Here is a 121,896-nt window from a genome sequence, read left to right on the forward strand (position 1 = left end):
AATGAATTACCACTTGGCTTTGATTGAAGTCAAATATTAAATAAGAAATCCTTTGCTCACCATGGTAAATGAGCGGAAAGCCTTAACGAAGTGAATGGGGATGTTACTTTTTAGGCTGCCTTGCAAACTTTTTAAAAAAACTGAACACTGGTATAAGCCTACCATATAATAAGAAACATGCTATCACACACTGCATAAGTCAGTTTAAGATATCAGATCTGCCACCATGTCTCATAAACACCAGAACTACATGGAAGGGAAAGGGTAATCATCATAGACTAGTGGCCAATATTGTGAAAACATTTTGGAAAGTATGTCTGTATCTCAGGCTCATAACATCAGTACTTTTTATATTAATACCATAAATATATATATCATTAGAATGATAATCTAATGCAGAATATAATGCAACAAACAGTGTTGAATTATCCTTATTCTATCAAAGGTTATAGCCCTGCACTCACTTGCTGGTTCATCACCTTGTCATTGTGAGTGGGCTTGCATGTTCCTATGACCCTTTTGAGCAAAGCCATCGGGAGTCTTGTAATCCCTGCAGGTTCACCCAAGGCAGTAAGGTCCAAGGAAAGGAGCTAGACAAAGAACGCTCCAAGAAGTTCTCAATGGCAGGACAGACAGAAAATAACAAGTGGCATGTTACAACGGCTGTGAAGGCGGATGGAGGCTGCAGCAGATAATGAAATTTATGCCATCGGAACAAAGCCTTACTGCAAAAAACTGTGCCTTGGTCTACACACATAAAACAAATTATGTTCCTGGGTGATTCTAATGCAAGAGTTGGGAGAGATTTCAATCTGTGGCCTGGGACTATTGGGAAAGAAGGAATTGGCAACAGCAACCAGAACGGAATCTTAATTTTGATGATATGTGCAGTGCTATATTGTGCTATATTCCTTGGTTGCTTCTGACTAAAAATTTTCTTTAATCAGCTCCACAGATTTTCTGTTGGATTCAGGTCAGGACTATTCAACACAGTTTGTGGCATTAGATTAACTTTCTAATGATCTACTTTTGAACTTCATTCTAATGGTATACTGTTCTTATAAGCCGTCAAACCTTAGAAATACGTTTTTTCCTTAAGTTTACCACAATTTTGACCACTAGTGTAATGAGCATCACCTTCATCATATGTCAAATGCAGAAATATATTCATTACAGGTATACAATACGGTTTTAAAGCAGACACACACACACACACACACACACACACACACACACACTTCCTTACAGAATGTCATCGAAGAGTTCAGGTGTAGGAGGTTCATCGAAGGCTATGGTTGAAGTTATATAGATTTGAGACATAATACCAGCAATAACAACATCTCCAGACTGGAAATATTTGTGAAGAATAGGAAGAGGGTCACGGATGGAACAGGGAGCAACAGCAGCCTTGCACTCATCTGGAGGAAGCAGCACTGACGCCAACATCATGGAAAGTACCGTCCTGCACAGAGCATGGTAGGAGCAAGAGGAAACTTGCACACAGTCTGAGGCAGCAGCACAAATACCAAGATTGCAAATATTACCATGTTGCAGAGAATTTTTTAGGCGACAATTCATCTCTTTGCACATTGTCATCTGAGTGATTCTGAGCAGCAAAGTCTCACCGGGATGGTTACGAAAGCCAGATTTTTGCAGGGAGAAGAATGAGTGATCAGTCTGACAGAGCCCTTGGTGTAAGCCCAAGCTCTGAACATCACAGGAGATATTAATAGTATCTGCAAGTCTTGATTCATAGTTTTCATGCAGCTACTGGAACTCCCCAGAGAGTCAAAGAAATGATCGTGATTACTTTGATAATTACAGGAGACTTAATCAGCCTCCCAGTTATTTGGGGGTGGGAAGCATGTTTATCACATCACAGCCAAAGTCTCATCTGGTCTTCCTTAGTGGGGAGAGCAATAAGGGTTTATGGAGACTCAGGAAAAAAGAGAAAAAAAGTTACCCAGAAAACTACTTAAGATGAAAATATATAATAAAAAAAAATGCTTTACAGCCGATTTTTCAAAGAGGTAACAAAAAAAGCCTTTGCATAACCTTTAGATCAAATACGTTACCCATTTTATCAACAAAAAATTGCATTACATTAATGAACACCATATGGACAGACCATAATTTTCAGTTGAGAGCCAGTGAGATGTAGTGGTTAGAGTGTTGGACTAGAACATAGGAGACCCAATTTTATTACAGTGGTACCTTGGGGTTACAAACACTTCGGGTTACAGATTCCGTTAACCTGGAACTAGTACCTCGGGTTAAGAACTTTGCCCCAGGATGAGAACAGAAATCGTGCGGTGGCAGCGTGGTGGTAGTGGGAAGCCCTATTAGCTAAAGTGGTACCTCAGATTAAGAAGAGTTTCAGGTTAAGAACGGACTTCCGGAATGAATTAAGTTCATAACCAGAGGTACCACTGTACATCCAATACAGCTACTAATTCCCCATTTGTATCTGTCCTACATGGAGAAGATAAATTCAGAGAATCTGGGACTCATTTGCAGGGAAATGAGTACTAGCAGGTAAGAAACGTCATTCAAATGTTTTGAAGCCCCACTTGGAAATGTGGCAACTTCACATTGTGAAGCCAGGTGGACGTGTACATACATGTGTATCCACAGGTGGAGGATGACGGAAAGGATTAAAAATGCAACCTCTTAATTGTCCTTAATGTTCTCCCATGTTATACAGGCTTTTGCAGCTACATTCTGAGATAAGCAGCTTTTCTTGATTACATATAAATAAATACAATACAGCTTTTACCTAAATATATAAAGAATAGCCTTTGGCAGAATTTACGTGTTTCACACTGATGATGTCTCCCCATGAAGGGATATACCTTTAGCACCCGACAAATGGAAGATCAGTGTATTGATAGGATAACAAATTGACAGAACAACTTTATGGGGTTAAAAATTGGTCTCAGCTTTATTGATCACAGATGTAGGTTGGAGGCTTTTTCTGGGAATGAAAAAGATGAAAAGGATGAGTGTTGAGAAATCCAAGGAATTACTTTTTCTGCTTTTCATTCAATAAATGCCAGCAAACAATGCAAAAATTAAAAGCATCAACACAAGGTGATTCCTATTTGCTCCTCAGAATTAAGTGGTCTTTGCTGTTCAAGTCGGGCCTCAGAAGAATTATGTACAATTTGGGGAAAAAGATACAACCCAGCAAACCTGCGCTGGAGGCCAAGATGCAAAAGACCTCCACAGCCACCATCTGCTTTCCTTTGGTGCTCAGATAAGAGGGAACAAAGGACAGCCAAACGCTGCAGAACACCAACATGCTGAAGGTGATGAACTTGGCTTCGTTGAAACTGTCCGGCAGCCTCTTGGCCAGGAAAGCCATAGTGAAGCTGACCATGGCCAGGAATCCCAGATAACCCAGGACAGAATAAAACATCGCAACAGAACCTTTGTTGCATTCCACAATGATTTCCTCCACCAGAGTGTTCATGTCCACATCTGGGAATGGAGGAGCCGTACAGAGCCAAGCAGCACAAATGCTGGTTTGAACGGAGCAGCCACCAAGAAGCACAGAGTTTGTGAGAGATTTCCCCACCCATTTCCTCATCCTGGATCCTGGTTTGGTGGCCATGAAAGCCAGAACCACCGTGATGGTTTTGGCCAAGACACAAGACACAGCAATGGAGAAGATGATGCCAAAAGCAGCTTGTCGTAAAGAGCAGCTCACTGGGTGAGGCTGGCCAATGAACAGCAAGGAGCAGAGGAAGCAGAGCAAGAGGGAAGTAAGCAGAGTGTAGGTGAGGTCCCGGTTGTTGGCTTTGACAATGGGAGTGTCCCCATTCCTAGAGAAGACGCCAAGTATCAAAGCTGTGACCAGAGAAAAGACCAGGGCTAAGGAAGCTAAAACGAACCCTAAAGGTTCTGCGTAGGAAAGAAAATGTTGGCGTTTGGGGATGCATTGATCTCTGTCCTTGTTTGGAAATTGGTCATCTTGGCATTGGAAACAATAATCCATATCTGAAAAAAATGAAAATGAAATGAGTGATATATGAGTTCCAACAAATAAGACATTAATTAGTTGAAATCAGTATCAGAGATAAGTGAATATTGAAAACTGTTTGTACAATCTCCTGTCATTATGCATAATCCGCAATAGGTTCTAATCTGCCTTTCATCTGCAGTTAATGATCAGAAACATTGTCTTTGGTTGTGCCCTTAGTTGAGTTGGTCACACCCAGAGAGATCTTCATGGTGATGGAGGCTTCTTGAGAACAGCCACTTTGGGCTCAGAGGCTGGGCTGAGGACAGTTCTGGGGAAGGAGATCATTTAATGCTTTTTTCTGGCTCATACACCTATACAACAGATAACACCAGACATATTCCACACCTATTTCCACAGATCTCACTTGTAAAAGTTCTGGATTTAGTTTCCCCAACTATCTCTTTTTTCTTCCAGATATCAGTGCAGCTGCTCTTCTGTTTAGGAGTACTGAACTGCTACTAGAGGGAAAGAGTTGAAATAGATATTAGGAAGCATTATATAAAATAGCAGGTGATGTCTCCTACCCATTTGATTTGAAATCATCCCATATGGACACGAAGCACAATCATAGCAACAAAATGGCAACCCTTCCTTCTTTTTTCTGCTGTAGCCTGGCTGGCAGTGATCATTACACAAGGCAAGGGGCAGCACCTAGCCATAAAAAGAGGAGAAAATGTAGCTCTCTCGTGCCTTGTAAACAACACAATTTTAACCAAAAAGAGATCAGCTGGCTGATTAACATTATTCCAGAAAGGCATATGCAAAATAGTGGAATATATTACATTATCTACTTTTAAACCAGAACACTAAAGTAGCTTCCCCTTCTCTTCTGAGCTGTAAATCTCACTTGGTTCAGTATGATTTACTCCTCCCTTCATGTGCAAAGCATCAAAATGTTATATTGAAATCCTATATATCAGGAATGTGGAACCTTTGGTCCACCAGATGGTATAGGACTGTAACTCCCCTCAGTCTGAAAACCAGCCTGGCCAGTGATCAGGGAGGAGGAGAGTTGGAAGCCAACAATATTCCATATGCAAAACAGTGGAATATATTACATTATCTACTTTTAAACCAGAACACTAAAGTAGATTAACTTCTCACCTCATATATGATGGTAAAATAATGTGCTGGACATCGATTATTCTTCAACAATTTGCTTATTAATGATAAAGAATGTCTACATTAACCTTATAATTTGTATTCTTAATAACAATACCTCATTTTAAAAAAAAACCAATGGTCCCACCTGATTAAAAGATCTGTGCCATGTGATGGCTTCCTCATCCATGCTGAAGTCTATGTTTTGTGAATCTTGTGGAACTATCTTTCCTACTTTCACTCGGGAGAAGGTTTGGTTTGGAAAAGTAACCCAGTTAATAATATCAAATCCACCTGCTAACTCCCCATTCTCATCAAAGGACACTAAGTCACCAGCACTGTTGTTGAAGGAGATACTCCTCAAGAACGAGTGCAGCTAGACAGAAGAAAACAAAGGCAAAGTTTTAAAAAGGAGAGCTTTTATGGATTATAGAAACAAGAAGTATCCATCAATATATTCCACACAATGCAAAGTAGTCCAAAACTGTGCAGTCTACAACATTTGGAGCAAATAGGAATATTTCTAGCAAGTACAGCTGGCCTGCCACTTGTATGAGGGTTCAGCTCTGGGGTCCGTGTGCAAAGGCAAAATGGTGCCATGTCAGGAAGCCCTGGAACTGCCCCTCCTGCAAGGTGGGAGTGCAGGGAGAAGGGGGCAAAGAAATTAAGAGAAGCTCATGGTGGGTTTTCCCTGATCTCCATTTGTTTATTTACCAACGTAAATAAACCAACGTAAAATGAACTTAACTTTCAGGCCCACTATAATCAATGAATGTCACTGGAAGGGAGTTAAAAAACAGACCAGGCAACCACATTTGAAAATAGCCCTATATGTTCCTCTTTAGTGCAGAAACAAATGCAGGTTCTAGAAAATAGTTGGTGCTGCTGGACAGAATGGGTGGGCAGTCAGGGGTAGAAACAAACCTTAGTATTTTCAAACAAATTCTTAATTTTTCATAATTCTCATTTCTCTTGCTCAACTTTGCAAAGGTTTATTCTGAATAGGAAATCTCACCTTCCAAGGTTGCAGTTTTGGAGGATCGAGCCCACCTCTGCCTGACATCATTCTGCGTTTTGACCTGGATGAGTGCATCTGATGTAAAGAATGTGCAATGGCATAAACTGCATTATAGATACTGTAACTTTGGCCAGTCATGGTCATCTCAAAAATATGCCCAGGAAGGCTCTCCAGACTCTCATGGCCAGTGCAGGTCTTTGTATTTTCCTTGAGCCCACTGGAAGCAGAAAATAAACAGTTGAATGCCTGTTGCCAAAAAGCCTGGAGGAACCCATCTCCCTTTGGAGAGTTGGGGTTCAGGGTCTGAAGGAAGTCTTTAAATCCCTGGACTTTCTCTGTGTGAATTGCAAAAGACAAGGCACCATCAAAGACTTGTATGTCATAATACTTTGCATTGTTTCTGAAGTGAAAGCCCACTGGGCTGTTAAAATCCACACGGTGCCTGTAGACGTCTCTGCAATATCTTCAGCTAATGAAAAGAAATATTGCATCCATTTCACAACTGTAATGGTCTGAGGTTCTGCACACAGAACCAAAATGTTGACTTCTGAGGCCACCAGGAAAGAGGACTTGGCCCGAACGCGTTCCAAGAAACTGAAATTATCTAGACCCTGAGATATGGCTGGTAGTTTTTCATTGAAAGCCATACAGACTCCATGCTGGGAAAGCATTGGCACTAAGGTTTGCATAAAGCTCTCTCCATTTTCATCATCAGATGCCACAATTCCTACCCATGTCCACTGGAAATATAGAAGTAGCATGACAATCCCTGCATATTGATATTTCTCATTGGGCACCGTTCGGTAGAATGTCTGGGGCTGCAACTTTGGGCTTCTCACTGGAGCTAATACGCAGTAAGCAATCTGGAGGAAGAAATCAATCCCACAAGAATTGGAGAGTTCTAGCTTACGGTTATAAATAAAGGCATCAAGTTTTCCTATACTTTGCGGAGATGTACACCACGAAAATAATTCAAGATCTGGACCTATACCCGCAGGTTCTGTTAGTTGGGAAGAAAGAAGTACAGCTCAATGGAACTGTGGAGGGATTGTCAGTTCAGAAGCGGTTTTGTCCTTGGACATCATTGTCCATGTTTGAAAAAGAAAAGGTTCTGACCTCCTTTGCCTCCTTTGCCTGGTCCTCAGACCCTAGTTGGCACAAAGAGTCCTTGAGAAAGAGTACTTTGCAGAATGCTGCTTTTATTCTTAGAAAGTCTTCTCCAACCACGACTGACAGCTCTATACATATCAAACACAACCAGCTTTCTACCAACCCACACCACACACAATCAATGACCACTCTATATATACAGGCATGAGTAGGTAAAAGTTTGCATGAGTCATGCAGGCTTTGCCAATTCATTGAATGCTGCTGACTCATACCGACTGGATTCCTTTTATATTAAAGAAACAGCGGCCAATTTTAGGCCATGACAATCATGGTATATTTCATGAGTGGGAAACCCGTGGTTCTCCAGAACTTCCTGGACTCCTTGACCATTGAGCAAAAGTGGTTGGGGCTAGTGGACAAAATCAGGACAAGCAACTCCCTTGCTTAGTTGGAACCATTCTGATGAGACACAACTAGGGATAGGAGAGGAATTGAGTTCAATGAACATCTTAATAATTAAAAAAAACACCACCCGATTCACAATTCCTGAAACAATTGGTGAGCCAAAATGCAGCTATCCTCTGACATTTGTACTTGTACTAAAATGACACTGGTCACAAAAGTGAATACATTAGTGAAAATGAAATAAAAAAATATATTACATTAGGAAAAATAGCTGGGAAATCTGTGGATTAGCCAGAACTGTGTAGGAGGAGCAGGGTTTCTCTGATCTCTTGCAGCTGGCCTTGGGCAGCTTCCTGGGAGCAGGAGGAAGACTCCTGCTGCTGCATTTGCCCAGTTCCAACCTCCCTGCTGCTTCCCAGTGACACATGGGAGATGAAGTCTGGCAAGTGCCAAAGCCCCTCTACTCTAACCACTAGTGCAAAACTCCCCCAGATGCTTTTGTATCGGTTATATTTTTAACTTTCACCTCCTTTTTAGGAAAAATGAGCCAAAGTAAAAGAAAGCATGGACAACTCAGAAGATCATTATTGTACCTGAGGCAGAAGAGCTTCACAGCCCCCAGTCTTACTATACCTGTGGAATCTTGTAGATGCCTAAGACAGTAGCCATGTGGAGAGAGATGTCAGAGTCAACTCCTCCAATAACAGCAATATTTTCTTTTTCCTTGTCACATTTGAAGTTGGGGACAATCCTTTCTGTGATGGACAGATGTTTCAGGGTGTTCTGATAAGTCATCCTTGCATTTAAGTAGCTATCATAGACGTGGAACCCAAAGGTCGTATTTGGTACAATATTAAGGTTCTTGTTTATTTCTTTCACAGCAAACACCAGGGAGAGAGTATGCTGGTAGTACTTCAGTATTTCTCTAATAAAAGAGTTATACTGTGTGTCAGAGGTATTCTTCTCCTCCTCTCCCTCTTAAGCACATAGGTAACTTCCTAGCTCACATGCATGTACATAAGTTGCCACATCCTCCTCTTAACTCCTTATTTCCTTTCAGCAACCAATGGACACTCATTGGATGAGAAGTTCCCAAGTCAGAAATTCTGACTGGTGCCTCTCAGATAGTTAGTGTTTGGTGTAGGTGGGGAGTAGAGACTAGAGCAGATCAGGTGGAACAGTATCTATTCTTTCACAGTTACTGAGTTTCCATCTTTCCCTCCTTCAAATAAAATTGTGGCTGTACAAAAAAATACTGCAGCCAATGTTAGTCATAAGAGAAAGTCCATTGTAATGAATAGTATGAATGTTAGGCCCAGAGAAAATGGAAGAATTCGCAAAGCATGATATGCTGCCAAGCGAAGCAAAAAACGAGTTTTATCAAGAAAGATTGTATGACTGTGTCCAAAAACATTGGTGTTGTTTCCTGAAAGCAACGATCTCCTGATAACAGGAAGAAGTTGGCAATGGACAACACTAATTTTTAAAAAACCACTGACAAGAACAGGGAGGAACTGGCAAAGGGACACGGATGTGTGATAAAGTTTTGGAAAATACTGTCTGTCTGCTTTGAAGTACGACTGCGAAGGGTTTTCTTGATGGTGGTCCAGGAGGAGCAGGAGAAAAGCAGTGGAGACAGCCCCTCTGCAGACAATCCATGGATGGCAATGGGAAAGAAGACTACAAAAATGACTCCTTTGCATGCCCTCAGGGCTCCTGGGACTAGCGCTACAGCTTGACACCACAGCTCTTACATGAGGCTTGATCAACCCATGTGAAGGGCCTTGTATGTATGGATGAATGAATGTGGGAGTGTTTGAACCTCTTGCTACCAATGTATTAATGTATACTTGACTATATGAAATAAATGTTACATGAAAGGTGTGTAAACCCAGATATGGTCTCCGCCGTGTGTTATTGAAAGTCCTATAACATATGGGATATCACTTGTCTCTCCGGATTTCAAAAGAACCAAGTTACCACGGTTTGGTGACATAAATGGCGCTGTGAGCAGGATTCCAAGAATGAGTGATATATACGTATTGAAGGATGACTAAATAGAGGATTAATAGACCAGACTAAGTTAGGTGTATTAATTTCAGTGGGTCTCCTTTGCATATAACTAAGTTTTGATACTTTGTTTTGCAAAAACAAGTTTGCAACTGCTGTTTTTATTACCCAATATGGTTTACACTGCATAGTAGCAGGTATAATACAAAATCTATGATATTCATGTGTCACAGCATCTGTGTCTGTAAGATTAAAAGAGAGTGATTGTGAAAGTGAGGATCAAGCTTTGCTCAAAGGGAAACAGACGTTAATGGTGTGAAAGGAAACACAGAGGGAGGGTGAGGATGAAGTTGGGAGAAGGCAGTGAGAGCCATGGGATCAGATGATCAGAAAGAAGAAAAGGCAGAAGATAGAAACCCCAAGAAGCGGAATAAAGCAACAAAGAAGAAGATGACCAGGTGACAATGTAAAGAGAAGAAAATAGATATTTAGCATTCCTACCTGACGAAAGTCACATGGAAACATGTTCTGAGCATGACACTGTATGCTTGGTGCACTTGTAGCGTGCATGAGCTCACCAAGGGTACACTATGAAAGATAGAGTTTTTTTACTTACAAAAGTTCATCTATAAGCTTTGTGTTGGGGTGCTCATGGAAATCTATTTCTTCAAATACAAAGCCAAAATAGGTAACGATTCCTCCAATGATTAGGTCCCCTCTCTGATAATTCTGGTATGGAAGCTGGAAAGGCTCCATCATGGTGCATCTAGCAGAGTGTTCCTTGCTCTCAGTTGGAGGCAACTGAAGCCACAGGAAGAGAAGGATCAGCAGCAGAAATGTTATGACCATCTTGGAGCCAACAGGGATGCCAAAAGTCAGATTTCTATCTCATCTACCATAAACTGCATTACAAGAACATTCATTTAATGACACTGGATTGTTTTGATAAAGGGAACATGCCAATGATCTGATCCATGAAAACCTGCATGTTCAGAATTTCTCATCAGGGCTCTGAATGACAGGATTTATTTTATATACACTTCCGCACTCTGATATTGATTGTGTTCATGGCCTGATAAAATGTACATGGGGTTTGGCAAGATGGATGATGAAACCCAGCAATTTGAGATAATTACTAAGGTATCTCCTTAGAGCATTGAGCTCTGTGACTTAAAGTAAGATCAAAATAATAATGCATATTTGTTATTGAGTAGTTCTCTTGTAATTGTGAGTACCCCATGCAAGCAAGCAGTCCAGCTGCAAACTGGTGCCCTGAAGGGAGCTTCCTAGTTTTCCCAACGCTCTTCCTCAATCACACCTGCACCATTTCCCAAAACTGTACATGTGTTACCAATGGAGACATGTTTTTCAGGGATGTTTCCTTGTACAAGAGTTAAGGGAAGGGAGAAAATAGTTAAAATAACACCGGCTCCAGTTGCAGGTGCAATACAGAATGTTACATTTCCTTACAGAAATGGTTAGTGTATGCAGACATCTGTTTTTCTAAACACTTCAGAAATCCCACATTGCATGGGCTAACAGCTGAAACTGACTAGTTACTGTGGGTTTTGTGTTCCATTTGTATTTGACCCTTCCCACTACTGGCTTATAAAAACTAGTAGGGAGAAGGCAGCCAGCTGGCTCAAGATCACACTGTGATTGGTGATTTTAACCCTGATCTCCTAGGTCCACCTAATATCCCTCCACTTAATTCCACTTCCTTTAAAGAAGACATAGAAGTGAATAAGCTGGAGGAAGGCCATAGGGAGAACTCAGAATACATAGAAGATAGCACTCAACTGTTCTCTTGAGCTGTTCTCTTGAGCAGGGCATCCCAGATTCAAAGAAGTCAGCCTGCTCTCTGATTGGATCCAGGAATGTCCTGGGATCCGTGTGTCCTCCTTTGGGCAGCCACCATTGAGGAGCACAACTTTCTGCTCTTCTCGGTGTTTAAATAAGTTTAGCAATGAAAGGAGGCAGTTGTGGTGGCTGCTGGGAGAAGCCAGACTCTCCTCCAATCAGAGTGTGCAGAGGAAGCTGAAAAACATTGATGTGCCAGGTTGGCAGAGCGACGAAGCAAGGACAGCCCTTCTCTTCACTTTGCTTCACCTTTCCCAGCCCCAGTGGATATCACTGGCACCACTGGGGTATGCAGAGCGCATGGCCCCTGGGAACTGTGAGCTCAGCAGGAAGGTGGCGGCAGCACATGGAAAGGAGTGGGCCATGAGTGGCTGCTGGCACAGGGGGAGCAGGAGGCAAAGGGGCTCTGGGTGCTCTCTGCCCCTCTGGCAGTGGTGGGGGCTGTTCAATGGCAGCTCTTTCCCTCCCTCCCACTGGGCTAGCACCAAGGAAGCTACGGCCTTCACAGTTCCTCAAGTGCTGGAGCCCAGTGGAGGAGAGGTGGCCACTGCCCCTACTCCTCCTTCTCTCTGCTACTTCCACCTCATGCTCAGGCCTGAGCTGGGAGTGGAGCTGCAGTCTGGTGGTGAAAGGCAGCCCTGAGGAAGCTGTGGCCACCAGAGCCCAGTAGAGGATAGGGGCAGTGCTGCCGCCGCTGCCAATACTGCCGCCACTTCCGCCCCCGGCATTTTGACTCGCGCCCATGTCCTGGATCCAAAGTGGAAAGTATGCATAGAGGCCCCAGTAGCTTAAGGAGCTACTGGGCGAGGTCCCATAGTCTGGAATGAATAGAATGGAGCCCAATAGGGATGGGAGCTTCTAAATGAGAAATGCTGAAGGCCCAAAGGCAGACAATTCCAACCAGAAAGAAAAGTGGGAGGCATCTAAGGAAACCAATGCGGCTGCATAAGGAGCTTACAGATGAGCTGAGAGTCAGGAAGGACATGTGTAAGAAATGGAAGAAAGGGGAAATCACAAAGGAGGAAAATACAACAGTTTAGGATGAAGATCAGGCTGCTTAAAGCTCAGAATAAGCAAAAGAGGTTAAAAGTAATTCTAAAAAAATGTTTATTTGGCTATGTTCAAAGCAAGAGGAAGAACAAGCAAGTGGTAGGTGACAGAGGGAAGGCAGAACTACTCAACCCCTACTTTGCCTCTGTCTTCACCCAAAAAGAAAGCAGTGTCCAACCTGGAGATAACAAAATAAATGATGTAAGAAGGGAGATGTAGTCCAAGATAGGAAAAGAGGAGGTAAGGGAACAGCTAGCTATTTTAAATAAATTCAGATCTCCAGGGCCTGATGAGCTGCATCCAATGTTACTAAAGGAGCTTGCAGGTGTAATTTCAGAGCCTTTGTCTAGGATCTTTGAGAATTCTTGGAGAATAGGTGAGGTCTCTGCAGACTGAAGGTAGGCAAATGTTGTTCCTATCTTCAAAAAGAGGGAACAAGAAGACCCGGGTAACTACCGAATGGTGAGCTTGACATCAAAACCAGGAAGGCTCCTAGAACACACAGTGAAACAGTCTGTGAGCACTTAAAAAGGATGCTGTGATTACCAGGACCCAGCATGGGTTTCTCAAAAATAAGCACGTCAGATGAATCTCATTTCTTAGTTTTTTTGACGGAGTTACATGCTTGGTGGATCAGGGGAATGCTGTGGACATAGTGTATCTTGATTTCCGAAAGGCTTTTGACAAAGTCCCTGTAATGAGTATGGGTTGCTTGTGCGTAAGTTGCCGCCTCTCCTGGCTATGTTGCCTTGTTAAACCTTTCTGTCTGGACAGCCCTTCACTTCGTGGCTGCCTCAGTCGCTAGCAGAATCCGTCAGTGGGCGTTTCTTAAAGCTTTTCCAGCATAAAAGTTGTTTGACGCCAAGTCTCCTCCTACTCTCCCTGCGCGGAAGTCTTCTGCGCAGGGAGGGCGTGGGTAGCGGTGGACCCATGCTCTCCCCGCTGGTGTCCAGTGAAGAGTCCTGGAGCCCTCTCGCCGATTCCCCCATCTGCCCCCCTTTATCCCTGGTGTTGCGCTGATTTGCTTCCCCATCTGCTGAGCTGCCTCTCTCCCTGCTGGGTCCTTCTCCAGCATCATTTGGGAGCCTTCCCTCCGCCTCTAGCTCCGATGTCAGTTCCCTGACAGTCCCCTACGATATTTTTGTGAGGAAGGTGGTAAACTGTGGGTTGAATGAGGGAACTGTTAGATGGATTTGTAGCTGGTTGTCTGACTGAACCCAAAGAGAACTCATTAATGGTTGCTTGTCATTCTGAGAAAAAGTGTCAAGTGGGGGCTGCAGGCTGCAACATCTTTATAAACAACTTGGATGAAGCAATTGAGGCTCATCCAGTTTGCAGATGACAGCAAACTGAGAGGGATAGTTATAATAATAATAATAATAATAATAATAATAATAATTTATTATTTATACCCCGCTCATCTGGCTGGGTTTCTCCAGCCACTCTGGGCGGCTTCCAACACTAAAATACAATAACCTATTAAACATTAAAAGCTTCCCTAAACAGGGCTGCCTTCAGATGTCTTCTAAAAGTTTGGTAGTTATTTTTCTCTTTGACATCTGGTGGGAGGGTGTTCCACAGGGCGGGTGCCATCACCAAGAAGGCCCTCTGCCTGGTTCCCTGTAACTTGGCTTCTCGCAGTGAGGGAACCACCAGAAGGCCCTCGGCGTTGGACCTCAGTGTCCGGGTAGAACGATGGAGGTGGAGATGCTCCTTCAGGTATACAGGACCGAGGCTGTTTAGGGCTTTAAAGGTCAGCACCAACACTTTGAATTGTGCTCAGAAACGTACTGGGAGCCAGTGTAGGTCTTTCACAGAAGAAAAACTATTGCTCTCATCCACTCAATCCGCAAGAGCCTGTCTTTGCATGCAGGATAAGTCCCTAACTCATCAGTGGTTTGAGACCCATCAGCTACCCTCATCTAGTTTAGCTGGCCAGTCAAAGCCATTCCCAGAGTGTGGCTGCTGTCGCATACTCACAGCTTCTAGGAGCCACAGGCAAGCACTGAGTGTAGGGTGGAGGGAAAGGTAGAACAACTACACCAGAAGGAGCGTGATATGTCCCCCCACCAGAGGTACTACCTCTCCCCTAACAGCCCATATTTCTGACCTGAATAATAATAATAGCCTGCACATCTGACTAGGCTGACTCTGGGTCGCTTCCAACATATATAAAAACATAATAAAACATAAAACATTTAAACGTTTTCCTATACAGGGCTGCCTTCAGATATTTTCTGAAGTTTAAACAGGGAGACTAAGAGGCATTAAGTGAATTTTATTTTAACCACTCAATATACATGAACTAAATATGCATAAATACATAAAAGGTGCCATTTCCAGAAAGCGACTGCAACTGACTAGATTTATGCAAGGCACCCAACTCTGAAGAGGCTGGACTAAGACTGGCCTGAACTGCTGCTCTTGTAAAAGGTGGAGACCAAGGGGTGCATTCAACTAAATCCTGAATTTAACCTAAGTTAGTCATGCTCATTAAATTCAATGGATCTACTCTGAATAGGATGAATATTGAAGACCACCCCAAGCCTCTTCTAATTTGACATATAGCCTTGCCCACCTCCATCACACATGGAGGAAAGTGCAAAAGTTTTTCCATTTGCATGGGAGAGGGAGTACAAATCTTCTATTTTTCCCTCTCTCCTGTGATTCTCTATAACTTTGAGCAGGATCAAAGAAGACATTTGCTATGGGGGGGGGACATGATTTCTTTAACAATGATGAGTGATTCATAAACAACAGCTGCCATAAGTTATGTCTCCTGTAATTATCAAATTAATCATAATCACAGCTGTATTTCCCCAACCCAGGAGAGTTCAAGTGGGCACATTCAAAATGTAAACTAAGGCTATAGAAATGCAAGGCTCTTTCATCTGGTTACTGATTCTTCAGTTCTGCCTTCTTCAACTCAGCTGCTTGAGTACTAATTTAAGGCAGGGACTCTTGCATTACAAAGAGATGAAGTGTCCTTTGCAGTAGAGAGTTTTCCTGCAAGATGTTAGTGTTTGTGATCTTACTATTAATACTGCTGCCTCTAACTACATGCAATATTCCTTTGTTTCAGTGCCCCACCAGTGACCCTCTTCCCATTCTTCACAAATATTATCAGTCAGGAGACCTCATGGTTGCTGGCATCATGTCTCAGGTCTATACACTTGTAAACAAGATAACATTCAAAGAACGTCCCTCTGCTAAACTCTTTGATGACCAGATGTAAGGAATTGTGTTTATTTAACAATATAATGCATCCATATTAAATGTATTCATATTTTGCTGTTGGTGCAATCGGCTTTCCTTATAATTATTGTGCTTCTGCGTTTGATGTGCTTTTATCTGGGGCGGGGAAGTGGGGACCTGAGAGCTCGAGCCCATTTCTGCTAAGAGTGTCTACCATAGTCTTAAATTAATGTTCATGAAGCAAGTCCAGTTTACCACATTTCCAACTTTAATAGTAGCAATGGCAGATGTATTTATTTTCTCTTGTGCATCATAGAATTTGTCCAACCGGATATAATTTGGGTGCAGTTTGTAGGCGTGCTCACCTCCTCTAAGGAACAAGTTCTGTCATATTTCAGAATGATTGCTGCAGTGGTTCTACTGCCTGAAGGGACTTGAGGTGGACACAATAGGAATTGTGGGGACAGGGGTGGAGGCTGAAAACAGATTATGCACTCTCAGGAAAGAATAAAGTGGGGGAAATCTCAGCCTGCCGGAAATGGCCTTGGTATCCGAAAGGTTGTGGTGGGTTAGGCAGATCACTCCACTGACTTGCAAAGGAGAAGGTGAGTGATCGAAATAGTAACCTAGATGCCCAGGATAAATGATGTGAATTAAATCTTACCCTTCCAATGAGGATCGGTTATCAAGGGAAGAAGGGCTGGGCTTTTCTTCCTCTCCATCCAGTTTTTTGGGATGTTGCTTCCTTTCCCTGGGAGAGTGACCTCTCCATTAATTGGAGACCACATCCCTTAATGAAAGATCACACCCCCTCTTCAACTCAACCCCAGGCTGTTTCCCTTCTGAGCCTCATTATTTTTTAAGCAACAAAAAATATGTTGCTTTAAGTTTCCAGGCACCTGAGTTCACTGAGGAACGATCAGATCTAATTCAAGATGCCTTGTTAATAGTATGCAGATTCAAGGATGTGAACACCTGAATCGCCTGTGCTGATTTATCAGCATTTGTAGTTGTAGTAGTAATCAAGCTTAGATTGTTCAAACAGAGATGCTCCTACCTGCAGGCCATAGGGCCCTGGGGGCAGTGGATCAAGTGAGTAACGCTTGGAATTTCAAAACCCCAGCTTAGCATCTTATTGGGTGTGCTATATCTATTGTAGATCACCCTGAATTTGGAGTGAAAGGTGGTGTGAAGTATAATTGAAGCCTATTCTATGCATTTGAAATATTGCATAGGACTTGAGCAAGATAAGAATCAGAAGAAGCTTCTCTGGATTGACATGATAGAAATATTTCTTAACAGATTCAAAAAATAATATGGGATTCAAGGCTAAATGTCTGTTCTCATCTGATGTATTTTTCCCTCATTAGAGAGATAAGTAGATATGTAGACAATGTCCTTTTCTATAGAAGATGCAAAATGGACCTCTCATTGCAGGCTCATGACGCAACTCTACCAGCACATTGTGGCTTTGGTATTTGCTGTAAAGGAGATAAATGACAACCCACAGATCTTGCCCAATGTCACCCTGGGATTCCACATCTTGAACAGCCATTTCGTTGCAAGCTGGACCTATCATGGCTCCATGGAGCTGCTTTCTGGATGGGGCAGACTCATCCCCAACTATAAGTGTGGTGTTGAGAACAGTCCAGTAGCCGTCATCGGGGGACCAAATTCTGACATCTGTCTCCACATGGCAACGGTCCTGAGTATCTACAAGATGCCACAGGTAAGAGAGCCATTGGAGAAGCCATTCACGTTTCTCCTGCACTGCATCCTTTCACGCTGTAGGTTGAGGGATTCACAGAGATGTGTGCATTGAGTGTGGCCATTTAGGATGCTATTCACATTTCTGTTGGATTCTATCCCTTAAGGTCCCAGGTTGATATTACAAAGTGTGAATGACTCACAATGAACAAAACTCATCCCTGCACATAATACACCAGAATACAAGGAACAACCATTCTGTCCTGAATTCTGTATGACATGTTTGATTTCTCAGTGCAGGAAAGGCTAATTCTCTCCTCTCCAATATTTAAGCATTCCAGCACAGAATCCATGATTGAGGTTCAGATGCAGTCCAGTCATCAAAAATCATCATTGCTTGATTGGGCTCAGTGGCCTTTACAAATGCATTTTAATTTTATTTTTTCCCAATTTATGGTTCAAAGAGCTGTCCTATGGATTCTTCAACAGAAACTAGCTATATTTGCTCTTTATTCTGTGTTCACATGTCTGATACTGTTTACTTATATGTTCTGATGGTGACATTCACATAGGAAATTTAAGGGAGAAGTGACCCTTGCAGTGCCTTTCCCTTTATTGAGAATATAAGGGCAGCAAAGACCTTAGACTCTATGGGTGTCTGAGCGGGGGGAAAATGTATAAATTGAAGTATTTCAAGAAATCTAGCCACTCCATATAGTGCCCCAATATTCAACTTTTATGTGTGTGTTTTGTTTTTTTAAAAAAATTAATTTTTCTCTATGCAGACTCATCTGTGTCCATTCACCATAAGAGGGTATATAAAAACACCAAAGTGGATGGAATTTGCAAGCATAATTTTTACAATTATTTTCAGTTCATCTATGGCTCTTCTCCTATGCTGAGTAACCACATCCAAGAAGAGTTCCTTCACCGAATGTTCCCTGATGTGGCTCATCAGTATAATGGGATTCTCCAGCTACTGCTGCATTTCAGCTGGATGCGGATTGGAGTGGTGACTCTGAGTGATGACAACGGAGAGAGATTTGTACAAAACATCCTTCCCATGTTTGCCGGAAGAGGTATTTGCTGCGATTATACAGAAACATTTCCCAAACTAACCTTTTCAGGTGAGTTTATGGAAATGGTGGAGGACGCTTCTAAAATAATCAGTGTTATTATGGGTAGCACCGCCAATGTCGTGGTTGTGATTGGTGAAATTCAGACCATGATGGCACTGAGAGTAATGCCCACCTTGGCAGAAACAATCAATATGCCAGTGGACATCAAGGCAAAAGTCTGGATTATGACAGCCCAGATGGATTTTACATCGTTCTCCTTTCAAAGAAATTGGGACATACGCTTTCTCCATGGTGCCATTTCGTTTGCAGTTCATTCAGCTAATCATCTAGGATTCCAGAAATTTCTTCAGAGGAGAAACCCTGTCACAGAAAGGGAGGATGGCTTCATCAGAACTTTCTGGGAAGAGGCATTTCTTTGTTCTTTTGAAAAGAAAGACAATGATCTCTGCACTGGGACAGAGAAGCTTGAGACTCTTCCTGGGTCTGTCTTTGAAAGGAGCATGACTGCCCACAGCTACAGCATCTACAATGCAGTCTTGGCAGTGGCACATGCTTTACAAAACATGCATTTCTCCAGATTCAAACACAGTGTAATGATGGATGAACTAAGAGGGAATAGGCTGGATCCACAGCCATGGCAGGTAATGTCCCTCTATTGCTAATATAGAATAGTTCGCCATCTTTCAGGGTGCAAAAATAGTTCCTTGACTGTTTAGAAAGCTCTTTTTCTTGTTGTTGTTTAGTCGTGTCCGACTCTTCGTGACCCCCTGGACCAGAGCACGCCAGGCACTCCTGTCTTCCACTGCCTCCCGCAGTTTGGTCAAATTCATATTAGTAGCTTCAAGAACACTGTCCAACCATCTCGTCCTCTTCTCCTTGTGCCCTCAATCTTTCCCAACACCAGGGTCTTTTCCAGGGAGTCTTCTCTTCTCATGAGGTGGCCAAAGTACTGGAGCCTCAGCTTCAGGATCTGTCCTTCCAGTGAGCGCTCAGGGCTGATTTCCTTCAGAATGGATAGGTTGGATCTTCTTGCAGTCCATGGGACTCTCAAGAGTCTCCTCCAGCACCATATTTTTTTCTTTTTCTTCTTACCCTCATCTTTCAGCATAGAAATGTGATAGGACTGCTATATCTTTCAATTTAAAACACTAGGGCCACATCTGCAACATTAAAGCACTCTTGTTTCACTTTAAAAGCCATGGCTTCCACCAAGGAATGTTGCGAACAGTAGTTTCTTGATGGTCTCCTCACAACTCTCAACTCCTTTAAGCAACTTTCCTTTTCATAATTCTTTGGGGGAAACCATGACTGTAACAAGAGTTATTTAAATATATGGTGTGGATGAGCTGTTAGAATTACTGTGAACAGAATCCGTGATCTCGACCTTATGCAGAGTTGAATTGAATGTTCTCCACCTCTGCTGCCTTCTGGGATATCTTCCAGAGAATAAAAGGCTAAAAAGTAAGCCCTACACAGATCCAGAGTGGAGTCTCTTAGGTGGATGGATGTTATTTTCTATGCTTCCTTCTGGCAACCCCTGAAACCAAGCTGGTGCCAAACGTCCTGCTCTGCTTTCCTTTTGACCACATCAGCAAGACTGAGAGGGGAGCCTTGTCCTCTGGGCAGCTCAGGACTGTCCAGGCTTGCACCCTGGGGAGGACACTTCAGTGCTGCTAAGACAGCGGGTTGACCTCACCCTTGGAGCCACACTCCATTGTTCTCGAGACAAACAGATGCCAACAATTGGAAGGAAATAATATCATCCTGTTATACATCTGTCTCTTTCTAATACCCTCGTGGATTTCTTCCCTCTTCTCTTCACTAATTTAGCTCCACCACTTTCTGAGAGGCATCTCATTTAACAATAGTGCCGGGGAAGAGGTTTCATTTAGCCAGAAGGGGGATTTGGTGACTGAATTGGATATCATCAACTGGATCACATTCCCAAATGACTCCTTTTTCAGAGTTAAGGTCGGAATGATGAACCCCCAGGCTCCCCTAAGCAAGAGACTCTCCATTCATGATGATACCATCACGTGGCCCATCAGGTTCAACCAGGTAAGGTCCATTTCAGAGTGTCCCCAGACATTTCCTCAATGCTAAAAAAAGGGGGTTCACTATTCAAACTCTGAAACATCTATTCCAAGATGCAACTAGTTGTGATTTAACTCACCTCCTGAAGAAGACAGGGAACCAACATTCAACTGAAAACAGCACAGGCAGTGGGAAGCTTAAAATGGCAAAATGTGATATAGAAAGAAGTTGGATAGGTGGGCTTATTTATAACTGAATTTTAAAAAGAAAACAAAGTACAGAAGAACCTCATCACTGTTCTTCATTGTTTCCCCAAACATTGCTGTAGCATAACATAACAATACCTTGTTTGGGCCTCTGAGATTCTCAGATAATGTTCAAAGGAGCCCACAGCTTAAAAAATAACATAGTTAGGAAGTGATGAAGCAAATGGCATCACCCAAAGTAATTGTGAGAAGAAAGGAAGACACCCAGAACCAGGAAACACTGGCAACTTGGATGAAGAGCAGAAACACCCAAGAACCTAAGGATGAGGTGTGAGCCAAAGTTCTTAAAGGCCCCATAAAAGTGGGTTCAGGGTGTTTGTGGCCTGCTCAGTGTTCAGCAGGGGACATTCAGTATCAGACAGTGGGAGGGCAATTGCTGTGAAGCAAAGAACAGAAGAACCAAGGGCAGCAGCTCCTTGTAATGTGAACGGTCATCCTGATCTGATTGGCACTTCAGACATCCTGCCAGTGTGGGAAACAGGGGGGTAAATTTGGCCCAATCTGAGGAACAGGTACGGCATGTTTAAGTCAGAAATTACCATCTTCTTTCCTTTTTTGGACAGGCACAACCCCTTTCTCTGTGCAATGAGAATTGCCAATTGGGCTACAGTCGGACCAAGAAGGAAGGGAAGCTACCTTGCTGCTATGATTGCATCCCGTGCCCAGAAGGGAAGATTTCGGATCAGAAGGGTCGGAGTTTTTTTATTTATTTTTGGGGTATACTAGTCATAAGAATTGTCAAGAATGATCCAGTACATGAAAATTAAAATAAGTAGAGAAGGAAGGAAAGAGAATGGTGTCCAATGGTACCAGTAAGATGTACCTGTTTTGGAGCATAGTCTCATATGCTCATGGAATGCAGAGGTAAGGATTTCAGCATAGCAGGAGATGATGGAAACAGGGAGAACTTATGATTGGTGATATCCAGGTGATGAACTTCTCTTCTTCCAATTGTAGTGAAGACCTGCATTGCTCTGGAATCCTAAGTAAATACAGCCCTCTTGTATATAGAAATAATTGGGCCAAACACCTATATATATTTTACCAGTACTGATCCAGCAGCCATCATTCAAGGCTTTCTGGCCATTTGCCTTGATTTCTTCTGGGCACAAAACGCTTCACAAGTACAGTATAGTATTTTTCTTTTTTCTTTTTCAGACATGGACGACTGTTTTGAATGCTCTGAAGATCAGTATCCAAACAGTGACAAGGATGGATGCCTTCCAAAAGATAAAACTTTCTTGTCTTATGGAGAACCGTTGGGGATCAGTCTGGCCACTTTTGCTGTCTGCTTTTCTTCCATCACAGCTGCAGTGCTTGGAATATTCGTGAAACACAAGGCGACTCCCTTAGTCAAAGCCAACAACAGGAACCTCACCTACGCTCTCCTCCTCTCCCTCCTCCTCTCCTTCCTTTGTGCTTTGCTCTTCATTGGCCAACCTAACAAGCTGACATGCATCCTACGGCAAACTGCTTTTGGCATGATCTTCTCAGTTGCCATTTCGTGCATATTGTCCAAAACCGCCATTGTGGTTGTGGCTTTCATGGCTACCAAGCCAGGGTCCCGAATGAGGAAGTGGCTGGGGAAACAACTGGCCAGCTTCATTGTTCTTTCCTGCTCCCTTATTCAAGCCACAATCTGTAGCATATGGCTGGCAACTTCTCCTCCTTTCCCAGACGTTGACATGCACTCAAGGACTGAAGAAATAATACTAGAATGTAATGAAGGCTCCACTCTTATGTTTTATTGTGTCCTGGGATTCATGGGTTGGCTGGCCATTGTGAGCTTCACGGTGGCTTTCCTAGCTAGAAAGTTGCCTGACAGTTTCAATGAAGCCAAATTTATCACTTTCAGCATGTTGGTGTTTTGCAGTGTGTGGTTGTCCTTTGTTCCAACCTACTTGAGCACCAAGGGCAAATATATGGTGGCTGTGGAGATCTTCTCCATCTTGGCCTCCAGTTTTGGGTTACTGGGTTGCATCTTTACCCCCAAATGCTATGTTATTTTACTGAGGCCTAAGCTGAACAGCAGGGAGCAGTTAATTAGAACAAAGAATTAAGAACTGACAAGAGTGACTCACTGGTCCAGGCAATTCTTTGTCACTGGAAATACTTCTTTCCAGATCATTGTCAGTTGGATATGAATTAATTGAACACATGAAGTTAATATAAACTGAGTTCCATATTTAAGTTTAGTCCCGGTTCATCATATCTCAATCGGCCATGATTTATCCATACACGTGGCACCTCATTCGTTTCTACTACTCTCCATGGTCCTGACAGCAATGTAATCATTGTGAAACCAAAAGGAGTATTTTGTGAGGTTATTAACTGACATATAATTTCTCAACCCACCACCAATTATCTACACACCCAATATTACATATCACAATATAAAATCTCCCCTGCCTGCTGATAATAGTTCTTCAATAGTCCTGTTAGATCTACTTGAGTGGATTGAGAAGAGTGATAAGGGATGCAAATTCATCCATCGGATACAAACTTTTTGACCCTGCCTTAATCTATTAAAATTTTTGACCCTGCCTTAATATATTAAAATTTATTCAGAATTTTTGCAAATATGCACAGGAACACATATATTTGACTCATAATAAATACCTTGCCATCCCGCTCAGGAAAATCTTGCTGAGACCTGAGCAAAAAGCAACTGTAAGAATTACAGTTTATGAGTGACCCATGAACTACACCAGAATTACCCAATTTACCATAATTGCATCTCTTAATTCTTCTAGTTCCGTGGTTCCCAACGTGGGGCACAGGGGGGCAATTTGATTTTTAAGGGGGGCAATTTGAGAATGAATTATGAACAGATAATGGTCATTTAAGCTTCCTCCAAGCAAACGGGAATTCACTTTTTGAATAATAAAAATTATATGTCACACGGAGGGGGGCCTCAAGATTTTAGAGATGCTTATATGGAGCATGGCAGGGGGAAAGGTTGAGAACCACTTATTATATAACCACTGCTCTAGTTAGTAGGGAATTCAGGGGTCAGATGTGAAACTAAGAACCAAGACTAGAGGATGCTATTAATACACTATCTACTGTACCATTTGAAAATGGGGCCATGAGACACGAGTCTCTGGACTCAGCTATACAGCTGCAAATAAAACGTTTTGTGTTGCAAAGTGCATTGGGGATGATGGACTATGGCAAATTCAGTCTATTTTTGCAAGACTTTATCTACTTAGAAGCAGCTGTTCTACCAGCAAATTTCAATCATTTGTGACAAAAAGATAACAATCATGGTTTCTTATTTTTAAAATTGTCATAAGAATGCATAGGCAAAAATCTATTTAATTGTTGGATTTGGTTATTGTTTCGTACCTGAGTGTAATCAGTTTTAAGGAGTTTATTCAAGTTGTAATAAGAACAGTCAGTCCTCAGGTGTGCTTGTTGCTGGGGGGCCCCCAGACCCCAGGTTATATAGCCTGTATTCACACCTAGGTCATACTTGATAGGCCAATTCAAACTTCCCATCAGGAGCTGGATTGGACGGCTCCTATGGCCAATCAGATTACTACATTCTAAAATCCTACATGCCTATTATTCTTAGATCCCAGCTCCAGACATAACACTGAGACAAACCAGGCAGCCTCTGAAAACTGAGCTCTTTTGCTGAATCAGGGCCTTTCACCTAGTGCATTTTTTCCACCTAGTGCAACCCCCTCTTGTACCTATGCTGTCCCTAGTCTCCCCATTCAGGAGAATCAAGAGAGAGCTCTGCTGAAATGTGATCGATATGTTTTCATCTTAGAGAATCCAGAATTCTGAGCAAGTTATTATTTTCCCTATAGTTATGGAATTATCTATAATTACTACTTCTCCAATTCCTTAGACAGTTCAGCTGGCCGCTAGCAAAACACCACAGATGGAAGAAGGCATTTAAGATCTTCTGTGTCATTCAGAACTGGAAAAATAAATAGATAAAGAGAGTTCCATTCTGTTTCTGGGACTAGAGACACACAAGGCTCTGATAAATGAAATTTTGCGCCATACAGCCCTGGCTTCAATCATCCAAGGGAGTGGTCATTCAAGCCAGACTGTACAATTCAGTATCATGGCGATGTTGGTGTAGGAAGAGATTGATCGGTTTCTATCAAGAAGATTTTTGTGCAAGATGGAGGTGTTATTGGTACTGCTAGCAGTGCTACTTCCTCAGGCAGTGTGCATGGTTCCTGTTTCTAGATGCAATGTTAGTGACCCTCTTCTTATCCATCACAAGTATTATCAGCCAGGAGACCTTATAATTGGTGGCCTTATTTCGCACATCTTCCATTTTTTAAGTATGCTAAACTTCAAACAACGTCTCTCTTCTGAGCTCTTTGATGACCTTGTGTAAGGAATTGGGTTTTCTTAAACATATCGTGTATCTGTCCTGATATTCTTCTTTTTCACAGCTTCGTTTTATATGCATTTCCAGCTTATATGGAAAATCTTCTGCATGACAGCATTCTGCTCTGTATATGACTGAAAGCATTAATTCAATGGTACATTTATTCTCTCTCAGTTTTGCCTCAGTGTATTTGAACAGCTCCTGTGGGTGATCATAAAAGGCACTGTCTGAATTATCTTGTTACAGCTGAGTTGAATTGTCATAAGCTAGAATGTTCTGAAAGATTTTCAGATTTTTATTTTTATTTTGAAACTTTCCACACCATTGCAGAATTACAACCCTCTCTTGGGGAAAAATAAAGTGGGAAAATGACTTCCATGGTTTAGCCATCTGTGAATAGGGCGGAGAACATTGGGTGCAACTGTTAATCTAGTTTCAGATTTTTTTAGTATTATTTAATACAGTCAAACCTCTTCTTACATCTGCCTCCACTTGAATCTATTTTGCCCAACGTCCGCAGCAAACCCGGAAGTAACCTGCGGGTTTGTGGCCAGTTGTGCAGGCGCAAGAGTGGCGATCACCACCCACGCCTGCATACAACAGCGCCTCTCCCAGCGACCCGTTTTGACCTCCAGACGGACCTCCGGAATGGATTATGGTCGCAGGTAGAGGTTCCACTGTATCTAATATTTTGATATTTTACAATAAAGTCTCTTCTTCCATCCAATTATCTTAGCCCACCGCTCCTTTCATTCATTAGTGTTGCTTAATTCGATAGTTTCATTCCGCATTAACTCAGCTGAAATTTCAGTGAATTTCAAAAAACTCTAACTTTTGGAGAAATCACTTTCTTCCCAGAGAGTATTTATATAAATCACTCTCACAAATGTTGCCATCCATAAATGCCTCTTTATTTTCAAAGCTATAAACTGGTACTTAATTGATCAGCTGTGTAATGTGCAAGCGCATCATAGAAACAGTTAGGGATGGACAGATCAGTATATATTTTGTCAATTTCACGTGTGTTCACTCATAAATCATTTGTGTTCCATTTCCATACTAATCTGTGATTTTAAAAAAAACACCCTGTAAACTTATATTTTAATATGTATTTTATTACACAATTCTAAATGTGCTTTAGAATAAAACACGACAAATTATTTCTTTCCATAATTTAGTACTTTGGAGAACTGTGAAATTTAAAGGATTATTACATGGATTAGTCTGGGCAGGGCCAGATTTAGGTTTGATGAGGCCCTAAACGACTGACGGTAATGGGGCCCTTTCTAGGTCCAGCTGTCCTTTGTCAACAACAAATTGTCACTTTTTTGTTGTTGTTGAATATATGCTATATGGTAATTTATGGACCTAATAGGTATCTAAAGCCATTTGCACATAACAAAATATATATTTTATCAAAGTAATTGTTGAACTGATATACAATTAATACAATTTTTACCACTTTAATTTTTTGGGGGGCCCCCAAGAGAGTGGGGCCCTAATCTATAGCTTGTTTAGCTTATACGTAAATCTGGCACTGACTCTGGGTAATTCAAATTGGGTCACTTAACTTAAAAAGTTGGGCCGAACAAAAGACCCCTCCCTTGCTAGGAAAAGTTTTGTTCATTAGAATTATGTCTGACATACTGCAATCTATTTGCTTTATTATTTATACTTTCCCCCTATTATTAAATAATCTCATTATCCTTAAGAGTTGGTATATTTTTGTTGTTATTGTTGTTGTTATATTGTTGTTGTTGTTGTTGTTATGATGTGCATCTGAACTATGTTAGCAACCTGTGCTCCTTTGGCAAACAATATTCATTGCAACCTGATTATATGTCAAGTATTCTGTATTGCGTTTCCATGCGCTCCTCTGGTTCGCCAGAAGCGGCTTAGGCATGCTGGCCACATGACCTGGAAAAACTGTCTGTGGACAAACGCCGGCTCCCTCAGCCAGTAAAACGAGATGAGTGCCACAACCCCAGAGTCGGCCATGACTGGACCTAATGGTCAGGGGTCCCTTTACCTTTACCTTTATTCTGTATTGCACCAATCTACCAAGACTGGGGACACCGGTGGCTCTGTGGTCTAAACCACAGAGCCACTTGGGCTTGCCAATCAGAAGGTCAGCAGTTTGAATCCCCGCGACGGGGTGAGCTCCCATTGCTCGGTCCCTGCTCCTGCCAACCTAGCAGTTTGAAAGGATGTCAAAGTGCAAGTAGGTTAACAGGTACCGCTCTGGCGCGAAGGTAAACGCCATTTCCGTGCACTGCTCTGGTTCGCCAGAAGCGGCTTAGTCCTGCTGGCCACATGACCCTGAAGCTGTACGCCAGCTCCCTCGGCCAATAAAGCGAGATGAGCGCCGCAACCCCAGAGTCGTTCACAACTGGACTTAACTGTCAGGGGTCCTTTACCTTTACCTTTACCTTTACCTTTACCTTGTATATCTGAAGACGTGTGCATGCACACGAAAGCTCATACCAAGAACAAACTTAGTTGGTCTCTAAGGTGCTACTGGAAGGATTTTTTTTTATTTTGTTTCGACTACGGCAGACCAACACGGCTACCTTACCAAGAGATCACAAAGACACTCCCATAGTCAACGCCAACAACCGGAGCCTCACCTACGGCCTCCTCATCTCCCTACTGCTCTGCTTCCTTTGTGTATTCCTATTCATTGGTCAGCCTGAGAAGATACCATGCCTCTTTCGACAACCTGCTTTTGGCATTATCTTCTCAATGGCAGTTTCTTGTGTGTTGGCCAAAACCATCACTGTCATCATGGCTTTCACGGTGACCAAGCCTGGGTCCAGGATGAGGAAATGGATCGGGAAAAGACTGGCCTTTTCCATTGTTCTATCGTGCTCCCTTATTCAAACCACTATTTGTGCTGTGTGGCTGGCAACCTCTCCCCCATTCTTGTATTTTGACATGCACTCAATGACTGAAGAAATTGTTCTGGAATGTAATGAAGGTTCAATTATTATGTTTTACTGTGTTTTGGGCTTTATGGGCTTCCTAGCCATTGTCAGCTTCACTGTGGCTTTCCTAGCGTCAAACTCATCTTACAAACAACAATGCACTAGAAGGAGCCAACAACAGTTCTCAGCACTACGGGGTTACATTATTCACTCACAAAGGAAGCCCCTTTCCCCCTCTCTCCATAAAGTTAGAAGAACCAAAGATTTTCAGCACAGCTTCAGGTTTTGGCTGCTCTCATTGACAAAAAACCATGGAGTCAAGTGCTAAAAATAAATCCTTTTTTGCAACCCACTGCTGATCTCTATTGGCTGTGTTACTAATAGGAAGGAACATGACTTGTTAGTCCCAGGAATACTGTACTCTTAGCCTCTTAGCATAACTTGAGTTTTTCTCATATCCCATAAAAGCTCTTTATCTCAAAGAGGCCACCGGCAATTAGAGGATACAGTGGGGTGGTAATTCTTGTCAACCAGGTTTTGTAGTAATTAAATTATTGTGTAGGGCACTATTTTGAATATTCGTAAGAAAGTTTGTGAAATAAATCCATTTCTAAGACTGTATTCCCAATTGTTGTTTTCAGGGGGGGAATTAAAAAATAAATAAATAAAAGAACCACGAAATATTTGTTTGTTTGTTGCACTTATATCTCACATTTTTATTCAAGGAGCCCAAGGCAGTGTATGAGGGTCTGCCCTCCATTTTATCTTCACAACCCTGTGTGACCCAAGGTCACCCAGTAAGTTTCAGGACTGAGTGGGGATTTGAACCTGGGTCTCCCAGTAAGTCTGGAAGATGTATTGATACATTGTCCAGAACAGGTTTGAGAGCCAGAGTATGGTGACAATTACCTGATTTTTGACCAAGGCAGTATACTGCAGGTGGGGCTTACTAGCTGGCTGGCCAGCACCTTGACCACCTTCTCTGGCTGAGCAGGTGGGCTGCCTTATTCCTCCCTATGCCAGGCACTGGTGGAACTGTGGAACTGTGGAAGCAGCAGCAGCTTGACCACGGTGCCTCGCAGTGGTGGGGCCAGTGCTCCTTCCTTTTCCCTCTGCATGCCAGGCAGTGGCGGTGGCAGGAGCAGTGGTGGTTTCAACCCAGTGCCTTGCAGTTTTCAATGTGGGCCGGGACTCCTCATTCGTGTGAACGGTGCCATGCCTGTCCGACTTCACAATCTCCTCTCCCTCTGTGCACCCTGGGTGTGGGGCCAATACTAGGGCTGGGCGATGTATCTTGGCTGCTTCTTCCCATCCTATTTCCTCCTTCCTCCTTATTTCAGACATCGTGATGTATCACTATATTGTGATGTTTACCTGGTGATACAGCACGACGTTGAAAACCTGATATCACCCTGCCCTGTCTCCCATGTCCTAGTCCGACACTCTAACCGCTACACCACACTGGCTCTCTATAGGTATACGTTTAAGTATACTTAAACCTCATATTTTCAATGGTTAGTTAGCTCACAGCTGCAATGGGACCCCCCTTTGCTCCTCAAGCACCTCATGGACCAACTCAACACTTTGCTGAACCAAGGAATGGGTGAGAGACTGTTACCTCGCTGGCACAGCAATCTGAAGTAGGAAGCTTCACTCTCAGAAGGCACAGATCTTAACGCCCTGACTTTGTGCTCCTCTTGCTCCAAGATTGGGTATATCCCTTCCCTCCCCTAGTGGTTACTATGGCACATTGCTGCAATCACTTTCTCTAAGACTTCTGGGTACTTAGGGATCCTTAACTGTTGGCAGTGCCAAAGAATGCTCCAGCTACCTCACAGTTGCACTCATTTCACACACTAGCAAGGTGTAAAATTCTACAAGGCAGGCTTAAGCAGTATGTGGACCGAGAACTCTCAGAAGTGCAAGCTGGATTTCGAAGGGGCAGAGGAACCAGAGACCAAATTGCAAACATGCGCTGGATTATGGAGAAAGCTAGAGAGTTCCAGAAAAACATCTACTTCTGTTTCATTGACTACGCAAAAGCATTTGACTGTGTCGGCCACAGCAAGCTATGGCAAGTTCTTAAAGAAATGGGAGTGCCTGATCACCTCATCTGTCTCCTGAGAAATCTCTATGTGGGACAAGAAGCTACAGTTAGAGATGGGCTGACCTCCAAGTACTATAAGACATTAAAAGACTACTTGATACAACCTTTGATGGAGGTCAGCAATGAAATTTTGGAGGGGAAGAGGGCACCGGAGTCGTGGAAGGAAGCGTTTATCACATTAATACCAAAGACGGAAGCTGAAAAGACACAACTTAAGAACTACCGTCCCATCTCCCTTTTAAATGTGGATTACAAAATATTTGCAGACATTTTGGCAAGTAGACTTAAAAAAGTTTTAAATGAAGTAATCCATAAGGACCAGGCAGGCTTTCTCCCAGGTAGACATTTGTTTGCTAATACAAGGAACATTATTGACATTTTGGAACTTTTGCAAACAGATATAAACACAAAAGCAGTTTTAATCTTTATAGACGCGGAGAAGGCCTTTGACAACATCTCCTGGAAATTTATGATGGGAAACTTGAAAGAAATGGGAGTGGGACGGGGTTTTGAGAATGGGATTGAGGCGATATATTCAGAGCAGAAAGCTAAACTGATAGTTAACAATGTGGTTACAGAGGAATTTAAAATTGAAAAAGGAACACGACAAGGTTGCCCTATTTCCCCTTTGTTATTTATCTCAGTTCTGGAAGTGCTCCTGAATATGATCAGAGGGGACCGGTTGGTGGAAGGAATCCAGGTCGGACAGAAACAATACAAATTAAAAGTTTTTGCAGATGACCTGGTTTTGACCTTGCAGGAGCCAGAGTCTAGTACGAAAAGAGTATTACAACTGATTAATGATTTTGGTCGGGTGGCTGGATTTAAATTGAATAAACAGAAAACTAAAGTTTTGGGGAAAAACTTAACAGATACAGAGTCAGAACGGTTTCAGAAAGAGACAGAACTTAATGTGGTTAAAAAAGTAAAATACCTAGGGGTAAACATAACATCAAAAAATCTAAGTCTATTTAAGGATAACTATGAAAAATGCTGGGCAGAAATTAAGAGAGACTTAGATAGTTGGTCAAAATTGAAACTTTCTTTGTTAGGCCGAATTGCTGCCATTAAGATGAATGTATTGCCAAAGATGTTGTTTTTGTTTCAAACACTTCAGGTTTTGGACAAGACGGAGTGCTTTCAGAAGTGGCAAAGAGATATTTCTAAGTTTGTCTGGCAGGGCAAAAAGCCCAGAATCAAGTTTAAGATATTAACCGATGCGAAAGAAAGAGGGGGCTTTGCCCTGCCAGATTTAAAGTTGTATTATGAGGCCGCAGCGTTCTGCTGGCTAAAAGACTGGCTACTTCTTGAAGACACTGACCTGTTGGATTTGGAAGGGTTTAACAATGCTTTTGGATGGCATGCATATTTATGGTATGACAAGGTTAAAGCAAATAAGGCCTTTAAGAACCATATTGTCAGAAAATCACTGTTTAATGTCTGGACAAAATATAAAGACTTGCTGGAAAATAAAACTCCAAGGTGGCTTTCACCTTTGGAAGCTAAGGCCCGAAAAAGACCCAATATGGAGGCTAAATGGCCTAAATATTGGGAAATACTAGAAAAAGATGGAGACAATTGGAAATTGCAGAGTTTGGAGAAAATGAAGGATAAAGTGCGAGACTGGTTACATTACGCTCAGATTAAAGAAGTTTTTAAAAATGACAAGAAATTAGGGTTCCAGGTGGAGAAATCGAAACTAGAAACAGAATTGTTAGAACCAAAGACTAAGGTACTTTCAAGGATGTATAACTTGCTGTTAAAATGGAATACACAAGATGAAATGGTCAAATCGGCTATGATAAGGTGGGCACAGGACATTGGGTATAATATTATGTTTGAGGACTGGGAAAGGTTGTGGAGTACTGGATTGAAATTTACTGCATGCAATGCTTTGAAAGAAAATGTAATGAAAATGATATATAGATGGTATATGACCCCAGTCAAACTTGCAAAAATTTACCACCTGTCTGATAATAAGTGTTGGAAATGTAAAGAGTGTGAAGGAACATTTTTCCACCTCTGGTGGACTTGCCCTAAAGTGAAGGCGTTCTGGGAAATGATTTATAATGAACTGAAAAAGGTATTTAAATATACCTTCACTAAGAAACCAGAGGCCTTTCTTTTGGGTATTGTCGGCCAAGGGGTGGTAAAGAAGGACCGGACATTTTTTATGTATGCAACAACAGCAGCAAGGATACTACTTGCAAAGCACTGGAAAGCTCAAGATCTACCCACACTGGAAGAATGGCAGATACAACTGATAGACTACATGGAACTGGCTGAGATGACCGGCAGAATTCGTGACCTGGGAGAAGAGAAGATGGAGGAGGATTGGAAGAAATTTAAGAATTACTTACAAAAGCATTGTAATTTGAGTGAATGTTAAGCAGGAAGCTAGATCATAAAAAATGGAGCACCACTAACCTAGATGATTTAAGATAATAAGTGAGATTGAGAAAATATAAACTTTATTGAGAATTATAAGATTATAAAGACATAAATGAGATATAAGAATGCAAATAAGATAATAAATTGCTGGTAAAAAGTTATAATGATGAAAGTGGGAGCGGGAGATGTGAGGAAGTCCAAAGAAAATGTGAAATTATGTTAAGATTTGTTATACTGTTCATTATGTTCACTTTTATTGTAAACTCCAAAAAATATTTTTCAAAAAAAAAAAGAAGCTACAGTTAGAACTGGATATGGAACAACTGATTGGTTCAAAATTGGGAAAGGAGTACGACAAGGCTGTATATTGTCTTCCTACTTATTATATTTACATGCAGAATTCATCATGCGAAAGGCTGGGCTGGATGAATCCCAAGCCGGAAGACCCTGATGTTGGGACCGATGGAGGGCACAAGGAGAAGGGGACGACAGAGGACGAGATGGTGGGACAGTGTTCTCGAAGCTACCAGTATGAGGGAGGCAGTAGAAGACAGGAGTGCCTGGCGTGCTCTGGTGCATGGGGTCACAAAGAGTCGGACACGACTAAACAACTAAACAACAACAAACTGTTTGGAATTAAGCTGTGTGGATGTTAATAGTAACGCCTGCTACCTCGCTGTCTAAAGTAGCACTCGTACACTCCACCTCTTTCATTTCCGTGTAGTAAACAACTCTTTTTGTAGAAAAGCTCTTTATTGGGTGTATGGATTAAAAGCACGCACACATTTTAAATGAACACACACCCTGACTCCACACAAAAGGTTCCATTCCCCTCAGACGTGTTATGGTGAGTTCATATACATGCAGGACACCCATGTGGGTTCAAGCATACATATACCTTGTAACAAATTCCTATACAGTTCTGAGATCTCCCTTACTGGCTGTTAGGTTGGCGTCCGATCGACTGACTTCCACTCTTGCATTGCTTGCTTGTATTAAGGGCAAAGAGCCCTACAAGTGGATCAGGCCAAAGGGCGCCTGATACCTCTCCCCACTTCTGCCCCATTATTATTAGGTGGCATGGTGCCTCTGAAACTGGAGCCATTATGTAGCCATCTGAGGTGAACCTCTGGTAACTCACCAAAGAACAAGCCGATGAGGACCCCCAAGAGGGTGAGGGAACCTTCGCTTGAAGCTCTCACAGTCATCTTGGCCTGTGGTGGACAGATAGATGCATCAACAACTTTATTGCAGAAGCAATTTGAAGTGGTGGTTCAAGAAGCAAGACTTCTGCTTTCCTTCTCCTGCAAAGACACAAACGGTGGCATGTGGTGCAAGTCCAGGAGAGCCACTGAGGAGTGGGGGGGGGGGGTGAGATTTCCTTCATCATGCTCATGTCAGGCTCATTCCCTCCAAACACACATCCTGTCCCCTTATCAGGCCAGCACTCCCCTCGCCCGCTTCTTGCCGTTATGTACTTCTGAGAAGCCCCAAACAAACATTTCAAGTCAGAACAGAAGCTGGCCAGCGCATGCGAGTCTACACTTCTTTTTGACCTACAACTCCATCTGGCTCCCAGCCGCGCTTGGTCAAGCTTTGGAGTGGAGCCAATTTTTTTTTTAATGTATTTTTATTAAAGATTTTCTTGATTTACAGTATGTGTAATGTCTCTCTCTCATATTTTTTCCATGTAACATTTTTACAAATCAGTTTCGTTTGTTGAGACATTAGGAAGAAAAGGGGAAAAGAGGTAGAGGGGGGAAGGCGAGTGGTTGTTGGGGTTGGGTGGCGATGTTTCTATTTTATTTAATATATGTGGGGTTTGGTGTCAGCGTTGCTTGTGCAGGTTCTCTGCTATTCACTTGTGTTCCTTTGGTGGTGAGAGAGGTTGGGGCTGCCCTATGGTGTGGCTGTTCATTTGTGGTTGGCTGTGGTGGTCTTTGTTTTCATGTGTGAGTGGGGTGGGTGGGTGTTAGCCATATTGATTTGTATGCCGTTGGTGGATTTTTGTCATTGTCTTGTTGGGCTGTGTGTGTGATAAAGGGGAGCCATACCAGGGTGAAGGTGTCTTCTTCTATCAGTTTCAGTTTATTGGTTAATTTTTCTAGTAAGGCTGTTTCCCATACTATTTGGTACCACTGGTCCATGCTTACACCTGACAGGTCTCTCCAGTGGAGTGGAGCCAATTCTTATTTCCTTTTCTTCGATCCAACTCACGTGTAGCAACAGCCAGCTTTAAGTCCTCTAGCCAGGCCTCTCCCACTGCATGCATGCGCTTTTGCAAAAGGGCTCTCTTCCAAGCTGGTCTAGAGCAGAAGGAAGTCAGGGCACATTAAACAGACCTGCACCAAACCCGGGAGCAGCTCCCAAAGCAGTGAGGGAGACAGCTTGCCATACTTGAGAGCACCTCTACCAGTGGAGAACCCGGCTGTTGTCAAACCAGCATCTGTTCAGGCTGCCCCGAGTCACCGTGCGACTTACTCTAACCACTTCATGGCAAGTTCCAGCACTTACAGCTGAACCTCAGTTTTCAAATGTGATCCATTCAGGAAGACCGTTCGACTTCCGAAACGTTCGGAAACCAAGGCACGTCAGCAAATTCATTTGAGAAAATTGAAAAAAAAGCAGCAGAAGCCATCCGACTTCCGTTTGAAAATGGAAGCATTTACTTCAGGGTTTTTGGCGTTCAGGTTCCAAAACGCTGGTCAACGGAGACGTTCGAGAACCGAGGTTCCGCTGTATTTGTCTTGCGGGGAAAGCACTGGACCTAGCCATATTACAGACTTTCCCTAATTTCTGCACTGAGTGCAACAATAGTTGTTTAGGGAGGTTTTTAATGTTTGATGTATTACTGTATTTTAATATAGTGTTGGAAGCCGCCCAGAGTGGCTGGGAAAACCCAGCCAGATGGGCGGGGTATAAATAATAAATTATTGTTGTTGTTGTTGTTAGCTCATTTAAAAGAACAACAGCACTGGGTTAGATGCTCAGGGGCTATCTAATCACAAGTTGCCATCTTACACATCTCAAGGCTTAATCTTATTTACTTTCTTATTGCCTTTATATCCCACCTGTTCTCTTGGGGAGCTCAAGGTGGCATAGATGGTTCTTGCCCTCCTCATTTAAACCCCACAACAACCCTGTGAGGTAGGTTAGGCTGAGAGGCAGTGGCAAAGAATTTCGTTTTATTTTTTAAGTAACAGCAACACTCCTGAATCACCCTCCCTCTCTGCAGCAGCTGGAGAGATAACCCTAACATACAGTAAGTCATATAAAACTTGTCAATAAATAATAGGCACAGATAAATGAGCAAACAGGCTTTAGTCTAAGGGGTTAGGATGCAGCTTTTTTTAGGGCAATGTCCCCTCCCCTCTCCACAGGTGGTTTAGAAAAGACTGGATTCCTCTAGGTCAGAGATGGATTCTTTAGCTTTCTGGGCCTTGCAGAGCCTGGGAGCTGCTTCCCCTCCGTCTCTTGGCCTCTGCCATGTTGACTCCTTTGAGCTCTTAAAATGCCTGTGCAGACCACTTTCTCAGGCAGGTTTGTCAGCAGCGCTGTGTTATTGTCAGCACCTCCTTAATTTTGCTAGCCCCTGCTGCCAAAAGAGACCCAGCAAAGAGGCTTGTAGCAGCCGTCCCCAACTTAGCGCCTTCCAGATGTTGTTGGCCCAACTCCCATCATCTCGGACCATTGGCTATGCCGATGGGAGTTGGATTCCAACAGCATCTGCATTGCTATCCTGCGCAAAGGAAGCTGTTTGCCTGGGATTTTTGGGTGCGTAGGAAGGTGAAGGGGATTTTGAGAGTCCAGGTGGTTCATGGAGCGTGCTCTGCTTTTATCTGTTTTGCATAAGCAATGTAGGATCGGTTATATTCTTGCGTTTTATTATAATGTAAGCTCCCCTGGAATCCTTGGAAGAAAGGCAGGTTAGAAATTCTCTCATAAATAAAAATTGCAGCGGGAGACTTAAAAAGCCTTAGTTAGCAACCTGGGAGCAGACGTTGTCTGCCCAAGGAAGTTGCTTGTTTGTATGCAGATGTCATTCGGAATATATAACAAGATGAAAGATGAAAAGATCTTTTTTAATAATTCCAGTAATTTAGCTTTAGGATTTATAATGGGACATGAATCCAGTATCTCCATTCAGACCAGGTCTCTCCATAGTTTTTAGTTTGGTAATGAGTTATAATTCAGCAACTTCTCTTTCAAGTGTATTTCTAAAATTCTTCTGCAATAAGACTGCTACTTTAAGATCTTGTATAGAATGCAATTAGAAGCTAATTTTGGTCATCTATCCCTTTAAGAATCCCTTGCCCTTCCCTGTGGAACCAACTGCCGTAACAGTCTTCAAGAGTTCTAAGGCTGAAGTATCTGACGAAGTGTATAATACACACAAAAGCTCATACCTTGAAAACTTATACTATTGAGTTGATCTTTAAGGTGCCACTGGAATTATTAAAAAAGATTTTTTCATCTTGTTATTTATTATGACTATGACAGATCAACATGGCCTTCCACCTGAATCTGCTGTCATTCGTAGTTGACCTCTCCCACGCACACTGTCATAGGCGACTTATTCCGGTTTTCAACTTCGGCTTTTGATCTCAAAACGTTCTGTTTATCACAGCTGATTCCTTTGTTCGTCTTGATTGGAATCGGAGGGACCGGCCTGTGCACCATGCGCCTTGCTCTTCGCAACCCTGATGTCAGGTAAGTGCCACCCCTCAGGGCAGGATCAGCCCTTGGCCTGGTGCTGACAACTGCCATCCCCGCAAAACCACGTCACATGCTCCCCGCCTCCCAGTGGCCCCTCGGTGTCCTTCACTGATGGTTGTGAGGCAGCGCTTTGGAATGGGACCTCAGCTGGACTCCCATCCGTGTCAGCTGCCCACTACTTTACGCAACTCAGAATTCATCACAGGGATCCGTGGCCTGAGAGGATGGGAGCAAGCTTGGCTTCTTATCAGAAGCGACACTGCCACTGAAGAGCATCTGGGGACCCAGTGGCAGGGACTGGTGGCCTGGCTGGGCCAGGCTGATAAGCACCCTTCCAAACTCCTTGGGGGCAGAGCTTTTGCCACTTCTTTAAGTGTTGCATCTTAAAGCGCCACCTGAATAAAATATGACCTGCTGTGCTCCAGAGGTAGCATAATAATAATAGTTATAAAACAAATTATAAAACCACAGTAAAACATGAGTGTCAGCTTCTTAGCTTTAGAGTAAGAAAACCAACCATATAAGCATTGCCATTCCTCAGCCGAGTTGTACCCAAGGCATTGCAATGAGCGGTACAGCATAGCTAAAAGGGTATTTGGGAAGAGAGTCAAGCCAATGAACTGTCTCAGCAGAAAGCACAAAGTCTATCAGGAACCTGTCATGGAGAAAGTGTAGGATCGGGATGCCTGCATTGAGTTCTGTCCAGCACTGCCTCACCAACTTGCCGCTGTCTCTGGTGCAAGGCAGTGAGAAGCTGCCCTTGCATTTAGGTAACTGTGTGTTAACTGGCTTTAAAGGGCTTTTACAAATACTTGGGGTACGGTGGCCTTTTTTTACATCCCACATTATAAAAGAAGTGTTCTCTTCTGGTGGCACTGAGGAGGCCATGATTGTTAAATTTGGTGAGAACCATGTGCCAAGAGTTGGGCAGAGCGTTACGCTTTATGCTGTATGTTTTTCTTCTTCTTACAAAGATGTACTCCTTGCTGTCTGCCTCTTGTCACATTGCTCTGCCTGGCTGGGACAAAAAGAGCAACCCAGAGCCTTGGAACAAGCTGTGACCCAACGACCAGTACAAGGTATGGTAGGAAATACTTAACTAGGGTTATGATGCTGGTTATCTTATAGGCCAGGGATGGGGAGCCTGGTGTCCAGCAGAGATTGTTGGGACTCCAACTCCCATCAGCCCCATCCCTGAAATCTACGGAAGATGGGCTAATAATAATAATAATAATAATAATAATAATAATGGCCATTTGGTGGGAGGTGGGCTTCAGCTTTGGAAGGCCTGGTGTGTGTGATCACAGCATTTGGGGTTGGACTAGATGACCCTTGGGTTCCTTCTATGATTCTTCATTCTCCTCTCCAGTTCAATCTTCTAAACTCTGACTGACTAAGCAGGATAGATCCCTGAGTTTCTGCCATTGACTTGTGGTTCTTCCTGCAAAATTGCTTTTAAGCCCATTAAAGTTGAATGATTAGAGATCCTTTCCTGCCACTTCCGAGTCACCTTCAATGGTAGCCCCACGTAGAGCGCATGGTAGTAGTCCAAGCTGGAGATAACGCTTAACCGTGCTGCCCTCTTTCAGTTCTATGCGGTGAATGCAGACTATGACAAGCTGAAAAAAGGAGCGCCCAGATATCTGAAGAGCAAATGAATCTGGGAGCTATAGTTTGGGTCTTTGGGTTTGATGCTTTTGTAACTGGATCTGTAATGGCTTTTAGTCAAATACAACAAATGAATGATTGACTGACTGACTGATGGAAAAGTGCTTTTTTACTGAGATGCTAACTTTGTCTCTCCATGCCATTCCTTGAACAGCAAAGATAAGGCTTGCTTTCATTGCTCTGTTCATTGGTGCATTTGACTAGTGTTATGTGGAGGGAAATGCAGCTCCTGGGCTGAAAAATGGCCCCCTTGGGTGTCCGGTGTGGCCTTCACAGATATAGACACAACTTGGGGGAGGGTGTTTTGGCTGCTGAGCTGCGCCCCCCCCCCCATTGTGAGGGCTGAGGGTGTGATGGTGATGCCTCCCCAGCTGCTGCCATTGTCTGTGGGTTGACTGTGATGCCACAAACACATTTGGCAGCTGAGTGGGTATAAATGTGGGCCAAGGTGCAAGCCTCGGCAGTTGCCCTCCCCAGAGAGAAATGGGCAGCTCGGTGGCACTCAGCCCTGGTGGTCTCCTGCCCCGTGGCAACCAGCTGACAAGCGGAAGGAGGCAATCGCCTGGTGCTGGGATGCTGTGGAGCAAGGAGAAGGCAAGTACAAAGTTGACTTGCTGGTGGGATCGCTACCTGAAGGCGATGGATATTCAGCTCTGAAGCTGGTTGATGTCTGGCAATGGACCTGGCGAGGCTGCAGCTGGTGGGTGGTTGTTGGAAGAGTTTGCGTTCAGGCTAGTGGATGCCGTGAGGCTACGCTGGCTGAGATGGATGCAAAGTGGTTTGGAAGCCTTGTTTGTTAACAGGCAGCCAAACAGAGGAGGAGTCTGGGGGGACGCTGTTGGATGGGGGCCATCCCACTCACCTGTTTGCCTTTGCCTTACAGGGATGTCCAGAGCCAGTGAGGTTTTCCCCAAGTCCAGCCTTCAAAATCATGAAGAGAACCGCAGGACGTCCCTATTTACACTGGAGAAATGAATGTGAAATACTGGCAGCGAACAATGGACAAGGCCGTACCTGAGAGAAGGAGCTTTGAAGGAAGACTGCAGGCGGACATCTGCTGCATTGCAAGTGATGGGGCAGTGGGGAGAGAGAAGAAAATGAGGGAGGAAACATTAGGGCACATTAGGCGCACCGTCCATTGGAAGTGCTATGAAGACGCTTTGAACAGGAATGGCTTCCCCTCAGGGATTCTGGGAACTGTAGGTGGTTAAGGGGACAGAGAGTTGTTAGGCGGGTTAGGCTTAGGCTTAGGGTTAGTCTTAGGGTTAGGGTAGGGGTAGGGGTAGGGGTAGGGGTAGGGTTGAGTTGGGGTAGTGTTAGGGTTAGGGTTAGGGTTAGGGTTCCCTTCTTCTCAGGGAACTTTGGGAATTGTAGCTCTAGTTAAGGGTTAAGGGTTAAGGGTTAAGGGTTAAGGGTTAGAGTTAGGGTTAGCGTCAGGGGTAGGGGTAGGAGTAGAGTTCCCTTTTTGCCAGGGAACTCTGGGAATTGTAGCTCTTGGAGGGGAACAGGGGGTCTCCTAACAACTCTCTGCACCCTTTTCAAACTATAGCTCCCAGATTCTTTGGGGGAAGAAGCCATGAGTGTTTAAAGCAGCTTCATAGCACATGAAATGGTGTGGATGTGGCCCTGGCCTCCCTCACCCCACTGCCCCTTATTATTGAGGAATCGAAAAGATTTCCCTATGCAAATCTCTCGGAAACAATGTATTTCATCTGGAAAACTATTTAATAAAGATTACTTTTTATTAAAACCTTTGAATGTGTTTGAACTGTGTTTGAGTGCGTCGAGAATGATTTCACTTGAAAGCAATGCCCTTAGATTACAGAATCATGGAAGAGTTAAACGGGACCACGAGGGTCTTCAAGTCCAGCCCCTGCAGGAATCTTTTGCTCTACGTGGGGCTCAAAGGACGGCCCTGAGATTAAGGGTCTCGTGCTCTACTCAATGAGCTATACGGATTGATCTAAATAGCAAACACCAATTATTTATTCTTTACAATTTACAGTGGTTTAAAATAAAGGGTGTAGGAAATGAAATGATTGTTGCCTTTTCATTGTTTAAGGATGTTTTGTTAAGACTTTTGATTCAACACACTTATTTCAATATACAGTTGTACCTTGGTTTTCGAACTTAATCCGTTCCGGAAGTCCAATCCATAAAATGACAGCAATAGACCAGGCTGCAATCTACTACCCAGTATATAAACCCTTACCCTGCCCATGCCATCCTGTGAGGGAATGCCGCGGCAGTCACTTCTTGTCAGCTCAGATGCTGACAGGAGGAGAAGCAGGCAGAGAACCCTTAGCAGCGGAAGGCAGAGAGGAGGGGGAGAGCAGCTGTAATCTGAGCTTGTTAAGCAAAGGGGGGGGGGGACCAAGGTGCCAACAAAATTCTGTTTTATTTTTTAGCTATGCTAGAAAGACCAAAGCAGGTTGCAAAGAATTTCATTTTATTTTTTAAGTGACAGCAACACTCCTGAATCGCCCTCCCTCTCTGCAGCAGCTGGAGAGATAACCCTAACATACAATAATTTCCTATATTAGTCATTACTTTTGTTGCAACTAAATGATTACTGTACTTTGAAAAATACCTTTGTAAATGAAAACTCAGGCCTTGCTAGCTTCACAGCGTTCCTATGGCAGCAGTTTTGCACATGTCTAGTCACAGCGAGAGATGTGTTTAATGACACATGTCTGCTGAGCACAGCATATTTAAAGCCATCATTCCATCTTCTGGGGCCTGAAAGGTATTGAGCCTGCTGCTAATTGGGAATCCACAAACTCTATAAAGGTAGACTCACACAGAGGGTACATTCCAGGCAGTCTTAGGAATGCTCTTTTGTAACGCAAGTAAATTCCATTGTATTTAACTTTTGAGTAGACCATAGAGTTGAACTGCCAGCGGATGAAAAATATTGGTGGGTTAGTGTTTTTAAACATTCATTTTATTTATTATCTGCCCTTTACTGTAAGTACCCAAGGCAGATTTAAAAGCACAAGCCATTTCAGTGCAAAGCAATGCAGCACAACTTATTATTATTATTATTATTATTATTATTATTATTATATTATTATTATTATTATTATTATTATTATTATCCTCCCCCCTTCAGCAGAAGGTCCCAAATGCCTTTTGGATTTGAGCTGAATGAGAGCATTTACTTTTTGCTGTTGGAACCTGAAAGATGTTTTGCATAGGCGAGCTGGATCTCTGTCTTGCAGACTGATCTTGCTAACCTGCAATTTTAACAGCAGACTACCTTGTGATGCTGCCATTAGGCTCTCTTTCTTAGCCACAACCCGACCCCCAAGCTGTAATATTTGGATAATGTAGACTGCACTGGAAAAGCAATAAAATACAATGAGAGCGCAAGCCTCTTCAAGTTTACTTAGTTTGGATGTAGCCTCTGCGCTCGGGATCCAAATGCAGTGTTTTATTTAGTGGTGTATGCAGGCTGATTCCAAATTTTAAAAATACAGATCCAATTAGCTTCCTTTTAAATCTGAATTAGATGGTTTGTTTCACCTACAAAGAGCTCAAGAGTGGGATACGTGGTTCCCTTTCTCCCCCCTTTATCCTCACAACAACCTTGTAAGGTAGGTTAGGCCAAGAGACAGCAACTGGCTCAAGGCTACCCAGAAAACTTCAAAGTCCAGTGGGGATTCTTATTTCAGTTTCACAAAATCACAACACTGCTGTCATTTTGCAAATACTTTATCTTTTTATTTTTTGCCCTTAGAAAAATATACATTTTTTTCATCCAGTACCACATATTAAAAGTATAGAAAAGCATTAACAAAATGCTAGCTTTATTCTGGGTAACTGAAGATTCATCTCTTATTCCATGCTCTGTGGATTCTCCTCCAAGGATCACTCAGGACAGCTGCAACTAGTATGAAAAATATCAGCATCAAGCCTTTGGCAAGAGTCTGAGAGTACGGTTCTCCTGAAAGACAGTTTGAAACAGTAATCAACAGTAATCAACTGTAGTAATAACATGACATGATAGCTGATTTGTGTCTTGAGTCCTGTCATTCCAAAGCCAGAACCACCGCCGTAAAAGCCCTACTTAATGTCGCATTTGAACCTTTCACAATGAGATTCACCTGACTGCAAATATAGCACGGACTGATACTGAGCAAGGAAGTTCCTGTAATTAGTACATAAGGTAAAGGTAAAGGGACCCCTGACCATTAGGTCCAGTCGTGGCCGACTCTGGGGTTGCGGGGCTCATTTCGCTGTATTGGCCGAGGGAGCCGGCGTACAGCTTCCGGGTCATGTGACCAGTATGACTAAGCCGCTTCTGGCGAACTAGAGCAGCGCACGGAAACGCCCTTTACCTTCCTGCTGGAGCGGTACCTATTTATCTACTTGCACTTTGACGTGCTTTTGAACTGCTAGGTTGGCAGGAGCAGGGACCGAACAACGGGAGCTCACCCCGTCGCGGGGATTCGAACCGCCAACTAAAACACCTACAAATTATTTAGCTGTAAGCTGTAAGGGATAAGGAACCTCCTTAGATTCCAGTTCCCATCAACCCCAGCCAGAGTGGCCTAAGGTGAGGGATGATGAGGAATTGGAGTCCAGCAACACCTTAACAAGGCTTGACACCCTTGTGTAAATAACCCATCTGAATGCTTGTCAAGAAACCACCAGCTTCCCTCTATCTTTTTACCAGTGTAGTAGCGTGTCAAGGGATAAAGAAGTTCTGGCCAGCAAACATCATTCCTCTTGCAGTCATATTCTGTGTAGTTAATCTGAAATCTGCAAAAGAGTTTAAAATAAAGTCTTACAGTCAGATGGATGTTGTTGTTTTATTAGATTTGTAAATTTTTCCTGATGCTGGGGAATGCTACCTGTTGTTAATAGACAGTGGGGAGGGGGGCAGTGTATGTGTGTGTGATAGATCCTTATTGTGTGATCACCACAATCAGGACCAGCAGGACACAGCTGACTTCCCATGGTAAGCGTGGGGGGGAGCAGCAATGGTGTTTACTTGTTCCAATTCTGTGTTATTGCTATGCCCCCATGGCAGCCATATTGTTATGTCACAGCCCACTGCAGCTATTTTGTGACTCGTGCCCACAACACTTTCACATAATTCAAAATGTGCTCTCTGTTCCAAAAAGGTTGGTGACCCCGGTCCAATGCATACACTGTGCCAAGCTACTCAGGTATCAAAACGACTACCCCTTTTTTCTATTAAGCCAAATTCAACGTTTAACTGATGCTATTATTATTACTATTATGATTTATATACCTGGGGATCTCAGGGTGGTTCACAGAATAAAATCAAGATATAAAACCACAAAATAAATAATAAAAATAAAAACAACCACCCAATAGCGCCCCCCCCCCCCCCAGAAAAACCACATTTTAAAAGGGCACAGGATGTAAGTCAGATCAACCAGAGGCATTAACACATCTAACAGAATTACAGTAACATAGCATCCAAAAGGGTTACCTTGTCTTTGGAACAGGGGGTTGTGCTGGTATTTTAATAAACTGCACTGCAGCAGAGATAGAAAGAGAGCTGGCTTTATCTTCACAGGCAATTGGACACTGAACTTGCCAGGTTACTGTTGAAATACTAAATATGAAGAGAAAATCTATATTACAAAACCTCAAGCAACAACACTGCAATATTAGGCTACATACTGTTATAGCAGCTTTGATTTTGTCAATATCCTTACATAAGGTGACCAGTTAGATCTGCTTTAAAGTACAAAGGTCAATCTTACACTTGCATTTCACTTCAACTGCCTACTTTCTTGTAATGATTTTGAACATTAGATGGGAGCATTGTAATCAATTAGGCTAACATTTAAAAGGTAGCAATCTTAATATCCTTTGCCTTCATCTAGATGAGCAGGTAGTGAATTTATTGAATTGAATAAATAACTGTAAGTTACAGTATTCCCAGGGCTCAAGTGTCTAGCATAACACATTGCATTGCCCCTCTTCTAGCAGAAAATGGAGATTGGTACAATACAAATCTACTTAATTTGCATAATGTATTTTTATTGACCCAAGACTCCTCTCACCCAGTGCAGAGTATAACACAATGGATAAAACCATTGTAAATTTGTGAAAGAAAAGAAAGAGCAGTTCTGCCGAACATAGCTAGTTTTCTTACGTACCTGACCTGTACCCCAACTATCTCCTGCTGTGGAATCCCTTCTACTGCTCCAACATCAGCAATGATAATTTGAATATTCAAGTGGGTAGGAATATCAAGGCAAATCCCTTTCAAATCTCCAAAACTTGCATTTGTATCTGCACCAAACGTATCTAAATCTGTTATTGGGGGGAAACATTGTTCTGAGAACTATTGAACAGTGTTGAACAGCTTATCTTTTTCTTTCAAGGTTACAAGGGAAAAGGGGCAATGTTGTTGTTTTCATTTTTTTAAGGGGCAGGGCTAATTGAACACAATGAGATGACCTGCTGAGTAAACACACAGAGGACAGAATAATTAATCATGCTTTCCAGAAAACAGAGCAACCCTATACTCTTAAATACATGGAGATACTATTTTCTTACATCTACATCCTGCCTGTCTTCAAGACAGCACACGCACAGTTCCTAGGCAACTACCCATCCAGGTTCTGATCAGACCCAGACCTGCTTAGATTCTGCAAGGAGGTGACCTCATGTGTCTTCAGACTTTAACCTGGGACCACATGACACCACTGCATCCGATGGCCCCTCAAACAGTATAACAATTATTCTGTAATTTCATTTTTTTAAAAATATCAAAATTCAACTGCACAACTTTGAATCTAATATGGAAAAAATAGTCATGCTTTGTGGTGTTTAAAATTTTACTATCTCAAAATGTTTATACATGTGGTTATGCCATATGCTATTAAATTAATTTTTTAATAGGAATGACTTAACTAAATGAAAACTCAGCAATTGACTCAATGCTAGTGAATGTTGGTACTCACAAATAATTTCCACCCAATCATCTGGAGCGCTAGTAGAGGAGTTCCCTCTCTTTCCGACATGAGTAGCTTGCACCAACGAATTAAGTCTTTTGGTAACATTCTCCCTGCAATAATGGAAGTTGGAACATTACAATTATCCACACTTGAAAATAAATTATTCAGGGTAGCAGAAACCAATACAGCTTTGTTGATGAAAACATTGCTCTCCTTTAATGTCCTGGGATTTTTGTTTAGCCAAAGTGTGGTTTGTTTTATCGTCCAAACCAAGTCCCACAAGCTAACTATAGTCTGTTTTCTCGCAACAAACTTCAATTTGAAACCATGATTTGTTGATGGCTTATTTTAACTACACAACAGCCCTATTTAACCATGGTTTGGTTGTCCAACACACACTAAAGGCACAAAGCAAAACCAGCAGGAAATCAAAACACACTTTAGAGAAACAAGCTGCAGCTTGGATACTCATCTCTTTGATAATTCACGGTTTGCTGAACAAACCATGGTTAAAAGAAACCATGGCTAAGTGTTATGTTCAAATGTAACCAATGATAGAATTTCAACGTGAGATTAAAACTCCCTCATCACTTCAGACTTTCCACAAGTAGAAAAAGGGAAGAAAACACTCCATCTCACCTCAACTGATTGCAGTTGTCCTTAAGATCAACTTCTAAAATGCATCCAGAGATTGAATTTAATCCGAACAAAACTGGTGTGAGACCTGCTGATGCACACAAGCCTTTGCCATCTATGTAACAGAAGTATTTGCTTGAGAAAACCTCATATTTTTTTCAGGTTCTTGCTTACAGTTTTATGTAATATAATTTTTAAACAAAAATTACCAAGGTGCACAATAAAATAATAATGTTGAGATCTTACTGAGTTCACCTTTTTACATCCATTAGAAACAGAGATGTTTTAATTCAATCCACGCTGAAGTGACTGAGCTGTCACAGAGCACTTCTACCCAGGACCAAGACTATAACGCTGTTTCAGGAAAGCTTTTTAAATGGCAGATCTCAGTATTTCCCTTCTGAAGCATTTCAAAGGAAAGTGGTATGATATCAGAAGCAAAAGCAGAAAAGCCAACTAAGGCTTTAGGTAGAAACAGTGTCTAATTATCTCTGTATCTGCCATAGATCAGATAAATACATATTTATAGTTAGTTTTACAGTATATTTCGAATCAACAAAACACATATCAACTCCAATTACACTGTTAGATAAATAGATAAATAAATTGTTTATTATTATTATATTTATTATTTCATTATTTATACCCCGCCCAACTGGCTGGGTTTCCCCAGCCACTCTGGGCAGCTTACCTTAACCAAACAGTATAGAAGATTGAAATTAGTGTTAGGGTGATAAACCTAATTCTGAAATGTTCATTTGTATCACGGTTCTATAACACTCCATATCAAAATGTAGTACCGGGCTTCCAAAGTTGCAAAATGGTGACAGCATCGGAAGAATTCAGATTTGCTGCTCTAATTGGTTTGCCAATTTGATAACCTATACAGAAAGAGATGGTTTTCTGTAAAGTTTTATAGATGTTAATCATTCTTGACAAGCAATACTGTCAAATAGCTGTGTTATAGTGCATTCTTAGCCATGTCTGCTCAGAAGTAAATTTTATTGAATTTAATGCTTAAACCCAGGTGAGGGGTTGGGATTGCAACCTTAAGTCTTCCTAGAGTTAACACCCAAAGCATCAGGTTTTGACATTTTCACTCCCCACATACATCATTACAAATATGTTGCATTTTCTCCGGCGAGCATATAAACACCACCAATGAGGCTTTTCACCTGGATTCCCAGACAATTCTTCTCTGCTTGTAGTGTTTACACTCACAAAGTTGACTGTGAATTTCTGTGTCAGTATTTCTGAAAAAGGAAAAGGATACACAATAAACACTAATGAAAAGGAGGAATACCACTTTGTTGAACCTTTAATTCAGCAATTATCATACAAATCATAACCTAAATTTTGATAACTAATACAATACTGCATCCTTTAAAACCCACTGATATTTCTCTGTTTATATATAGATCATTTCAAAGCTGAATAGATCTTTTCGTGATTTCTATACACCACTGCAGAGGGCAAGATGTGCACTTTTCTGGATACACAGCATATATGATGGCTACAGGGCAACCCTTTAGTATTTGTAGCTACAGGAGAAGAACCTCAGGATATGATACAACCAGCACAAAGGATGTCCTGCTCTTTTTTGCTTGGTTTTTCTTTCAATGGGCCATATAGCAGACATGTGGCAGAATCTTTTCTCATCAAAATCAGGTAAACAAATGTCAAATCCAGTGAACTTTTTTTGTGGCACAGAGCTAGAGGTCTGTGAAAGCCCTCCTCAGAGGTCTTTTGCCTCACAGGATGCATGACTGGAGTTGATGGAGGCTCCACCTACTGAAATAGACCAAGCATTAAGTCATTTCCATTCTCCTGCCTCTTAAGCAAGTGGGAGAAGTTACGCAGACCTGGATACAGCAAGTATTTGGCACGTTCAGAAAGGGTGGTGGGCTTGAGGCAACCCAAGTACTTGAACAGAGGCAGCAAAAAGAAACGTTGCTCCCCTCCTCACTCTATTTGAACCGCATTCAATATCACCAGTTCTCCTTGGGTTTAAAAACAGTATTGCCATGGGGGTCAGGATTTGCTAGCCCCATCTTACCAGCCACCGAGCTGAAAATTCTCTTTCATGTCACACTCCAATAATGTCTCAAGATTATGCCATATAAACAACAAGGACTGGGAGTGGGAGAGAAACTGAGCAAGGAATGCAAAAAAGAAATATGATGGTACCTTCTGGACATACTGCTCCAGAAACGACGGTGACTTGTATTTCTATTATTCTCTTGCCTTCCCATATGATTGTATAATCTTCTCCAAAGGTCACATTTCTGCATTCTGAACACAAAAAACGATTTGTATGAAATCCAAATTTCACTGTAATTTAAAGAAAGCTCTAGCGATCTGGTGATTTAGAGAGAGAGTTGAACACAGACTTACCTCTGCCAGTGCAGCTACCTACATCAGTGTCTTTCCTCTCATGGGTCACCTGTGGCTTGATGCTGTCTGGCAAGAAAACAAATTATTGAGTGCAACAAGTCTGAAAAACAACCTGCAACAAAAGCAGATTGTAATTGCAGCAAGGGGGATCCCAGATGCAGAATAAGACATACAGATGGTTTTCTAGAGCATAACTTGCACAGGGGGAAAGATTATGATTTATTCATAGACGTATTCATATATCTCCCACTCATAAAATATCAAGGTATTGCACTACATAAAATAATGCAAAACAATGCAAAATATGACTGGCTCATCTAAAAAAGAAAATTGAACTGAACAGGGCTGTCAGCATAAAAATGATGATGGATATGCAGCTTGAATAGCAGGATTCCTGAACCTAGCAACCAGTTGGTTGGGGAGGAGGTACTTGCAGTTCTTTCTTCTTTTCAACAGATGACTTGACACTATCAGTCCCAATAGTGCCCTTTGTTGTCAGGGCATGGTCTGAAAGCAGAGAATGCAGCAATCTTGTTGAAGATAAGCAGGTCTTCAGGTTGTGGTCAGTACCCAGACAGGAAATTATCTAGGACCTCTAGGCACACTACCTTGAGTTCGACCTACATGTATGTATATATTGTTGGTGGATCAGTGTTTGCCAAGCTCATAGTACGATTTGGGAGAAGAGCCAGGTCAAATTACACCTTGCATCATTTTACTTCATTTTACTCTTGAAGATAAAGAACAGTTTAAGCCTGGCAGCCATGCCTGAAAACAATGGTCACAGGTATTAGAAAAGAACACTTCAATCAACCTCATTCTGATGGAGCAAAGAGCAACCTATTATTTCTGATCCCAACGTACCTCCAGTACCGCTGTTTATTGCTATGTTAGGTGGCGTGCTCCCCACTCCATCACAAGCGCTGAGACATTCGGCTTCAAAATTCTGAAGGAAGGCAACAGGGGCATTTTTTGCACACTGCCCAGCTATGAATTGCTGCATGACATAGGAAGAAAAGAGCTGAACATCAGATTTGTTTTTGTGAAATTTGTTTTCTCTCCTAAACAAGCTCAAAGCCAGCAGTAGAGAACTTTTTTTCATCTTGAGGGGGCCACTTCCTCAGTGGACAATTTTGGGGTGGGGGCTGCATTCCAGTGGTGGGTGCAGTCAGAGGCAAAACTGAGCAGGGCTAGAAGCAAAAGCAGGAGCAGCAATGGGTTTGGCTCTGATCTTTGTACAGTAGGTCATACTGTAGTCCAGCCACACAAAAGACAGCCTCTACATCCCGTGTTTCTTCATCCAGGCAAGCAAGAGCTCAAAGATAAATTCCAGCCAGGCAAAAGCACACGAAGGGGATACACAGCAGGGGGCAGCAGGTGTTTTGGAAGGAGGGGCATGACCGAGGGAGACTCCCAAAAGCCTGATTTAGGAGCTTGGTGGGTGCCATTTATCCCATGAGCCAGAGGTCCCTCACACTGCTCTAAGCAAACACAAAAAGAGCCAAGGTGGGGGGGGGGGTGTCACTCACTCAAGCAGGCTGTCATTACCTGAGGAACTGTAAAATACCCATTCTGAACAGTCATAACTGGATCTCCTTGTCTGTAACCACTGGAAAGTTTTCCTGGGATGGTTTGTAATGGTACTTTAAATGAAGAAACTCGGGGTGAAGAACTGCAAAAAACATTTTTTTAAAAAAAAACACCCACATTTGTATATTATTAAAGCCTTCAGTTTCTACAGAATCACAGCATTATGCTTGCTGAGTGGAGAAAGAGGACAGAGAGAGGAGCTTTTCTTTCTCTCTTATAATTTTCAAACTCAGGATCCCTCAATGAAACTAATCAGAAGATTCAAGGCTGATAAAAAGAAGTATTCCTTCAGAAGTACATACTGTACTTCAGTCATCAAACACATTGCCACATGATGTTATGATAGCCTCTAGCTCAGATGGCCGAGTAGCTAGTCAGACTAGCGGCCACTGATAGATCAAAAGTAACATTCGTGTAAAACAGCAGAATGCCACTCAGTATCAGCTTGAGGGGAAGAACAACGGAAGAGGACTGCTTCCTCCATACTCTGCTTGGCTGCCATTGGAGCCAGGATGCTGGACTAGCTGCCAAGCCTTTGGTCCGATCCAACAGCCAGGCTCTTCTACTGTTTGTAGCGGTAGCAAGATCTGCTCAGCACATGAACTAAGAGGGAGCAGTGGGTAATAAGCTTGAAGATCTCTGCAGCTGGTTCTCTCCCTCCTCCCAAATATGTCTTATTATCCTGTATGTGGCAGCAGGAAACAAGAGAATGTATAGCCTGTGCGAGAAAATTAAAAATAAAGCATGGGGCCCAGAGAAAGGGAACAGCTGGGATGGAGAACCTGGAGCTCTCCAGGGGTTGTTAGACCGACTCACATCAGCCTCAGCTTGCATGGACCTGAGCAAAAACCAGGACAGGGAGAAAGAGCTCTGTACCAGCCTTTGTCAACCTGGGACCCTCCAAAAATTTTGGACTATGATTCCCATTAGCCTCAGCCAGCACAGCTGTGCTGGTTAAAACTGTTAGGTGCTGTAGACCAAAACACCTGAAAAGCACCAGATTGGCAAAGGCTGCCCTGAATGGCAGCAAATATATTTGATATGGCAGGCACCAACAGTAATGCTGGTTGTTTGAAACATAGCTATTTGCGATGGCATTCCCTAAGCACTGCCTTTCAGTAGCGGCTCTATTGGAAATTCTGGGTATCTGTGATATCTGTGCTTTTAGTAACTTACTGTTTTATTGCATTGATTTTATTCTATAAAGTGCCTTACTTATTTTACAATGAAAGGTGATATATAAATGTCTTAATAAATAAGTTTTATAAGAATGAAAGGTTCATAAAGTGCTCATTGTTTCTTTTAAAAATATTCTTGGATGACGGAATTGGTGGGAAGAGGTAATTCCACTGTCGGAAACATAGTGAAAAGAGAAAATAACAAAACTGTGCAAGCATGAGAGGTGGAGAGAAACTGGGTCACTTGCATGCACTTAGTTAGGGACTATCTCACAGGAACGCACATATCCCAGATAAGCCTCCATACTTACACAGCCCCATGATAGAAATAACCCCGGAAAGGTGTGTTGTTAATGGAAGACTGCACACATAGGAAGGGAAACCAGTCAGGGGCATTGTTCCCCGTCTGGACAGAGCACAGTTGGTCAAAAGGTGGACTGACATCCCCACCAAATATTCCTTTAAAACATGACCCATTGAACAGTTGCTTCATCTCTGAGGTGCATTCCTAGAAAAAGGAAAAAGGGGAAAAAGGTTCTACTTTTTGCCAAACTAAAAAGACGTGGTACAATAAAGCACAAGCTTTGGGGAGTGACTGTAGCTCAGTGGTAGAGCACATGCCCTGCATGCAGAAGGTCCCAGATTCATCAATCCCTGGCACATCCAGTTAAAACAGGTGTAGGGAACTACAGCTCCCATCAGCCTCCCCAAGCATGTTGAATGGCAGGGATGATGGGAGTCATAGCTCAGCAACATCCAGAGGTCCAAAGGTTCCCACACCTGAGTTAAACAGATCACAGGTAGCAAGTGGGCCAAAGACAACACCTAAAACCCAGAAGATCCACTCCATCCAGAGCAGAAAATACTGGACTAGATGGACAAAGAGGCCTGCATGAACTTATCTTACATGCACTTTTTAAGAAAGAAAAGGTAAGCAGGGCAGATACTGTGGAGGTCACCCCTGCTGCTTATCAACCCCGGGAGCCATCAGCCACATTTTTTCATATTTTTTCCTTCTTATTAAATTAGTTCAACTTCTGAAGACCAGAAGTTACAACCATTGTTGGCTTATTGTGTCATAGTGCTAAATATAAAGAACAACACAAAGTTCTCTCGCAAATAATATTGCAGGCATTTTTGTAGATTTCCCCTAAGAATGCTTACAATGAAGAAAGTTTTCAAAATTAAATGTAGAAATAGTACCAAATCACAGCAGCAACGGATATCGCAGGCTCCTGCAGTGAGATTGCAAGGACAAGATCCAGTGGCTGAAACACTTGATTGGGGATCACTGTTGTACTATCTATTTAAAAAAGGAGAAAAATAACTTCAGCTCTGAAACTTAAGGCGCTCCTCCCCACCCCACAGCTGTTATCTAGTGGCAGCCAGTCCATCTGACTGCAGTGGAAAAAAGATGGGGAGCAGGGCCACTCCACTGGTTCTGCTGGGAAATCAACCGCATTTGAATCTTAATAATAATTTTAATTATTTGATTATTTGTACCCTGCCCATCTGACTGCGTTTCCCCAGCCTGCCTCTCCCTGAACTTTTAGATACACACACACATACACACACACACAGAGGCAAATATGGTGCAGGGTGGAGAGTTCTTCCATTTTGTAGGCAAAGTTGCTTCTTCTACATATAGTTATATAGGACTTTTGAAGTCTAATGGGACTGCTGCATCAAAAGGCTGAAGCCTCAGTGAAAATATACACAGAGTATCACAGAAAAGCAGAAAAGGAAATTCTAAAATATAACATAAAGCAACAGCGACTGAAATACCTTCTCCTTTTCCTGTCACATTTCCTGAGGACGTATTAGCATATATTTCAGCTTGGATCAACAGATGGGCCACCACCACCGAGTCTCGACAAGCCGAGACTTGCAAAGCTTCAACCAAGCAGAGGGCTTCTGTGCAGCAATTGGTGAGATTGGAAGTACACAGCTGCAGACTCCTGGTCAAAGATACCATCACTCTGGAAACATTCTGAAACACACAGTGTGATGGCAGGTATACATTTACTAAACATCACACAAATTTCAAACACATCTTGCTGGAAAAGTGACCTTCAACACCAGCCAGTGTATTTTCCTCTGTCAATTAAATGGGGGGGGGGGGTGGAAGAGCAATAATTAACAAGCACCAAACAAAATGTGTTTAGTATTGCAATGCTAGTGGGAAAACACCCAATGATCAGTGATACATGTGTGAAACAACCACAGAAAGAAATATTATTTGGGATTCTGTGTGGGATTAAGTTAACTGTACAGTTCTTATTTTAACAAGCCTTTGTGACAGGCATGTATTTTTGATGGTTTTGATTTTTTGCATCAATTTCTTATCACCTTGTTGGTTTTAAATTGATTGTGCTATTTGTATTGCTTATAGTTCTTTATTGTTTTAAATTTTTTATTGTATATTGTAATTTTTTAAAAAATTGCAAACCACGCAGAAAACATAATTGGTGGAGAGTATGCAAGTGTAACAAACAAATAAAATAAATATTCGCTTATGTGAGAGGCAGGAGTCCTTTATGGCAGGCAGTCACAGGCTAATCCCATAGTTCAAAAATGCACAAAATTAGAGTCAATGGAGTACTTAAGAAGTATACAGTTAAAATATTGAACCACAATGGAAGGATGGCTTATGGGATTTTTCTACTAACCCCTTGATACGTTACATTCAAACTCCAGTCACCAGTTTTGTTTCTTCCAGTACAATCTGCAAGCGGCAACATTCCTGGAAGAGAGCAAAGAGCAATATGAATACTTTCGGATTTACTCTTCTCTCTCACTTCATCACTGTGAGAGATGGTAGAAGTAGGAAAGTTCATGTACTCAGTCCCAAGTGATCTTTGAGACAGCAAAATGGTCCCACAATTTCTATGGTATTTAAACACATCCAATTTGGGGAAAAAGCAGTGTCAAAAGAATCTTACCTGTTTCATTGTCTGCCACAGCAATACTGAAAACATCTGATGGATTGCTCACCAAAGAAGCAGTGACTACAGGCCCAGACATGTAGATAAAGGGAGGCTGAAAACCTACAAATATAAATCAACATTAGCACTTGTGGAATAAAAAAACGTTATCACTGCCTGTACTTCTGTGCATTTCAATCCCTCTGACCTCACTTTTTATAATCCCTGCACCCAATCTAGCATATAACTATAACCCCATGCATCAGCTGAAGGGGACTGCAGTGTACAAAAGGCTTATCCATAATAAATTTGTTAAGTCTTCCAAGCGACACGATATTTTTTGTTATTATCTAGAGACAATTTCCCCATTTTAGGGATTTCATTTCAGACCCCTCTAAGTAGAAAGCTCTTTGTGAGTAAATCTAAGAAATTTTCTTGGGCTAGTTTACAGAAATACGTAATAGAACAGAGGCACCTTCTGTTCTGATGCCCTGTGGGATCCCTTTGAACTGTGGAGCACAAGGAAAAGAAACGTTGCCTGACTTGCACTGCACAAGGTCTGAGATACTGGGAGGCTGGGCAGAGGGAGGGGAAGCAGTTAATAAAGAGTTTTGCAGAGTGACAAAAGAAAATTGACCACCTCAAGTGCCTCGTTTCCTAAGGTTTTAGGTTGTCAATCTGTTTGCTCCCCAAACCAAGGCACCTTGTGAGCGGGCTCCGGAGCTTCCACAGCTGCGTGGCAGGCAGAAACAAAACAGGGGAGGCTTTTTACCCAGCGCGGCGAGGTGACGAAGCGGGGTACCGCCTGCACCTGCAAGATTTCTGCCTGTCACGCATATGCTCTTGCTAGAATTTCTTAGCTGCTTCATCCCGCTCAGGGCAACTTCCAACCAAGCCAGCAAATGCACGGGAGAAGCGCCGAAGCGGACGTTGCCCTTTCCTACCCACCCGGATTCCCATCCTGGGCTCCAGCCCCGAAAAAAGCCAGCAGCCCCCAAAGGAGCCGCCGGACGAGCATGGCGAGGCGAAGCCGCCGCTAAAGCGAGCCGCCGCCGCCGCCGCCGCCGCCGCGCCGGACAGGGAGCAGCCGAGCCGAAGCCTCCGCAGGCGCCATTTTGCGAACGGGTCCCTCGGTTGCTGTGGAAACGGCTGGGAGGAACCACCTCACGTTGCCCGGCTCTGAAGCGGGAGAAGACCCCCCAAAAAACTCAAGCCCAGAGTGTTTCACTACGTACATTGATTAACACAGGCTTGAGGTGGGGGAAGGCAATAAAGCAGCAAAGAGTGCAGTCTAAAGTCCCTAGTGTCAAATCTCCTTTCCTCCACCCCTCTGTGTGAATGGTATGTCCCAATATGAAGGCGTGCCTAACAACGGGACGCGACGCAGGTGGCGCTGTGGGTTAAACCACAGAGCCTAGGACTTGCCGATCAGAAGGTCGGTGGTTCGAATCCCCATGACAGGGTGAGAGCCCGTTGCTCAGTCCCTGCTCCTGCCAACCTAGCAGTTCGAAAGCACGTCAAAGTGCAAGTAGATAAATAGGTACCACTCTGGCGGGAAGGTAAACGGCGTTGCCATGCGCTGCTCTGGTTCGCCAGAAGCGGCTTAGTCATGCTGGCCACATGACCTGGAAGCCACATGATGCCGGCTCCTTCGGCCAATAAAGCAAGATGAGCACCACAACCCCAGAGTCAGTCACAACTGGACCTAATGGTCAGGGGTCCCTTTACCTTTTAACAACAGGTGGGGGAGGTTAAGTTAAATGCAATTTGCCCTCTGGGCTCTCAGAGTTGGCTTGCTTCTTGGCCTGCTGCTGTGCCTGTTCTTAAAGCAACTCCTATCAGAGTTGTAGCGGCAAAGCACCGCCCACGCCATGCTGTCAAAGAGCTTCATGCACCACTTGAACAGTCGGAGTATCTTGGGAGCTCTAGCTATGGTGTTGGGAACTGCAGCTCTGTGAAATCAGAGCCCCTCAAAAAACTATAGTTCCCATGTTTGGTGGGGGAGCCACGGCTTGGAGGTTGTGCCACAGTTCCCACCTCAGAGCCCCAGTGTGGCCGGCAGCATCCTAAGGTGCTTAAGTGGTGGATGATATCTATTGGAATTGGTAGCATGGAAGGCAAGAGAGACCAACAGCAGCTGGAGAGAGACCACAAGTTCTAGGAAGGTCCCCATCCTCCTCTGAGGCGAAGGAGAAGGAAGGCTGGCTCTTCCAATTAACCACACTGGCATCTTCTTGGCCAGGGGTCAGCAAACTTTTTCAACATACTGTCCCTCAGACCTTGTGGGGGGCAGGACTATATTTTGAAAAAAAATATATATGAACGAATTCCTATGCCCCACAAATAACCCAGAGATGCATTTTAAATAAAAGGACACATTCTACTCATGTAAACCATGCTGATTCCTGGACTGTCTGTGGGCCGGATTTAGAAGGCAATTGGGCCAGATCCAGCCCCCGGGGTTTGTCTACCCATGTTCTTGGCCATGCTGGCACCTTTATTGATCCAAAAACCAGAGGGAACATGCCAGTGGCCCACCTCGTCCAGCATCCTGTTCTCACAATGGCCAGCCTGTGGGAAACCAGCAAGCAAGATCTGAGCACAAGAACACTCTCCCCTAATAGCCTCCTTAAATTTGTCTAGTCTTCATTTAAAACCATCTAAGTTGGTGGCCCTCACTGCCTCCTGTGCGAGCAAGTTCCATAGTTTTACCATGCACTGCAGTAAGAAGTATGTGCTATTATCGCTCCTAAATATTCACACAATCTGTGGGGTGCATTCTAGCTATATACCTGGGTTGCCAGGTATTAGACTCCTTCGAACTCAGAGCCTCTGCAAGGGTGGGCCAACCAATTAAGATGGTCTGCCCCAGGAGACTGATGGATCCGAATGGATTCCTGGTGGCACTTGAAGAGTTTTCTGTCACCTTGGCAAGCAACCATCAAAGCCCTGGTGGACTTCCGGAACAGAGAAATGACCCAGGCGGTGGACAAGATCACTTCTGAGTGTCCCCTGGTTCTCTGTGATGAAATGAGTCTGACCAAGCACAGGACAGAGCCTCTTTGAAGCCCTACTCTGTGGCAGTGCAGGGAGCAAATAAATCTTTTTTCTCTGCCTCATTTGTATCAGTGAGGAGCTGTCCAACAGAGCTGTTTCAAGTGGTCAGGGGTCTTTTACACTCTGACCCGTGTGAGGAAAGTTTAGACCACTCAATGGCCCGCTGTGAACTATTTGTTCAGCACTTCCCTGACAAAATTGTTCAGATCCATTCTGACTTGGACACTATAATTGATACAAGTCTGGTGGATGTAATTTTGGCCTTTGCTTGTCCATTGTTAATGGATACTTTTCAATTTGCACAGCCCAAGGATGTGAAGAGGATCCTTGAAAATGTGAGAGCTACCACATGTGTGCTAGATCCTTGTCCTTCCTGGCTCATCGAAATCGCCAGCAGGGGACTGGCTGAGTGGGTGAAGGCGAGCGGTCAGTGCCTCCTTACAACAAGGCACAATTCCAGCAGGCCTAAAAGAGGCAGTTTTAAGACCTCTTTTTAAAAGCCCTCCCTGGATCCCACCATATTGGATAATTATTGGCCAGTCTCTAATACCCCATTCTTGAGCAAGGTACTGGAACATGTGGAGGGTTTCTGGAGGAAAGGGGTCATCTCGATCCATTTCAATATGGTTTCAGGCCTGGTTATGGGACAAAGATGACTTTGGTCGCCTTGGTAGATGTCTTACACTGGGGACTGGACTGTGTGTGTCCCTGTTGGCTGTCCTTCTGGGCCACCTTGCTGGGATGGGACTTGGAAGAACAGTTTTACCATGGCTCCATTCCTTTCTGGTGGGCACATCCAGAAGGTAGTGCTGAGGGGCTCTCGTTTGACACCTTGACCATTGGTCTGCGGGGTCCCTCAGAGTTCTGTCCTGTCTGCCAAGTTATATAACATTTACATCAAACTGCTGGGAAAGGTGGTCTGAAATTTTGGTGTTGATTTCACTAGCATGCTGATAACACCCAGTGCTTTTTCTCCTTTCCACCTAAATCTACAACAACAACAACAACAACAACAACAACTATTATTATTATTATTATTATTATTATTATTATTATTATTCTGCACTGTAGCTCCTCATTCTGTAAATGAACCTGATTACTTTCCCTGAAAAGCTGAAGAAAATTAAACCATGGATTTCTCACTTTACAGTCCCCATTTCTTACCAAGATGTGTCTGTACCTGTTCAACCATGGCGCTGTGGTGACCCCATGCAATGCTTACGCCCTGTGAGTCTGTAATATGCAGGTCTTGATTTATAATCAGGACCCCAGGCACAGTACAAATTCCTCTGTAATGTCACCATGACAGCAATGACACAACTCCATACAACATATATTTACAAAAATACACCTTCCCCCCCCCCCTCACTGTTTTTTTTAAAGATAGGTCCACCTTCTCCTTTTCTGAGCAGAGGATGTCACTGAGGAACTGCCAGAAGTAGACTCAAACAAGCAGTCCCCATGGCACCTTAAGCACTAACGGATTAACAGTGCAACTCCTTCTGTGTCTACTTGGAATTACATTTTCTGTGTCCAGTGGGGCTTACTAAGCATTCTTAGAACTTATTACGGCAAGACCTTTAATGGAGCAGAGACCATTAAAGCCTCTGCTAAATAAGACTGCAGTCTTCCGTATACATGGAAATGGTCTGAAGACGCATGGAGCTAAAGCTAAGCAGGTCTGGGGCTGAGTTCACACTATAACTTTAAAGCTCATTTGAAACACATCATTTCCCTCAAAGAATTCTGGGCACTGTAGTTTAACTCTCACTGAGTCACAATTTGCTACAACCCTAAAGAAATTATTATTATTATTATTATCATTATCATGATCATTATTCTGTTTTACATCTTAGACACTTAGACATTCACTTAGACAACCTTAAAATCAATGACTTCCCTTCCTCTCTTTCCATGCTTCATTTTGCACAACATAAATACCTGCATATTTTATATAAACTAAACTATTCAGTATTCCATTATTACATCCATCAAAACTTATTTAAAGGTAAAGGTAAAGGTACCCCTGCCCATACGGGCCAGTCGTGTCCAACTCTGGGGTTGCGCACCCATCTCGCTTAAGAGGCTGGGGGCCAGCGCTGTCCGAAGACACTTCCGGGTCACGTGGCCAGCGTGACAAGCTGCATCTGGCGAGCCAGCGCAGCACACGGAAACGCCGTTTACCTTCCCACTAGTAAGCGGTCCCTATTTATCTACTTGCACCCGGGGGTGCTTTCGAACTGCTAGGTTGGCAGGCGCTGGGACCGAGCAACAGGAGCTCACCCCGCCGCGGGGATTTGAACTGCCGACCTGACGATCGGCAAGTCCTAGGCGCTGAGGTTTTACCCACAGCACCACCCGCGTCCCCAAAACCCCAAAACACTGTTGAATTTATCTTAATGCTGCCCAAGTTTTCAAATAAACACAATTTTCCTCCATATATTCAATAAACATGTTCCAATCTTCTTGCTCTCTTATTCTATATGTTAGGTCTGCAAGCTGCACATATTCCATCTATTTAGGTTGCCAATCTTCTTTAGTCAGGACTTCATTCGTTTTCCATTTTGGGGCTAGCAAAACACGAGCCACAGTAGTGACATACATAAATAACCTTTTCAGACACCTGGGAATTTCCATCTGAGTTATCCCCAACAAAAAGGACTCTGGTGGTTTTTTTTGGGGGGGGGAGAAGTACTTTTAAACATTTTTTTAGTTCATTATGAATTATTTCCCAATACTCTTGTAACCTTTTACAGGTCCACCACTTATGACAGAACGTACCCTCAGTCTCATTACATCTCCAACACTTATCTGATTCAGTCTTATACATCTTAGCAAGTCTACTCGGATTTAGAGACAATCTGTAAATCATTTTCAGGTAATTCTCCTTCAAGGAATAACATGCTGTAAATTTCAGATCACTCTTCCAAAGTTTTCCCCAAAGATTAAAATCTATATTGTGTCCTATATATATTGCCCAGTCCCACTCTAATAACAAATTGTACATTTTAGATAAAAGTTTCTCTTTATTTTGCAGGAGTTGTTTTTCAAATTGTGAGCTTTGGTCCAAAAAACAATTTTTCCTGTTATTTTAAACATTTCATATAACTGATGATATTGTAGCCAGTCTGTAACATGGCTCCTTACACTTTCCATTTATTTCAGTTTGGGTTCCCCCTCTGTAAAGTACAGTGGTACCTCAGGTTACAGACGCTTCAGGTTACATACGCTTCAGGTTACAGACTCCCTAACCCAGAAATAGTACCTCAGGTTAAAAACTTTGCTTCAGGATGAGAACAGAAATCGCGCGGCAGCAGGAGCCCCCATTAGCTAAAGTGGTACCTCAGGTTAAGAACAGTTTCAGGTTAAGAACGGACCTCCAGAACGAATTAAGTTCTTACCACTGTATAGCAATTCCCTGTAAGTTGCCCACTGTCTATCCATATTAACTCTCTTTATTGTAATAGCCTCAATAGAAGATAGCCATAAAGGTGTTTTCTTTTCCAGCAGACTTTTATATTTCTCCCAAACTCTATACAAATTCTTCCTTAGAAAATGGTTTGTAAAACCTTTGTAAATTTTCGCCTTCCCATACCATAAACATGCATGCCAGCTGAATCATGACCTTCTAAGCCCAGGATGTCTGAATTATCCAATGTAATCCATTCTTTTAACCAACACAAACCCTAAATAAATTACAGTGCCCAGAATTCTTTGAAGAAAATAATGTGCTTCAATTGTGATATAAAGCTATAGTGCTGGTTTGTCTTAAACAGTGCAGTCCCATTCAATTAAAAAAATATATATTAATAGCATACCTCTCCTAACTCAACAGCAGAAGCAAAACAGCCAAAATATACTTTATGCCTGCAATTGATATAGCCAACTCTAGACAGCACTGGAAAGTGTTTAATGTCTATAATATTCTTTTTAAAAGCAAGGTTGGGAAAAGAGACACTGAAGAGAAGCTTGACATAACCAGAGCTTTGTACGGAAAGGTTAAGCTTCAATTGCCTGACCTCCCTCAAAGACTGGGTGAATGTTTAGCAGCTGGTGTTGTGCATGGCTGGTGGGGATATATATCCAGCCAGCTACAACCAGTGAACCAGGATATCCTTGTCATCCACCTCCCACTCCATCTGAGAGCAAGGTCTCTTCTGCACGTCTGCCAAGGGCCCAGTAATTCCAGAAGAGGAGAGAGAGAGAGATTTGTTTCCCAACCACTTTCAAAAGACAGAAATCAAAGAAACAGCCATGGATGCTGATCCAAGGATCTGCCTGGCGTTCCTATATAAGAACGACCCTTTCTATTCACTCTGCCTTTCAGACTTGCTGACAGCACCCCAGCAGGTTAAGAATAAGTTTCTCAAGGAGCAGAAGGACCTAACAATGGTAAGGTGACCAGTTTCATTGCCTTCCCTCACCCTCAACAGATGTTATTGTTGTTGTTTATTAAATTTGATTGTTTCATTGTTCGTTTCCAGACTATAAAGAAACTGGAGCAGCAGAAGCTGAGCAGGCTGCGACAACTGGACGAGGAGAAAAAACAGTTCACTCTGCTCATGAGGAAGAAACTGAGCCCCGGGGTCATCATCAGGACAGGGTCATCCATGACCATGGAAAGGGGTTCCCAGAGGACATTCTCCAGTGTCCAGTTTTCTTCTCTGGCTTCAAGCAAGAGCAGCTGGAAGAAGCATGGCAGCAAGCCACACCCCCTATCAGGCCCTGGCTTCTTTTCAGCCATTGGACGATAGGTTCCTGCAACTCACACTCCAAAAGTTTTGCAATGTAAGCTTAACACCCAGGGAGAATTGGATCTTAAAAATGTAACGTTCCAGGCCAGGCATGGAGAACCTTACTGGGACTGCTGGGAATTGTAGTTCAGCAACATCTGTCCTTGCTTAACCTAACTCACATTATTGTCAAGATTTAAAAGTGGCGTACAATAGCAGCATGATCCCATGGATGTCTACTCCGAAGTTGCGTTCAGTGGGATTTTTTCCCAGGTAAGGGCAGAGACAAGGATTTGGCCTTCCTTGTCAGATCCAGTTCCGCAGTCCTCAACATAAAATCAGCCCCAGTTCTCTGGAAGAAAGGCAGGATTCAAAAGTGATCTGAGAGTTCTGTACAAGCCTGAATGTCTGAACTGGCTCTTCTGTGTTTCCCACCCACAGGCACCCAATCTTTATTTCCCAAGCTCTGCGCTGGTAGCGAATATATACAAATGCCTAGACAGCAAGAAGGAATGAACAAGAAGTGGAAGTTAGCTGCCTCTTCGTGGTCACATGATGCCGTCCGTGAACTTTCATGGAATTATCAACAAAGAGTGTTGTTTTTAAAAAAGTGAAAGGTAACCATAGGCAGTCTCCACTCAGTCCCACTCGAAAGGCGGGCTAGGCTGCAATCCTACTGCAATCCACACTTAAACCTGGTGTAATCTCTACTGAACTCAATGGAACTTATTTCTGTAGACATGTACAAGATTGCAGTTTTGTGTATAAATTTGTTCACGTGCACATTTGAGGAGATATGTGAACAGAGAAGACTTCTCTAGGACTGATTAATGTAGGCTTGTAAACAGCTACTAACCCGGTTACAAATGAGTGGTAGCAACTGCCAGCAGGTGGATCAGGCAGAATTCTGTATATTGAAAGTAATTCAGTTCCTTACACTTTTCAGGCAATTAATGTCATAAACTACTAACGCAGACATAGGAATCTTATAAATGTCAGGTGCTGATGTCAGGATCTAGTCCACGGTTGATTTTCTGAGCATGCAACTCCATTGTTGTATCACCTGCAGTGACTTCTGCAGTGGACCCAATTCAAAGCAGTGACTATTACAAGAGGCAAATCGCTTTCCTGCAAAATCGGAAAAGCAGCTAATTTTCCAAGCCAATATATCATTTGTACGTTACCCACTCATTACACAGTCTGCAGCCGCTGGACTGGTTTTGGGAGGCTGCTCTGTGAACAATTAGCCTCCAGTTTTATTTCGTTTGCATCGACTTCAAGTTAATTTCTGGGTGAAATTCAGTGTGCCTGTTCTTACCTATAAAGCCCAAGCAGTTTGGGACCAGGACACTTGAAGGACTACCTGCTCCCAGATTGTCCTGCATCCAGTGTCGAAGGCCCTGCTATGCACCCTCCTGCTTTCAAAACCTCAGCTGGTTGGAACATGAGATGGGTCCTTTTCTACGGAGGCTTCTGACTTGTGGCTCCATTTCCCCGCTGTATTTTTTGCTTCAGACACCTTTCAGTGTAGGTTAAATTTGACTGTTTTGTCCTGCTCCTGATTCTGCTGTTCAGGTAATTGAACTGTTCTTAATTTGAACTTTTAAAAATTGCAGGTTAAGTCATTTTATGAACTTCTTTGTAAGCTGCTTTGAGGGTTTTTGTAATTAAAGAAAAGTGGAACATGCATTTTTAACTAAATAAAGTAACTACGCAGTTTAGTGGGCCAGAGGACTGTGCACTTGCTCAATTCCTACCTGTTTCTTGTGTAGATATCCTGCATAGGCCCCTTCTAAATGAGCCTGATTTTATGTCTGTCCACCAATGGTGGTTCCTGTAAAGGGTCTTGCCTACAGCAAAGCTCTTCAAATAAATTATAGGCTGTTACAGGGAAACACCCGAATCCTGTGTTCTTAGAAGCAGTTTATTAAGGAAAAGTTACAAAACATTTGTAAAACAAAACAGCATTGAGATGGCAAAGATTCAGTATAATATACAGGCCTGTCAATAAATTACAGCGTCTCTAGAAAGCACTGGTTCCTGATAGACCACCAAATGTAAGATAAATATTTAAATTTGGGCTCAGGAAGCAAAGCACACACAGACAACTGTTTGTGGAAGGATGGAAGAAAGTGTGTTTTGGCTGTGCTGAAACCATGTCCAACATTCAAGGAAATAAAATTGCATGGCAGAGGCTTTCTGCCAGAAGTACAGAAAAGGAGAAAAGTTTGTGCCTCAGCACACTATTCAATCTTTCCTTGCGGCTGGTCAAACATGAGACAGGATAAGCCACTTGGTACTGCAGTGTGGAAGACCAAACCTTTCCTGGTTCTCAAAGCAGAGCAAACTCAGCATGAGCAGCAGCCGCCTTTGTCAGAATTCCTTCATTCTGTTAGGAAACAGGGATAATTCACGGCATGGAAGCATGTGACTCAGTTTCATTACTGAAATTGCCAAGCAGCTGTTGGTCTGCTTTCAATAGTGGCATTTAACTGTGATAGGTTAATCTGCTTGTTCCAGCTTAATTTTTGGCTGAGCTGGCTCTGTTTAAAAGCAGATGTAGTGATCACTATTAAAAAGTGTGGTGAGGGTGGACAAATACCTAAGATGCATTGTTAACCATACTGAAAACCATAGCTCAGAGCAGTCTAGAGTCCAAGGCTTCTGCACTCTTTAAATCAGGCAGTTCTTTCTACTAATTTGAAAGGAGCTCTACAGGACCAGCCCAGGAGCCCCAAAGTTTCAGTTCCTAAAGCAAATATTAGATTTCTATTTAAATAATCGGGGCTTTCGTTTTAAAGGAAGTGTCACGGCTTAAATTGATTTGATTTGTTCCAAACGGAGCAGTTGGTCCAAGGACGCTATATTAAAGAAGCATCACTCTTGGGTTTACGCATTTCTGGCTTTACAGCTTCACTAGCTGAAGCCGTTGGTCCAAGGCAGTTACAGATTAACCATCCTGACTTTGTAATATAGCACAAGTTTTAAGTGTCAACATGGGCCACTGAACAGACTAGTTGCATCCAACGTATGTGGCTGTTCCAAAACGTTTAGCCCCAGAGATTATCATACAGGTCCCTCTTTTCCAGTGTCCCATAACCGTCATGGGTAGCTTAACAGCTACAATGTGAAATTCACATGGAAATCAACAATGCTGTTAGACAGCCAATTTCAATTTCTTTTTCTTAGACTTCATGACAGCTGGCAGTGAAATCTTGAATGCAGTCCTGGAATGACAAAAAATAATAATCCTGGCTGGGTTGCTAGAAGCTGCACCTGTGGATGTGTTCACACATAACATTAAGCCATTGTTTGTTTTATCTAAGATGTGTTGAACAATCCCGGATCAGTCTTGTGATCAGGCAAAGTAACAATGGCTTGTTTCACCTGATGTTGCTTTTGTTACCTAACTGCTCCCGCCTTGCTCCAGGTGCCTATGGGAAGCCCACAAGGAGAACCCGGGTGCAACAGTACTCACCTCATCCACAGTTCCCAGGGGCCTGTGTCCAGAGGCACAGTGGAGCCAGAACGTGGCCATTGTGGCCAACAGCCATTGGTAGCCACATCCGCCATAATTTGTCTACTATTTTAAAGTTGTCCCAGCTGGTGGCCATCATCACTTATTGTGGGAGCAAATTCCACATGCATTGTGTGAACAGGTACTTGTTATTTGTCCTGAATCTTCAACATGTCTAGTAGGGTCATACAGCTAAAAAGGGGAAGGGGTCAAATTCCTGTCTACAAACTACTGAAAACTATGCCCAGTTCCAGTTCCCACAAACATGATGAACACATGTCTGAAACCCTCTCTCTGCAAGAATGAGGGCCAGAAACTTTTTATTGCTTTTATGCAGAGAATGCAGAACAAATGCAGCCCTACCTGGACATGTTTTATTTTAAATACATATATATATAAATATATATCAAGGTCACTTACTCACAAGTGGTGCAAATTGGACTGAAGCTGCAGAATACTGTGTGGACAAAAGAACAACAACAGATACATTCAGACAGTCTGTAGACTAGTTAAGGAAGGCTACAGAAATCAACCAAAACCTGGTGAAACCAATCAGATAATAAGACTTACTTGACAAACACACAGAGCAGACATAACCGATTTCAATGAGATTTCTGTGGCAGAAGCAGGCAGCTCGGTAGTCAACATGAACAGGGGGTGGGAGAATTAGCTGCGATCTTTGTTCTTGGTCAGGCAGATATACCCACTGTAATAATAATAATAATAATAATAGCAGCAGCAGCAGCTTTCTAACTTCAGAGAACATGGCTAGATTAAAGTAGGGGTCAGGTGAAGGCAGATTAGGATGCATTAGAAAAGCACAGGGTGATTTGCAATGTTTGACAGGAGTTCCCAACTCCCAATTGTCACAACACAGTAAGTTTTTTTCTAAACTACTGTACATTGTTAGAATCCTTGAGCATAGTAACCCAGATGTGGCTTTGACCTTGCATATCCAGGTCACTCCAGTGGGTGGTTCATGGGGTTCATTTGGCAACTGGCGCCACCCAATGAGCCACTGTTTCACACCTGGCTTTAGTTGGGAGACATTGGGGTTCCAGTATAAAAAAGATGCTGACAGCCAGGTAAATTCCACAAGCCTTAAGTCTGCCCACACCTGGATCTGAGGACTAAGAATGTCAAGGACTTGCTTCCTGGATAAAGCCAATGTCTGCTGAGCCCGTTGCTTTGTTTCCAATGGTGGTTAGTCAGTTGTCTTTCGCAGCTTGAAAGCACGGTGCATTGTCTTATGTTCACAAGCACATTGTCTCTGAACCTGGAGGCTCCATTTAATCCATGGGTAGGCAAAGTAAGGCCCGGGGGGCTGGATCAGGCCCAATCGCCTTCTCAACCCGGCCCGCGGATGATCCGGGAATCACTGTGTTTTTACATGAGTAGAATGTATCCTTTTATTTAAAATGCATCTCTGCATTTTATGGGTTATTTGTGGGGCCTGCCTGGTGTTTTTACATGAGTAGAATGTGTGCTTTTATTTAAAATGCATCTCTGGGTTATTTGTGGGGCATAGGAATTCGTTCATTTATTTTTCCAAAATATAGTCCAGCCCCCCACAAGGTCTGAGGGACAATGAACCAGCCCCCTGCTGAAAAAGTTTGCTGACCCCTGATTTTATCTCATGACTGAGAGCCTCTTATACAGCTATGCTCTATGGAGCAAAGTCTACCTATCCAAAATGTTAGCACAAAATTTATTCATTTACCCTCCCTGGAAAGCTTTAAAAAAACTGTAAATCACTGCACTGAGAATCAATCCAAGGCCACAAAAGGTTTTGGCATCCCATATGTCAAGAAGAAAAGGGTCGGACAGAAACAATATAAATTAAAAGCCTTTGCAGATGACCTGGTTTTGACCCTGCAGGAGCCAGAGTCTAGTACGAAAAGAGTATTACAACTGATTAATGATTTTGGTCGGGTGGCTGGATTTAAATTAAATAAACAGAAAACTAAGGTTTTGGGGGGAAATTTGACAGATACAGAGTCAGAACGGTTTCAGAAAGAGACAGAACTTAATGTGGTTAAAAAAGTAAAATACCTAGGGGTAAACATAACAGCAAAAAATCTAAGTCTATTTAAGGATAATTATGAAAAATGCTGGGCAGAAATTAAGAGAGACTTAGATAGTTGGTCAAAATTGAAACTTTCTTTGTTAGGCCGAATTGCTGCTATCAAGATGAATGTATTGCCAAAGATGTTGTTTTTATTTCAAACACTTCAGGTTTTGGACAAGACGGAGTGCTTTCAGAAGTGGCAGAGAGATATTTCTAAGTTTGTCTGGCAGGGCAAAAAGCCCAGAATTAAGTTTAAGATATTAACTGATGCGAAAGAAAGAGGGGGCTTTGCCCTGCCAGATCTAAAGTTGTATTATGAGGCCGCAGCGTTCTGCTGGCTAAAAGACTGGCTACTTCTTGAAGACACTGACGTGTTGGATTTGGAAGGGTTTAATAATGCTTTTGGATGGCATGCATATTTATGGTATGACAAGGTTAAAGCAAATAAGGCCTTTAAGAACCATATTGTCAGAAAATCACTGTTTAATGTCTGGACAAAATATAAAGACTTGCTGGAAAATAAAACTCCAAGGTGGCTTTCACCTTTGGAAGCTAAGGCCCGAAAAAGACCCAATATGGAGGCCAAATGGCCAAAATATTGGGAAATACTAGAAAAAGATGGAGACAACTGGAAATTGCAGAGTTTGGAGAAAATGAAGGATAAAGTGCGAGACTGGTTACATTACGCTCAGATTAAAGAAGTTTTTAAAAATGACAAGAAATTAGGGTTCCAGGTGGAGAAATCGAAACTAGAAACAGAATTGTTAGAACCAAAGACAAAGGTACTTTCAAGGATGTATAACTTGCTGTTAAAATGGAACACACAAGATGAAATGGTTAAATCGGCTATGATAAGGTGGGCACAGGACATTGGGTATAATATTATGTTTGAGGACTGGGAAAGGTTGTGGAGTACTGGATTGAAATTTACTGCATGCAATGCTTTGAAAGAAAATGTAATGAAAATGATATATAGATGGTATATGACCCCAGTCAAACTTGCAAAAATTTACCACCTGTCTGATAATAAGTGTTGGAAATGTAAAGAGTGTGAAGGAACATTTTTCCACCTCTGGTGGACTTGCCCTAAAGTGAAGGCATTCTGGGAAATGATTTATAATGAACTGAAAAAGGTATTTAAATATACCTTCACTAAGAAACCAGAGGCCTTTCTTTTGGGTATTGTCGGCCAAGGGGTGGTAAAGAAGGACCGGACATTTTTTATGTATGCAACAACAGCAGCAAGGATACTACTTGCAAAGCACTGGAAAGCTCAAGATCTACCCACACTGGAAGAATGGCAGATGCAACTGATAGACTACATGGAACTGGCTGAGATGACCGGCAGAATTCGTGACCTGGGAGAAGAGAGGATTGAGGAGGATTGGAAGAAATTTAAGAATTATTTACAAAAACACTGCAACTTGAGTGAATGCTAAGCAGGATGCTAGATCATAAATAATTGAGCACCACTAACTTAGATGATTTAAGAAAATAAGTGAGATTGAGAAAATACAACTCCCTTTGAGAACTAGAAGACTATGAAATATAGAAGGGATATAAGAATGCAAATAAGATAACAAATTGCTGGTAAAAAGTTATAACGATGAAAGTGGGAGCGGGAGATGTGAGGAAGTCCAAAAAAAATGTGAAACTATGTTAAGATATTTGTTATATTGCCTGTTACATTTATTCTCATTGTAAACTCTAATAAATATTATATTAAAAAAAAAAAAACAAGAAGAAAAGGGGCACTCTACAGATCATCACACAAAATGCAGGCATGACTCTTGGCCCAACAATTTATACAAGCTTCTTCATGGAGCACTTTTGAACCAGAATAAATATAGAGGTGATTAGAAAAGTGGAACTCACCAGCAAATACTGCAGCAGAGATGGCATATGGGGAACTTTCAAGTAAATGCCACCAGTAATATCGCAAGCCTGGAAAACATGGCGTTATTACTTTAAAAACAATGTAACACCAGGAGGTAGTAAGTAGCTTAGTGGTAGAACATATGCTTTGAATGCAGAAGGCCCCATGTTCAATCCTGGATTATTCAGGTAAGATTAGGAAAGATCCCGTCTGAAAGAGTTACTACCAGTAAAGCGAGGTGGACTCAGCATAGGGAATGGCCTGACTCAGCATAAGGAATCTTCATATGTGCCTGGGGCCTGTACATATCTGTTAATTCCCTTAAAAATAATAAAAAAGCTCCTAGACCTCATGACTGTCACGACCTCTTCCTATTTGCTAGATATCTGGATATTCTAAAATTTACTTCAGGGGATGGAAGCCCCTCTCCTGCAAAAGAATTCCAAGATAACAATACCTTCCATACTCAAACAATGTGCAAATAATGCAAATGGTGTACAATGATAATAGTCAGATGTGCTGCAATAACTTCCCAGATTGTGCTGTGATTTCTACTGGGGTGCTGATCAAAAGGCTTTCTAACACTATAATCTATTTGCCGGACAGACAGACAGAATTGTAGAGTTAGAAGGGACCCCGTGGGGTCACCTAGTCCAACCCCCTGCAGTGCAGGAATCACAACTAATGCATTCTGGTAAATAAAGCACAACAACCAGCAGCTGTGCCTCCTTTGTCTGGATGACGTCTCACTCTTCTTTCCCCTCCCTGCCCCACCTACTCCAAATTTATGCAGCCAATGACAATTACTCAGTAACATCTTACCTGCTGCAAGAGCCCTGAATCAGAATCCAGAACGCAGGCATCAATCAAAATATTCTGAAAAACCAGGGGAAATGAGAGTTAGGTTTTATTGAAAATGTGAGTAAAGGAAAGAGGAGTTTTGTCTTTTTATTTAAACCATTTATATACCATCTCTGGGTGGTTTACAAGGATGCAATATAAAAAGTGAAAATCAGTTCTAAAGTCAGGCTCCAATTAAAATGCTAGCTGGAGTTTTAAAAAAGGCAACAGGAGGCACTGGAAGTTCAACAGGGTGGAGGTCTGACTGACTTCAACTGGAAGAGTTCCACAAAACTGCAACCACAACTGTGAATGCAGGACTCTGGGGGTGCCACTAATAGTGACCCCCCCTTCCTCCTGCAAAGACCTCAGTGATTCGGCAGGAAGATAAGGGATCAGGCAGCCCCAAATTATTAAGGGGCTTGCACATTAATACAAGCAGGAAAGAAGAAGTAGTAACAATAATAGTAATAGTAATAATAATAATTTATTTATACCCCGCCCATCTGGCTGGGTTTCCCCAGCCACTCTGGGCAGCTCCCAACAGAATATTAAAGGGAAGGGTAGGCAAGCTTGAGGTTTGCTGCAGCTCATTCTTGCAAGAATCCACTAAGGTTTAGCATCAGAACTGAGCTGGGTCCACGAGTTCATGGTGAAGGCAAGTGAGGATGTGGACTTTAATCCTTGAAGCCTGGATATGGGGCAAAGGCTGCAGCGCAGCGGTAGAACATCTGCTTTGTATGTAGGAGGCCCCAAGCTCAAACCCTGGCATCTCCAGGTAGGGGAGATGAGCTGTTTGAAACGCTGGAGAGCCGCTGTCAGTCAGTGCAGAAGATAGTACTGAACTAAATGGACCAGTGGTCCGACTCTATAGAAGGCAGCTTCCAATGTTCCAAAAGCCAGAGCCACAATAAACCTATTGCTCCAACAGCAGAGAACCTGTGGCCATCCACAGATGTTGCTGGACGATAACTCGGGCCATTCCTGACTTGGCCATCTTGGTTGGGGCTGATGGGAGTCAGACCCCAACAGAAGCCAAAGGGCTGCAGGGTCTCCACTCATGTTTTTAAAGGTGCTTAGCATTGGTGTGAGTGTCTGCATTTTTAACTGTCAGCTTTCCCCCCATGTCTTGAACACAACACAGAGCAGTTAGTTTTAAAAATCAGGGCTGGGACGATATCCAGAGGCATAGTTAGGCTCTGTTGCACCACTGGCAAGAGCAGCGCTGGCACTCTCCGGTCCCTGGCGACTTCTGCTGAGGCACCCAGGGGAGAAGTAGCCCAGGGAGCAGGTGGACTGATGATGAGCCGCTCCAAGCCAGAGTGGAGAGGCACAATTTTTGCACCCCGTGGGCCTGCATCCTTGGTGGGGGCCAACCCGAGTATGCCCCTGATTTAAACATGTTAAGAAATACTACTGGTGTCAGAATCAACTATTGGCATCACCTGTTTCTGGGCTGCAAAGATCACATTCATAAAGTTCATGTACTGCAACGCACTGTCTTCAGCAGCTTTTATGACCTGGGTGAAGAAATTGGCATTTCTTAGTCTACTATACTGACCAAGTGGAGTCTGCTGGGATTCAGTATTTGTAAGGAAATCTGAAAAGTCTTACCAAAATCCTAGACTTGATTTCCTGGCTGGCTGCATATTGAAGGAGGGGAGGAGGAAAGAGGAGAAATATATATATATAAAATTGTATCTAACTCCAAAGCTTTGCTGTCAATCTGTTCACAAAATCTCTATGCAGTCTCCATTGTTTGTTTTCTTTAAGCAAAGTTAAATGTTGAGTCACCTGACTATAATCATAGCTCAGTAGCAGAGCACATGCTTGCCATGCAGTTGCAGGTTCAACACCTGACATCTCCAGTTAAAAAAAAAAGGATCCAGGAATCCGCCTTGGCAGCTCAGTTAGTAGAGCATGAGACTCTTAATCCCAGGGTTATGGGATTAAGAGATTCCTTTGCAAAAGATTCCTGCATTGCAAGGGGTTGGGGTAGATGACCCCTGTGGTCCCTTCCAACTCTACAATTCTATGATTCTATGAAGTGATGGGAAGATCCTTCTCTGACTGAGACCCTGAAGTCTGGAGAGGACCACAAGGGCACATACTGGAGCAAACTGGGATAGACAGACAAACAATCTGGCATGCTGTAAGACTGCTTCCTATATACCCCAAACATTGTTAAGGACTGGCTGGAAAACAGGATATGAAACCTTCGTTTAAAGATATTTCAGAAACTCTTGTTAATATCAACCACGGTTAACTGCAAACCATAGTTTAAAACAGGGGTTTCCCTATATTTGCCTTCCAAGTCCAGAGCTTAGTTTGGCAAGCTATACTATAGTTTTGCTGTATGTTTCAGACCTTAACCAGGGCTCAGGTATGAATGCATTAGGCTAAATTATATCTAATATCTGCACAGAAAACAACACACACACATGCAAAGATCAATTAATAAATCTTAAGAGTAGTAAGCTCATTTAATTCAGAGTAATAAAGATGAAAAAAAGTCAACCCACATTTCTCTCTCTCTTAATTTGTTCCCATTTTCTATTTTAAAAACCCCAGTAACTGTTACTGAGTTAAGCATAATACTGTACCTTTTCCCTCTTTAGTCATCCTGTGAATATCTAAGACATGTAATATTCAGGAATAATTTGTTAAAAATAAGAGCATCTTCATGTAACAGATGTTATAAAAGCAGAATTTCTGGGCTATGGGTACAAATACATCTGGCCTGATATATAAGGCACCTTTTTATGCTTCCATGGGTGAATATGTATGAATTGCCACCTCTTTTGCATCAATCAGCTCTCTTCTTGCCTTTTCCATTAAACATTTAGCATAACTCCTTCATCCTCCTCCCTGAACTGCGACCATGCCTAAGTATGGATAGTTTCATTTATCCCCAGTTCTCTCTTGCTATGCTTGTCTGTCTCTCCCTTCCCCCGTCCAAATGTATACTGGATGCTCCACTGTCAAGATGTATGTATACACTGGACGCTCCTTGGGGGCAGAGACCTACCGCTCTCCTCCCACCCTTTTTTTTGCTTATAAAACCCTGTATAAAGTATGATGCAGAATGACAGCACAACACATACATACAACAAATCCAGGTGTGATTGCATAAATTATCTCCATGCTTTGGTTTTGAAAGAACAGGAAAAACTTTACAAGTCTGGTTTCAGAAGGATACAGCAAATTGCTTTAGCAAGAGATCCTGCCAGTAATGATTCAGTCTGCTGCCCTCTTATTTCAGCTGCCACAAAAGAGAAATCACACACACAAACACAACACACAGACAAAATGAGTACATGGTTTGGTATTTCTTGGCTTTATTGTGTTAACTGCACATTATGCTTTAACTACAGGTAGTTGTTTATGATGATGAAAACCTGTTAACCATTTGCTGTGGATTTCCTTCCCCCATGGAAATTAGACTTGAAAGAAGGATTCTATTGTAGCTTATAGAACAGGTTGTGTTGTGTGCCTGGTTCTGGTATGTGTGCAGTGCCCACAAGGTTCTCTAGTTTGCAAATGTGCCCACAAGCCTGAAAAGGTTGGTGCCTTCTGTTCTAGGGAATAATTCAAAGGCACATGAGACCACTCCTTTGCTGAAGCTAAGCATGTCTGGGTCTGGTAGTCAGTGCCTGGATGGGAGACTGCCTGGGAAAGGAGATCTAAAATGTTAGAAACTAAAGAAAGAAATGTATAGTGCAGGGGTTCTCAAAGGGTGTGTCAGAACAGAATGGCAAGTGTGGCAGAAAGATTCAAGGACAATCAAAGAAACATTTAAACATTTCAGTGCAGTATAGTATAGTATAGTATAGTATAGTATAGTATAGTATAGTATAGTATCAAAATGATTTTTTTATTTGCAGAATAAGGATAGGTATCTATTTAAAATGCGAGCAAGAGCATCAAGTGATACTGAGGACAATCCTGGTTGTGATCCAGAATCGTAGTTCAAACAGAGTGCTGGACAAGACTCATTTATACCTTGGGAGTGATTTCTGTTCTTATAAAGCTGCATTGTTTTATACTTCCTGGATACACCATTTTCATACGCCATTTTGTTCTATGTCATAAATCAGGCACTGCTAGGAGTTTTTTCTTCTTGTTTTCTTATTAATTAAAAACAATTTTTTCCGGAAAGTGTGGCCCAAAGAAAAAAGTTTGAGAACCACTAGTATAGCCATTTAAATCACACATGGTATTTGCAGTGTAGGCATCTCTCAAGACTAAGTAAGAGCAGGTGGCAATTGTCTGTGTCAACTTGGGTGGAGGGAACAGCCACGAAGGAAAAAGAGAAAGTGGATGATGTGGCATCCAAGGGGTCTGCATCCAAACCTGTAGGCCTCCAGATGTTACGTCCTGACCACTGACCACACCGACTGGGGCTGATTGGAGCTGAACAACATCTGGAGGCCCCAAGTTCCCCATCCCTTACATAAAGCAAAACTTTGGAGAAATAAATCTTTGGGTCCAGGCAGCGCTTCCTCGACGTAGGCTCTGCTCTCCCCTGACCTGGCCAAAGAAATTGCAGAGTAGCAGCGGTCCTGCTTCCGTGTGAGAAAAAGGGATAAATCAGTCCAGAGACAGTCCGTCCTTATCTCTAGTAGCTTTATTTACAGAGCAATAAATTCCATCAGACACCATCGGAGCATTCCGGCATCTTTGTGCTTTCCAAAAGCACTCTCACAGCAGCTTCTAAGTTGAGCTGCTTCTCTGTCCGTTGCAGAGACAGATCTGAAGAGCGTCAGAACAACATCCTGTGACGCACTTCTCTGCATGGAGCTCCTCCCAGCTCCAGATACAGGACACCAGTGAGTTTTAACCCTGTCAGTTCCAAACTCCACAAAAACTGCCTTTCATAGTAATGCATTCTAAGGGAAGTCAACCCTCTACCTGGTCATAGGGTTAAATGGTTTAGGAAAAAAGGAAGTAGGAAACACAGAGGCTGTGGAACAAAGCAAAGCAAACCAGCTTCTCATCTTACTGTTAGTCATAAGGTCCTTGATCTCTTCTGCGATAGTTTCATTTATTGTTGTTAACAACTCATATTTTCCATCCTTGCTGCCAGATATATTAGATTCACCAAAAAGATCAGCTGGTGCCCAATGTTTTCCAGGGTAGAGAAAACGACTAAGAGAAATTGAAGTTGTATTAACATAATTACCATAACTAACTTAATTGCCACAATATGAAGCATCAGACAACATTCAGCATTAAAGACAAGATGAAAAGTAAAAAGAAAACGTGCATGATTTTGTTCCTACTGATTTCTATCATACACTTCAGCATATAAAATGCTTTAGAGTTCAGTTCTCATTTATTTTCACAGCAACATTGTGAGGTCGGTAAGGCCCCCTTTGCCCTTTACATGCTCACCTGGCTACAAGCCTCTAGGTGAGCAATCACTGCCTTGCTGGATCATTCACATGCTCACCTGGCGCAAGTCCAAATACATGAATCCTCTTTCTGGGTCAGACAAAAAATTCATCGTTGTCAGCACTGTTTCCAAAGAACAGCCAGTTTGATATCTTCTGTGAGGCTCCAAAGAAGAGTAAGTCTGAGATCCAGCCATCCCACCACTGTGTAACTTCAGAATCTGATATGCTGCTATTTGAATTTCACCCACCAAAGCCTCTTCCTAGTCTAGTCTATCCACAGCTCTCTTTCCAAATGCCTGACCATTAAAAAGCTACAACCATTCAAAAAGCTACAATACCTTTCCTGTATATGACTGGCTATCACAGCCAGTTTGTTGTTGCGGTTCATAAATAAGTGCGAGTTTCCCAACACCATGGCTGCATCGAGGCATTTTGATAATGTAAGCTGTGGGTAAAAGCAGGGGAGAATTATTAAACACCACAAAGATTTAAAATGGGAAATTAAATTTGTGAACATCTCATCAAACTGTACTTATGTTGGGCCTTGACAACTGCCCAACCATGCTGACCCCTGGGGCTGGCTCCGCACTGAACACAGCACATTAGCACACTGAATTAGCACATTATCAGTCCAGTTCTAACTACAACGGACATAGGACCACGCACTTAATTGGAAGTTCTTCAGACTCACAGGAACATTTATTTAGTATCAACGCTGAAGACTTCAATCTAGATTATAATGCATCCAAATTACTGTTATTGTTATTGTTTTTAAAAAAGGACAGAAAATCAATGATCCTGGCATAGGTTTCACATATAACGGGAAAGTCTTACCTCTGAGCCTCCTAATGCCTGCTTTCCCCACCAAATAGGGTTAGTGTCAACAACAATGACTAAGAGGTTCAGCTCATCATCTGGAAAAAAATAATGAAATATCAGCCCCCAAAACTGTGAAAACATTAGCTGACAGTTTCCCAGCTCTGTAGGAGGATTGAAATTTAAAGTCTTATGTCCAATTTGTTTGTTGCTGTCTCTTAATGATCTACAGAAGGTGCAAGGAACCATTGGCCCTCCAGATGCTGTGGGCCTGCAACTCCCATTATCATTATTGGCCCTGTTGGCTGGGCTTGGTCAAAACTGGAGTTCAACAGCATCTGGAGGAACACAGCTTCCCCACCCCAATCTACAGGCAGAAGAAAGGAGATTCCAACTAAACATCAGGAAGAACTTTCTGACAGTAAGAGATGTACAACAGTGGAACAGACTCCCTCAGAAGGTGGTGGCCTCTCATTCCTTGGAGGTTTTTAAGCAGAGAGCGGATGGATGCTTTAGCTGAGATTCCTGCATTGCAGGGTCTTGGATTAATGACCTTCAGGGTCCCTTCCAAATCTACAATTCTATGATTCTATGAGTCTACATCCATCCACAGAGGTGCTATAACACCTGCTCAGTGTGGAAAGCTTCCAGTGTCTTTTTAAATAGATACAGCAGCAGCCCTTGGGAGTTACATTTCTTTCTTTCTGAATACTGTAGTGTTGATGGGAACCAGGTGTATGTAACCTTGAGCTCTATGATGAAAGACAGGTCGGATATAATTGTAAGAAAATAAAAGAAAATCTTTGTAATAGCTCTTTGAGTTAAATACTATTATTTTCATTTTACAGATAGGAAATGTAAGCAAATGTGTAGGCAGTTGGCACCTGTCTGTCTCTGGAGGCAATGGAGGGGTGCCAAGCAAACAAAATTTTACTAGCCCTAAAAGCCAAAGAAAGTTGCCAGTAAAGGAAGAGGTGTGGGGGAGGGGAGAGTGAAAGTGGAGGAGAGAAAGCTGTAAACAATTACTTTTGCTCCAGTTAGCACAAATGCTGTTAACATGCAAATGAAAGCTGATCTCTGTGTGTGTGGAGATACGTTTGTGCATTTCAGTGAGTGCTTAGTAGCCTACGTTTACACCTGAATCCCAAGGAGGGGTGGAAATTGTGCTAAGCAGTGAGTGCTTAGATCCCATTTTAAATGCAGTTTTCTTTTTTAAAAAAAGAGGGGGAGGAGTTCTGCACATATTTAAGGACCAGGAAAAACACTCAGCACATGCTCAGATGCAGCCACACCACAGAACCAGGACTTAAAACACACACAGAGAGGAGGAACCTGACAGCCACGCGCGCGAGACTCCCTCCCTCCCTCCGGGCTAACGCAACAGGAGCCCGCGGAAGGAGCCAGAATCGCCCCGCCGATCCTTCCCCGCCCCGTTTTTGCCTGAAATCCCGGGCCGGCAGCAGCGGGGAGGCGACGCCAGGCGACGCGGACTCACCTCCGCTCATATCGCCCCGCAGCAGGGACAGGCAGGCGGACTTCCGTCGCTCGAGAATGAGGTCACGCGAGCTTCTGGCGCGTCATCTCGACGTCACTTTTCCCCCTTTCCCTCCCTCTTCCCCGGAAGTAACTGCAGCATGGAAAGGTTTCCGGCGAGGCCAAGCGGCGCGGCGCCGAAGGTTCCGCCCAAGGGGCAGCGTGGATCGGGAGAGCAGCTGGGAAGGTTTGGGTGACATTTTCTCCTACCATGAACGAAGCAGGTAAGGCAGTGAGTGTTGCGCGCTGCAGCTGGTCAATTATTATTATTATTATTATTATTATTATTATTATTACCGTTGTTGTTTCGGTTTTCTAGAGTAGGTCCCCAACTCTGTCATCAAAACAGCAACAAAAGGAGGAGATTCCCATCAGTGGCCAAATAAATTTCTATTTTATATATGTGTGTGTTAGATGGAAACAGAATAATATTAAATTGTTTACTGTCAGATATAAACCCATGTTGGTGTTAGCGACAACCACCGCGTGTGAAAATGGCCACTGTTGGTACTGTAATTACCTTGTTCGTGCTTTTATCAGTTCCACAAACACACACCTGCATCTCGGGACAACATCTCTTGAAGAGTATATAGACCACAAAAGTTCGCAAAAGCCATAATAAGTGTGTTAACCTTTATGGTGTCACAAGGCTCCCACCTCATAAATGTTATGATTCTGCAGTAAATGCAGCTTCCGGATCAAGCCCGAAGGAAGCCCCATACTGTCTTTTAACCAGATCAGAATGCTGGTCTTGCTCGTTGATCCTTTTGACTGGAGATTCTGAGGACTGAATCTGGAACCTTTTTCATAAGATGCAGGGGTTCTGCTGCATAGCTACCTTCTTGTAAAATGTTGTGTCGATTATCATAATTATTGGATCTCTTAATAAAAGCAACTGTGACTGTTTGTGGAGATTCCAAAGCTGACCATTTAAACTACCATTGCAATGAATTTGTAATAACTGAAAGCACAGCTAGTTTGTGAAGTGTAAAAGCAGAACGTCAGTGACTCTCCCCTTTTTCCCTCCTTCCCCATATCTTCTTTTCAGAGCTGGTTGAAGCTTTTAAAACCAAGATTACACAGGAGCCAGATGTTGCCTCTGCTGTGGCAGCCATCAATGTCTTGTTGGAGTTCTTGAAGAGGGACAAAGGCACGTAAGGGAATCCGATTGGGTGGGCTGAGCTGTGGAGCTACCAGTTTGCACCTGGTTTTCCGGGAACTTTTGATTTATAGTAAAACTTGCTGCCACCTTGCTGAGTTCAAGGTGCTGATTTTGGTGTATAAAGCCTTATACAGCTTGCAGCCAGGATACCTGAATACCCCTTATATACCCAGTCAGCCATTGTGTTCTGCTGGTGAGAGCCTCTTGCAGACGCCATCTCATCAGGAGGCTTGTTCTGCAGAATGTAGGAATCAGGCCTTTTAGTATTGTGGTTCCTTCCCTTTGGAATTCCCTCCCTTTAATATTAGACATGTGCTGTCTCTGTTCAGTACCTACTGAAGACGTCCTCTTTCAACAAGTTTTTTAATTGGAGTTCTTGTTCCAGTGTGCATCTGTACTGGAATTGTTTTTAATATGCTTTAAATATGTCTTTCATTCTTTATCACTTGTTATTTGCTGCCCTGGGAGGAAGGGCTGGATATAAACTTAACAAATAAGTAGATCCTGTAAGCTATATAAGTCTGCGCACCCCTGGACAATGCTGTCATTGGGCCTTTAGTAGCTTACTCTCTCCCTCTTTCTGTCAAGGTGAGACAATTCAAGGGTTGAGAGCAAACCTCAAACATGCAATAGAAATTCTCTCTGGTGTTGACTCTTCAGTTGCTGTCTCTTCTGGGGGAGAGCTCTTCTTAAGATTCATCAGCCTCACGTCTTTGGAGAATCCAGTAAGTTTCACTTAGCTTTTCATAAAGGGTGGCAACTGTTTGATAGTAGTCTTCTTTATGCCATTGCTGGTTTTTAGATGAAGGCAATACAGAGCAGGACCACAAGAGCTGCAATGAAACACGTTTACCTTGAGTACTCAGGGACTGCCTCTCCCCATAGGAACTGACCCAGACCCTGCAGTCATCATCTGAGGCCCTTATTTCTGTGCCACCTCCACGAGAGGTCCAGAGGGCAGCAACACAAGAACAGGCCTTTTCTGTGGTGACTCCACGTTTGTGGAATGCACTCCCTAGGGAGGCTCACTTGGCACCTTGGTTACATATCTTTAGGAACCAGGTGAAAACTTTCCTCTTTCCCAGGCCTTTGGCTAATTGAGCAATGTTTGGCCTTTTAAACTCTGGCGGGTATTGTTTTTGTTTGTTCCTATGTTACGTATTTTTGTGTTTTTACATTGTAAACTGCCCTGTGATCCTTGGATGAAAGGCAGTATAGAAATTAAATAAATACATAGTTACTTCTTTGCTATGATCTGGAACCAGTTTTAAATATCAGGGACCAGCGCTGGAACAAATCATGTGCTGGTAACAGTGAAAGAGGACTCTGTAGCATTTGCAAAGTTTGTATATCACTCTGTGCACCTCAGAAGACTCAGAGGATGTCTTTAGCACTTTTTCTGTCCCTCTCTTTTTTTAAAAAAGCTAAGCCAGTCTTGTAAATAAGTCTATAGAAGCTACTAGCCTGCACCAAACAAAGAAACAGCAGAGAGCTGACAGGGGGAGAATAAATAAATCAAGTTAATAATAAATTTCTGTGCTGGTTGTAGAGGGATGATGGGATCCTTCCTTCTTCTGCTAGCTGGCTCAGTATCTTGCATACATGCAATTCCTTATCACCTGTGGCTACTAAGTAGTTGCTTATAAACAAAGTTGTGCTAAGCATGATACCCAGGGCATGCTCTAGTTTATTTCACTAGTTATTTTTTCTTTCTTTTTCCAACTGATATAATTATAGAAACAGTACAAATTACATAATGCATATCTAGACATGTTAAACATTTCACTTTGAAATTATACAGAATAAGAAACTATATTGTTGTGCTATCTTACATATAACAGTAAAGTGCTAATATGGATTATTATGTGCTGCTTTTTCCAGGACTATTCCAAATGCAAAGATACCATGATTCAGCGAGGGAAGCTTTTCCTCGCTCGAACCTCTAATTCAAGGAGCAAAATTGCCGAACTTTGCCACACTTTTGTCAAAGATGGTGGGGTAAGTGAGCTTGGGTCATATTAGGGCAAAGAAATAGAGTGAAATGTCTTGTGCGTATCCCACAGATGCTCCATGTGTGCAGAAACTGATTCTGGGCAGAAAACATTGTACCCTATGAATCTCTGAGCTAAGCCAGGCATGGAATCATAGAATGGAAAAGACCTTGGAGGTCCTCCAGCCCTGCCTCCCACTCAGGGAAGCATCTGCAATGCAGGATGCAACTTTGCTATATAACTAGCCAGACTAACTAACCATCCAGCCTCTGCTTTAAACTCTCCAACGAAGGAGAGAGTCCACCTCCTCCTGAGGTTGTCTGTTCCACCGTCAAACAGCTCTTAATGTCAGAAAGTTCCTTCATTGCCAGGGGGTTGGACTAGATGATCCTTGGGGTCCCTTCCAACTCTACGATAATATGATTCTGTGACAGTGACTCTTCACAGGGTTGGCGCCAGAGGCTGGGCATTTGCCAGGGCCCCAAGGCCAGAAGAGGGTCCACTGCCCTAGCATAAGCTGTTTTGTCACAGAGCCCATTCCCAAGTTTTGCATTCATGGCTGATGGCCGTCTGTCCTGGATGCTTTAGTTGAGATTCCTGCGTTGCAGGGGGTTGGACTAGATGATCCTCAGGATCCCTTCCAACCTCATGGGTGTTAATATAGCCTGGACAGAATCTCAAGTGGATTTCCGTGGCACGCAATAAACTGAAGAATCCTGTGCCTTGCCTCCTCAGAGAATCTTAACTCACGCTTACTCCAAAGTGGTCCTGCGAGTGTTAGAAGCCGCCGTGGAAGCAAAGAAACGCTTCAGTGTCTACATCACGGAATCGCAGCCTGATCAAGCAGGGCAAGTAGATGGGACTTCTCTTTTCTTTATGTTAGGGGCACGAGGCTCTGTGCAAACAGAGGAAGCCGTTTGCTATCTGTCTTTATCTGGAAAGGTTTACCCCCCTGCGAATTTAGGAGGCAGTCTTCTGCACACTGAACTTGGAAGTAAGTCCCATTGAACACGGTGGGACATATTTCTGAACAAGCACGCAGCAGATCAGTCTGCAAATTCAGCAGCTGGTAAATCACTTTAAGAGCAGCCCAAGAATCAACAGGTTTTGGTGAATGGATTTGCCAACTTTGTTTAGGTTGGGCTTTTGCCGCGTGTCCCATGTTTTAAATCCCCCTTTCCTCCCAGGAAATCAGAATAGTATACAAGGTTTTATTTCCTCCACTCCCCAGAATTTTCTGCCCACAACCAGCATGGGAGGTAAGGTAGGCTGAGAGATGGTGATTGGGTCAAAGACCTCACAGTGAGCCACATGGTGAGTGGAGATTTTAACCCGGGCCTCTGTGATTACAGTCCAACACTCTACCGTAGTCTTCCCCAACGTGGTGCCCTCCAGGTGTTGGACTAAACTCTGATCATTCCTAGCAATTGGAGGTTGATGGAAGTTGGAGTCTAACAACATCTTGGAGAACCACCTTGGGAAAGCCTGCTCTAACCACTACACAGCACTGCCTCTTTTCCCCTTACTTTTCTGCATGAACTAGAGGATTGGAGGGGGGTGGAGAAGAGCCACCTTGCTTTGTGCCAGGCTACAGTGAAGGGAAGAACTAGTGGGAAAGCAGCCAGAGGGCTTGAGGGAGGAGTCTGTTTCACTTTGTGGAAAGGTTTCTCTGCAAATCTCAAAAGACTTGTGGAAGGAGATGTCACCATTGGTGACCAGGGGAATAAATTTGTGGAGTTCCATAGTTTTCTTAATCTCCAGTGGCACAATGTGAAGCATGTCACTTAGAAATAAACCCCTCTGAGTTCATTGGGACCTGCTCTCTGGTAAATTTAAGGTAAAGGGACCCCTGACCATTAGGTCCAGTCGTGGCTGACTCTGGGGTTGCGGCGCTCATCTCGCCTTATTGACCGAGGGAGCTGGCGTACAGCTTCCGGGTCATGTGGTCAGTATGACTAAGCCGCTTCTGGCAAACCAGAGCAGCGCACGGAAACGCCGTTTACCTTCCTGCCAGAGTGGTACCTAGTTATCTACTTGCACTTTGATGTGCTTTCGAACTGCTACATTGGCAGGAGCAGGGACCGAGCAACGGGAGCTCACCCCATTGCGGGGATTCGAACCGCCAACCTTCTGATTGGCAAGTCCTAGGCTATGTGGTTTAGACCACAGCACCACCCACGTCCCTCTGGTAAATTTGCTTAGACCTGATTTCTTGAAACAACATCCTCAGTGCAAAAGGAGGGGTAGGAGTTGCTGATGATGAGAAGAAAAAGCAATTCTATACCAGGAGCTCATTTGAGAGAGAGAGAGAGATTCTGTTAATTTTTAGAACACTGTTTTGAACAAAAAACTATTAATGTAAAAAAAACTATTAACAATTACACAGGCAGAAGATGGCAAAGGCACTCAGTAAACTTGGCATTCCTGTGACCATCATCCTGGATGCTGCCGTTGGGTAAGTCTGTGTGGCTGGTTCTGCAGCTGGGCTTTTGAAAGGCAGTTGGACATAGTGACCTCCTGTGAGCGCTGCAGAGGAAGAGAACCTGCTGCATCCTGGTGTTTAAAGGGCTGGTTCTTGCACTAGTAAGCCAAGGTTGTTGGCCATAGCGCAGTGCGAGAGCGTTTGCCTTGGGTGCAGAAGGTCCAAGGTTCAGTCCCCAGAGATTCCAGGTGGGGGTTGGAGAGAGCCCTGCCTGAAACCCTGGAGAGCTGCTGCCAGTCTGTGTAGACAGTACTGTGCTAGATGGACTACTGGTGGGACTCGGTATAAGGCAGCTTCCTGTGTCTCCCCCCCCCCTTTCTCTTTGGCTGTTTCACGGCTAGTCTTGTGTTTCTCTCCCAAGTGTAAAACAAGTGGCAAGGGGAGGGTAATAATAATAATAATAATAATAATAATAATAATAATAATTTTATTTATATCCCGCCCTCCCCAGCCAAAGCCGGGCTCAGGGCAGCTAGCAACAATAAAATAGTACAACATACCAAAATCATTCATTATAAAATTAACTCAAATCAAACTAATGGCAGCCACTGGGCCAGAGCTCTGCGAAGATTGCCAAAGGAGGGGGTCAGACTGTGCCTTGGCCAAAGGCCTGGTGGAACATCTCTGTCTTGCAGGCCCTGCGGAAAGATGTCAAGTCCCACAGGGCCCTAGTCTCTTGTGACAGAGCGTTCCACCAGATCGGAGCCACAGCCGAAAAAGCCCTGGCTCTAGTTGAGGCCAGCCTAACCTCTCTGTGGCCTGGGACCTTCAAGATGTTTTTGTTTGAAGACCGTAAGTTCCTCCGTGGGACATACCAGGAGAGGCGGTCCCGTAGGTACGAGGCTCCTAGGCTGTATAGGGCTTTAAAGGTTAAAACCAGCACCTTAAACCTGATCCTGTACTCCACCGGGAGCCAGTGCAGCTGGTATAGCACCGGGTGAATGTGATCTCGCAGCGAGGACCCCGTAAGGTATAGCTGAAAGCGTAGCAGGAGTGGCTCTGTGCATCACAATGGCCCCACCCCAAATAACTCCTTGGATGGAACAGGAATTGAGTTGTTTTTATTCCTTCTGAACAGCTACATCATGGAGAAGGTGGACCTGGTGATAGTTGGCGCTGAAGGAGTGGTAGAAAATGGAGGAATTATTAACAAGGTAAAGTGTGAGTCTGCCCAGGTTTTTCGTGGCTCCCTAAACAGTTTAGGAAATAGTTGTTTTTCCAGAGCTGTCCTGCTAGATCCGAACAAAAGTCCCGTCTTCTCCAACGTCCTGCTTTCTTCCATTGGTTAGCCAGATTATTTAAGGAAGAAGTTTGGGAGCAGCAGAAGAAAGTGCTTGTCGTTCCTTAGTTTTTTCCCTCCAACATACACGAAAAAAGACTTTAAAAATCCTAGTCAGCTTTCCTTTGTAAAAACTTCTTTGATTCCATCCCCTCTCTTTCTTCCCAACTGTCCCAAATAAATGTTAGAATTCTGCAGCCTGTATATATTGTTCAAAATAAATAAGTAGCATTGCCTATTTACTTATATGGGGCATAATTGTACATAATTTATTCTAATTTTGCTAGTCAAGGGGAGCAGCATAAAACTACATAGAGCAGAAGTGTTGACCAGTGAAAAACTTGTTTAGCTGCTCCTCTGTCATCTTTACAACCATAAGGGCCAGAAACTTGTTTTTTAAAATAAAATAGAATAGAAAGCTAGAATGTAGACCCACACACCCATGTACATATGAATGTTCTGGCTTCTGTGGAATCCTATCATACATGCATAGCATAAGGCTTGCTTATGTGTGAACATACCCTTTTTCTCAAAGGTTTTGAGACCTGAATCTAGGGAGTTGCTTATTTTTCTTGCAGGTATAATACAGGATACAGTTAAGCGCTTTGAAGTTCCACTGATTTTCAGTGAGAGAGGGAAACTTGTACTTTATAGCGCAAACCTAGGCATGTCGACTCAGGAGGAAATCCCTTTATTTCACAGTAGCTTAGTACGTTTAAAATTGTAGCTTACTTACGTGGGAACCTGATTAAACTCAATGGGGTTTTCTTCTGAGTAGACATGTATATAGGACTGCACTCTAAATCTCTCCAACAAGACTTCACTGTGCTCGGCTTTGACAGAATCTTACCCTTGGGGTTCCTTTTGTGTCATAAAGCAAGGGGTGTTTGGTTCCTCATCATAACCTGAGAACATTTCTCTCCCCCCCCCCATGGCCTTTTCAGATTGGCACAAACCAAATGGCTGTGTGCGCCAAAGCTCAGAACAAACCCTTCTACGTGGTGGCAGAGAGCTTCAAGTTTGTGAGACTCTTCCCTCTGAACCAACAGGATGTCCCAGATAAATTTAAGGTAAAGGAAAACTAACTTTGCTTCCTGGTTATCTGCATTCAAAACACTGTAGCCTGCAATGGGGTGGAAACCTCTGAGGAATTTAATGTCCGATCTTGGAAGTAAACCAGTATAAGGGGCAGCCATCCAGGGATTTGGGGCACTGAGGTGCATTTGTCGCCTTCATTATCAACTTCCAGAATGAATTTGAAAACATTAATGTTTACTCAGGCATTTAGGGACTGAAGAATCCTGTTCCTGGCAACCCTGAAGGTGTCAGATGAAGTGTTGTTTTTAATGGTCACTGCTTTTAGATGTTTTTAATTGTAATAGTTTTTCTAATGTTTTAGCTGCTTTGTTTTTGAATTGTGGGTGGGTGTGCCACCCTGGACTAATTCAGGAGGAAGGGCAGGATGTGCATTCAATGGAGAAATAAATGATGGGTGGGAGACACCCAGTTCTTGTCTCTCCATGGCATCTGAATTGGGTGAAGCTGTGCAAGACTTGCCTTTTTGGGGCAGTTTTTTTGAGGAGCCACTGATTTCGGCCACTATTAATAATTTTAATTCAGTGATTCATGTTAACATTTTTCTAATAGATTTATCTGTTTTATATCTCTTTATCTGTTTGCTTTGTTGTAAACTGCCCTGTAACTTGTGGAAAGGGCAATATATAAGTTGTCAACTAAGCAGAACCCCACGTTTTATTATAACCAGAACTGTAGCTTGAGCTGAGGAGAGTTCTTTCAGCTATTTATTTCAAGCACTTTCCCCCACATTCTTCCGCCAAAATAGGCTCCCAGAGTAGCATACAAATGCTTACCAATAAGACAGTCCCTGCCCTCATGCTTACAATCTAAAAGAATGACATAAAAGGAAAAGGGTTTGTGGGAAGCAGAAGGAAATCAAGCTCAGGCATTAGATCTTAGTTGCCAAGTTCCTCAGGTCGCAATTCAGCAAGGGACAGAGCTGGATCCAAGCACAGGGAAAGGGCTGCTTCATCCTCTTCCACTTGTGGTGTCGACGGCAGTGAGCTAGATGGGTCTGACTTGGTGTAAGGTAGCTTCCCATTGTCAGCCTGCGTTCAGACTATGCAGCCTGGGAATATGTGTGTTGAATGTTACACATGTACAGAATACTGTAACAGGACCCAAACCAAAGGGCTCAAATGGCAAGGAAAAGGATTTAGGCAAAATGTCAGGACCCTCTTGATGGACCACTCTGTTAGACAGTGGAACAGGCTGCCTCAGTCTGAATCAGACTAATAATAATAATAATAATAATAATTTTTATTTATACCTCGCCCTCCCCAGCCAAGGCCGGGCTCAGGGCGGCTAACAAGCAATAATAAAAACAAGTTGAATGAATACAACTTAAAAACAATATTAATACAACATTAAAATATTGAAACATTAAAATATTAAAATGCAGCCTCATCAGAGGAGGAGAAAGGAAAAAGAAAAAAGAAAAGAGGGGGTGGGAATCAAATCATATACTAATCCTTCTGTCTTAGTATTGTCTGCAAAACTGTGATCCAGAGTTGCAGGCAGGCAACACTCTCAGCCAGGAAATGAACCTGGGACCTTCTGCACACGAAGCCAACACTCTGCCCCCAAGCTGCCTCCCTTCCCTTCATTACAGCTTCTAAAGGAGGCGCTGGGTGCCTGCCTATTAGGGACGCTGTAGTAGCCAACTTTTCTGAATGGGCAGGTGATTAGACCAGATTACCTTTAGGTGCCTCTCAGCTCTGTGATCCTGTGTTCTAAGTCATGCTGCCAAACTCGGGTGAAAAAAGTGTCCTTTCACAGAAAACGATAACTCACCACTTTTTCTTATTTCTTCCCCAGTACAAAGCTGACACGTTGAATCAGCGTAAGGCACTTACAGAGGAGCATCCCTGGATCGATTATACCTCCCCATCTTTGATCACTCTGCTCTTTACAGACCTTGGGGTCCTGACCCCCTCTGCTGTTAGCGATGAACTGATTAAACTCTACTTGTAAAATTGTCCACATCTGGCGTGCCTAAGGGTGATTATGTTTCTCTACCAGTCTGTTAAAAAGGCAAACCCTATAAGTAAGAAGATTGCTGGTGATGAATCATTGGATGGCTCAATTTGAAGAACCAAGTCTCTTAAATGGGTTGCATGCAGAGCCCACAATGCAGCTTGGAAAGTTAAATTGTCAGGAACAAATTCACAGAAGGTTCAGATATGTTAGATTTTATTTGTAATTCAGTTTATTACCGACCCTTCACCATAGGTCTTCTGTTCTGGGCCATTATTGAGGATTGCACACACATGAAGGTGGTGGGTGGATAGAAGGACCCTGAGTGGGAGGTAGGGAAGACCACCCAGGGGGAGAGGCTGGGAGAAGAAAGGAAAGCTGGGTGGGTCTACCACTTTCTGTGTGAGACAAAACACTAAGAGCTGCCTTTAAGAGAGGAATTCGCTTTTGCTTTCTCTGTTTTTATTTAGATTAGTTTCTTTTATCTTACTGTATTATGACAAAGCTTTAATAAAATACTATTTTTTTAAAAAATACTAAAATATATTTTTTAAAATATATCTTTTAAGAAGGCAGGCTTAAGATGATGGAGAACAGTTGGTGGCTGATGATCTGAACCTCAATTCTCTTAGATAAGAGAAGCCAGACTTTTCAGAAGGAATGACACAAAATGTTTAAAGCAGACAGCCAGGGAGTGACTACTTACAGTCAATCCCTCAGGCCAGGTAGTCTTCCTACAAGGAGCTTGGAGCTGGATACACGATCTCTCCCTTGTTAGCCTCATCACAGTCCAACAAAGTAGGTTTAGGTTGCAACACCGCCCTGAAACCTCCGGGTATAGGGTGGCATATAAATTCAATAGATAAATAAAAATAAACAAACACAGCAACTGGGACAAGGTTACCCAGCAAGAATGTGCCACTGGCTTTGTAGAATGCAACTTATTGCAAGACATGGGTGGGAGGAAAAATCTGGGAGCCTTTGCAACATGATGCTTAAAATCTTAACAGCAAAGTGGTCCTTACTCGTAGCTTCCTGGCAAAGCCCACACTTTCCCAAGCTCAAAATCCTTGGCACTTCCTGTTAAAAGAATCCCCTGTAGCAGCTCATCAGTGGTCTGGCTCAGAAGGCGGTGGCTTCAAGTTGTCCTGATTGAAAGCTGTGCTGGCTGGCGCTCATGAGAGCTGAAGCCCAAATCATCTGCACGGCTCCAAGTTGAACAAGGCTGCTGTAACATAAGGCCCCAACAGCAACAATATCAAGAGTGAAATGGCACTCGGTTTGTGCATATAAAGTTTTATTTGTATCAAAAAGGAGAGTTCAGCTCAACATTTCACCCTTCAGTCTGAGCCTCCTGCCTGGGCCTCCTTCACGCCGTGCAGCAGCTTCTTCTCAAACTCCTCCTCACTGATTTTGCCCTTCTTGAGCCTTTTCAAGAGCCGGGTGTCCTGCAGGAGCTCCTCCATATCCTCGTCCTCCACATCAGAACCCTGCAAGGAAAAGGGGGAGAAGACTAGAGCGTAGCAGGGCACAGAAATACTTGGGCGGCAACTGCCGGCATCATAATGACATTATACAAATCTATGGTGCAGCTGCATTTGGAGGGCTGTGCACTGTCCTGGTCGCTTCACCTCAAAAAGGGTATTGTAGAAGTGGGTGGCGCTGTGGGTTAAACCACAGAGTCTAGGACTTGCTGATCAGAAGGTCGGTGGTTCGAATCCCCGTGACGGGGTGAGCTCCCGTTGCTCGGTCCCTGCTCCTGCCAACCTAGGAGTTCGAAAGCACCTCAAAGTGCAAGTAGATAAATAGGTACTGCTCTGGCAGGAAGACAAACGGCGTTTCCGTGCACTGCTCTGGTTGGCCAGAAGCGGCTTAGTCATGCTGGCCACATGACCCGGAAGCTGGACGCCGGCTCCCTTGGCCAGTAAAGCGAGATGAGTGCCGCAACCCCAGTCGGCCACGACTGGACCTAATGGTCAGGGGTCCCTTTACCTTTTAGAGCTGGGGAAAGTTCAGAAAAGGGCCACCAAATGGCCGAGGGGGTGGAGCGACTCCCCTATTAGGAAAGGTTGCAGCGTTTGGGACTCTTTAGTTTGGAGAAAAGGCAAGAAAGAGGCAACATGACAGAAGTTTATAAAACTATGCAGGGCATTGAGAAAGCGGGTAGTGGAATTCCCCTCTCTCCTAACACTGGAACTCGTGGACACCCAATGAAGCTGAACGTTGGAAGATTTTGGATGGATAAAAGAAAGTGCTTCATGCAGCGCAGTCAAATATGGAACCCTTAGATGTTTTTAAAATAGGATTAGACAAATTCATGAAGGAGAAGAGGGATCCTAGCCATGGTGGCTTGGCTCTGCCTCCACAGTTGGGAGGCAGCAATGCTTCTGAATACCAATTGCTGGAAGCCGCAGGAGGGAAGAGCTCTTGTGCTCAGGTCCTGCTTGAAGGTTTCCCAAAAGAAGCATCTGGTTGGCCTTTGTGAGAAGAGGCTGCTGGACTAGGGGGCCACTGGGCTGATCCAGGAGGCTCTCCTGATGTTCTTATGACAGACACATACCGTATTTTTTGCACCATAACACTCACTTTTTTCCTCCTAGAAAGTAAGGGGAAATGTCTGTGCGTGTTATGGAGTGAATGCCTACGGATGGCGGGGGGGAATCTGCTGCAGTCGTGAGCAGAGGATCCATGGTTCCCCTTCCTTCCCTCCTCCGTGGTTACAAAGCATGGATCTACATGGATCCTCAGGATTTTTGCATTGGGCTACTCCAAACTCACTGACAGATCACATGTCTGTGGCCACAGCATGAACCACAAAAATCATATATCCACTATTTCGTTTAGAATATTTTTTTTCTTGTTTTCCTCCTCTAAAAACTACGTGCGTGTTATGGTCTGGTGCATGTTATAGAGCGAAAAATACGGTAGTTCCAGCTTCCCCCAAACAAGTGCATCAAGCCCTCTGATGCTCCTAGTATTTCTTTATCCACCCCACCACCCTTTTCAGTCAAGACTGGCTCTCAAAAAAGAGTAGACCCACTGAAATTAATGACTCTTTATTCTTAATAGGTCTACTAGCCCTAGATGCAATCAAAAATAAAATAAACATGGTAGAACACTCCCCTCACCTCCTCTCTTTTCCTTTTGGCTGTCATTTTCTTCTTCTTCTCTTTCTTTGATTTCTGCTTGGACCAGGCTTTGTTGCGGGTGAATTTTCTCTGCCCACCGTGCTCCTGCCACTCCTTCCTTCGCTGCTCCAACAGCTTTTGCCTCTGTTTTTCTCTGTTCTTGTCCTTGAAGGCAATCGTGTCCGTGTCAATATCAACAGGCGTGAAGTCCGAAAAGCACTTGCCTTTCAGCTCCGGCATCCGTGGCATCTTCAGCAAACCAAAACCGCGGGCCAGGCTACTAAAGTCCAAGTCTGTTGAGAGGGGGCGGGGGAGAAGAGAGAGAGAAAAGTATATGGATGGATCAAGACACATACAGAAACCATGTGACAAAGCAGAGACTACACAGGCCAGCTGGGATGTCACAATAAAACAGACCATCACGCTTTTGGGGGCCAGTGAGCACATTTGGAATTTAGAGAAAGTACCATAGGCACCAGTCACAAAAAGTACCATAGGCACCAGTCACATGAAATGGCTGTTGCATCTAAAAGGGGAGAAAGAGAGGCAGACTCAAAAAAATGGTTCAAGCATGCCCCACTCGTGCCCCAATGGAGAAAGCACCTGCATCAGCCACCTCCATGCTTGCTCACAGAGTATCTCCTTGCACCCATCCTCTGTGGAGAATGGAAGGGAGAGTGCTCGATTTAGGAGATGCTCAGCCACTGCAAACAAGAAAATTAGCAGGAAAAAAGTCTTGTGGATTGTGAATTTTTGAAGGGATAATTCATAGGAGGTGCCATAGACAGGTTGGCTATTGGCGCCCATGGATGCCATGTTGGCAGCCCATGGGATAAACCATGGTTCACTGTGGTTGGGAGGACCATCAGCAAGCCCTGGCTGTGAAGAGATCAGAAACTTCTATTTCTGACAAACTCCAGATTAGCGTTAACATCAGAACCATACCTTGCGGTTTCATCTTAACTTACTGTGGGGCCTGCAGTGTGCCTCAGCCACGCATCTCACACAGTGGCTCTGACGCCTGCAGGCTCTGCACTGCCAAAACGGCAGCATGAGGCTTGCTTCTGCCCGCCGCCTCTCCCTCGGTCACCCTACAGCTGAAGGGGAGGTGGGGGCAAGGCTCAGCACACCAAACTCTGCCCCGGCTTGATAAACAAGCTGACTTCACAACACATGATTTGAAGTTGGCTTGTTTCTACAAACCATAATTAAAATCAACCAGTTTGCTCGGTTTGCATGAAATGACAAGCTGTGATTAATCAAAGCCAAAAGCTTAGGCTTTAGACTTCTTCCTCATGGCCTTGGCGGAGAAGGAAAGAAGAAGACAAAGCATGTGAGAAGCTACGTCTCTAGCCAGAGACAGAGGTCAAGAAGGGGCAGCGCAGCTTAGGGGTAGAGCATTTGCTTTCAATACAGAAGGTTCTGGGTTCAATCTAGGATGAAGAGCAAGACAAATTTAATAAATAAATTATAAATCTCTAGGTAAAGGCTGGGAATGTCGCCTGTCTGAAACTTTAAGAAAGCCACTGCCAGGAAGCACTGTCTACACTGCACTAAATGGACCGATGGTCTGACTCAGTAAAAAGCAGCATATGCCAGCAGGGGGCCTTCCAGATGTTTTCAACTAGAACTCCCTGATGCTTGGGCTGATGATGGGAAGTTGTGGAAGGTACCAGGATGGTGACGGCTGCCAGAGAGCATTCCTGAATCAAAACGGCCAGCAAAAATACACACACACACACCTAGTGCAAATTACCTTTCATCCTGAAGATCAGGTTGCACTCGTGTTTGGCATATGCCTGCACGTAAGATACAAAGGCTTTCATCCCCTTCTCATAGAAAGCTCTGTCAGCCAGACTGAGAGACTTCAGCTTCGGCAGGACATCTGCCACGTTGCTCTGCAGTTTCATTTCCTGCATGGGACACTGTCAAGAGGAGTCCAGTTTCAAATTATCTGAAACAAGACACTGGAAGTGCACCCCTTAATTCAGCTACTTTTAAATATGACATACCATGTGAAGAATTTTGCAAGTCAGAAGACCTTTTTTGCACATCATCTTTGCCCAAAAAAAGCTTGCCAAAGATTTGTGCAGAAGGGAGAATTTCTGAAGGTGCATTTTCCCCCACTAGAAGTACTGCATAAGCAGGAAAAGTCACACCTGTCAATAATTACTTACCGTATTTTTCGCCCTATAGGACGCACTTTTTCCCCTCCAAAAATGAAGGGGAAATGTGTGTGCGTCCTATGGGGCGAATGCAGGCTTTCGCTGAAGCCTGGAGAGTGAGAGGGGTTGGTGCGCACCAACCCCTCTCACTCTCCAGGCTTCAGGAAGCTCTCCGCCAGCCTTGGGAGCCCGCGGGAGTTCCCGTCGGGCTCCCTAGGCTTGCGGATAGCAGCCTGCATCTTGAAGCCCGGGGCGCGCTGCACAGCACGCCCTGGGCTTCGGTTCCCCGACCTGGTTTGGAGGCTGGCAGTGGGGAGAAGTGCGCTTCTCCCTGCCACCAGCCCCACAAGCTCAGGGGACAGCGGGGAGGCGCAGCGCCGCCATCCCGCTGTTCCCCGACCTGGTTTCGACTTCAGGCAGATATATGCAAGGTGTGGGAGCCCGGCGGGAAGTCGCGCCGGTCTCCCAAGGCTTGCGGAGAGCTGCCTGTTCTGGGGGCTGGGGTCGGGGAAAGCTCGGGCTTCCCCCGCCCCAGCCCCACACCTGGGGGGGGGAATAAAAAAAAATTCTTTATTTCCCCCCTCCAAAACTAGGTGCGTCCTATGGGCCGGTGCGCCCTATGGGGCGAAAAATACGGTATTTATTAATTTCATTTATTAATTGTCTCCCATAGAGCATTCCAAAGCAGTAAGCAAACAATTTCACATCCAATAGAGAGGCAGACTAGGATACAAATCTCCACATAAAAGACCCATTGGAAAAGGAAGTCCTTCCAATAGGCACCGAGGGGAAGTAGAAGGCACCTGTCTCTGACACATTCTGAAAAGCAGGTGCCACCACACTAAAGGCTTCATCCCTACATTGTACAGAACAGATCTAGTAAGACAGAGCTGCAGGAGGCCCTCACCTGCAGAGCACAGTGCATGGTTACATACAAGGAGTGAGACAATCTTTTAGGTCTCCTGGTCCCTAAAAGATGTAGAGGACTTTGTAGAACAGTCAGTATTCCTTCCCCATGAACTGCATTCTCAGTGGAACCTGGAAGCATTCTCCCTTTCCATTTTTGAAAACAGAGAAGCCCACGCACCTTTTGGTTAATGGCTAGAAAACTGATGTAGGCTTCTTCCATGGGAAGCAAGAAGACAAGTGCGCTGCCCAAGTGCCCGATGCGCGCAGTGCGGCCACAGCGATGAACGAAGGCACTGGAACAGCGGGGGAAAGTGGTTCAACACAAGGAAAAGGCACACCTCCTTGGAGGCCAGCACAGGCCCCCACATTTGTATGCTATCACTGCTGAGCTCAGCAGACACTTTACTTCCCACTTTTTTGCAGCCATAAACCAGAGTGGCCATTAAAGATTGGTTGCCTTCTTAAAGAGAAGGGAAGAAAGGGGAGAAACACTCAGTACCTTGCATTGCTTGGAGGGTCACACTGCAAAACCCAGTTCACCTCTGGAATGTCTATGCCTCGGGCCATCACATCCGTGCAAACCAGAATGCCACTAAGAAATCACGGGGAAATGCAAAGTTTTAGGAGGGGACGGAAATAAAAGTGAAATAACCTAGTGATTCTCCCAACTTAATTGGCTCCCATATGCAGAACGTTGGTCCTGCAACAAAAAGGTGCAGCGTGGAATAGCGCTGATGAGGAATCCAGCCACTCTATTTCCCCCTCCCACCTAAAAAAAATATCTATCAACATTCTGTAGCCACAGAGCATGCTCAGTCCTCACTGGGGTGTTTTTGAGCCCTGCCTGCCTGCCCAGCCGCCACTTTTAGGGTTTGTTTTCTAAAGATGCTTGGGACTTCTGCAAACCTTTGAGTTCTGCCAAGTCTGCTGATATCTCCCTGTTGTACATGGATGGTACTATTTTGGCTACAGAAGAATCGACAGTTGCAGACTGAACATTAGAAATAGAGGAAATGACCCTGAAGCAAACAATCCTGAAGTCTTAGCAGTTTCCCCAACAGTCTTACACCTAAATCATGTATATGTGTTGGGGGGGTGTGCGTGAGAGAGAGAGAGATGCACACACACACATATTTATAGCAGTTGGCTAAACCAGTCCTTGTGAAAATGCATCTCACCTCGGAAGTTTCCGGAACTCCGTGAAGATCCTATTCCGTTTGTGTTTCATTTTCCCATGGATGCACATTATTTTCACATTCTTAATCAAGGATTCCAAAGTCTTCCCAAAATACTCCACGCAAGCGCAGGTACTGGAAGTGTAAACAAAATGCCACAAAATGGGTCAGCTTTGCGATTCTTCATTTTTGACGGTCTAAAGGCCAAGATCCGAAGAGGGGTGAAATTACTTTGACCAGAGCTCAAGGCAGGAGAGTATGATTACCTCAGAGTATTGCAGACGAAGGAGCTGAAGCTGGAAAAGAGCGGCTTCCTTGACGCCATGCTCTGCCAGAGTACTTAAAAATCTAAATGAATCAGTCCCTCTACATCTGTCCTCCACGCCCTTCAAGCTGAGTTTCCCAGCAGTGCCCCATGCCACTGAGGCAATATGGAACCTTGACTTGTTACAACAGGAATTGTGAACCTCCAATGTTGCTGGACATCCCAACCCTCACCAGCACCAACCAGGATGGCCGATGGTTGGAAATGATGGGAGCTGGAGTCCAGAAGGTACCGTATTGGCCTGAACATAAGCCTCACTTTTTCCCAAATTCTGACAGTGAAAAGTGCGGCTTAAATTCGCAACCTTACAAAAATTGGCTTTTACGATATCGCTGCTAAAACAGACATACAGTAAAACGGAACGGGTGTGAGTGCCTGCGGAATTTTAAGGGAGCGACTTATATCCGGGTATTGTCTTTTTTTCTTTTCCCCCCTTGAATTTTAAAGGTGTGACTTATATTCAGGCCAATACGGTAATTCTGAGGAACTTCTGAGGACACCCCTTTAGCTACTGAGCCAACAAATTAGAGTGCTTAGGGTGGCAGATAGTTCTATTTTTAAAACAAAACAAAACCAAAAATATTTCTCTATGTGTTTCAGTCTACTTTCCATTTCTCAATGCTGAATGAGACATTGATCATGTCATGGGTATTTCTTTCCCGGATGAAGATATATCTGAACAGCTAAGGTGGGGAACCTGTCCTGTCCCCGTCCCCCCCATTGCTGGACCCCCAACTCCCATCAGCCCCAGCCATTATGTTCAACAGTCTGGAATGATGGGGTTTAGGGGCCAGCAACCTCTGGAGGGCCACAGATTGCCCCAGCCCTGTGTTCAAGGACCTCCCTGCCCTTAGCATCACCTGAAAAAGACGAGATGTTTTTCTGCCTTGTGTTGGCGAAGGAAGTGGACCAGCTGGTTAAATTTTTCTTCTGCTTTGCAGATCTAAAAAGAGGAGGACAGAAAGATAAAGAGGCAGGGATAAATAGATGGCAGCGGGAAGCAACAAAACACTGGCAGAATCCGAGACCAGGGAGAAGAGTCGGTGGAAGAAGATTGGAAGAAATTTAAAGACTACTTACAGAAATATTGTAAAATTAATGAATGTTAGAATGATGACGGATTGAAGTTAAGCGGTTTCTAGCGGTAATGGTATAAAAAAATATGGAAAAATTGGTTTTTAATATGTAAAAATTTAATGTTATAATTTATCAAGATTAAAGATTAGGATTAAAAAGGAGGGAAAGGAATTGCTGGATTAACATATTGAATTGGAATACAAAAGAGGGAGGTATGAGGAGGTCCGGGAAACAAGTAAATGTAAAAGAAGTGATGAAAAGATGGAATTGTTTTTAACTGTTTTTTCTTTTTTGTATTTTGTATTTTTCCTTTTTATTGTTAATTTTCTTATTAATGTGATTTTTCTTCTTTTGAAATTTTAATAAATATTATTTTTTAAAAAAAAAAAACACACAACAAACACCAGAGCCGATCAAAGCCCTCCTTAAAACCCTTTTCAAGATCAATCTGAAAGCTTCCCTTTAGACTGCAACTGTTAACAAAATTTTTTTTTAAAAAAATCTCAATTACAGTCATACCTTGGTTCTCAAACAGAATCCGTTCTAGAAGTCCATTCGACTTCCGAAAATGTTCGAAAACCAAGGCGCAGCGTCTGACTGGCTGCAGGAGCTATAGGATTATAGCCAACAAAGCTGTCCTAGTCGGGCAAGGACAATGGACTTGCACAATGGACTTTCTCCTTCCTCTCACTTTCTCACCTCCCAAAGAAACTTCTGCTTTAGAGAGCTGGGGGAAACTCCAAGAACCTGACATGGCTGAAGGGAGCTTCCTGCGTTACTATAGAGCCATCCTCACCATGTAGTAGTTTTGGAGGCGGGTGGGGGTCTTCTGAGTGTTGCTCGCTGCCATTCCCTTCTCCTTCACCGAGATGCGGACAGGGTTCCGGAGACCAGCCCTCACCAGGTTCTCGACTTCTTGAGTTTGAGTTGCCGAAAAGAGCCCCGTTCGTCTCTGCTTGGGCAACAAGTCCAGAATGGTATTTAAACTGCAAGCGAACACAGTTAGAAAGGTCAGAAGAGCTCTTCTGAATCAAGGCCAAAGATACACAAGCGAAGAACTTTATTCAGTCTTCATTTCAAAGGAAACCAAGCTAATGCTAATGATATGGATTAACATGTAGATAAAAACAGTTATCATTTGGATTGTGCACTTCTCCAAATTTTGCAATGCAGTTTTGGTTAAAAAATGCATATATTCTGTTTTAGAGTGGGAATGTGTACAAAATATATGTTTCAGGGACAAGTACATGCACAATGTTTGTTTCAGGGGGAAATGCATACAATTTAAGCAAATTTTTGGGTAGTATTTTTAAAAGCCACAGAAAGCAAGATGGAATGCACTCAACACCAGCAAAACTGTCACAGAATGGCAATAAACTGATCCATCCATCCATACTTCTTAGTCCCAAAGTGCTCAATCAGATGTCTTCCAATTTAACTATTATGAAATTTATAATCCAGCTCAAGAGCAGGCAACCATCAAAGGTGCTGGTGGAAGGTCCCCCTTACTCCCAAAGCAAATACCTTGCTTCAAAGCCCATATCCAGAAGCCGGTCTGCTTCATCCAAGACCAAAACATCCAGAGATTTCACAGAGCTGGCCAAATCCAGCCCATCTGATTTTCTCCTGAACATGTCCTCCAAACGGCCTGGAGTAGCTACTAGGATGTGTCCACTGTTGGGTATAGAGGGAAAAACCTCATTTTTATGGTTGGTTTGGGGGAAAGTTCATAACTGCAGGGAAAGTCACAGGAGAATCCAATCTTTTTGGAACTGGGATCAATACAATCAAGAAAGAAATCAAGAAGGAAAAGGAGATGTTCTCTGTCTGTGCACTAGCATATATCACAAACACAGCTGCCACCTCTTCCTCCCCCTTGCACAAAAACCTTTTACTCCACTGCCACCAGGCTCTTGCTGAATGCTTGAGACGCCCAAAATGCAAATAATGAGAACCAAAGTGACATTTTCAAATCTTATGACTTCTAAGCTCCTGTTGGTGCTCCAGTAGTAATAAGAGAGAACGAAATATGAAAGCATGTCAAAAACTGCTTTTGTGAAATTCCACTGAAATTAAGCTAGTCAACCATGTGCTTAGAATCTTAGGATTGTAGAGTTGAAAGGGAATGCAGAAATCTTTTTTGCCCAACATGGGGCTCAAACCCACAACCCTGATGTTAACAGCCTCATGCTCTACTAACTGAGCTATCAGAGATCAAATTATTACTAGGACCAACAAGGATCAAATGGCACAGCACTGTCCATACCCAATGGACAGATAGGGGCTGGGGAGTTGCTATAATAAATCTCAATAATATCTAAAGATACAAAAAAATAGTATCAATAACCACCAACCCCCCCCCCAAAAAAAACACCTAAATAAGAGTTTGTTCAGCAGCCTCAGCTTTGCAGCTGGAGTCAAGTCAGGGCCCCGCCCTCCCAGGTCAGGTGGGAAAAGGCCAGCAAGGCAGGGACCAAGTCTCCCAAGATGGTCCAATGATAACATGGTATCATTGCTTTTCTCCTATATTTACACTGGGACAAACTGGTTGAATAATCCCAAATGCAGATCCATGGAATTGCTACTGAGCTAGGATTCTACCCAGAAAATGCAGGACACATAGTAATTTCAAACTCGAAGGAGTTCAGAAAATCTGATGCCCAAGTAGTAAGATTTCAGCAGCACTGGCCAGTCAGCAACTCACCCTCGTTCTTTGAATCTTTCTACGTCTTCCATGGGATTCTTTCCGCCGATTAGAAGGCACTGGCTGAAACAAAGCACACACATGCTATTCAAAAAAGCCACCAGAGTGAGCCATCATGCCCAGCTTCTTAGCAATCAGAATCATTTATATAAGAATCATTTACATTATTACCTAAACTGTGGGAAATACTTTGTGAAATGGGATATCACTTCGTCTATTTGAATGGCAAGCTCTCGTGTGGGAGTGATGACGACAGCACCAACCTGAAACATCAGAAAGAAAATGGGAGGGAAATATAGAGGCCAACTATTTTCTTCAATGCAATCCGCTCCTCCATCCTGAACAAATGCAACTGGTAGCACTTTCTGCGGATTTCAATTGAATTTAGGTGATGGCAGAGTGGCTGAGGATCAAGAGAAATGCAGATGACAAGGGGCTCAACACACTTTGAGCTCCTTATGTATGGCTGTCAAATAGGGGTGAATCAAAAGCTGCTACACCATAGCTGTTTGGCTGGATGCGCCACTGCTGCTGCCTCTCTGCTTTTGGGGAACGAAGTAGCCTGTGGCTACCTGCCAGAGACAGGAGAGGTTTGCAGCTGTGGAGCACTTTTCTTTAGACAAGGAGGTGGTGTTAGAAAACAAGCTTGCTCCATCTTCCATGCAACAGCCCATTAGATTTCTGAAGGTAGCTATCATATCTCCTCTGTCTCCTTTTTACCATGCTAAACATATGAAGTTAAGAAGCTGCTTCATATTGATCAGACCCTTAGTCCATCCAACTCAGTATGGTCCACACCACAGGTAGCCAATCTCATGGGTGACTACAACTCCCATCATACCTCTGACCATTGGCCATGCTGGCTGAGGCTAATGGGAATTAAGGTGTAACAACATCTAGAGGCCAGCAGATTGGCTTGATCTATACTGACTACACTGACTGGCAGTGGCTCTCCAGGGTTTGAGGATTTGAACCCGGATCCTTTTGCATACAAAGCAGATGCCTTACCACTGAGCTATGACTCCTCCCTCAAGGAATTGCACAAGGTGACTTGCTTACCTGCGCCTGCCAGAAATTAAAGCACTCCACAGCCACAGCCTCCTTTCATCTCAGACAAATGGCTTCAACACACCTTGATTCCCAAGAAGAAATGGCAGTGATGGAATTGCCAGTCAAGTGATTCCAACATTGCAGTTTTTGAACTGCTGCTATGCTACAGTCACTGAAGAGAAACCTCAGAGATCACAGCACTTTCAGTCTCGTTGTTTCAGTCTTCCTCTGCCCTAAGAGTGCAAATTATGGTTCACAGTGGAATGCACTAGGTAAGAAAACCACTCTTAGGTCAGATGTAGGTAAACCATCTACAACTGTGAACCGCCTTGAGACCTCTGAGTATAGGGTGGTATATAAATTAAATATATAAATAAGCCCTTAGAACTATGGAAATAAGCTATGTAATTGACAAGTCTTTTTCACTAGCCCTCTGAAGAAAACAGAAATGAAATATCAATGTTCTTTGGCACCAGCATAAAAGACCTTTGGCTCCTGGGAACCAATTGCTCAAAACTATTCTCCCAATCTTCCTATTTTTTAAAAGCAGGGCAGAAAAGAACAGTGACATTTTACCTGCATTTTCTTGAGCTTTTCTTCCCGTCGGAGAAGAATTTCTATGATTGGAATAACAAAAGCTAAAGTTTTTCCACTGCCAGTTACCTGCAGACATGAAAACAAGAGACATTAAAAATAATTCTTTCAGCAAAAGGCCAAAAGTCACAGGGAAGTTGAGCAGCAAGACACTTACCGCCTCAGCTGCCACATCCTTATTTGTCATAAACAAAGGAATCGTTGCAGACTAGAAGAGAGACAGAAGTGTAAAAAAAGGATTATTATTTCATTTTTAAAACTTAGTCCCTGTGTAATTTTCAAAAGGAACTCAAGATGGCTAACTAATCCAAGCATTCCAACAGTATTAAAATATGTAACAATCCACATTCCAATGCCCATCAAGAAATCAAGGTATTCACATAAAAACCTATAATAAATTTCCAAAAACGGTCAACATAACTAAAATATCAAACAAAAACCAGAAAAAGAAATTATGGGGCAATGCTAAGTGACAGGATAGGGAACCTGTGACCGGCCAATGTTGTTGGACACCAATTCCCGTCAGCCTCAGCTAGCCGTGACGAAGGGCAGGGATGATGGAAGTTGCAGTCCAACGACTTATAAAGAGTCACAAACCCCCAAACCTTGTTTTAAAGAGAACTGCAGGCAGAGGGAATATTGGGGAAATGATCTTTCTATTAAAGCAGGTGATGTAAAGCAGATGATGCTGCTGGAACATTAGTCTTTAATTTTATTTATTACATAAATTTATTACATTGGCACTTTCTCTGCTGCCTTTTTGGTGCCTATTGAAGACCTTCCTCTTTCCACAAGCCTTTTACGCTTTCCCAGTACAGTGGTACCTCGGGTTACAGACACTTCAGGTTACAGACTCCGCTAACCCAGAAATAGTACCTTGGGTTAAGAATTTTGCTTCAGGATGAGAACAGAAATCGTGCTCAAGCGGCGCAGCGGCAGCGGGAGGCCCCATTAGCTAAAATGGTGCTTCAGGTTAAAAACAGTTTCAGGTTAAGAACGGACCTTTGGAACGAATTACCGTATTTTTTGCTCTATAAGACTCACTTTTTCCCTCCTAAAAAGTAAGGGAAAATGTGTGTGCGTCTTATGGGGCGAATGCAGGCTGCACAGCTATCACAGAAGCCAGAACAGCAAGAGGGGTTGCTGCTTTCACTGTGCAGCGATCCCTCTTGCTGTTCTGGCTTCTGAGATTCAGAATATTTTTTTTCTTGTTTTCTCCTCCAAAAACTAGGTGCGTCTTGTGGTCTGGTGCGTCTTATAGAGCGAAAAATACGGTAAGTACGTAACCAGAGGTACCACTGTACTGGAATTGTTTTTAAGATGTTTCTTTGTTTTATCTCTTGCTGTTTGCCGACCTGGAGTTCTTTTGGAGGAAGGACAGGATATTAACTTAATTAACAAAGAAAGAAGAAATATGCCACTTTTCCTCCAAGGAGCTCAAAGTTCTCCCCCTCTCAATTTTATCTTCACAACAATTCTTGACAGGTAGGTTAGGCTAAGAGACAGTGACTGGCCCCAGACCACTCAGTGGGCTCCATGCCTGAGTGGGGAGTTGAACCCTGTCTCCAAGATTCTAGTCCAACACTCTAACCACTATGGGGGCTGCTCTGAAAGCATTACTTTGTATGGGAGCCATAGTACTGGTAAAGCTGTGTGGGGTGGACCTGATCAGCACCCGAATGAATGGGAGACCACTGCAGCCTGCCCATATGCAACCTGGCTAAAGCTGCACCAAAATCCTTGCTGTATGGCTCCACCATCAGAGGTGAGGCACATTATGACTGGGAAGAGGTCCTTCTCACTTGCGACACCATTCATGGAACTCTATCACAACAGAAGCTTATTTGGCGCTGTGGGTTAAACCACGGAGCCTAAGACTTGCCGATCAGAAGGTCAGCGGTTCGAATCCCGGCGACAGGGTGAGCTCCTGTTGCTCAGTCCCTGCTCCTGCCAACCTAGCAGTTCGAAAGCACGTCAAAGTGAAAGTAGATAAATAGGTACCACTCCGACGGGAAGGTAAATGGCGTTTCCGTGCACTGCTCTGGTTCGCCAGAAGCGGCTTAGTCATTCTGGCCACATGACCGGAAGCTGTACACCGGCTCCCTCGGCCAATAAAGCGAGATGAGCACCACAACCCCAGAGTCGGCCACGACTGGACCTAATGGTCAGGGGTCCCTTTACCTTTAGCTGTATTTTCAGTGCCAAACAGTATTTGTATTCTTGTTTTGAGTGATTGTTTCCTACACCTGTTTGCTAATAGTCTGGAGTCTTCCCCTCCACACTCGTAGAAGCGTTGTTTTGAGTATAGAACATGGGTAGGCAAACTAAGGACCGGGTGCCAGATCCGGCCCAATCACCTTCTAAATGTGTCCTTTTATTTAAAATGCATCTCTGGGTTTTTTGTGGGGCATAGGAATTCTTTCATTCCCCCCCCCCCAAAAAAATATATAGTCTGAAGGTCTGAGGGACAGTGGACCAGCCCCCTGCTGAAAAAGTTTGCTTACCCCTGGTCTAGAATGTTGATCACTGTTTTGTTGATTTCTAACAAGTCATTTGCTGACCCCTGGTGTATTTCTTGTAGGAAGACAATGTAGTTTCATGGTGTTTATGTACGAGGCACAGCCCTCTTGATCTTCGTATTGGGCACCCCTGGCTCTCCCTTGCTTGTGGTGGTGGCGTTGGCAGCGTGGGGACCAGCTAGAGAGCCCTGTTGGTGCTGGTGCGGCCGTGGCGCTTGCCATCTTGCCTTGCCAGAAGTCAAGCATACTTACTTTTGAGTAAAGATACATAGGACTGCAAAGGTACACAATCAACTACTCTGAAAGCAGAACTTACTTACAGTGGTACCTCTGGTAACGTACTTAATTCGTTCTGGAGGTCCGTTCTTAACCTGAAACTGTTCTTAACCTGAAGCACCACTTTAGCTAATGGGGCCTCCTGCTGCCACTGCGCAGCCGGAGCACGATTTCTGTTCTCATCCTGAAGCAAAGTTCTTAACCCAAGGTACTATTTCTGGGTTAGCGGAGTCTGTAACCTGAAGCATCTGTAACCTGAAGCGTCTGTAACCCAAGGTACCACTGTATTTCTAACTCACACTTTCCCACAATCATCTTCAAGCCGGGATGCAACATAATTAATATTCCATCCAAGAGCCATGATTTAAAGGGGGGGGGGCACCAGTAACAAGAGCAATACATGCCAAAGACGACTAAAACCCTAGAGGGGGTTTGGTGCAAAACTCCAGGCTCATTTGGGTTGGAGGCTTTGCATTACACGTGTACATCTGTATACCTAGATAAACACACATATGCATAATATACAGCGCTCACGAGCATGCTGGCTCTCATCTCTTTTAAGGAAAGAATCCCAGAAGTGTAGCGCTGGAAGGGGCCCAGGGAGCCATCTAGTCCACCCCCTTCCCGAGGAGGGAGATCAGAGCCGGCTCCCTTTCCCGGTCCCCGCTGCCTACCTGCACCGGCGTCATGTGCGTGAAGCCCAGCTCCCGCAAGGCCCGTCCCACGCCAGGGCTCAGCCGGACGGGCAGCGAGTCCCACGTTCCCTCGGTCACCGTCTCCATGCTCCCGTGCGCGCAGCTCCCCCGTCCCCGGGGCAGCCAATCCGCGTCCGCCCTTCCTGCGGCCCCCCACGGTGCGGGCGTCCTCCGCCTTAAGCGGCCGTTCCGGGAAACAGAACTGCGGAACTTTAGTTCCGCGTCAGCGCTGAGCGGCGCGGGGCGCAGGGAGCAGGCGCCTCTCTTGCGAGAACAGCTCCGCGGAATCACCGTTTGTTTCCTTTAAAATGCTGCTGAGTTACCCATTCCTGCCAAAATCTGGAATCCGCAGCTCAGGGTCAACAGACACGGGTGTCAGTAGTGGGATACGAACCCTGCTTCCATTCAGAGACCAGAACAGAGCCAGAAGTACAAATGGCTGTGAAAAGACCAAAAAGTTTTGGAGGAAAGTTCATTTCGAAATGGAAAAATGTAAAAAAAACCTAAATTTGCACTGGACCCCAAAACTATGTCATTGGGAATGACTCCTTCAGCTACTGTATTGTGAAATCGTCAGTGGAACTATTTAGTTATATGACCACTTCAGTCAGAGTGGTGTTGGCTAACATATGTCCTGGAATAGATGCATGGAAAGAGAATATGCAGTAATGGCAAAACTCGCGAATTTAGTAAATGATAGACTCATGGCAGAACATTAAAAAACTTGGAATCTTTATAATTTGTATACAACTTAACAGAACTGTAACAAAATGAACATTTGTATGGATTTGTATAATAGCCCTTAGGTTACAAAAATATTTCCTGTTTAAAAATAGCTTTGTGTGTATATGATAAAGAAAGAAATATATAGTAGAAGAAATCTTGTCTGTCTGATCTAGAAATGAAATCATATTTTAAAATAATTTTTGCTTTAGAATTTTATAATCATATATGGTATTTCTCCAATAGCAAACTACCTAGAATTGGAAATAATATTTAGCATACTAACCTTTGTTTAACTCTTGATAAATGTCAGCTTGCTGAGTTATTTTGTACCATTGTGATTCAATGTTATATTTGCCAGCAGGCAAAGCAGAGTTTTGCTGCTTAGCAAGAGATTTGGGGAAGTTGCTCCCGTTCTTCACTGTGATCAGATTACACACTGAGTACTCGTCTCCCGTTTAGTGTGCAAGTCAGCCAGGCCATAGCATGAGTACCTGCCAGCCATCTCATCCTAGGTCACCCCCTATGCAGCATCAGGCAGGTGAAGTCACTAACATCCATGAAAAAAAATACACCTAAGGCGAATTCTGGGACTCCAGAATCCACAGATACCTGCAGAGTCTCTAGCTCAGGTGTGGGGAACCTCTGGCCCTCCAGATGTTGCTGCACTCCTGCTTGCTGGAGTTGCAGGAGTTGCAGTATAGCAAGAGCTGGGGTGGCCAAAGATTCCCCACATCTCACCAGAGGAAAAGGATTCTGCATATGCTCAGGAGCACATTTGCCCTGCGGTCTTTGAAATGCTACATCCCCCTTGGAGGTCAAGCATGTCTGTGCATGCTCCAGGACACTCAGCCAAGGTGCCAGAATTTTGGTCAGCCCAAAGGTAGCTGCTGCACTCTTTAGACACGTCTGCTGAAATTGCTGATAAATTTGCGCTGGCTTCCTTGCCCTTTGAGACTATCTGAGGTGGGGACTGGAACAGGCCTGCCTTTGAGGACTTGTTAATTTATTTTAGCACTCCTTTGGAAACAAGAAGGTTTGTGCTTTTTGCAGTCGACTGGGCATATTTCCAAATGTGCATTCCGCAGAAAAACAACAAACTGTGAAGCATTCATGTGCTCCATGTGCCCATGGCTCTGGAATTCATGTGCTCCCATGCCAGAGAGGTTTTATAAGCGAATTTGATGGTTCCTTTTCCCACTTAGGCCAGACAGGTCCCCCACGCGCCCGCCTTTAATGTTATGGCCCACCATTAAACTTGCATGCACCACGAAATGTGCCACCCACATGGAAAGAGCAGGCTGCATTTACCCGATTTGAGTTCCACCTGAAAATTATGTGGCAGAAGTTACAAATGCTTGCAAATCCATGCCCCTGCTTAATTCACAGAATGCAGAAGGAAGGGTAGTGATATCCTTAAGCCCCCCGCAGCAAACAGAAAAAGAGAGCCACCAAGCACCTTAGAAACAAATGGATTGATCGTAGCAGATAGGAGGGGGGGATCTTTCTGTGGACGACATGAGGAGGCTGTAAGTAGCATCCCTTTCTCTTCTTCTCATTTGTGTCACAAACTGGGAGGTTTTTCTGGTGGAAACCTGAGTATCAGGTTTGTCCCTGTCCCTCTCTTGACCTCCACCTTACACCTTACATTAAGTAAAACAAAGGGAAATATATACAAGTTCCTGTTTCCCAGCCAAGTTGAGTACCCCCTATTGTCCTGGCCAAGTGTAAAATAAAGGGTGTAGGAAATGAAATGAGTGTTGCCTTTTCATTGTTTAAGGATGTTTTGTTAAGACGTTTGATTCAACACACTTATTTCAATATACAGTTGTACCTTGGTTTTCGAACTTAATCCGTTCCGGAAGTCCGTTCTTAAACCAAAGCGTTCTTAAACCAAGAAGTGCTTTCCCATAGCAGCAGGGGACTCAATTTACAAATGGAACACACAACAGGAAGCGAAACATGTTCTGCATGCAAGGCAAAGTTCACAAACCAAAACACCTACTTCCGGGTTTGCAGCGTTCTTAGTCCAAGTTGTTCATAAACAAAGCTGTTCTTAAACCAAGGTCCCACTATATAAGCGTCAATAGACTGACCTTTTAAATAGGAAGCTACTCTTTAGGTTTCTAAGCAATTTTTTACCTTTCAATTAATTCACCAATTTTATAATGGCTCTTAGTACCATTAAATAATGCCTTACTGTGGTACCTTGGTTAATCCGTTCTGGAGTCCAGTCTTAAACCAAAGTGGTCTTAAACCAAGGCATGCTTTCCCATAGAAAGTAATGGAAAACGGATTAAATTCTCTCATAAATAAAAATTGCAGCGGGAGACTTAAAAAGCATCAGATTAGGTTAAATTCTCTGGGAATGGAAATACTTTAAAGGAGAAGTTATTGGGTAAGCTTTTTATCATAATCCCACAAAGCTCTTAACATGCAGCTGCTAACAAACAGTAAAACAAAGAAATAAAGAGTAGAATTGCTCCTTAAAGACGCAAAGCAAGCATCAGGCTGTAGGTTTGTTTTTTTAAAGAAGGTGTTTTATTTATCGAATCTGGCCATATATCAAGAACTTTTAAATGTACATCTTCTCATTAGAATGCAACTTGTCTCACACAAGGGTTGGCATACAACAGCTGCACTGGGGGGGGGGGAGCCACCCCTTTGAAGGACAGCTGCTAAGTGTCTAGCTGAGGCTGAAAAGATTTACTTGAACCATGAAAACTTGTAACAAATTTTAATTAAATTAAATTTGGTACAAAACTCTTATGCATTACCGATAGAATGCTTCCCCCACTCTTGAAAAGAACCCAACCCCACCCACCCCCAAAATTACAACCAATATACATCAGTTCAATATACATCAGCCACAACATAATCTTGGATCAGCACCCCGCTCCCAGAGACAGACGTGGTGATTTTTAAACCCATCATCCAGACAGCAAGAAGAAAAATAGCTGGTACAAAAACTGAAGTTGATGTGTGTTAAAAGAGAGGAAAATGAACACAATTATTTCAATACAGCCTAACTGGGAGTGCCAACTCCTTTCCTGAGTGAGGCTCCTGTTCCTTTAACAGCAGTGCAAAAAAGGAAAACCTCAACAGGTACACTTTATCATGGAGCTGCAGTAACAGGAGCTGCATCTGCTAAATTTCTATGTGCTGCTATTAAATGCGCAAAAATCCTCTTGGGAAGATGCACTTGCAGCAGGGAAACAGCACCCGTTTCATTTCTCCCCGCTACATAAAAGGCACAGGAGTCTTCATTATAGGAAAGGTGGTTGCAATCCTAGTGGTGGTGTGACCACACAGCAGCATAGCTGCTTCTTCTTTCATGTATCGGATGTGTAGCACGGTAATAACCTCCCTTCCACCGCCTCCCAGCCCGCCCATCACCACTGTTAAAACCCTTTGGCATCAGGAACCAACATCCTGAATACTAGTTCTACAAGAGTGCCAAACACAGGAGCAGCTTTGGATTGTAAGCAAAAAAGGAAAAGATGTAGCTAAGTCCCCCCCTAAATGGCTGCCTGTTCATAAATTTGCACACAAGAACACATGGTTAACTGGCAAGAACTGTGTTGTATTTTCATATCTTTAATTAAGAACCTCAGGACCAAACCAGTGTGATTACAGAAGGAGTACAGGAGACTTACAAAAGCCACCTAAGGACCCCCTAGTAGAGCAATCCGCTGGTTTCAGTATGTTTGAACACCAACATGCCCATTTCTTTCTTGGCATGCTTTCTTGACAGTACTGCCAGGCTTGTCCGCATGCCACAATTCCACTCCTGGGTAAAGCGGAGAGGAAATCCTCTGATCAAATTAAAAAGTGTCTCCCCCAAAGGCATTTAAAAGGTGTTTTAGGACCTTGTGCCATTTCCCTTACACAAAAACTGTATTCTATTACCAAAAAAAAGGGAGACAGAAAACAATCAAGGAAAATTTTCACTTGATCAATAGCGCTGGTTTAAAAACAAACTTTTGCAATTTCGTTGAACTCACTTTGGCTTGTGAGAAACAAAGTTTACCAATTTCAATGTACAACTCTCAGCTCATGTTTCCCTAGAGAGGGTATCTATAGATACATAGATATATAAAATTAAGCTAAGAAGAAAACTGAAAACACAAGTTTTATAGTTCAGAACATAGGGATAAAGAAAACTCAGTGAATTTTGTGACCAAGTTGTTTTGTAGAAGTGAATGGAGAATCTGGGATCATTGGAGAGAGAGGCCAAGGGGGGAAAGTTTGATTAAACAACTCTCCGGACTTCAAAAAACCTCTTCAGATAGTAGATTTGTCCCAGTGTCATGGCAACTAGTACAAGAGCTTCAAAGAATGACCAGAGGACCACTCTGCTATTTGTGTTGTCGTTAACTAGTGAAAAAAAGGAGGAGAAAACACACTTGATTAATATACAGGAATGAAAAGAAGGTAAACACACTGGAAGCCTAGGGAAACAAAGCATCACCTCCTCCCATACAAACCCACCCTGCATGAGCGGATCATCAGCTGAAACCTTGTTCTGTGTTTCCAACCTGCCAGCTGAGGTACAGCGGGCAGGTACAGAAGGTTAGGCCTTCTGGGCACCCAGGCCATGGAACATTCCAAGAGATAGGAGTGGCCCAAACTTCCTTGCCTTTCTACAAGATGCTAATAAACACATATTAAATCATGAAAATTATGGGTCTTTGCTTCTATTGATTAGTGTTGCAACATCAGGTGCCAGCTCCTTCTCCAATATGGCTGGCTACTTTATTTTGAGTGCAGAGTTCTTGGTAAATACGTTGTCATTTTCTACAGTGCTGCTTTGAGAATGATACTCGCCCTTACACTGGAAAAACAGTGTTAAGTGATGCAAAACAGGGGGAAATAATGCAAAGGAAGTAATAACACCCAAATGTGCCCTGGGAGTACAACCATGTTTTATGCAATTTGTTTTACAGGATTCTCAAAAAAGGTTTCAAGTTTTCTCTTTTCTAAAAACATGCCAGCATTTAAGAAGCAGAATGAAGAAAGTTAGTGGCAAGAGGTCTAAGAGACTACTAAGGTACAATTAATAAATTTAATTGATTTAAATGTCTCTCTGCCATGAACTTTTAAAAATGATTTTTATTAGTTTTACAAAATAAATCTCAAACTTAACACATTAATATTAATAAATTAAACAAGATTCTTCTGAATTTTAGGACTTCCCTCCTCCTCTCTGTGGGTCCTTAGTATATCTAAGTCCAACTGCGTATGATAATTTCTCCACATTAAAATCCTCCAAAGTATCCAAAGTCTCTGCCACATTGCAGGAGTTGTTAAAAGTCTGCCAAAGAACTCAAGTCTTTAGTGTTCCTTTAAATACAGTTTTGATTCTCCCGATTTCTGATTTTTGTGGTGGGGAGCGGGGAGCAGGGAGACAAGTCACTTTCTTGGCCTTCCCAAATGTATTCAAGTTGGGGCTTATTAAGTGATAATGAGCATGAAGCAGTTTGATGCACCATATAAATCAGCTGTGTAGATAGGAAGCTAGTAGCTCTTATTTGGGGAAGATTCTCAGGCAGGGTGGAAGGAGAAAGAACTTGCCCATGTGAAGACCACCTGGTGGAAACCCTTACATATATGGTTCTTAATTGTAAACTATATGCTGATCTCCATCAGCAATTTCTAGATCAACTCTGCATCCCCAAATGGAAACCAGAGTTGGAGGTCATACATTTTCTATTACTGGGGAATGATCAGGAGCTCACCAAGTTAGTGGCTAAATATCTATTTGGTTTTTTGTCGTCGAAATACACTGCAGACACCTGATCTCCCTGGAGACCTAGAGATGTGACGATAGACTGCTCTGCCTCCTTTCTTTTAGCAAATGTTTTGTGCCACTGGGGAAGTGGTAATTCTGTATTGATTTGCTTTGGATGTTTGGATGTGATGCCAATAAAAGGTTTGATGATGATGATAGTAACTCTTATAGCCTGCAGTTCTATTGTGGATGTGGAGGGGAAGCCGCCTCCTTCAGGTCATGCATAGAAGCACAGGCTGCTAAAGCCCCTTGGATAATTTTCTAGAAAGCAGCTTTCTACCAAGTGCAGACTGACAAAGGAGAGGCAGCAATCTGCTACCCTTCCACTAGCCCACTAAATTCCCATGCCACAAGGAATGGAAGGCTTTGCTGGATGGCAATGCAGGAAACCTGCACATGCCAACCAAAACCACTTACTTGCTCGGTGTATCCTTTCACGGACTTCCATGTATTCCTGTTCATGCTTGACAGCGGTCATGGCCACCGCTAATTCATTAATCATCTCTTCTAGCTTGTTCTGATGAGCTGCAGATGGATCACAAGACATCAGATTTGTGATGTAAGCAGCAAAACCCAGCAACAGTGGCATATAAGGCTGAAGTCTTCACAGCCAACAACTGCACATCTTGGGGAAGGGTTGATGTTTTTTAACCAGGCACAAAAATTCCCTTTACCTGGGTATTCATTCCAACATCCAGTTATCTCGGGCAAGTTAGATGAACAAGTACTGCTTTCATAGCATTACAATTAAGATGCTTTAAATAACCAAGGTAAATAACTTTGTTATACATACAGAGTTCTGTTCCATAAGTCACATATGACTGCACTAACATATTCTGTGGTTGGCATCTGTCTCTCTCTCTCTCTCAAGAGACAATGGAGTGCACCTTCGGGGGTGAAGGCAAACTGCTGCGTTAGCAGCACTGAAGTGACTTCTCCAGGGCAGAAGCCAGCGTGGTATACATGGAGGACCTGGGCTGCCCAGATTACAAGACCCTTTCTCGGCCTTGCTGATGTGGTCCAAAGGAAAGCAGAACAAGATGTTTGGCGCCAGCTTGGCTGCAGGAGCTGCCATAAAGAGGCGTACAAGGTGCCATCCAACCATCTTAGGGACTCCACTCCAGATTTCTGTGGGATTTACTGCTTAGTCTTTTCTTCCTAATCTCTTATTCTCTGGGGCTTGGAGGGGGTAAAAGTCCCCTTCCACTATTCTACTGAACTGGCTGTCAGGCTGCAATCCTAGGTATAAGAAGACCCATTAAATTCAATAGGACTTACTTCTGAATAGACATGGTTAGGATTGCCCTTTTAATTGCTGTGTTTTTAGGGTCATGATTTTTGTTTTACTAACGGGTTTTATTTAAGTCATGTGTTTTTCATTTGATGCAATGCTCTTAGCAGCATATAAATTCAAAACATATTTGTAGTCTACTCTCTTCTACTCCAGAGAACTTATCAGAAAGCTGGTCTTCTATATTTCTGTGTGCTGATTCAAAACCTGGGGGGGGGGGGGGTGCGCGCGCGAGCATAGGGAGTCTATTCCCAGTAACCCCCTGTACCCCCCAAAAAAATATGCAGAAAGGGTTCTTGCTCAGCAGCACGTCCCTTTGAAGAGCGGCTCTGCTGTATCACCACTGCTCCAGCGGCACCTGTTATCTCTGATCCCTGACAGCTGCTTGGGACCCGTTGTGGCCTCCTCTCACCTAATCTCAGCCTTAAAGCAATTCCCTTCATCTACGGCTGGGTCCCTTTATGGCCAGGGAGTTGAGGCAACGTTATGTGACCACCACCCCTCCTGGCAAACTGGAGAAGAGGCATCTCGATTCAAGGACCTAAGCATTTATTTGATCACTGAAAGAACCATTTGCCAAGCAGACATTGCCTGATAAAGTATGACAAGGGAATGAAAAGCAGTTCTACTTGAAACCTACTACATTTATATCCTGCTCTTTTTCCAACAAGAGAAGTCAAGGCAACTCACATATGGGGTTCCCAAGCAACCTCCCATCCTGCCACTGACCAGACCCAGATCTCCTTAGCTTCAGCAAGGTGGGGGTCTCATGCAAACTATGCCTGGAAAGCAAACTTACAAAACTACGGTATTTCACAGAAGCTTAATGCTGGGATTGAGAATAGGACAGGTGCAGAGATTTCAATGAGCAAGCCAACAACCCTGAACAGAAATACAGTACCTGGTGACTTTGTAGTTTTGTAGAATCCCATTCAAACAGAATCTCTGTTAGGGAGTGAAAAACTTTTACAGAGAGACCTTCCCTCCCTCTCACTCACACAGAAACACACTCTTCTCACACCCAGCAGCTTAGTTGACCCACTTTGAGAAATACTGGCATGAATTACTTTGCCTTCATGGTGTTTAGTTAGCACAAAAAGGCAGAATTCTTTCTAGAGAGATAAACTGGTATAAAGTGAGAGAAGAACAATGGGAAATACAAAGGAAATCCTCAAACTTTACATCAAGACCTTCAGGTCCAAGGCAAATCACACAAGTAATGCAATATGGGTGCCCTATTAGTAAGACCACTCTTATGCACACTTTTAAACATGCCAACACCCACACATGCGTGTTAAGTGGTGGTCTTCAGACAACGATCTCCCTCTCAAAATGATTTCAATCTGTCAAGAGTTTTGTGTGTGGATACTCAGGATACTGGTAGTAATAGCTGGGACAGAACAAAAGGACCCGAAAACTGGAAGGGGTCTTTAGGTCATTTAGTCCAACATCCGGCTTGATCTGGGTGATGGATACTTACGACGATGAGAGGCCCAGCCAATATCCATCCTTGCAGTTTTTGTCCTCAACACTGACAGCAGAAGGCCAGTAATGGCATGAAGGACAAGGAGGAAACCATTAATTTTTAAAGCTGGGGTGAAGGGTCAATGGCCTCCTCAAGAGACATACAAAATAACAGGATGTGAGGGCAGAAGAGAGAAAAAGTATAGGAGTGTGCACCTTTCCTGACAATTAGCCACACCTCCTTAGGCCAGCCTACCTCACAGCTGAGAACCACGGTCATGATCCAAACCATGCAACTTGGTCTGAGTGTTTATACTTGCATTTCTCAAACAGAATCCTCCACAACTGAATGAGAAACCAGTTTTAAAAGCAGTTCCAGATTTGGTATTAGAGAAGACTGCTGTTCAGATAGGGAATGGGGATAGGAAGGAGAATAAAGCCTACAGTAGCAAATTGGATCTTAATGGTTGAAGAACTTCAAAGTGGCAGGAACTGTTCACACTCAGACCTGAGTGCAATACCGTTGTGGTAATCATTGCATATTAGCAGGAAGTCACACAAAGAGTAGCCCCAAAAGGCATTAGCAGATTATGTAGCAAATTATGAGAAGCGAGGCAGGAGAACTGGCAAGCTTCTTAAAAGCATTGCACATACCATCCCAGTTATCTCCACCACCTAAAAAAAAGCATGAGAAATGAACAAATATACAGGAAGATGCTGAGCAAGTCTAGTAAGCAAAGGTAAATACATCAAAACACATGATGGGCGAAATGAGGGATGAGGGTAAGGCTGCAAATGTCACAGGGACAGAGGTATAAAAAAACCACAGTGAGAGGTGGGAGAAAAACTACTAGCTACCTGACTCAAATGTTCTGGCACCAACCAGTCTTTAGAGCGCTGCTCTGCAGAAAGCTGAAAAATTATGTACAATTCTAAGACATCCCCTTTTAGGGACTTCAAGCCACAAGATTACCCGTATTTCTTTTTCAAATTGATGGGGCAGAAAGAGATCATTTAATTAAATATCCCTTATATTTCCTTGATCCATGTCCATCACATAGCAAAAAGAGCTAATAAGTTATTTTATGAAGCATTTAAATCCAGGAGAGAATGTGTTTGGAATTCTGAAGCCCATAGAACAATATCTGGAAAACAGAGACACAGGGGAAGGACAATAACATATAGGAGAAGAACATGGGTGAAAGGTGCCATTTTGTTTCCGGGATTCGCCCTCACCTTCTGTCTCCATATCTTGCCCCTTTGGAGCTTCACCAATGTCAATAGTGAACATCACTATCTTTGGAGTCATGGTGGACATTTTGTTGCTGAAGCAAAACTTGTATGTTCCATCCATGTGAGCAGCAAAGGTGTATTTCCCATTGGACTCTCTGTCTCCTTTGTAGATGACTTTGTTATCAGGCCCCATTATCTGGAAACAAGAAGGAAAATCTTTACTTTTTACCACCTTATGCATCATTCCCATCAATAAATTACATAAGCCTTGGGGAGTAATTGGCTGACATATCGTACAAATGAAGTGACAAACCACAAGGGGAAATCGAGCATTTGTTGCTGCCTCAGCTGACATCAATTTTAACTTCCAACCAATGTTTAATTTTTATTTATTTGCTCTACATCTCATGTGCAGTTGTTGTGCAACCTGTAGCACTGAACACAAGGATCTTACCTGTGCTTGATGAAGCACCCTGCAGTAGGCACCAGAGAAGCATTTCTCTCCAGGCCTTTCTTACCCAAGGCATTGCATCATGTTCCCTCTATCCTCCGACTCTGAGCTTGCTTCACCACATGAGCAACAGATCTTATCTACTCATGTAGCAGAAGAAAAAGGAGGGAGAACAAACTATGCCACTTCTGGCTGTGGGTGAGTGATGCCATTTTAAAATGTTCCTCCACATTAAAATACGCACACTCCCTCCTCTATTGTTTTGCTTATCATAAACTGTACTCGGGGCAGCAGGGGGGTGAGGGTTCATTTTTGTTTTATAAATGAAAACAATAAATCTTTTTATTAAAAAAACACCTCCCAGCAAACACAACAGGAATTAAACCTTTAGCCCAACCTACTCACTACTGTGCTAATTTCCTTTAAACTAAACTAAACTAAAAGATAGGGAAGCTTGCAAACATGAAAACCCCAACTGCAGCAACCTTGTCCATTCTACTGATTCACACAGCTACACGAGTTTATCAGTGCACATATTTCTCCACCAATGTGGAATTTTTTTAAGAATGCAAGGGGGGGGAGCAAACTGTGTTTAGAATGATGGGGAGGGTTTCAAAAACAAGGCATCTGAGGGCCAGTGTGCCTGTCTGAGCTGCTTTCTGCAACTACACCAGCACGAACAAAAGTCGGGGGGCATTGTGTAATTTAACCTGATGGAATACAGTGGTACCTTGGGTTACATACGCTTCAGGTTACAGACTCCACTAACCCAGAAATAGTACCTCGGGTTAAGAACTTTGCTTCAGGATGAAAAGGAGAAATCATGCTTCAGGTTAAGAACAGTTTCAGGTTAAGAACAGACCTCCGGAACGAATTAAGTACTTAATCCAGGTACCACTGTATAGTACAGTGGTACCTTGGGTTAAGAACTTAATTCGTTCCGGAGGTCCGTTCTTAACTTCATTCACACAGTACTCTAAAATCCTCCATTGTTCTTCCTCAGTCTCTCCCTCTAGCTGAAAACCCCTCCCATTCCAAATACAGCAAGGCATTTTGCTGATTTCCATCAAGCCTCTATGACTACAGGGATTCAACTCTGGATTTTCAGCCTTTTACATTTTCTGTGTCCAATTCTAAGTTGGAAAAGCACTTCAAGAGTATAATAAACAAAACAATAACATTAAGAGAAAGACACCCAGGCCCTCCCTTTCCAAGCTGTCCACTACCCCCTCCCACCATTCAACAGAGCCAACCTCCACATTTGATGTTTTAACCCTGGAGTGTGAGAGAGAAAAGATACACAGAAACAGGCACACTTAAGGCTCAAGGCTATCTCAGGCTTATACCCTCTGATCTAAAACAGTCCTTTCCTAGCTGTGCACACCCCTTGGGGGTTGAACTAGATGACCCTAAGGGTCTCTTCCAACTCTACAATTCTGATTCTCTCTCTCTCTCTGGGTGCTCTTTCTGCTGGGCTTTCCAAAAATACCCTGTTGATTGGGGGGGGGGGTTTGAGATGAGGCGGTGGTGGTGGGTTGGTGCCCCCTTTGGCCTGAACCTGCAGGCCTTCTCTTTTAGCATATGCTGCACTTTACATATTCACTTTACATATTCAAGGACTGACAATCCTCTGCTCCAAAGCCATCAACACTCTTCTGGTGAGAGGAATTCACTGTGCAGTCTGCACGTGATTAAAGGACACATAAATATACTCTCTATCAACTTTCCCCAACCTGTTGACCTCTAGACGTTTCGAACTAAAACTCCTGTCAGCCTCAGCCAGCACAGCCAATGTTTGGGAAGACAGGGAGCTATAGTACAGATCATGTGGAGAGCATCATTTAGGGGCAGCTGCTCCCTATGTACGCCAGCAAGAGTAAACCCTGACACAAGCCAAGGCCAGGGCCTTCCAACCCCCACGAAGGGGGCTTTCACAAGCCCTCTTCTTCACCTTCTCATGGCTCACACCGCCCAGGGCAGCCGACTGCAACTTACCTCCCTGTACAGGTCCTCTTCTGACAGCAGGCAAGAGGAACCTGTACCCCACTGCAATCCCTTCACACTACCATTTTCATAATCCCTAAATGTTGCCTAAACAGAAATGATCTTAGCAGGCGCCCAAAAGAGTACAGTGAGGTTGCCTGCTTGATCTCGATAGGCAGGGAGTTCCCAAGTGCTGGTGCTGCCGGGTAATTACGAATGCGGAACGAGTATTATGTGGCGCTTGCGCCTCCTCTAGCGTAACCCCCTCGTGCTAATGCGTGCGGGGCGGGAGAGAATGCCAGCGAGGCTAAGCCCCGGCACAAACCGAGCCCAGCCCCCCCCGGGGGGGGCGCCACAGGCTCCTCTTCGGCGCGCCCTGCACGACCCCCCCCCCCAAACTCGCCTCCACGTCGATGTCGAGGAAGCCTCCCTCGGCCACTTCGAAGATGAGGCCCATCTTGGTGCCGGACGGGACCCGCTCCAGGAAACACTCCTCGGCGTGCGCGTCGATGCTGACGAAGTAGCCGGCCGCCGGGGCCGAGAGCGCGGCCAGCAGCGCCAGCACCGCCCGCACCGGCGACATGGCGGCGGCGGCGGCGTCGAGGGGAGGCTGGAAGCGAGCGAGGCCAGGCGCGGGGAGGGGGAAGAGGGCCAAGGGGCTCGCGCGCTGCGCTCCGGCGCCTGCCAAGCCCGCAGAGCAAATGGGCTTCGGCGGAGGGGCAGCTTCCGGCCCACGCCCCGCCCCTTCCGGCGCACGGGGCTCTCGCTCATAGGTCGGAGACGCGGCCCGATGCCACGTACGGCCTGCGGGGGGCGGGGGGGGGATGGCGGCCCTCGAGGGAGCGACGGGGCGGCGCCTGGCTGCGAGGCGCGCCTTGATTGGGCGGGGAGGAGGGGAAAGGAAAGCGGACGGCGGCCCCGCGAGGCCAATCCGCGTGCTCGGCGCGGCTTATGGGCGAAGCGACGGGGGCCGAGGGAGGACATTCCTCGCGGCTTGCTAGATTGTCCGGCCAAGGGAGGGCGCCAGCGAGGGCCTTCCAGCCTCTTGTTTATATTACAGAATCGCAGACTTGGAAGGGACCACGAGGGTCATCTAGCCCAACCCCCTGCAATGCAATATATTATATATTCATTTATTATTCAGATTACACTAACAACACTGAAATAGTAAATTATCCAACAGCAAACAGCCTGTCCTGGTATATGTACAGACTTGCAATTGCACATTATGATAGTTACATTCACCCTCCAATTGCTGCTTTAATCTAAATTAGAAATTGCACTAACGGGAAGACGTAACACCCTGCAAGAAAATTAGAGTTGTAGGATTAATGTTCATATCCTCTTCACAGACAAATCAGAATTCATGCGGAATAAAGACCTGATCTAATCTAACCTCTGCATAAGCTTTGTGCAAGCAAATCATGATGGACACTCAATGAATAGGTTGCCTGGAGAAGCCTGAAGGCTTCTTCCACCATGGGCTGTTAACTGGGGTTGGTGAGAGCTGTTGAAAATGCTGCCTGAATAATATTGGATCCATTTCGACAGTGTAATTTCTGTTAGTGTACTATAGTTGAGGGCAATTTTATTTTGAGAATCTCTTAGAAACCACTCTTGAGAGCCTCTCAGGGCTATAAATGTGAAATAATCTTTCATGGATTGGATTCCACTTAACCTGCACCCTTTAATGTTAAAAGATTACTAACAGTTTGATCCTATACATGTTTATTCTGAAGCAAGTCCCACTTTTAGCAAATGGTGCATAAAACCTTAGTGATACTGTTACTTGCAGCAGCTGGAGCAGACGTGCCCCAGTAACAGTGTATTAAGTCCCATCCTTGGGCAGATAAATGAAGCACAGGGAAAAGGTATTAAACTTTTACTGTTCAGCTGTGTGAAGCAGATCACCACCCTCTACCCCCTTGAAGAGTGAAACAAACCATACATGGGTCTGTACAGGATTGAATATAATTAATATATCCTCTTACTAATTCCATCATAAGGTTATGGGCCCAGTTTAGGAATAATTTCCAGATATATTAAATAGTTTTTCAGCTTTTGAATGGATTTTGAGGCTTGAGTTTTAAACTGCAAAAGAGAGATTTTTTTCTTAGCCTCACAGCACCAGAGAAAAACCCTTCCTATGCAACCCAGCAAGTAGGGGAAAGGCTATTTATTTTATTTTGGGGTTTTGTGAAGGTTTCCCAATTTTTTCTAGTTTTCTTTTTGAAAAATATTTCTTTTTAGGACTTTTGGCATTTTTTATTTTAAGATGGATAGCAAGGATTCCATTGCAGAGGAAAGCCCCAATTTACCTAAGCTTACTGAAAACAATTTCAACCAATGGAAAAGGTGCTTAGAAGCCAGATTTTTAGTTAGGGGAATTATGGAATGTATCATCCAGTTTGTATTAAGTATGTTCTAGCTTTTCAATAATGGATAGGAAGTCTATCTCTTGACTGCTACAGTCCTTTTTGGATTCAAACTTTAATCTAAATAAATCTCTCACCCAGGCACAGTGACAGCACTTGCTTGTGAATCCAAATGCCTTTTGCAACTTTTCAAGCATTTGAGCAGCTGTTTCACCTCTCTTAGTGTGAACCATCTGAGTATCTAAATATTGTCCAGAATGATGGACACTGCTAGATTTTTCTGCTGCTGCCATTTCTTTATTCAGGTTTAGTTTTCACTGAGTGTCTCCTGTGGAACCGGTTCTGTATGTCTTACAGTTGAATTGCAACATGATTATTGTGTCCATTTTGGACAGAATAGCTTTCTCTGTACAGTTTGAAAATGTAAAATGCCAGGTGACCAGAGATGGTAAATTATATGCTGAAACATGTTTGATTGATGGTGTATATGAGACTAATCTTTCAGAACCCCAGACTGCAAATGGGGCACATTCATGCCAGAAGCATGAAGCAGATCCAGAACTTTGGCACAGAAGATCTGGCAACAGAGAGATCAAAGCCATTGTGGAATTGTAACACAAGGAGCTTGCAAGAGGGGTGAAGGTAGCCCAAAGTTCACCAGCCACAATAAAGTTTCTAAGCTGCATCACTGAAGAAAGTGTTAAGCATTCTTTTCCTCCATGTACAGAAAAGCACCAGAGTGCTTGATGTAGTCTACAGTGTTGTATGGGATCCAGGGAGTGCCCTCCAGCAGCATAATGTGGTTTGCTGGAGCCTGGGGTGCACACATGCTGGAGGTGCCTGCACCTGCTGGGCCAGCCTAGCCCTTGCCACAGTCACCACCGGAGCAACCCCCTGCCAAGCGGGGCCACACTGCACTGCCTGCCCACCTGCACAGGGGGGAGGCCGGTTGGTTGATGCGGCCCTTCATGGGCAAATCTCCCCCAACACCCAGGGAGAGAAGCGCCAGCCTACGCTGGGGTCACCCCTTGCCTGCCTCCCTCCATTCAGTGAGGGAGCCGGGGACATGGCAGCGAGGCCAGGCTGGGACTGGGGCCCGGGGGCCCCCGCAGCAGGAAGGGAAGGATAGGGAATTGGGGATGGGGCCCAGCAGGTCATTCCTGGGCAGGAGGGGTATCCACACAGAAGCCAGCGCCTGCGTGGGGGCACCTGGTTCGCCCCCCCCCCTCAAAATTGTGCACCCAGGGCCACAGCCCCGCTGCCCCCCAATGCTATGCCACTGGTTCCCTCCCTAAAGAAAAGAAATATATTCTAATCTTACTATTTGATTTCTCAAGATACTGTGCTGTGTATTTTCTTAATGAGAAAAGCGAAACAGTGGAGATGTTCAGAAAATACCTTGCCATGGAGAGCAACAGGTTTCAGAGGAAACCCACAACTTTCATCAGCGACCACAGGGATGAGTTTAATACATAC

General features: G+C 43.6%; 7 protein-coding genes and 1 long non-coding RNA gene across 11 annotated transcripts; 4 read left to right on the forward strand and 4 right to left on the reverse strand.

Moving 5' to 3' along the window:
* Positions 1–17,214: 17,214 nt before the first annotated feature.
* Positions 17,215–23,363, forward strand: LOC308464824 (vomeronasal type-2 receptor 26-like; the record flags this gene model as incomplete). The annotated part of the gene is made up of 5 exons (XM_080984411.1): positions 17,215–17,502; positions 18,355–19,200; positions 20,390–20,617; positions 21,423–21,549; positions 22,018–23,363. 5 exons carry the CDS (start codon positions 17,215–17,217, stop codon positions 22,917–22,919), a joined length of 2,391 nt encoding a protein of 796 aa, XP_080840537.1. The 3' UTR covers positions 22,920–23,363.
* Positions 23,364–37,076: 13,713 nt separating this feature from the next.
* Positions 37,077–40,137, forward strand: LOC308465423. The gene is made up of 3 exons (XR_013980421.1): positions 37,077–37,348; positions 38,329–38,433; positions 39,906–40,137. It is a non-coding gene; the product is annotated as an uncharacterized lncRNA (long non-coding RNA).
* A 2,583-nt stretch (positions 40,138–42,720) lies between these two features.
* On the reverse strand, positions 42,721–55,774 carry TCTN2 (tectonic family member 2). Its single transcript, XM_080985144.1, is given in 20 exon segments — positions 42,721–42,968; positions 43,698–43,786; positions 44,487–44,612; positions 45,163–45,319; positions 45,973–46,076; positions 46,606–46,717; positions 47,403–47,483; positions 47,778–47,855; positions 48,790–48,894; positions 48,997–49,062; positions 49,861–49,993; positions 50,545–50,668; positions 52,076–52,272; positions 52,968–53,029; positions 53,032–53,067; positions 53,550–53,754; positions 54,434–54,507; positions 54,707–54,811; positions 55,164–55,263; positions 55,637–55,774. Coding segments are annotated over 20 exon segments (2,082 nt in total). The 5' UTR covers positions 55,649–55,774; the 3' UTR covers positions 42,721–42,852.
* A 3,141-nt stretch (positions 55,775–58,915) lies between these two features.
* LOC308465410 (uncharacterized protein) lies at positions 58,916–64,290 on the forward strand. 3 transcript variants are annotated; one of them, XM_080985403.1, is made up of 3 exons: positions 58,916–58,972; positions 62,073–62,137; positions 62,230–64,290. In XM_080985403.1, the coding sequence occupies exons 1-3, from the start codon at positions 58,960–58,962 to the stop codon at positions 62,497–62,499; spliced, it is 348 nt and encodes a 115-aa protein (XP_080841529.1). In that variant the 5' UTR covers positions 58,916–58,959; the 3' UTR covers positions 62,500–64,290. The 3 variants fall into 3 exon arrangements, 1 of the variants encoding a protein (XP_080841529.1); XR_013980401.1 differs by lacking the exon at positions 58,916–58,972 and adding an exon at positions 60,167–60,623 and having other exon boundaries at positions 62,230–64,276; XR_013980402.1 differs by lacking the exon at positions 58,916–58,972 and adding an exon at positions 60,733–61,165 and having other exon boundaries at positions 62,230–64,276.
* A 98-nt stretch (positions 64,291–64,388) lies between these two features.
* On the reverse strand, positions 64,389–78,598 carry GTF2H3 (general transcription factor IIH subunit 3). The gene is made up of 13 exons (XM_080985270.1): positions 78,487–78,598; positions 77,010–77,089; positions 76,514–76,620; positions 75,782–75,927; positions 73,979–74,041; positions 73,383–73,412; positions 72,394–72,422; positions 72,225–72,299; positions 70,762–70,815; positions 69,939–70,007; positions 66,566–66,701; positions 66,416–66,452; positions 64,389–65,705 (listed from the first exon to the last, which is right to left on the reverse strand). The coding sequence occupies exons 1-13, from the start codon at positions 78,494–78,496 to the stop codon at positions 65,636–65,638; spliced, it is 906 nt and encodes a 301-aa protein (XP_080841396.1). The 5' UTR covers positions 78,497–78,598; the 3' UTR covers positions 64,389–65,635.
* A 5-nt stretch (positions 78,599–78,603) lies between these two features.
* Positions 78,604–88,500, forward strand: EIF2B1 (eukaryotic translation initiation factor 2B subunit alpha). Its single transcript, XM_080985269.1, has 9 exons — positions 78,604–78,748; positions 79,573–79,674; positions 80,275–80,411; positions 81,568–81,684; positions 82,413–82,529; positions 84,068–84,132; positions 85,238–85,313; positions 86,383–86,508; positions 88,334–88,500. Exons 1-9 carry the CDS (start codon positions 78,736–78,738, stop codon positions 88,487–88,489), a joined length of 909 nt encoding a protein of 302 aa, XP_080841395.1. The 5' UTR covers positions 78,604–78,735; the 3' UTR covers positions 88,490–88,500.
* Positions 88,501–88,686: 186 nt separating this feature from the next.
* Positions 88,687–105,260, reverse strand: DDX55 (DEAD-box helicase 55). The gene is made up of 14 exons (XM_080985165.1): positions 105,089–105,260; positions 101,777–101,827; positions 101,602–101,688; positions 100,147–100,238; positions 99,976–100,038; positions 98,796–98,945; positions 98,068–98,257; positions 97,055–97,137; positions 95,873–96,004; positions 95,194–95,286; positions 94,873–94,987; positions 93,377–93,545; positions 91,621–91,913; positions 88,687–89,982 (listed from the first exon to the last, which is right to left on the reverse strand). Exons 1-14 carry the CDS (start codon positions 105,194–105,196, stop codon positions 89,833–89,835), a joined length of 1,776 nt encoding a protein of 591 aa, XP_080841291.1. The 5' UTR covers positions 105,197–105,260; the 3' UTR covers positions 88,687–89,832.
* Positions 105,261–108,350: 3,090 nt separating this feature from the next.
* Positions 108,351–118,710, reverse strand: TMED2 (transmembrane p24 trafficking protein 2). 2 transcript variants are annotated; one of them, XM_080985524.1, is made up of 5 exons: positions 118,449–118,710; positions 115,615–115,807; positions 115,033–115,053; positions 112,041–112,148; positions 108,351–110,209 (listed from the first exon to the last, which is right to left on the reverse strand). In XM_080985524.1, the coding sequence occupies exons 1-5, from the start codon at positions 118,626–118,628 to the stop codon at positions 110,085–110,087; spliced, it is 627 nt and encodes a 208-aa protein (XP_080841650.1). In that variant the 5' UTR covers positions 118,629–118,710; the 3' UTR covers positions 108,351–110,084. The 2 variants fall into 2 exon arrangements, with proteins under 2 accessions (XP_080841650.1, XP_080841651.1); XM_080985525.1 differs by lacking the exon at positions 115,033–115,053 and having other exon boundaries at positions 118,449–118,678.
* Positions 118,711–121,896: the final 3,186 nt, after the last annotated feature.

This window comes from Podarcis pityusensis, assembly GCF_964106645.2.
Source record: "Podarcis pityusensis genome assembly, chromosome: 16".
In the NCBI taxonomy this organism is placed as follows: Eukaryota; Metazoa; Chordata; class Lepidosauria; order Squamata; family Lacertidae; genus Podarcis; species Podarcis pityusensis.

What these genes read in the sequence shown, in the direction of transcription:
- LOC308465410 (XM_080985403.1), top strand. An exon ending in AGCAGAAGGACCTAACAATG is followed by an intron (nt 62,138 to 62,229) that starts GTAAGGTGACCA and finishes GTTCGTTTCCAG; the next exon opens with ACTATAAAGAAACTGGAGCA.
- GTF2H3 (XM_080985270.1), bottom strand. An exon ending in GCCAGTCATATACAGGAAAG is followed by an intron (nt 75,928 to 76,513) that starts GTATTGTAGCTT and finishes AATTTCTCTTAG; the next exon opens with TCGTTTTCTCTACCCTGGAA. An exon ending in TCTTGCTAAAGCAATTTGCT is followed by an intron (nt 73,413 to 73,978) that starts GTATCCTTCTGA and finishes TACATGTCTTAG; the next exon opens with ATATTCACAGGATGACTAAA.
- EIF2B1 (XM_080985269.1), top strand. An exon ending in GTTCTTGAAGAGGGACAAAG is followed by an intron (nt 79,675 to 80,274) that starts GCACGTAAGGGA and finishes CTTTCTGTCAAG; the next exon opens with GTGAGACAATTCAAGGGTTG. An exon ending in TCACGTCTTTGGAGAATCCA is followed by an intron (nt 80,412 to 81,567) that starts GTAAGTTTCACT and finishes TGCTTTTTCCAG; the next exon opens with GACTATTCCAAATGCAAAGA.
- DDX55 (XM_080985165.1), bottom strand. Translation starts at nt 105,196, where the DNA reads ATGGAGACGGTGACCGAGGGAACGTGGGACTCGCTGCCCGTCCGGCTG. An exon ending in GCCTCCAAAACTACTACATG is followed by an intron (nt 97,138 to 98,067) that starts GTGAGGATGGCT and finishes TCCTCTTTTTAG; the next exon opens with ATCTGCAAAGCAGAAGAAAA. An exon ending in GAGTTCCGGAAACTTCCGAG is followed by an intron (nt 95,287 to 95,872) that starts GTGAGATGCATT and finishes GTGATTTCTTAG; the next exon opens with TGGCATTCTGGTTTGCACGG.
- TMED2 (XM_080985524.1), bottom strand. Translation starts at nt 118,628, where the DNA reads ATGTCGCCGGTGCGGGCGGTGCTGGCGCTGCTGGCCGCGCTCTCGGCC. An exon ending in TCCTCGACATCGACGTGGAG is followed by an intron (nt 115,808 to 118,448) that starts GCGAGTTTGGGG and finishes TCTTGTTTCCAG; the next exon opens with ATAATGGGGCCTGATAACAA. An exon ending in TGGTGGAGATAACTGGGATG is followed by an intron (nt 112,149 to 115,032) that starts GTATGTGCAATG and finishes ATCCATCTGCAG; the next exon opens with CTCATCAGAACAAGCTAGAA.